Genomic DNA, 135,298 nt, shown 5'->3' on the forward strand with positions numbered 1-135,298 from the left:
CTCCCTGTAGACCAAGGATCAGACCAAGCTAATCTTTTAGACTATAACATTTTTTCTGTATTTCTTTGGCACCTAAGAGCTGCACATAAGTGAAAAAATATTAAGCTAGTAGGTACTGGCAGAACCTCTTCAGGGAATGCACTGGTATTTTTGCTGTTGTTAAGGCATACATACATTTCATCATTTGGGGTTCAGGGAGGCACTCAACTCCCTCCTGTAGATGATGGTGCCAACAAGCCTAGAAGAAGAGGACAAGAGCTTGGGCACTGTGACAGGAGACAGAGGTAGATCTATCCAGTTGTGGAACTAGCATGGTATGGCATGATCATAGTAGCAATGTTCAGTTCAGTAGGCCTTGTTTCCATAAATGCATTCACCCTTTTATAAAGCAATCAGAAATTTCAGTTGCCAATGTTGGAATGCTACAGTCTAAGAAACTTCTAGGTTTCTTCACAGAAATTACCACAGCATATAAAGGAGAAATTACAATTCTGTATAAATTTAGAGGACTTGGAGGAGAAAGATTATTCAGAAAAGTACAAGGTTTAAGACCTTGTTGTAAGTTTTTGTTAGAGGAAAGACATCAAGATACATAGTTAAGGAAAGAAACAGAAGAGTGATATCTGAAGCAGCTACAATCTTACAAAGAAACAAAGGAAACCAAAACGTGAGATGCGGAAAATCAGAATTCGAACTGGACATCATTGAATTATTTGACATTGTTTTAACTGAAAAATATTTATATTAATATTAATCAAATTATATTAGTTTACCATTTATATTGATTGGTTTTTTTTCTTATATACTAGAGGTGAGATTACATTGCTAAGATAGAGGAATCAATCATAGTTGAACATTCTAGAGAAAAGCATTCAAGAAATTCAGTGCCTTAAAAAGAAGTCACCGAAGACTCATGGCATGTTTATGATATGAAGTTAATTATGTACATCAGTGTTTCTCAAACTCAGCAACTTTAAGATATGTTCACTCCACTGGCTGGGGAATTCTGGAGTTGAAGTCCATACATCTTGAAGTTGCCAAGTTTGAAAAGACTGATGTACATGGTTTCCTGTAAGGGAATTCAGACCTTCATAGGATTTCTCACAGTCTCCTTTCCTTCATTCATAGGCCTGTTCTGTGCTTACTGTTTACAGCAGACTAGAATACTATGACTATCCTGACTTCATTACATGACAATGATTTAATCCCATTGCAACCATGGAATAAAGTTATTGTCATGTAATTAAGATGGAGATTGAGATAGTCATGGCATTATTGTGACTATGTGCCAGCAAGTTGGTGTTGACTCAGCAACCACATATATTAGGTAGATTTTCACCATGATGTTCTGTTCCTAAACTGGTCTTTCAGGTTTTCCAACAGTGGTATTGTGGTGCTGCTGTGTATAAAATCTATGTTTTGCTGTTATTTATCTTGGCAAATTCCAGTGACCTGTTATCACTGTGAGTCCCCCTTTTGGGAGAGATGGGTGGTAATAGAAATTTGAAAAATAAATAAATAAATGTAACAAAATTGTGTTTTAGGTGGTGCAGACCCTCTTTTTCTCCTCAGGTCACTAGGCAGCTTCTGCTGCAGCCGTTTCTTTCCTAACATTTGAACCCTCTGAATTAGTGCTACATTTTCTGAGTTCCTTTCATGCTCTCACCTTACCTCCTCCCTGTTTTTGAAATAAATTTCTCCAGGCTTCCAGCCACAAGAAAGGAGAACTGTGTTCCACTATTTAATTCTCTGAATAAGAAAGGGGATATTTATACAATTCCATACCTGTGCAACTCTGAAATAGCATCAGGAAATAAATATGCAGCATCCCTCCTTTTCTTGGCTGCAGTGTCCAAGAATCTATTGTAGATTATTTGCCAGTTTCCCTGCATTTGTCAGTTTCAGTCATCCCCCACCCTCCATAAAAGGAGTGATCTAGTTGCACAGGAAGGACTCCACTTCTTTTATCTAGCACAACAGGATTTAGCATGTTCCACAAGCAGCAGAGAGTCTATCTTTGTTCTCTCTAACTATGAGGCTCTTTCTGCCCTGATGTCTCCTGACTGGTTTAGAATCTCTTTTGCACTGCTGGGTTATTTTAAATATTTTTAAACACAGAGTTATGAGTGGGAATGACCTTCTCACTTATTTCTTCATTTCACATTATTTTAACTTGGACAATGCCCACATGAGTTGTGGAAAGTAAACAAACAAATCGGCCTACAGAAGCCAAAGCAAAGCCCTGCAATTGCAGAACTACACAATATCAGACCCACCCCACTCTCAAGCTATAGTGCCACAATGGATGTTTTCCCACTTGCTGGTAACGTACTGAGTGGGATGACAACAAAGCCAGTGGAAAAAGCTATCAATGGGCATATAACAGCTGGTGTACCTGCAAATCTAGACCATACAGTTCACAGCAAATATAACAGAGGCAGGATTGGCAATGTGGGCAGCTACACCTATGAAAGCATTATTCCACATGAAGAAGACTAATTAGTCCTTTAACTCAATAGTGGGGAAAGGGCTGTAACTGGAAGAAACATTAATAATTTTTCCTGATGTTAAACCAAGTTCTGGACTATGCCATCTTTGGCTTTAAACAAATCAAAAACTGAAATGATCCTTGGGCGATCATTCAGACAAACCTTCAGATTTCAGAAGGAAGGAAGGAAGGAAGGAAGGAAGGAAGGAAGGAAGGAAGGAAGGAAGGAAGGAAGGAAGGAAGGAAGGAAGGAAGGAAGGAAGGAAGGAAGGAAGGAAGGAAGGAAGGAAGGAAGGTCTATAACCTATTTAAGAATCAGAGCTCTTAAATCTGAGTTAAAAGTTAGTTTCAAGGCTGTTGGAGCAATAGGACTTTGCTTAAATCCAAGATCTATTTCACACAAACAATGAGGTAATAAAACTGTTCCTGGACTTTTTGCAGTTCAGCTTGCAACTGAAAGAATAATCTGATTAGTTTTTTTCATTTAAAAAACAAAAATTGTATAAATCTCAGACAAAACAATTCTATCTTCATCCTGACTTTATTAAAATGCAAATTGTAAATCTGCAGGAAAATCTTCTTGAGGGAACATTGAACACATAATTCCAAATGTGGCATATTCCAGAATTATGTCAGCCACCCAGAAAACTCCCTTTCACTTCCACCGTTGTGAGACAAGTAAAAACCAATTATACTACTCCAGATCCAATGTTTTAACTGACTTTTAAAATGATAGATTTTTAACATTTTAAATACATATATAATGAATGCACAGACTTACCTATTGGGTCAGAGGGACCCTATTGCATTAGGAGAAAGCCACATGACCTCCATATATAAATCATATCTCTCTCCCCTTGACTGGGTTGCACCTCCACATTATAAGTAGAAGCAAGCGATGGCCTGATTGGCTGGGTCACTCATCCGGAATTACTGTGGCAATGCAGGTGATATGGATAAGTTGACAGCAAAAGTGACAAGAGCAGCAGAGAAGCTACAGCTGGGTTTCAGGGCTACTTCATGTGAGCCTGCTACCCATATCACAGAAAGTTTCACTGTCATCATGAGATTTGCTTACCTTGTTGGTTTTTCCACTGACACAGTTCCTTAAGGGTTTTACATGGCTTTTGAATTCTGCTGAATTTATTATTCATTTGCTGTACAATCTATCTTGGTTCAGGATTTGTTTTGATTTGTTTTGTTTGTTTTTGACTGACCTGCTTTGCATAAAGTTGGAATTATCTTCATGAATCTTTTAGACTAAAATACTACAGCTATAGTATAGTACGGTATGAGGTAATGCGCCAACATCTAAGTACTAGGCCAGTAGACTTTTTTTAATAACCATGAGAGAATAATAACTGTAATTTGCCCAGCAAGAAGGCTGTAAATACTGTGAAGATGGCAAGGTGGGCTTTGAAAGCTAACCTTTTAAGAAATCTTCATTAAGTACATCTCCCACCAGTTGATAGAAATATCTTCATGGATTGCTTAAGGGAGACATTGACTGAGAAATCAGGAAAGCATCTGCATTTAACTGAAATTCTGAAATATTGAATTTAACTGAAAAATTGCAGGATAATGTCCTCTTCCTTCCTTTAATACAGAGGACAGACAGATCATGAATTTCAAACACAATAAACACTTTATTCTTTTGTTCCAAGTCACCTTAGGACAAATACATACTGCTTTTCCAGGAGACAATATATACTAGATCTAAGGTGATGCCAACAAATGTAAAATCCAAACTACATGTGAATAAAAATCATAATGGATGAGCTTCTCATCTACCTTCTATCTAGATGAGTTACTCATCTACTATGAGCTGTTTTGGGGATTATTGGAGCAGAAATATATATGACATGGACAAACAACGTATTCCCAAGCATCCCAGGCCTTAATGGGTATAAATTGTCGATGTGGTGCTCCCTTCATTTACCCTTGCTCATGTTCTCCCAAGGCACAATGGAAATGCAGTTGTCTCAACTTATCTAGCTTCCCCTTGAGGAAAATATTTGTTGTATCGATTATTTATATTAACACTGTTCCCGCAACAAGTTTAAATAGATAAATGAGGGGGTCAGTATATTGAGGAAAAACAACCAAAAATGGCTCAATTGACCCAGGAAACTAATCCCCAGGGAGTTAAATTTAACCCAGAACAAACCCATGCATAGGGTTGTCTCCGCCAAGTCTGTTGCGGTAACACCTACACTAATTGAACTATCCAGTTTGTATCCTCCAAGCTCTCCAAGAAGAATAGCTGGAGAGAAGGAATGGCTGAAAAAGCAAACTTCTGCATTACAAAAGTCACTTCAAAGTCTGGTAAGAGGAAGCACATTTCATAAACACTGACTGCCTACTGTGGCTGAGACACATCTACTGTTGTCTCCCTGACCAGTTAGAATGGGGGTAGTAATGGAATTAAGCCTTGTTAGTATCTTCCAGGAACAAGACTTCATAGAACACTAGACGCTTACTGACGAAACTCTGTTCCCCAAAGCAGCACACCTTTTTAAACTACCTCCGTTCCCTTGAATAAATATGCCAATAAATGATTTTGCAAAGCTCCCTATTTGAGAGTGTTAGGCCCTTTATAAGCAACTCCATCTCATAACTACCTCGCTAAATGATGTCACCTTGATTAAGATGAAATTCAGAAGCAGAAATCATAACCAGAAACATGCCTTAGCTAATGTTTCTGAACATGAGGATACCTTAGCACTTAGCATTTCTCCTTAGATTTCTCCCTACCCCCTCTCAGGTACTTTGATTCATTCAGGCTCTGTCTTAGACCCTCCTCCCCTTGAAATAGAAATATTTTGAGTAGTAGTGCCTTTGTTGTATTGGGATACTATTGGAAATATGGATTACAGTATTGTGTGGAGAACATTTATTACTCTGAACTGTGACTCAGACATTGTTGCATTTCTAAGGTTATAGATTTTCTTTCAGCTAAACTAAGGCTGTAAGTCACTGTGACAGCTGTAATGTGTGCAGAACCATAGAACCAGATTCTATTACATACATATTTTTCCTAGAGGTTTATGATGTTAAAAATGTTTCTTCTGCCTCTTGTCCTCCTTTCTGTGCCTGCTGTATAAATATATATAGGAGAGTATAACACTGAAGTCAGTTTCCAGATCAAATCTTCCCGGGGATACTAGTTTGTCCTTTTAAAAAAAAGGGGGGGGGAAGGGGGAAAAGAATGGGGGAAAGTGGAACACAGCATACAAACTAATTATATTCAAGCACAATATTGAATTGTAATAAAAGATGAATGACAGAAAGCCTGTGTCATTGTGAGGAATGGGAAAGGTTACAGAAAGCTGAAGCTGGGAAAGGATTTATCATGTGCAGTGGCTTCAGGCATTGTGTTGAAAGATCTGCGAGCTTATTTGCAAGGGTGTTTGACAGGAAAATAGAGCAGACTCCACTGGAAAGAATGGTGATAGATTTTTATCCTTTATACATAGCAAAGATAGAAATATGAATTGGGTTTTTAATTTTCAAAGAAAATCTATGGGAAATTGCAAGGCAGGGGAGACAAAGAGGGGAGGGAATCTTCAAACTCATCTCAAAACCCCAGCAATTCCCAAAATTCAGACGGTAGAGAGTTGCTAAAAAGCAACTAATCCATAATTTCTCCCATTGTCAGCATAATCAGTTCCAGTGGGTTTGGACAGCAAAGAACAAAAATCCTCAACAACTAGAGACTGCCAGAATGCTCTTGAGTGTTGCTTGCAAAACAGCTCTGATGCAATCCTATGCAAACAAACCCTTTTAGCTAGTCCTTAGAATTCGGACCTAGTAGTCAGAATGCTGCAGTGGAAGCAGGAGAAAACAATGGCTTTCAGCAGGTGTTAGAATGCAAAGCAGTACGTCAACAAGCAGGGTCATCCATGGAGGAGGGTCCACAACATCAAAATGGCAGGCACAATCAGGTGATCAAAGCCCTGCCCTTTTAAGGTACATCATGCACATTGCACACAAGTAAAGAGAGCAGGGATTCCATTGCACAGTCAGGTGTGCTATTTTGATGTCATTGATACAGACACCCGTCAATTTATTATTATAGCTAATACCGATAATGGTCAATATGAGAAAACAGTACAATTGGCTTTCCCCAAGATGACCCTCTCAGCTGTGTTTGGCCTTCTCCTCCCAGAATTCCCAGCCATGTGGCTGGAGGGAATTTGTGAATGTGAGTCCAAAACTGAAGGAGGATGATCTGTTGAGCCAAGATACTCCATTACTGTTCTTTAGCATAATGCCAAAGGTTGCTTCTGAATGGCTTTTGTGACTCTTTCCATATAACAAACAGCTCTTCAAGTACGACCATGGCCAGAGGGTTGTAGGGAGGATGAATCAGGACAATTCTTATTTCAGTGAGCTCTGTAACAAAGGGATAAAATAGAATGATGGTCGCTGGATGAACAGATGGATTTTTTACAAATATTATGTCCGTTTTAAAAAATGATGACCTGGTTGTATCATACACAAGGTCAGTTTCCAGTACTTAATAATAAATCATTTGTACTTCTGCTACAATAATATTTCCAGTTAATTCAAATACTGGGGTTTCTCTCTTGCACTACAGAACGTTTACCATGTTCAAATGGGAATTATTATTGATGAATATATCCAGCTTTTTGTTATACCTCCATGCTGCTACATTCCTGCAAGTTTAATACAAATGTGTACAACATTGGAAACTGCTATTATGCTGTCAATATATACTCTATGCCAAAAATACAAAGCAAAGAAGGGTGTACAAATATCAGTGCTAACACACAAAACAACTTCATCTGCTGATATCTGCTATATCACATTTGCTATACTGGAGCGGGATAAGGATGCACCCCAGATACTGTGGAACTCTAACTCCTACCAACCAAAGCAGCTTTTGAACGATGACATATTGTCCTCCTCTGCAGAACATCTGCTTGTATTTTCTTCTTATAAAAATAATTTAATAAATAATATGTTTTATCAGTAATAGGCAATCCCTTCTGTGGCTCATAACATTAATTTTTTAAGAACTGGTCACCCACCCAAATAGTAGTCATGAGAGATAACCCTTTCCCCTGCATTTATTTTTGCAGTGATTTTTTTCTCTTCTCCAAATTGCTCTTTGTACCTAAAGCACTATAGCAGCAACACAGTTCTTGGGGGAAACAGCACTTTTTGAATAGAAGGTATTTTCAATGAATAACCAATGTAGGGGGAAGGGTTTATCCTGCTTCTATGATGGTACCACCACCACCTCAGCTCCAGGTTTATTGGAGAGGAGAGCTCTTTTCCAAATGTCTTTTTCAATCTGTCCCTATCAGCTGATTTGATTACACCAAACCTGTCAATTTCTAACCTGATATTTTTTTTCTGCTTCTCCTCACCCAGGAATATTACCTAAATTAAACAGCAACAAATCCTGTGACCTCTTGTCATGTTAGCTGCTCAAAATGAGAACTATCAAAGTAGTTAATAATCAGGATGTATCAATGCTTTTTTTAAAAATGGCTGTATTATTTCAACAATGATTAAAAAACAAAAGATTCAACTTACAGCTGTGTTGTAATTTCCAGGCACCCTCTTCCTTTTGGCTTTATTTCTACATTGGCATGGAGATAATGTGTTTTCTTATTTAACTTTTTCCCACTCTACTTAATATTGTTGATATGGTACATGGTTAGACTATTAAAACAATTTTTAATAGTTTACTTGTTCAGAGGTAACCAGTACAGTCCTAAACTAACTGGCCATACCTCCACTTAGAACTGGGTAGATATCGTACAATTTTGTGCCCAAAGTTCTACTGAACTAAACAGGTATATATACACATTCAAAATTGGAGGGACAATCATTCATAAACCACAATTATGAATAAAAGTTTCCACTAAAGTTCTATTTAAAAGGAATCAATTAAAATTAAATCTAAATAGCAATTAAATGTTTCATGAGGTACTTAATTTCTGGTATTTTTAATGCAACTGGAACTAAATCAAAAGTTATGCATTTTTTACCCTCTGCCTAGAAATGCCAGCTATCTTTGTCCAAGCAAAACAGGAAGTGAAGTCTGGAGCACCATCTTATCTGGGCTCTGGCTTTCTGCACATGCAAAGCCTGACCCCTGTCAGAACACACTCCATTCTTCCTAACACTGAATTTTACAAATTTTACTAGTGATGACCTTCATTTTGCTTCCATAGACATATAAGGGGAGGGAGCAACTGTATTTAGTGATTTTTATAATGTGCCAACGGAATGATTTATAGAAATAATGAGATTTTGGTTTAATATGGAGTAAGGGATTGATGATGGGAAATTGTTGTATATCCTTGCTGTTAAAAGTTATAAGTCAGAAGCCACCTCTTTTTGTAATTTTGAAAATTTTTCTCTTGTGTTTCTACACTTTTTTTAGTTTTTTTTCTTTGTAATTTTTTTGTTTTTCTATAGCTTTTATCTTTGCTTGAAACATAATAAAATTCTTATTTAAAAAAGAAAGTTATAAATGAATTAAGGGACCAAGCAGATATGGAATATTAAGACTTTTACTTTAAGATTTTGAAAATAATTATGTAAATAAACAGCCTTTCATAGGAACTAAATGGTTTTGTCTATCCTAAGTCATAACAGAGATTTGAGATTTTATGATTTCAGAAATTGGACACTAAAGGGACTAAAGATTCCAGGCATAAAAGGAAAAGGCAAAAAAGTGATAGCTTGCCTTTTGTTTTTGGTTAGTACTGGAATTTACAAAATAACACAAAACATTATGACATTTGAAATACTCCAGGATATTTGAAGAATGGGTTCAGAAATTAGCAGCTATGATGTTGGCAATGATGTCTGTTTCTATGGATAGACTATGTCCAAAGGATGTTAACAAAGGAATGACAGATGTGAAACAAATTTTGCCTGATGTAGAAATATTAGAACCAGAAATCCTGGATGATAATAATAAAAAAAAAAGTGTGGATTATAAGACAGAGAAGACAACTAAAATGGAAATACAAATGACAAGCCAGAAGAATGAAATGTATAAGGACTTTCTACTGGATATACAAAAGAAGTTGGTTAAAGTTTTGAGAATTAAAGCGGAAATGTAAATGATAAACCAAGAGAATGACCTGGATAAGGACTTTTTATTCAATTTACAAAAGAGGTTTGCTAGAGCCTTGAAGAAGCCTTTGGGATGGGAAAAAGAAAAACTGAAAAGAGATCAACATCTGAATGAATTAAAGATCAGGATTCTTAGAACTAAAAGGAAGGAATTTAAAACTGGTTTGTTTGACCAAGGTTAAAGTAAGACATGTTTCTATAAAGCTCTGGAAACCCTTTACAGACTTTTTGCTGACACCAGGACTGAAAAGTTGATGATTTATGGATTTGCCTATAGATAAGGGACAGGTTATGGGAAGAAGATATATTTGTTTATAACCTTATAGGGGGAGAAGAGTTACTAAGTTTGTTTATACTTGTGATAAAGATCAGAAGATATTTATTTAAATATTTATTTTCTTTTTCTTCATCTTACTTTCTTCTTTTTCTTTTTCTTTACTTTTTTATTCTTTCTATCTCTCTTTGAGTTTAGTTTGCATTTGCTTTTACTACTGTAATTTAAAAAGTTAATAAAAATATTTTAAAAAGCATTCTATGCAGTTTGCAATAACAAATATGTAATAACAATACAGTATTAATACATTTCTCAATGCAACATAGAGCCCCTAGAGAAAAAAGAAGATAAACAGGAACTGTTTTAAATCTAGAGTCCATCACACATTTATGCTAAAAGTAAGAGAAAGCCTAAATAAACAATGGTGTCTTGGCTACATAGAATAGGGCAATCAGATCTGTGGTGGATGGCACCAAAAACTTAGAGATGTCTGTATTTCTTTGCTGTTATCTTATGGTCATCTAGATTTTTGCAGCCTAGATCTGGTAGACTAGCATACAGTAGGAATATTAGATAGAAAACTTCAGTTGATTTCCATTGAATATTTGCATTTCCAGAAGATTAACTAATTCATAGCAGCAAAGCTATGGGTTTGTTCATGAACTGTAGTCATACCAGAAGACCAAGATCAGCTTCCTATATTCCAGTGTTAGAACACCCTTATGTTTTGTCAGTTTCTTTGGGGGCATTGTAACCTCAACATTACAGATGAATCCACCGTTCTGTTTGGATATGTAGTCCTATTTCTCAGCCTACTATCTGGAGTACAAAACCTTCAAGTGCCTTTGAAGGCCAAGAAATCTATGGGAATGCTTGAAGAAATTCCACAGCACCAGACAAGAAAGTAATTGTTAAGAAACCATTATCTCACAACGTGTTTGCTATTGCCAAAACTGCTATCATTCAGTTCAAATTCATTCTCCTTGAATAGCAATATTATTTGTTACAATTTTCAGCAGGGAATGATCACTACCAGACACCTTATTACAAATTTCTGCAGTGAATGTTTTGAAAAGATTTTCCATTTCTACAGTTTTCTTACTCCTTTCATTCTTTATGGATTATTTTCCTTTAGCAGGATAGCATGGTGGGACTCAAGTAAAAACAAAACAAAACCTAGAATTTTAAACCATTTCAGTTATGCAGCTAATGCTAAAACAAGGATTGAGTAATAAGCAAGAATGGGGAATAGCTCATTAGAAATATATACACTTTACATTGCTTTAAGAATACAATGATTTCTCTTTGGTAGAACAGGGCAAATGGCCAGGAGTTCAGTGACACCAGCATTTCCCATCATGCATGTGGGTACTTTGACATTGTAACAGCTTCCCAAGGACTGAAACATTAAACTACCTCATTGTGGTCAAAGAAGCCACCTTCATTCAATATAAATCAAGATTTCCCAATGGCTATTTGTGTTTTATAACTCAAATGGTGATTGGGTTTCTAAAGTCTCATTGCATACTCGGTGTTGCTAATAAATAGATGTCTTGTCTACTTCGTTCTGTGCTTCACATCCTGTCCTTGTCAACTTCCAGGCATTCTGCCCACCACAAAAAGCCTTAAATCTTACAAGAAATAACTGGTGGGTACATTTATCCTTCTTAAGGTCATTTCAAAATTTTCAATATGTGTGTGAGCAATGTTTCCAGAAAAAAAGCTCAAGGGAGAGAGTATTTATTTAATAATAGACAAAAAATAGCACTTCCTGTGGACCCCAGATTGGAAATTAAAGTAATTCTTAGAAACTGAAGAATTAATTAAAAGTCACAGGAATTGGAATAGTCTTGATTTGCAAATTTTACCTCAGCCTGTTAATGCACATTAATTGATATTCCACTTAAGAAGTTTTTTTTAAAGTTTGGAAAATAACTCTGGTATTTTATGGAGAAAGGTGGTAACATCTGATGTTAAATGAAATCTGTTTATTTATTTTACTGATGTTAATCATTATTGCTTTATGTATTGCTCCTGCAAAAGATTTTCTACTTCAATTGCTGTGGTATAATAAAAGAGCTAGCTTGTATATATATCAGTTGCCCATTTGGAACTGAATAAGGAGGCCAATGCATGTAAGAACTCCAAACGTACAGCACGGAAAAGAAAGAAAAAAAGAGTGTATGCATTTTTTTACCCAGTTAGGAGTCATGAGATAATAAATTAATAAATGCAAAATGCAAAAATTCAAACAGAATTAAATAGAATACAAAGATTTTTAATGAATATTTATTTGCAAAACCAGTTCAGTCATGTTGATTTCTTCAGTGACCTTTTTTATTAGAGGCATAAATACATTTGGGCCGAAAGAACATAATGTAGAATTTGCTGCATGCTACATAGTATACTTTCTTATAGTATTATTCGCTCTTATTTATATCAGACTCCACCCAGATAAACTCCATGTTCCAAACATACCATATTCTTTCCTGATCTTCTCATTCTACTTACCCCAAAAACCAATTAAATCAAACAGCATATTTTAATTTCTAATTTTGAAACAGCTGGTTAACAATAATAGAGATCCATAACAATGTAACATAGTAACCAACAAATGGCACATTGGTTGGGCATCTGTCCATGCCAGTAGACATATTCTATCATGAATATGGTAGCACTGAAGGAAACATTTTGTAAACCATTCCACAAAAGTTTTATCACTTGCTGTATTAAACTGACCAGCATGTTTCAAAGTGATTACTATTTTTGTAGAGAGGAGGAGGAGGAGGATATGCGATATATTTAAATAACACATTTCAAGCTTTTAAGTGGCTTTACTTAGTATTTCTTCAGGAAACCTTATCATACTTCTGTAAGGTATGCCATTTTTACCAGCCACTATAGCAGTAGTTCTGAAACTGTTTGACCCAATTGCCCCTTTTCCTTGTCTTGAATAATGTAACTACCCCCACAAAACAACTAGACCCTGTTGTTTTACACAAGCCGCTCAGCAGTGGCAGTCCCAGACTCACAAACAAGCAGTGAAGCTGGGGTGCTGGAGAGCTGGGAGCAGGGATCTCAGAGGGCAGGTGGCAAGGGCAACTGCGGCCTGGGTGGGTCTGGGATGGCTGAGGCTTCCAGGGGCAGCTTCACACTGCACTGCAGCTCAGGGGCTTCTTGCAGCTCCAGAGCCGCGTGGTTCTGGGGCTGCTTGCTGCCCCACCAGGCAGGGGGCAAGGCAGCCAAAAGGCCAGAGATGGGAGGGGAGATAGGTGGGTGGGAGGAGTTGAAGCACACCTGCAGTTGTAAGTGTGGGCGGGCTGTCAAGCGCCAAAGTTTGATCACATGACTGCAGGGGTGCTGCAATGGCCATAACTTCAGGGACCAGTTATAAATCCTTTTTTCAGCACTAACGTAACTTCACACAGTTGCTGAACAAATGGTCATATGTCGAGAACTAACTGTAGTTACTTTCAAGACTACATACAGTACTTTGTAGTGAATCTGCCCATCCTGTAAGATTCCATCCCGAAGCTGTTCCATCTATAGTAATATCTTTTCAGTAAGGGTAGCTGTCCTGTGAAACAACTTGGCCTCACATATAAAAACTACCGCCTCCCACATCAAGAAGTGAGAACATTTGGGGGATGTTAAGTTTTGGAATTTACCCCTGTAAGTTGATACCATTACTCTGTATATTGCTTTTTAGTGTTCTGTTGTTCCAATCTTAGTTTTCTTGTTATACATAAAATGATATGGAAGTCATCCACCATTGCCTTATTCTAGTATGTTTTTTCCACTTTCCAGCCTAGCCTTCAGTCCTGGAAATTCCTGAACCAAGTCCAAACCTGCACTGTGTTTTAAGATCAGCCAAGATCAGCTAGGTGCTCCCACCTGTGATAGGTTATGGTGGGGTGGGGTTAATAGGGCTATTTATTTATTTATTTATTTTATATTTCAAATTTCCATCACCACCCATCTCCCCCTTGGGCTATGCCCAAGGCTATCAGGTCAGTTTATGATTTATAAACAAAAATCACTTACAAAAATAACTTTCTGAGAGTGACTTAAGACAATAATAAACCATAGTCTATTGAAAAACCACCAATGCAAATAGTTAAGATTAAGAGTTAATGAGATATTTTTGAAGTTCCATTGCTCCTAAGAAATCAGTATTGATTCAATCAACATGGACACCAATCCCATAACTATGGTTATTGCTCTTCTCATGCACCATTTCTGACATATCCTACTGTATTCTCCTGTCCTCATCTAAAAATTTATGTTTTCATCACCTTTCTGGATGTTTCTAAATCCCAAATATCTATTGGTATGTGGTATATTAGAAAGAAAGTTGGACTTTGTAATGTGGGTTCAATCAGCAATATTCTGTAACTGCAGGAGGATTATAAATCCATGCAGTCAAGAGATAGCCATTTTAAATCAAAGCAGATGGGAGCCAACTTCATATGGCACAACTGGAATTCTAGGACAAATGCAGTAACCTGAAACCTACTTACCTGAGAATAAGTCCTGTTAACGGATGATTAAACTAATGGAATTGGCTCAAATGGTGCAGTTAACAGCATTGATAAGAGAAAATACCATGTCTGGATTTGCCTCTACTTGGCAACCACTTTTGGATTATTTGCTTGTGTCTGAAAAAAATGAAGTTTTGATTTTGGATTTGATGATTCAATGGTTTGATCTGATAGAAATAATGTTACTAAGGTTCAGTTAATGGTAAGAGATTGTATCTGTATAATATGCATTTATATCTGTATTGGAGAAGGTCAGAAGTCACTCTCTTTTTCTGTTTTCTATCTAACTTTGTACCTTTATAATTTTTCTTTTTTCTTTAGTTCTGTATTCTATCTTATCTATACTCTATATTTTGTATTTTGTATTTTAACTATACTTCGGAAATCAGTAAAGTTATTTATTTAAAAAAAGAGAGAATAAGTCCTGTTGAACTGAGTGGGAGGTGCATTATTTGTGAGTTGCAATGGTTATTCAGTGTAATACAAACTAAAAAATTAAACAAAAAATAGAAAAAATAGAAAGTACAGAAAAGAAAAAAAATAGAAAAATAGAAAAGAAAGAAAAAATAAGAATATAGTAGAGAAAAAAGAAGTATATAATGAAATAACTTCCCCCTTCATCACAAGTAGAAACAATTCTAGTAACTTATCTTTTTATTTGTAAAATTAAAATTATTATTTAAAAAACCAAAGGAAACATTACTTTTTATAACTGATGGCTGGACACACTTAGATTCCTTGAGATCAATTTCTTGAAGAGAGCAAGTTTGGAGTAGTGGTTAAGGTATCAGGCTAGAAACTGGGAGACTGTGAGTTCTAGTCCCATCTTAGGCACAAAGCCAGCTGGGTGATCTTGGGCCTGTCACTTTTTCTCAGCCCTAGGAAGAAGGCAATGGCAAACCACTTCTGAAAAACCTGCCAAGAAAACTGCTGGGACTTGTCCAGGCAGTCTCCAAGAACTGGACATGACTGAATGGATTAAAAAAAAAAATCTTGACATTAATTCAGTTAATTTCTTGACCTCCTTGAATTACAGTGTCTCTTGAAATCTTAAATATAGAAATATTATTTTAAAATCTCTGATGCCAAAATAATAATTTATCTCTTTTATTAAAACATAAGTAGATTATAGAATGAAACAAGTCATATCACTATCAGATTAATACATTGATCAATATGACATGGCATAGATTGTTCATCAAATCACAAATAAATAAAATAGGTCTTTAAAGAATAAAATAACAATAAAAAACTTTTATCATTGTGACTGTAATTTTTAATAAAATCACTATTAAAAATAACAATAAGGGGAGAAGAGAGCATGCTAGACACATTGAATTGAGTGATATCACTATGCTGTCACTACCCTTACACCATAGTTATCATATGTGTTGACTGATTATATTTGTGTAGAGATATGAATGATATGTAGCAAAGGCTAAGTACATGAGACTGATTCAAGGAAGAAAAATAGATTTCAGCTTATACACTGTGTGGGAAACTATCAGATAACTCTCAAAACAAAAGACCCCTCTCAAATCAAGAGATGGTTCCCATGTGAACTCATGAGGTGATTGCACTTGAATGAAAACTACCAGGAGATGTGAAAAGGGGATCAAGCTGGAACTGGCCAAGTCTTGTTGGAAGTGATAGAAGTGATAGAAACAGTAGTACTCGCATGGCGAGTATCCCATCTAGATTCTGCTAAAATTCTCTTAGTTTGGCCAACTGGAGTTTGAGTTGGATAGGTATGTATTAGCACAGGCATAGCTTTTAGCTCCAAAAATGAACAATAAAAGTTGTAAACCTAAATTTGTTTTTACATGCCCTGATTCTCTAGATAAAAAAGAGCAAATAGTACTGGAAGTGTTATATAAATAACTTCTTCTATGTGATAGTGGACCATCTTTTCCTGGTAATGTATAGAAAAATGTTTTATAATTATATTACCTACAAAATTAGACATGGAATGTTCTGTATTATTCCAGAATAATGTTCTGTATTATTACCTTCTGGGGCATGCTGAACCTTCTCCATATCATGTTATTTTGGGGATGCCTTGGTAGTTTCCAGAAGCAAATTATCTGAACTATAAGTGGTTCAAGGCATCCTGGATATAGCATTACAGACAAAAAAGGCATGGTCCAGGGTTCTCTGGAATGTTTCATTCCCTAATCACCAAATTTTACACATATCTAATACATTCAAAATCAATTTTCCTCCATGCTTCTTATTCATTAAGCTGTCATTTCCAGGGAATGGGAAAATGAAAAATGCTGCCTTTTTTTTTAATAGAAGCTACAATGTTGACCAATGGCAGTCAGACACCTGTAGGTAGGCCCTCACTCAACACACATTTCACAGCACATGCATAATTTCCAGTGGTTGGATGAACATTTTCAGCACAACAGTTGATCATGAAAGAAAGGCAAATTGCTTCTCATCCTATAGTTTGCCACAGCAATTTCCTTAAGCACTAAGTAGAATTTGGGCCTTTGTTGTGAGACATGGCAGTGGTTAAACTGTACAAAATCAGATTTCATTGTATTGCACTGCCCTCTAGCGTTACAGAATTTTTTTTCACTGCTGCCTTATTGCTTTTTCATGTATAAAAACAGCATACAGAACATTGATCCTACCAAAAGGTGTTATGATAAATGAGTGGTGTTTTTCTGAAAGGGAATAATTAAGGAAAGCCAATGTATTGATTACCAAATCCTATTTTTTATTAAACTGTCAAGCTGAAGAGAAAATTATTGATATTATTAAAATGTATCAGTACAAATATATTTTTGTTAGCATTTGTCAGTTTCCAGACATCTTTCTCCAGAGAGTCTCCCACTCTTCATGAGAAACAAAGGTGAGAAAATAAGCCATGAAATATTGGTTAGGCTACTAGGCAAAGAAAAACAGCATTATGAAGTAGCTGTCAAGAAGTCCTTATTCTCCCCTCTTTTCAGAGATGCTCCTTCTCAGTAAGAGAAGACAAGGGTTAAACAAGAGAGTTGAGAAAAGGGCTGTACAAACACAGTGGCCATTCTGTTAGAAAACAAATAGACTGCTATCACTCCAACATGCATACCACCAAATCAGAGGAGAAAAAATAGGTACAATTTTGTATTGATGTTCTAATGTGGAGACAGAGAAAGAACAAAAGAGAGGTGCACATTAAAAATTTTATCATAATAAGGTAATTGATCACTGTCCTCAAAACCTCAAACTTTTAAACCTTATTGTGGACCTGTTGCCCTTTTGCCTAAGCCTGTACCTGTTTAACCTCTATTTTTTATGTCTTTGCTTTTTCCATCTCTAGATAAACTCAAGAGCAATGTTTTTCAACCTTGGCAACTTTCAGATGTATGGACTTCAACTCCCAGAATTCCCCAGCTGGCATGTACAGACCCCCAGTCTGATTTGGGGCTCATTTCAAGCAGCTGTTTATCCTTAATGGCCTTCATGTATAGACCTAGCGAACCTGAAGGATCATCAGCCTACATTCAAAGCTTCAATGGAGGGTCTCCTACAAATGTTAGCACCTCCTGAGCTAAGGGTGAAGACTATCAGAGAAAGGCTTTCTCATTCATGGTAACCTTATATGGTACCAATCGAAGCAAATATTTGTAGCTCAGGGTTGAACTGTGGAGCCCTTGGTGCTCTCTCAGCCTTGTTGTTTTCTTGCAGACGTTTCATTGCCAGACTAGGCAACATCTTCAGTGCAAAGGGAAAGTGGGCCTTGCTCTCAGTTTATATACCCTGGCTTGCCCTGCTTGTGTTGGTAGGGGTGTTGTTCTCTCCTTGGGAGTTCCTTGATTGAGCTGTTGTTTGCTGCTTGGTTGATTGACTGAGTTAATAGTTCCTTGATTAGGGTGTATTGTGCTGTTTGATGGTTCATCTGGTGTTAATCCTAGTGTTGATTTTTGCATATCTGGGTGTTGATTGCTGGCAAGGGAGTGTCCTGGTCTTTTGGCTTTTCTATTGTCTCTTTTGAATGGTATGTAAATGTTGTTTACCTCTACGTGTCTGTTGATGGCTGCTTTGTCTGAGTGCCAGGCTTCCAGGAATTCTCTGGCGTTTTTGGATTTGGCTTGGTTTAGGATGCTCACAGTTTCCCAGTTGAAACTATGGTTGAGTCTGTCCATGTGTTGTGAGATTAACTTCCATGGTCAATCCACTTTATTAATAATCAATCATTGAAATGCCTGCAGTTAATAAATAATAAAGCAAATTTAGGTGAGGAACATTGCTAGGCACAGAGCTGAATCACCAGGGGGAAAGGTAGCATTTGTTTGAGTCAAGGAAATCACCAGGTGATACAAAATGTACATGCGGTTTCACTTTGCCTGTAGGATAATATAATTAGCACTGTAAGAATTTTGTCACACAAGTGTCATCCACATTGTTTTATGAACATGCTATAAGGATTACTATTCCCATAGTTAATTTGTCACATTCCCCTCCATGATCAGTTAAGAAACACCATGCTATCTCATGCAACAGGAACACTGCCACTGCTTGTACTGTTTGCCTTCAATAAAGGAAATCACAGAAGACTTTAATCATTGTTGTGATTATTGTGAGTGGGGGGGCAAGGTAAAGAAAAACCCCTGTATGTGCCTCAAACTCATGAAAAAGGGAAATATGCCACCGGACCCTGAACTCGTGGGGTGGAGGATATGGGTGTTAGATAAAGTTATTTAGGTTAGAAATTTGTAGTTAATTGTGTATAAACTGCTGGCTGGCGCCAGCAAAGATATGCTTGAGTAGGATGAGACCCTGAAACAAGTAGGTGATAAGAGTTGCAGGAACATCCTGCTGACATGTAAAATCCAGCGACCAAGGATACTTGTGAAGTAGGAAGATTGTGAGCTGAGCCCTCGGAGAGGGGGAGGACAGATAAGGTATAAAAGTTTTGTGTTAACTTCATTCAGGGTTCCTTCTTGCACGGAGGGACTCGCCTTTGCAGACGCGTTACAAATAAACTCTTTTCTCTGCATCATCGAACCTATTGATTGGAATTCTTTTGGGAGGTTTTCCTGCTGACATTATATAAAGATGGACAGATGACTGAAGAAACATGAGTATTGCTGAGAGCTATCATTTTTTCTTGAACATGGAACTGTTATCTATTAGGAGGCTTTGAAGCTTTTTGTTACAGTATTTATTCACTATATATTATTACCTGCAGGCTACATGGTTCAGTCTGCTTACTAACACCCATCTTTCCATTATTTTTATCTTTGCAAAGAAGACTGTACCTTCAGAACTTTAGTAACAATAATTAATAATAACAATGATAATAAACAAAGACAGCTTAGCAGATGCTTTGTTGGTTTTCTTGTCAAGGACATTATCTTCTTCAATGCTTGCAGTTCTGATGAAATTTTTAAAATGTCCATATTGTTCTATTTTCCTTTTATTTATTATTTTATTTATTTATCATATTTTTATCACCGCCCATCTCTCCCACACAGGGGGACCCTGGGAGGTTCACAATAAAAACAATTTAAAATTCAATAAAATCATAAATAATACCAGTGATCAATAAATATATAGGGAGGGCTAATGTTTCTACTCTTTGTTCCTTTTATTATGAGATCTTTACAAATATTTATCTGCAGAAAAAAAGGTGTCCATTGTTAATGGAGTTTCAATCCCCCTAATTAATATACTTTATGGCCAGGAATAAAATAGCATATTCCTCCTTAATTCTTCTTCAGAATTAACTTCTGCTGATTTATGTAGGAGGATCTCACTTTTCAACATTTCAACTCACCTGAACATGCAATGGAGATTATCTTCATCACTACTTATCTTGTGAGTTCCCTAGAAAACTGCTGGAGGAAAAAAAAGATTGGGGGTGTTCCACAGTGGGATACAGGGTAATCTGAAAATCAGGGTGGGTGGGGAAATATTTTCATAAACAATCCTTCTGAAGTAAGCATCACAGCTTTTCACTCACATGTGGGATCTTTTATATTCCAGCAAAAGAATTGTAAATTTACCATCTATTGCCTCACAGTGGTCATTTCGAAAGTAAATTTCACTAAATCCAGACTATCATCTATCATATCAATTTCTCTCTCTCTCTCTCTTAATAAGCATCTGCACCCCAGATAATGTGTGATTTGAATCCTGGCATGAGTATGGGCTGGCTTTCAGATCCTACTGTAATATTTACGAGACAAATAGAATTTCCTATTTCATCTGGTCGTATTGTCTTGCTGAGCACTGAGTAGAGAAGAAGCTAGAAAGACTGAAGTAATGGCACTGAAACAGAATGACCTAGCTATTGTGTGTTGTATTTAGAATCCTAGAACAATATACAATGCCTGTCTTTATATTTTAGACTTTGGACTTACATTTTCCAGAGTTATAGTGATAAAGTTCAATACCGTTGCATGTAAATGAAAAAGACTGGCGTCAGCATTCATTTGAATGTTCCCTTGCTTTCAGGGTGATGGTAATCCCAGGGGATAATGGAGCTGACAATATAGGAAAGTTATTTCTACTTCCAGCGTGAAAACACGCTGTTTTCAATATGACTAATTTACCATTAGTGAAATGAACTCCTTACAATAGTAGCATATTAAGTGATTCTTCTGTGACTCAGTGGCTGTGTTGGTTGGGAGTTATAAAAGCTGTTGTCAAACAGTTCTGTCCTCCACCAGATTGGGAAGGCTACATTAAGGCACATCAAGCAATGAAGTCATGTTTGATCAAATATAATTCTAGAATTGTCAAGATTTTGATGGAAAAGAATATATGGGAATATCCTAATTTTCTCTGGTGATCACCAAACTTTTCCTACAATAACAAAATAAAATATTTTCAACCAACTAGAATCTACTGTTTATAGTAAAAACTCTTCTATCTGAAAAGCTTCAGGCATTCTTAAGAAAAGGAAATAACCAAAGACTTCTGAATATTTAATTATCTATGCTGGAAATGAGAAACAGGTGTAATTAAACTAACACTTTTTAAATTAAGTGACCCCTCTTGACCAGCCATCTGTGAATAATTCAGATCCCCCCCCCCCCCCGTTATTACTGTAAAATTAAAACGAGGGCATATAAATGGCTAGATCCTCTTTAACTATATTTAAGCACCAGCAATATATATTTTCCACCAGTTAAAATTCTTAATGATACAAAAAAAAAAATCTGTCAAGCATAACTCCCCCAATTCATTTGCCTGAAACCATCAATATTTTATCATGCACTTGCAGTTGGCTTTAATTTAACAGTCCAGGTTACTAATCAAACAAAACACCCAAGTCATTAAAAGTTAGCGTGCCATTTAGAAAGTGCATTTCACGTTTATTAAAATATCTTTCATGGAGCCATTAGAAGGCTAAAGTTTTAATTACAATCAGATATTTAGTTCTACTTCAGTTATGCTTTTGGCACTTTCTTGCAACTGCCTTGATTAATCTTCCGGACAGAGATCATCCATTACCTCTTGAAATTATTTTCCTCTTTACTTCTTCATAATTCATCTCTTTCTGCTTCCCAAACCACCACAACCTATCTTTCTTCAAACATGTATATTGCATTAAGGAGGTGTATACCATACTTACCTAGAAAATAAGTCACTAGAAAAGATTCCATTTTAAATGCAATTTTATATCTAGGTAGCTAAATATTATTCAAATAGGACTGAGGAAAGTGGAACATAAATTTAAGTTCCTGTGTTGTCATCTTAATTTTGCAAAGTATTTTTCTAGATATGAAACATTAGTGGAAGTCTCCTTTTATCTCTGGTTATTTTTCATTTCAGGTTTGTCTGACTCATTCAGAATACACCTTGAATTTCAGCATGCCTTTCATCTTCATTTTCATTATTTTCATTTTCTTTCCAAATGTAATCCTAATATATTCCCAGAACTGGGGGAAAAGAATCTGCCAGAATTCGCTGGGTAATGCTGGCCAGGATGATGGAAGCTGGGACAGATCATGTGTGTTTGTTTGTTTTCCTTTCTCTCTCTTTCTGCACAAAAGATCTTTTCTTGATTTATGCCGAAATGAGGGAAATTGCCAACAATTCCTGTGCTCTGTTCTGGTTCTAGAAGGGGAATAAGGAACCACAGTATCTTGCAGATCTGTAGCCTCCTCTAAGATATTCTATATCTACCATCCCCCAGAATACTCCACTCCTTATCTCCGGCCTGATGGAGCAGCCCTTGTGGAAGAGCTCAGTGACATTTTATTTATTTATCATATTTATTTATTTATCATATTTTTATCACCGCCCATCTCCCACATACAGGGGACTCTGGGCAGTTGCTGCCAGACCAGCAACATCTCCTACTGAAGACCTCCTTTTCACTCCAGGCCAATCTAGAGTGCACCACAGTAAGGCTCTTCAGCTGTTCACCCAGAGTATTGCTCCCCTAAAGAGTTTTCAGCATTTACAGATTTTCTTTTCAACAACACAGTGAAATATATACAGTGCAGATTAATTTATTAAGTAGCCTACATGGGCAACATGGACATTTGCTCAGTAGTGTCTGCAGCAAACTGTGATGATCTAAAATGACAACACTTGTGGTGATGCCATCATGCAAATTCTGCCATTAAGTACTTGTGTCCCAAAGTTTGACACAAATAAGGTGCAAGATTCACATGACAACGATGTCACACATTTTGTCATTTGCCCCTCATTACCATACACCCTAATGAGTAAGACCAATACAGTCATATTAATCTTTAAAAGAGGAGATTAATTAAGAAAGTTAAAAGTTAGCTGAGATAACCTCAGGAAGATCAAATAATGTCCTCCAGGAGGCCGTTAAAATTACTGCAGTAAAGGAGGAAACTACTTTGCACAAATTAGAAAGGATGGTAATAAGTCCAAAAAGCTGTTAAGATGACTAAATAGTATCACCAAGGACACTGAAGAAGTTTAAAGTATCTTGCTAGATAAGGAAGAATTTTCAGAGCATAAACTCTTATATGGGAAAAATGCCAAACATTAACCAGGACATACTAGAAACAAAACCTTCTCAGAAATAACATTGGGGTAATGAATGACAGTGTTATAAAGAAAACTACAGAAATAAAAAGGGTAAATGGCAGAGGCTTTTTAGGGAAGCCAGGCCTCCCTGCAGAAGATGTCAGTCAGAGACTAACAACTGAACATTTATTTTAAGCTAAGGTTTTAGAACAAAATGATATAAATGTCTCCAAAAAAGGTATTATTTAACCTAGTATCATTAAGTAGTTCAAATCTGAAATTGCAGCCATCTACCTTTTGCATGGCTATGGTCTTCAGTTCAGAATCAGAGGAGAAGGAATTGACTGAGTCTGGGATACCTGAAGAACTGAAATGGAGTGGTGATATTGAACACAAATCTAATAGTCAGGAGCTCACAGAACCCAAGCTCAGATCTTCCTAGATACCACCCCCTAAGAAAAAGGGTCTCTTGTTATCACTGTTCCTGCCCAGCAGAACAAAAATAGTACAGGTCCTCAGTTAACAACCATTCGTTCAGCAACTGTTCAAAGTTATGACAGCACTGAGTGAGTGGTACTTGTGACTGGTCCTTGAAGTTCCAGCTGTCCCAGCACCCCCACAGTCACATGATCATGATCCAAGCACTTGGCAACTGGCTTGCACTTATGACGGTTGTAACATCCCATGGTCGCATGATTGCCATTTGCGACCTTCCCTCCCAGCTTCCCACAAGCAAAGTCAATGGGGAAGCTGGCAGGGAAAGTTGCAAGTCGTTCCTGTAAGTCACTACTACTCCTGCCACTTTTTCTCCCAAGGAGCCCAGTACAAGATAGCGCCTGCCTGCAGCATCCCCACACCTGCACTCTGCAGCAGCCACCCCCCATCCAGCTGCACTCGCACCATGCCACAGCAGCCATTTATCCACCCACTGGCCTGCTTGCAAGCCACCTGGGACTTGTGACTTCCTGCTGGTTTCCCCATTGACTTTGCTTGTTGGAAGCCAGCAGGAAATCGTGAGGAGGTCCTTGCTTAATGACCCATAATCCTCACTTAACAATGGCAACAGGGACTGCTGAGATTGCCATCGCTAAGCGAAGCCAGCATGTGATATCGCACTTAAGACCACATCGCTTAGTGATGGAAATTCCAGTCCCAGTTACAGTTGTTAAGTGAGGACTACCTGTACACCAAACAGAAGGCCACAGAAAAGAGAAGATCTCACATTCAAGCTATATTGTTTTTTAAGGATTCATGTTCCTTGAGCAGAATGGATGAATCTTAGGTTGGACTGAAAAGAGGATGCCACAAAACTTTAGAACACCTGCAGCTTTTGTTAGGGCGAAAATGTTCTTCAGCTGCTGGCTCATCTTGTAGATAAGCCATTTGACTTTCCTCTTTATATCCTTGTTAGTGGACATACGCCAGTTTTAGAATCCAAAGAAAATAGAGCACAGATAGATAAAATATATGTATTTATTAAGTTTTTGTTTATGTCATATAATGCTGTTATACAAATCAATAGCAGATCCACATCTGGAATACTGTTTATCATTACCTTTGAAAAAATATATAACAGAACTGGAAAAATTGCAAATGAGAGCAATGAAAATGATTCAGCACCTCGGGCCTCTTCCTTACAAGAAAAAACTAGAATGTCTGGGACACTATAGCTTGGAGAGAAAAGCTACTAATAGGCACACATGACCAAGGTATGTAAAATCATGCACAGATGGAGTAAGCAGACATGGAGCTTTTCTCCCTCTCTCAACTCTAGCATCAGGGATCATCCAATGAAGTTGATTATAAGGATTTTGAATAGAGGAAAAAAAACGCTACCTTACATTAGACACAACATATAGAATTCATTATCGCAAGTCACAGTGATTACTACTGAATTTGATGGCTTTAAAGGGTGACTGGATAAATTCATGGAGGGAAAGTCTATCAAAGGCTATTAAGCTTGAGGATTCAGCATTCCCAGTGGGCTGGGCGCAGCATGCCTCCAAACTATCTGTGGCCAGGGGACAATGGCAGCATTTGGTTGGCCACTGCAGGACTAAGATGGACATTGGCCTGATCCAACAGGGCTATTCTTATATTCTTATGTTCTTATCTGACAGATATTTATTTATTTATTTATTTTATAAATTTATTCACCGCCCACCTCTCCCCTACAGGGGGACTCTGAATAATCTTTAATAAGCTGATGAATGTCTCTGATCTCACCAACCTTCCATCCTACCTTCTAATCCATTAACTTGCTCTGTTTCTACTTTCAGTATTCTCACCAACCAGCCACATATATCAGTTTTCTAACTCAGCTAATTATCTGTGATCCTGCTTCTTATCTGACTGTTTCTCAGCAGACATGCTAACTCCACCCATCATTTCATTCTGGCTTTGCTGTCAATCTTTCTTCTACTCATTATTCTTCCTTTCAAGTTTATTGAACCATCACTCCTTAATTTACTGCAGTTCTTATGCATATAGAGAGTTTTAGCCCCAGTAGGCTAGCCTAGTTCTATTCTGGACATTTTCAGGATCCTCCCTACATGCTGACTATTGCATTCAAAGAATCTCTCCACACATACCTTCCTGCCAATCATTTTTTCCACCTGGACTAGAAAGAAAAAAATGAGTACTGTACTGATTCTCTTAACCCACCTCTAGGATACAACAAATTTGCATATATATATATATATATATATATATAGTTTAAATGCCCATATTTAGAAGTGTTAGTGATATGACCTGCATAGCAACTGACTAAGAGATTAAAAAAATAAAGGACATACTATAGACTCTGGTTTGCTGATATATTTGACAATATGGTGTCATCTAGTGTTGGCTGCAAGAATAACATTATATTCATACCCACCAAATATTTTCTATTCATTCCATCAAAAGCCTCCAAAGCTCTACAAAGTTATAATAGGGCAATATGCACTTACAAAGTGAAATATCATTTCTAGATTATCCTTCTGTGTTTTATTAATAAAAATGTCCATGGACTTTGGAAGATGACCCAGGTATATTTCCATTAGTATTCAGTTTTCTCTAGTCCTTATGGAGCAACATAGTTACTACAAAAATTGTACTTTGGTTGGCTGTGACACTTTTTCTGCCTGTAAAATCCTGTTGCTGTGACATCACAAGAGAAAATCTAATGGAACCAAGAAAGAAACAGCTGGCACAGGGATCAAAAGCTGAGGAAGAACAGAGCATAAGGTATCAACAATGCCAACTGTATATATTTCTTCATGTTTGTCCTGCACATATAAAAGTGTGTGTGTGTGTGTGTGTGTGTATGTATATCCAGTAAGACTGCCCAAAATGTATCATGGCTGATTTTAGACATGACTAATTTCAACCTAGCTTTCTCATAAAATTCTTATTAGAATAAATGAGGGAATAGAGAGTTATGTACACCATGTTGGATCTCCTTGAAAGAAAGGTGAGATCATTATTACAAGGACTGAATAAAAAGTAATGCCTCCAGTATTATCAGTTACCAACAGATGGCAATAATGGTGTGCTAGAAGTTTTTGCATGTTCTTTAGTATCTGTTTTTTTGTTTTGTTCTGTTTTTCATTTCAGTTGGTGAAAAGTTGCTATGAGAAAAGGCTGTATTGCTATTGTTCATGAAATGGAAGGCAGCAATGAATACTCATCAGTGGACTTTAAGCAATGTATCATGACTGAATTTTTTACAACTGAAGGAGTCACTCCAATTGAAAATCACTGCCAAATGCAGGTTGTTTATGATGATGACTGTGTTGACATCAGTATTGTGTGTCATTGGGCCAAAACATATAGAAGTGGTAAATCAGGAAGAGCTGATTTCTGTGATCAAGAATGAAGTGGACAACTTGTAACAGCAACCAGTGAGCTTTTCATGAGAAAGGTTGATGAACTGATTAAGGAAAAGTTGATGAACTCATTAAGAAAATGTGCAGATCACTCAAAGAGAAATTGTTATCAAGCTTGGCATTTCATAGGAATGTGTGGTCACACTGATGTTCTTTAATATTAGGAGGTACTGTATGTGCAACAAAGGTTATTTGCATGCTGACGGCAGAAATGAAAGCTTGTCAGGTTGAAATTTGGCAGCAACTGTTATAACACTACAAGAATGAAAGTGAGGAATTTCTTCACAACATTGTGACAGCTGACAAAATATGGGCTCATCATTACCTGAAAGCAAAGCATCAGTCTATAGAATAGCATCATAAAGTTTAACTTGCAGGAAAATAAATCCTCAGCCTTCAACAGGAAAACTCATAGTTACAGTTTTGGGGGATGTAGATGGCTATTCACATGAATTTCCTTTAACCTGGCACCATTATCAGCTCAGAGTGCAACATTCCAACACTCAAAATTTGGGAACAATGATTAAACAGAATTCAGAAGCACAAGAATGAAATTTTGCTACAACATGACAGTGCTAGATCTTACACCTTGCAAGTCACTCAGGAGACAGTTGTGAAGTTGGATCCTATTGTTTTATCCCATACATCATACAGTCCATATTTGGCACCATGTGACTTTACCTTTTCCAAAAATTGGAGGAATATCTTCATGGTCATCTGTTTAACTCAAATAAAGAGGTGGAAAGGACTGTCAGGACCTGGTTGTAGAGAATGGTTGAAGAGAAAAAGTATGCAATTCTTTTGTGATAGCTTTAAGATGCTTGTCCATTGTTGGCAAAATTGTGTAGTAAATGGTAGTGATTACATAGTGAAGTAAATACAGATAACTAAAGAGCTGATTGTAAGGATTATTTTCCTGCTTCGTTTATTAAAATATCCCTATTTATGCTAAAGTTATAGAGGTGGAAGTGGGGCATTACTTTTCACTCAACCCACATACTTGCTTACTTACTTACAGCAAATAGTATGATTTTAGAATAGATTAAATTACTTCTGCTTCTATAACTTTTGGTGATTTCTGAATGAATCTTCAAAGTCCATTGTTGTTACTCATTTTCCTGGTAGATGAAAATGAACATGGTAGATACCTTTGGAACAGAAGGGCAACTATAGCTGTTTCTGTGCTAATGCACATGGACTGAATTAGATCTTGCCACTTGGATTTTACTCTTATTCTTATATCTATTTATTAACGGTATTTATATTTTTATATATTGTATTTGTATTCTATATTTACTGTTTTAATTGTCTACCTTTGTTGTAAACCACCCAGAGTCCCTCTGGTGGGAGAAGGGCGGTGACAGATTTGATAAACAAATAATGCTGCAAGATTCTGATCTTCTAATTATGAGGGAATCAAACACTTACTTATAAAGGAGGTGCTGATATATTGGCCACAAGAGTAACTTGAAGGAATGGAGAGAACCAATAGGATATTGGTATCTCTGGATAACAATTCTAGGAAGTGCAGAAAACAGCATAGCGGGAATAGTTAAATAGCAATTTATCCACCCTATTTTTTAAAAAGTGTTTCTATAAACAGTATTGTATTGGCCTGGAAAAAAGGGGATTGAAAGAAACTATCACTGTAATATACATCAAATTAATTGTTCCATTCTCTGTAAGGAAGAGGTTACAATCTTATGCATGCTTAGCTGGGCATAAATTGCACCGAAATTAGATTGATATCGCTGCTTACATTGGAGTAAACATGCAGAGGAAAGGTATATGCTATGGATGGCCTTTTTTACTTTGAATGTCTCTTGGGAAGGAGGGATTCTATCCAGTCCACTCTATCCATACCCTGCCAAACTTTGAAGGTATCCTTTGAAGCTTCAAGTTGGGCTGAAAAAGATTCTTTATCCTAGTCCAATTACAATAAAGTAACAATATAGAAATAATTACTTGGATGTCTTGTTTGGTAGGACCAAAATGCAGACCATCCTTTTAAGCCTGAGAGACAAATAAGTACTGGGAAGATAAAAGCAAAACCATATGTGGGTTTTGCTTTGTAAGGCACTTTGAAACAACCATATCTCTGTTTCTGAGTCTGAAACGTTAGCAGGCATACAGGCTGCTCCAGAGAACCACTGGCTGGGATCATCAAGCCTTCAAAGTAATTGAACTTTAAAGATATTTCATTCTCCTGACCAAGATGCCCAGTGCAACCCTGAGAAGGAGCAGTCCAAAGGAGAGTCTTATAGGAACACTTGACTTCAGTTTCCTTCATAGAGTCTGAATAAATGCATGTTCATGACATAATCACATAATACGTTGATCATAGAACATGCCAGATGAAAGTAACCCTGAATGTAATCCTAAATGGTGGCAGGAGTGATGTGAGCATCGTGAACTGACTGGAATCAGTGATGGCAAATACACCAGACTTAATTTATTGCCATGGATGTTGAACAGATACATATTTAACTTCAAAGGAGGAAACTTCTAAAAATTGCTGAAATAAGTTGAAAGGAAAGGTGAAGAGGGTCATATCTCTCTCTCTCAAAAAAAAACCCCATCTGATGATTTACTCAAAATCTCAATGATTGAAACTCAACTAAAATGTGCAGCCCTGATCTAATACAGTCTTTAGTAATACTTAAATAGCATCCTCTTCAGTAGCTAGCCTGTCAATTGTATAGCTAGTTGTGCAGCACAGCTCATGCCAGAAGTTGTGGTATAAGATTATCATTATGGCCTATCACATGAACCTTCACTTTATTGATCTGTTTACAGCATACTGAAAAGCATGTTCTTAATTATTTGACCTGAGGCCGGGGGACGTAGGGCTATGATTTGAAGCTGTTCATAATGAATTGGATTCTAGCAAGGAAAGTTTGATAAGAGTTGTCTCTCAGTGAATAATTAGAAGAAATATGGCAATAGTATTTTCCAAATTCAGATCATTTGTGGATAAAAGGTATACTTAACTGAAAGGGACAATGGGCTACCAGCAGGCAGCCTTTCAAATTGGATCATTTAAGTTCAGCAAATACTGTTTATCTGAGAGCACACTTATTTTTAGATTTTTGAGCTGCAGGAGTTGCAGCTAAAGTGTTGGATTAAACTAAAGGGAGCTGAAAATTGTGTGTGAATGTCAAAAATATTATTTTTAAAGGTGAGAAAGGTTTCTTAGAACTTGTGAGGATGACAAAGCAGGATAAGGCAAGAGAAGATCTTTGCAGTCAAGACAAATCTTGCCTATTTTGCTTTATTCACATGAGAGAGCCTAATGTAAGCCATGCATGGACGCATGCAGCCTGCACTGCATGAAATTCAGTAATGCAATATGCTTCCAAAACCCAGGAATATGGTTAAAGTCATGGTAGGCTTCTAACTATCATTTTTTTCAGGATTCCTTTTTTTTCAGATTCTTTAATATAAATATATACTTTATAAATATATACTCCTACTTGTTTCCCTGGTTATACTGTCTTTTCATTCATGGGCAACATTCTTTTGCCTGTGGACCCTGATGTACTGCACGGTGGCAGAGCATCCTGGAAGATGTTGCCCATCTCTGCTTGGTCTCTTTGGACACCAGTAGAGGAGTTACATTCCCTACAATGCAGCATGGGTGTGTAATCTTCTTCAGACTGTAGGTTTTGGCTAAAGGTTACCATATAACATGGTCAGAGCCAGGACAAAACCTAAATGGAATTAGCTTTTAATAGACATTTAAATTAGTCAAATTAATTAAACACAGGTAATATGTTTATTCCTACTTATGATGGTGGTGGTGATGACAATGATTAATTTATTCCCTTTGTTTTCCCTCCATCAATTTTTGGAGGGATTCTGAAGGCTGGAGTCAATGTGCATGTACTTTGGCTTACAGGTTCCATACATATGGATGAAAGGCCACCTTATTTTCATGTTATAGTGCCACCACACCAGAGGCTACAAACTCTGCTTTCACCAAACAGAACAAAAAACGGGTCTAGCAACACATGTCAATAGAAGCAAGTGCTGCTGAAATTAGTTGCAGCATAGGATTGTTTTAAATACCTTGGATCCTAATTATTACCTTGTAGGTGCCACACTTTAGTTCAAATCTGTATTGATGGCGGTTCCATCAATGGTGTATATGGATATTTGTATCCAAATTACTAAGAAATCTGTGTTCTGGAACACAGAGAATGAAATTAAGTTCTAAGTGAAAGTTCTACTATATTTCAACAATGCACAGTGTTGCCAGAAGTTCTGTCTGTATAGAAACAGGAACAAGGAAGCAAGCCAGCCATTTTTTCCCCTTACAAATGCTTGCTAAAGTTCACAATGTGCTATTACAAAAAAATCTTCAGACATAAAGCTCTTCCTCAGTCACTTTCATGAGCTTTCCTTCTGTCCTTCAACTGAGAAGAAAGTTATGCCAACATAAATTGTGCTGGCCTCACCACACAGCCTATCTTTACTCTACCTTAGCAATGAGGCCAGTCAGTGTTGCTCTATCCACACAGTTTCAGGGTACATAGTGAAGTAGGCTGCTTGCCAGCCTTTCTTTTCTCATCCATCATTACCTATCGGCAGTAAAACCAGCCACCACTCTCCTAAACATCTGTCAGGGAAGGGTTGGGGGTTCAAGCCCTAATGTTTATTATTTATTTATTCAGCTTTAATTGTTATAGTTTACTGTGTACTTTTGACAGGACTATCAATCAGAATTTTTTTATTTTAATCTGTGGTAATCCAGCTGACCTCTAGACAGATGTGCCTTTGACATTGTTTCCTAGGACTATCAGTGTCCTGGAAGAGAGACTGAAGATCAATATACTGTACCTGTGTCAAACAACTCCTTCTCCCCCTCACAAAAATTGTCTCCCTGAGTAATCAGGAGAGCTCATCAGAAGCACATAATAGAGAAGGTATCTTTTCTTTCTCTGTCCTGGAGCCCATTTCCCCTATGAATTGGGTTTTGGTCAGGCAAAGAGCCTCTTCTCTTTCCCAGCCCTAATTCCACATATATGTATGTGTATGTCACACACATTCTCTACTTCATACTTTTCCTAGCACATGTGTGTATGTGTACACACACACACATTCACATGTACAATCACACACACACAAGCTGGATCCCTGGCTAAAAGACCTAATTGATCTTCTAGGAGTTTCATAGTTCAGTGTGAAGGGGAAAAACAACAGGTATTCAGTCTCTCTCCCAGCCAAAGCTAATATGGACATAGTGGCACAGTGCCAGTGACTGCAGAAAGGGGGCATTTCCGCAGCAGACCTGTCAGGCTAGTTGCAGCTGGGCAGACCGCCATCCCTGACTCCATCATCCTTAGGCTTGTCCTTAAGGCACTTTAGATTTTCTGCATGAGTAAGTCTGTATTGGGAGAAGAGGAAAACACCAATTCCAAAACGGAACTACTGAACACAGCTTTAGGTTGATTGAGCGGCAGACTGGGGATGAGATGGAGGTTACATTAGGAGGATACATCTCTTGGAAATGGTTAGTAAAGTGTCTTACTAAACAAGAGTAAGCAGAGTAAGCAAGAAGTGAGGATGTGCCCAAAGTCAGCTCTTTTTGAAACAGGAATCATGTTTGTTCATAACATGCACATTACCTTTCATTACACAGTTGTCTCTGGTAGAACCATTATTACAGGTTTGTGATACACTGCAAATATCTGCCAAACTTGTTTATTATGACAGTGGTCAGCATTTCATAAATCATGAGTGGATAAATTAAAAATGTATAAATGTATATTGTCTGGGGAAACCCTTCGAGAAATTTATTTCATTATTTCATAAGCAACTGGATTCTGTTTCTTTTTTGGAATTATATCCCCTTTTCCTTCAGTAATGCAAAGCAATGGCACTCTCCAGCTGTGTGAACTTCAACTCCCAGAATTCCTTTATTGGCAGAACCACTGCTAAGAATTCTGGGAGTTGAAGTCCAAAAATCTGGAGGATGGCTATGATGCTCTAACCAGTATCCCATGAATAAACAATCTATGACACTATAGATTTTTTTGCTGAACTACAGTTTCCTTCCCATATCACTAGCCATTACTCAATTGGGGATGCTGGGAGTATCTGAAGTGCCAAAGGCTGGCTCTCCATCCACACCGATCCTCTTTCTAGATCAGGGCTATCTTTACTGAGTGGCAATAGGACTGCTCCAGGATTTCAAGCAGGAATCTTTCTCAGCATTGCATAGAAATGTTAGCTGCTGAGCCTGGAACTCTTTTCAGGTGAAGTATATGATTTGCCCCTGAGCCAAAACACTTTTAAATCCTTTGGCAGTTTTTCTTTTCAGAGTAAGAAACTGTCTGAAATAACTCTCTTCAGGGGCCTTTAAAGTTTCTCTAGAGAGCTTTCCACTCGTTTCTAGCACAAACTACCCCTGCTGTTTTAAGCAGACCCTGCCAATGTTATACTAAGTCCTCCTGCTGCTGCTATGACCTTTCAAAGATATTACAACTGAAGTGAATTATAGAATAGTGCACTGAGGGTTCAGCACTCAATGGGAGCAAAGCATAGTTAAGCACATGTTTTCAGCTGTAGGAAAATGCTATCCCCTGTCTTCCTTGCTGGATTCCAGTCTTCATTTTCCTTCAGCCCAAGACCCTCATCCCAGATAAAGATACACAACAACATTTGTAATATAATCTTTAGCATGCTTAATTTGTAAAGAAATCCATTGCTTTTAGTAAAATCTATTAAGAATCCAGTTATGGAAAACAAAAAGCACAACTTAAAAATGCTGAGCCAACAGGGCTATGTTTCTATAGATGGTTAATAGTTATTCGTTATTCCTGGACCAGGAGGCCCTGCACACAGTCACAAATGCCTTCTTCACCTCCCGCTTAGATTGCTGCCACACGCTCTACATAGCCTTGCCCTTGAAAAGTATTTGGAAGCTTCAACTGGTGCAAAATGCAGTGGCGCAGGCAGTTAAGTTATTATAGCCAAAAATAGTTTTAGCCTTCCTGTGGAGCTGATTTCCTGGTTTGGTCTACCTAGTGGGGCTGACATCAGTCTTTCAAGTCTGATTGTGCTGTATCTCCTCCCTCTTCTTATATTGCAGTGAATTAGGGAGGCATCTGCCTGAGCTGCTCCCAAATGTTATCTTATGGCTCTGGACTTAAGAAATGTTTCAGCCCCTTTTGCCTAGATAACTGTTGTTGCATATTTACATCAAAGTCATCTTCCTCTTTACAAAAAGAGACTTAATGGAGTGTGCAAACAATCACACAATATAATTAATTAGGGCAGTTTATCTCATAATTCTGAGCAAGAGGTACCAGAACGGGACTGCAAAACTCCAGATTGCCACAAAATGGCAAAGGAGAGTGCTATCTAGTCATCATCCACATTTGCAGTCCAGTTTGTAGCAGTATCGTCAACATGTTGGGTACAGCTGTGGTCTCATATCAGCTGCCAGTTTGGCCTTGTGAAATGTTTGGATGACATTTGAAATTATTCTTCCTGTGGCATTTGATATATTGGGTAGGGAGAGGAACTAGTGAAGCTAGTAAGCAATTTATTTTTTAGCAATCAAAAAACAAAAAGGGTTTGCCCATACTTGTGAAGATGCCTATATTGGCTAGTGAGTAGAGCAGGATGACAACAAAAAAGCCAGATGATTTCATGATAGGTATTGAAAATGGAGCCTTTTAATCTGTCAATATTCAAAGCTTTTAGTTTTAACTCTAAGCATACTGCCCAAAGGTGTCACACACAACATAACCTACTAGGTCAGTTCCTCAGATGCCAAGAGTAAGACACGCCACCACTTTATCACCCATTTTTACCAGTCCCAATTAATCTTCATGGTGTTAAATCTAATAAAGTGCTGTATGATCGCATTCCATTAAAAAGGGATATCCAATTCTTCATTGTTAATGGAAAAAATGTGGCTTTGTCCATGTGGTTCAAATGAACACCCTACACTCTGATTTGTCTTTTCATTGTTAGCAATTTCCAGTTGGTGACAACTACTGAATAATTAACCCATTTGCAAACAAATTGTAGTTTCATCAATATGTAGGTCAGAATGTTATAGACTCATGTACCTAAAGGGTTCAGAAGTCCAGCACAAAGGTTTTAAATATAAGATTTATTTTTCAAACTTCTATTACCACCCATCTCCCTCAAGAAAGGGGGACTCTGGGCGGTTTACAATAAATTAGCTATAATAAGTATTAAAGATTAGCTTTTATACTTGTGAGCTTCATTAAGTTGAATGGGATTTATTCCCACAGTTGTGTGTGCAGTATGTCATTTCCTAAAGAATTCTAGACTTTATATGTACAGCTATTGAAGTGGACAATTATTATTTTTGGATTTTTATATTTCATATAGGTTACCTACTTTTCAATTCTGAGTCTAGGAACAGGATTTGGATGTTTGATGTCTCAACTTAATCAAGATGTTTAAAACATGACTGTACAGCAGGGATAAGTTGGGCTATAAATCCAGTTTTGATTGGAATAGCTAACATTCAGAGGAAACTTTGAAGCTTTTATATCAGAAATTGGAGATGGTGTTGGAAGGCTATAGGAGCTTGTAAGACATAAAATTCTTTGAAGTTATCCCTTCTGTGAAATTGGGTTCTCTGCTCACTGCAGTGAGTTACTCAACAGCATTATGTAGTACAGTATAGACACAAAAGGGTTTTCTAAACTTTTTGGAAGCTTCTATTCTTTATGCTATCAAAAGTTCTTTAGATTTTTCTTGTCATTTGGTTCAGCTATTGGTGATGTTATTTATAAATTGTCTCAGGTCAGATTTCTGATGGACTACACGAGTATGCCTGTGGTGTTATTTTGGTGACAATGTGGAAGTGGTTTATCACAGCTGCTTCTGGATTTCTTCCCAACTTCCCAGGCTAGTTCACACATTTGGGATATGCTGGTCCCTTTTGATGCTCCCCTCTCCAAAGGAGTTCAACATTTTCAATTATGTGGGAATAAAAGTTTAGTATCAGAAAAGAGAAAATCTGTGCCTCTTTTTCAGTCAGTGTCCAGAAAATACAGTACAAATACTATAAATAAGCCCATGTTTATCCTTACCAAATTACTGCTGATAACCTAAATCAATACTTTAAAAAAATAATTTTTATGGTGTTGGATAGTGAATTGAGCTAGAGTTATGGGAATCAATCTTCAGGTGTGACAGTATGTATATAAAGTTGCAGTGTTATATTTTATTTTTAAATAAACACCTAATTTTATTACTCATATTTGCTCACTGTACTAAGGTTATTCTGCCACATCACAATTTTTTAAAAGAATCTCCTGTTGATTCAAAATCTGTTTATCTACTGAGTTCATTTCTAGAACAGTTCATGCTTTTGTGATTTTTTTCCATTTTTCCTTAACTTCCTCTCTCTCCTCTCTCATTTGCACACCTCTACCTTCTTCATCCAACCTTTCCTCAAGTCCTTGCTGTGCCTGCATCTATCATTGCCCCCTTTCAAATAAGCTCTGGGCTCTCTATCATCTTAGATTTTTTTCCAGTACTTCCTTTTTTAGAATACAGTTCTATTTGAATAGGGCCCTTAGGTAATTCCATCTTTCTGTGACTATAATTTTCAAACACATCTCTCTTCCTGTGTCATCTTTCTATACCTTCAAAATTTTCCTCAGATTTGCCATAGTTCTCTCCTCCCCATACCCTAGGTTATCTTATTCCTTAAAATATTCACTTTGTCTTCCCCTCCTCAATTTTCTTCCAGCTGATAAATACAAAAATGATCATACTCATTACTATTATTTTCCACATATATAGACAGGCTCTCACAATTCACTTCCGAACCACGCCAGCTGCATGATGGATGCCGAACATTGTCAGATCCCACTGGCAGAGCAATTTCCTATCTGTGGAGTATTCCAAGCCAGATGCTCCAAACTATTAGTTGCTTTGCTCTTTACAACCTGAACTATGCTATGCATTCTTTATGCTACTTTATGGTTTACAGGATCCATAGGCACAACTAGGTCTTTTTTGGGTAGTAATAAACCCATTGACATGGTTCCCCCCAAAATTTGAACAGCCCCCAGCCTACTAGTATTTCAAAGGGCCCTAAAGACCTGGTTCTTCTCCCAGGCCTTTGGCAAGGATGACTGATGCCCCTTTCCTTTTTTGTTTCCCTCCTGGTTTGTTTTCTTTGCCATCATTCTTTTGTCTTGTGCTGTTTTTGTACTGTTTTGCTTTTAAATGTTTTTAACAATTGTAACCATATTATTATAGTTGATTAACATAACAGACTGCAGGTGTATTTTCAGAGGGAAGCAACTATTTCCTCACTTCCAGAAGAAATGGTGGCCTGAAGACAGCTCCATGAAAAGCAGAGCCAACGACTGTGGCAGAATGAAGAGCCAGTGAGTAGACTGGCTCTTTGATAATTCTTCTCTGGACAAGGAAAGGACTTGGGATCACCCACAAGTGCTCCAGAAAGCTGCTCCTCACGAGGAGACTGCAAGATAGCGGTCTCCAGCAGGTTTGGAGCTCTGGGAGATGAGAGAACAGCCACCTCGCTCAAACCACAGTTGACGCCTCTGAAAGGACACTACATTCTCATACTTCCTTTGGTATCACTTTCAGGAATTGCTTAACTGCTTTTCAGCTATGAGAAACCGTTGGAGCAACAAGCTTGACAGCAGTTGGTGAGTTTCTTTCATTCCTTAGCAAAAGGAAGTTTTAACTAGAAGTTTAAGAAATGTTTTTAATAAACAGCAAAAGGGTGATTAAAACTTTGATTTTAGAAAGTTACAAATGGACTGAGGGTCCAGATAAATTTGACATAAAATTATAAAGAATCCTTCCCATGGGAAAATTTTTTTTAAAAAAAAGATTTTAAAAATTGGACACTAGACAGAATTAAAGAGTACAATTAAAGGAGAACAACACATAAACTCAACTTACAATTACAGAATGAAGCAAAATATTCTAACACTGGACATATTGAATGTATTTTTGAAAAAATTGACTCAAATTTTAATAGTGTAAACAGAGACATCTGCTTCTATGGAGAGAGACTGTCTAAAAGCTGTTATGGAAGAGGAACAAGTTTTACTTAACAAGATCAAGACTGAGTTGAAAGTGGATTTACAGATGAGTCTACAATAACATGGAAAAAGGTGCTACACTGGACATACAAAAAAAAAAAGCCCAGCTGTTTTAATAATTAAAAGGAATATAAAAACAATAAACCAGGAGAGTGGCCTGGATAATTTTCTGATATTGGATTTATAAAAACAGCTTGTTAAAATTTTGAAGAATCTCATGAAAATGGACAAAGAAAAAATGAAATCAAGTTCTAAGACATTATTTGAACAGACTAAAGATTAAGATTGTTAGAAGTAAAAGGAAAGTATATGAAGTTGTTTTATTTGATCAAGGTTGAGATTTATTTCTGGTAACCCTTAATGGACTTTTGCTGACATGAAGACTGAAATGACAATGCTTTATGGATTTTATAGATAAGAGATGGGATATGCGAAGAAGATATTTCTGGTACTTTAAGAAGGTGGCAAGTTACTAAGATTGTTTATACCTGTTGTGAACATGGGAAGTCACTTCATGTTTTTTTCTTTCCATTTTTCTGTACCTACTTTTGTTTGTACATTATATTTTACTGTTGTAATTATCTTTAATAAAATTACTTTTAAAAAGGGAAGCAACTATTTTCTTTAAACCTTAACAGTTATAATCTGGTAGCAATGCCACCTGGCTTGAAATCAGTCTACAACTTCCATCATGGGACTAATCTGAAACTTCTAATCCTAGGACTTTAAAACTGTATTAAATGTACTTCCTTCCCTGTTTTTGTGAGCGAGCCTGATGAGTTCAGGAAGACTCATATTCCCCCACTTCATAGCAATTTTCCTTGTCAAGAAAATACAATTCCACATTTAACATGGCATGGAAGCAAAAGTAGCAGCAGCAGGTCTTTGTCTCCCATTTTTCCTTAAAACTCTTCAAGTATTTGCTAAGAATCACCAGTAAATCCAACTCTAGATTTGCTATCTTCACAGCAGGTTGGGCAAGTCAGGATTATTCAATCAGCAAGCTAGATTATTCAGATTGTGCAAACCAGGATTTTTAAACCATAGTATTAATGGTTAATTGTATAGAGAACACTAGAATGCAAATTGTAAACTACAAGGAACTCGATGACAATTTAGCTGATTATTTTAATTAGATTATATAATCTGCATAGCACTGGGGCTCCCAGTGTGATGCCTAGGGCTGCCAACATGCCCAGGTATTTCCCTTGCTACCTGTCAGGCTCCCTGCTCAGACTTCCAACTTTATTGCAAGAATGTCTTTAGCACTGTTAAGACTTCTTAGGAAATGAAATCGTAGACATCTATAAACTAATGCTATGCTTGGAAATGTGCCCATTTATCCAAAGACAGAACAAAACTAAACAGTTAAAGATGGAGCATCGTATGGGAGGTGGATTTTTGAATTGGTAAATGGGTGATTGGCAACTGATTATGCTTGCCCATGACAATCATTCTGTCAACTGGTAAGACTCCCAGAAGTGATTTTGTGAAAGTACCTTCAATGCACTCTCAAAAACTTGGGGATCCTTGATACAGCATATTATCTTGAATGTTCAATATACTTCAGCATCTCAAATTATTCTAATAATCCTGCCAAGCAAGTCATTCTTATATCAAAATTAGAAACTGGGGAGAGAAGTAAAGAAAGGAGTTTGCCTAGGGTTCAAAATTGAGATTTGAACATCCCAATTCAAAACTGGTTCTTTCAATTGCCAGCTTATGGGCTCTAGCCTACCAATCTTTAACAAGTGTTGGTAATCTTCTATAGCACTGTCTTGTTTAAAATTATGTTCTTCTAAAATTACGGACACACATTAGGTAGCAATGCTGTTTTCAACTTTTTTTTCTCTGAAAAACAGCATAAACCCACCTTAAAAATTTCCACCTTACAGTCCAGAATACAAATCTGAAAAACGCTACAAAAATTAAAATAACCTTAAGCCTAGTAGGCAGCTCCTTATTGCTGCATATTTTAACTCAAGTCCATTCCAAACTTCGTATTTTGGTCATGTGGTTTAAATATTCACAAAAGTTTGAACAACTGTTAACAGGGGGTTCACAATACAGACATGATTACACCATAGACAACACCCATACTTACTGTCTTTTAAATCAAGCCAATATTAAAATCTATTCCTTAGGAAGTAAGCATATATACTTCAGTTAGAAACTATAATAGCAGCATTAAAGTGCTATCACAAAACTCCAAATGGCATGCATGAATTAAACATTTTATATGCAGATAAGGGTTGAATCCAGTACTTTCTTATATCTGATACTGTTCTATACATACGTAGTAAATTTTGATGTTTTTCTCCAAGGTACACAGAAAAAGCTTTCCATTTATTGCTAAAGCAAAACAGATATACCACTCTTTTGAACAATTCAGATAGCAACTGAAGCACCTGAGTAAGTTTTGTAAGAAAGTTTTCATGAATATATCCACATCTATACATGAATCTAAACACTTTTTTCTTACAAAATGTGTTACTAGAAATACACCCAGATGGACATAAGTATACAATAGCAAAAGCTTTAAGCGCCACTTAATAAGACAATTTTTGATTAAAAATAGAAGGCAAAGTGTACCCAAAGTGACATTAAGAAAAGCTTTTACAGTATAATGCTAAGACAGTCACAAAGTTAAGAAAATACTGATATCAGAGGTACAATTACAGTATTAATAGACAAAAATATCATACAAGGGAATCTTGTACAGAAATAAAATACATTTATATCTTCATGTGCCCCCAATGGCAGCCACAATCATCAATTGTTGTCATTTTGCCATCTGTAGGAATCCTTAAGTTGTAAATGATCAGCTTTCTTAGCAGTCTGATCTTCAGCTTCTAACTGGCTTCTGCTTATGAGATTCGTCACTGCATAATTTCAAAATAATGCAAGATGGCCATTATATGCTGAGGCATGAAAACATAGCCAGTGTAAAGTCCCATTCCAATAATAGTCACCAACATGGAATCTGAATGAAAGTGAAGGAAAGTGTAACAGTACAGGCTACAAAAATGCATTGCAAATGTTTGAGCCACATCTCAAGTGAAATGGTAGAAATATTTAACATGCTATCTTATTCATATTTACTGAAATCCTATGAAATTATATGGTTTTTCATGCAGAGACAGTACAACTGAGCATAACTATAAAAATCCTTTGATTGGTCTGAATCAACAAATACCTGTTAAGGTTATCTTAATCTTAAGGTTACCTTAATCAAGGAACTATTAACTCAGTCAATCAACAAACAACAGCCCAATCAAGGAACTCCCAAGGAGAGAACAACACCCCCACCAACACAAGCAGGGCAAACCAGGGTATATAAACTGAGAGCAAAACCCACTCCCTCTTCACACTGAAGATGTTGCCTAGGCTGGCAATGAAACGTGTGCAAGAAAACAACAAGGCTCAGAGAGCACCAAGGACTCCAAGGAAAAGTTACTAACAGATTAAGAACTAGCTCTCAGAATTAGTTAAATTTAGCAGTTATTCTCTCAGCTCATTGCTTAATTCAGGCTTAATATAATGTCTACCTTAATAGCAACCTAACAAATTGATAGGAATATTTGGATACAAAGACTGGTAAGTGGGTGTGGATTATAGAGCATGTTTACAGGACAGTAGCTATTAGGATCAAATTTCAGAAGAGAGGCAAATACACCCATTCCTCCCTTTTTTTCTTTCAGGAAGATTTCTGTAAGAAGGGAAGAACTGACTAAGTAAGGTTCTTTTCTCCTGTAGAATCCTTGAAACATTTTGTAAAGAATAGAAGGAAAGTTGCACTGGATTGAGGGAACGGATACTGCTTCTCAATAGGCCAAATCAGGCTGCACAATTGTCAGTTCTGACCAACAAAAGTAATTTCAAATGGTAAGAGGTGGGATCCAATGCCAATTTTCTATTGACAGGACAGTTTTCGTCAACAGAATTGGAAAGGGTTGATATTCTTCTCCCTCAAAATCTGTTCTGAAAGCTTGGGGAAGAAACAGGGGCTGTAGGAGCACATTTCTCAGTGCTCAGCACATCATGACAAAAGCCACAACGTTAGTCTCATTGTTTATCAGTAAGCAAAAACAAGGTAGGAATATATGCATATATCTCCACAACAACCCTATGGGTAGTATAGACAGAAAGAAAATTACTTTTCATTGTTACCCAGTGAGCTCCACAATCAAGTGGAGATTTGAGTCTGTCTTTGTCTCCCTACCCTAAATATAATCATTATGCTACTCTGGTTTGATTTTCTTTAAAAATGAAATAATTTAAACTGGAACAAAAGAACACATTAGACTACTTAAAAATCAACATTAATATATGTAACTCAGAATATGAGAGCCAGTTTGGTCTAGTGGTTAAGGCAACAGGCTAGAAACCAGGAGAGAGAGTTCTAGTCCCACCTTAGGCATGAAAGCCAGCTGGGTGACCTTGGGCCACTCACTCTCTCACCCCAACTCACCTCACAGGGACTTTGTTGTGGGGGAAAAAGGAGAAGGAAGGAGTACTAGGTATGTTCCCCGCCTTGAGTTATGTTTTGTTCCTGAAGATTTATTTAATTTTTATCCCACTTTTATTGTTTGTATAAATAACTCAAGGCAGTGAACATACCAAATACTCCTTCCTTCTCCTGTTTTCCCCACAACAAAATCCCTATGAGGTGAGTTGGGCTGAGAGAGAGTGACTGGCCCAAGGTCACCCAGCTGGCTTTCATGCCTAAGGTGGGACTAGAACTCTCAGACTCCTGGTTTCTAGCCCAACACCTTAACCATCAACATTTATGGCATTTGCATCTTGTGTTAGTTCTGGAGATCTATACTACCAATCTAGAGAAATCGAGAAATTATCATACACTCATTCTCTACATCAGAATAAAACATACCACAGAAATATAAAATATATTGCTAATGAAAAGAACAGATTTTATTAGGCATCCATAACAAAATGTATAACACAGCCAAAGTTAAAACCAGTAAGAACACAGAAATAAACTACCACAGAGGGCAAAAAACAAAAACTCACGAATATAAGATATAGAAACTTTAAATTGAACAATATTTTTGTATTATTAGCAATATTAAAACTTACTACTTGAAATGGGTTAGCAAGAATGTTAAGCTTGTAGAGGTTGGTTATATATTATAATTCACAAAGAGTAAGAGATAACTTTGTAATCATACTTGTATTTGCTGCAAAGGAAATCGGAAGCTACTTCTATTTCTTTTTATCTTTTCTTTCTGCTTTGTTGTCTTTTTATTCTGTACTAGGTTGTGTTATGTTTAAAACTTTTAATAAAATTTATATTAAAAATGAATATGATACATCCAAACAGAACATGGTGGAGGGGGCAGGCCAGTTGGATATGCCATACGTGAATTCAAGGGCACTAGCAAAGAAGGCACACTGGGAAGACTGGCAAGCAAGCCACTGCACAGGCCACAACGGAAGAGAGGGGTACTGTCCTTCTTGCCTCATAAAATTCCCTCAGAACTGAAACATTCCAGGATTTGGTCTAGCCAAACTACAACCAAAAAACCAACCAAAAGCACTTCAACCAAACTTCCAAGCCACAATGTGGTTGTTGTAGGGATCATGCAAATGATACTATTATACACTTACATCATGTCACCTGACATAAGGGTGTAAGTAGTACCATACACCCTCCTTTTCTCCCCTGCAGATGCATGTGGCTATACCTAGGCACTGCTAAGGAGATACGTAATGTTTCTGAAATAAAAATGAAATTATTTGAACTATTATACATAACACACTATTTCTTGAAGTTGTAAAAAAGCTGTTGTAAAATGTACTTCATACAATCAGTGGCAAACCTGATTTACATCTGAGATACTTGAAATAAATATCAGTAAAAGGCCATCCTAAGCACACAGTTTGATAAACAAGGCTTCTCAGCCCACGAGTTCTGGGCTACTAGGGTCCTTTAGCCAGCCATAGGAGAAGACACAATACAAACAACACTTAGGAAACACGATGTAAATACCTCCCTTCTTAGCAGAAAATCTATCCTAAGTAGTTAAGGAAAGGGGAAAGGAAAACGGCTTCAGTTTCCACCTTTGTGTCTCCCTTTTAACCGCCGGTGGTTTTCTGCCTTCTGCGGAACACTTCCACTCAGCAGCGGGCGAAACCGCTCTGAGCTAGAGACGGGCGTACAACGCCCCAGAGTAGCTTTCTCGCCTCAGCCAAGGCCGCCCATCCCATCCGCCCTCCCGAGGCCAACCCAGCCACGGCGAACAGCATTCGTCTTAACCGGAACGTTCCTGACGAAGCCAGGAATCTTTCGGCCTGGGGCGAAAAAACAGCGAGTAAAGGATACTGAACACCGTCCGCTCCCAGGGCTCCAGCATGTAGAGGGCCGTCACCAGGAGATACTGGTAATAAAGCCACGACATTCGCTTCCAGGCCGAGCCGATAGCCATCTCGCCGGCAATACCTCGATACGTAAGAACGCACCGTCGAGCGGAGGGGCGGGCGCTTTGACGTCTACTTTCGTCGCGGATTGGCTGAGCCGCTTCTCGCCAGCCCGCTCCTGTTCTTTGTCCGGGCGGGCAGTGACTAGAGGCGAGATCCTTGCGCGAAGTTTTGCAACGGGGTGTAATGGTGCGCTTTTTCAGCCGGGCTTGGGAAGCGCGATCGCGCTTGTTGCATCTGAGGCTGCCCACGGGGTTATTTTCCGAAGGGTTAGGGAAGCAGAGGGTCCAGTTCAGAAGGGTGCTGGATGCATTTATCCTCAGCGAAAAGAAAAAGTTTCCCAGGGTTTTCCTACCAACAGATAAAGCACATATTTTTATTTATTTAAGCTACTTTTTAAAATTTGCCCTTCAACATAAATTATTTTTCCCCTTTTCTGCTCACCACAACCCTGTGGGCAGGTGAACCTAAAAACTCCCAAGGCTATCTGTCAGCTTCCTGACTATTTTACTACAATATCGCTTCACGTTATTCTTGAATAGGAGCCATTACCAAACAATATTTAGAGTGAAATTAAATCGACCAAGCGTCGCCTCCCATTTGACGAACAAACATTCTTTCCTCCTGTCATTTGGGGCTAACCTGGGAAGGCCAGGCAACTGATGGCGAGATCAAAGCAGAGCTTTATTAATTATGAGCTTTCCGTTGTGGAACTAACAGTTGTCTGGGCTTCAGCCTTGCCTACATTTTTAAAAACGAGATTATTTAGCTGTTAATATTTTTATTCAAAACATTCAGTACAAATAAGGGGGTGGGGGGAATAATTAACGGTGCCATAAGGAAAAATATGCAATTGAAGAGGATACCCTGTTAGAAAGTAAAAATCTTCCTGTTCAGTTCCCAAGAGGGGAAAAAATTGAAACCTTTAGTTGGCTGAGTCAGAAATAAGTTTATTAGTATACAAAGCAACTCAAAATAACCCTGTATACTGTGGCCACACAATACAAAGAGATCATTTAGTATTTATACATCTAACGATGCATGAATACATTAATTTCATTTGCCAATATGCTTTAATCTAATTATTGCTGGCAGATTGCTGGGAAAGCCTTTGGCCCAGGAGAGATCAGAAAAGTCACACACCAGGCATTTCTATAAAAATATTTTATTTACAGAAAGCAAAACATATTTAAAAGCTTCTGCATTCTTACAGGCTCTCAGTGAGAGCTGCTACATGCCTACACAGAAGGGAAACAGAAACTAAAACAAGTCCAGGCAAGTTCTTTCTCCCAGGTGCAAAAATTAACATTCGAAAAGGGGACAGTTGAATTCAACCTCTTCATCGGGCCAAAATGATTAGTTACCATGGTAACCTTAATCTGTAGTAGAAAACATTAACAATTATCAACCTAATATTTTATGTAGTGACTTCAGGGTGGGTTTTGTTTGAAATAAAATACAGTGACTTATCAATAGAATAGAATGCACTATTCATTAGTTCTAGTCTATTTATCTGAAGCTAACCTTGAATGTATTATTTCAAGGCCAAGGTATTTCTTGGTGAGTGCAGACATCAGCAATGGCAGCAACCACTAGGGGAGGAAGAAAAGTTGTTGGGAAGATCAGGGGCAGTTAAGCTGTTGAGATAATGCTTCATTGGTACATCAGCAGCAACTGATGCTGAGTGACCTTGGGCCAGTCACTCTCTCTCAGCCCAACTCACCACACAGAGTTCCTGTTGTGGGGAAAATAGGAGGAGGAAGGAGTATTAGGTGTTTGCCACCTTGAGTTATTTATAAAAATAATAAAGGCGGAATAAAAATCAAATACATAAATACATAAAATCAATAAATTGCAAATGTGTATGAAGGAATGTGAAAGGGGCTATTTTGATGCCATCCTAAAAGATGTGAGGTAGGCTGTATATTGACAGCTGGGATTAAAGTCCATAAAGAACATTGTCCATACCATGACGGGGGTAAAATTTTATATGCTGTGTTTCCGCACAGCCAAAACCATCCAGATCGTGGGACTGATCTGGACTGTAGTTCCCATGGAATCTGATGACATGTTGCACAATTGGTTAAATTTCCCACAGGAGTTGCATTAGTCAAAGGAGATTCTCTACACACAAAATTGATATTCCCCTGATCAAAAAGTTCATTAAAAGTCTATATGTTAATTAATTTCTTTCCTCCCTAGTCACAAAGTAAGTATTATATAGGCAGAAGAATGTAGTTACATTAAATTTCAAGGGAACAGCACATAAAGGTACACCCTCCATTGTATGTGCTGATGTGATGGTTGCCTTATCCCCAAAGAAACACAGATTCACTTAGTCAGAGCTAAGGATTTCTGGTTTATTAGGAATAGAATGCATACACGGAAAAAGACAGGAATGAGCACATGGCGTGCGAGGTAGCTGGTAAATACCCGTGGTGTGGACCTGGTCCTTCTCCACCCCCCATTGTCCCAAAAGTCCTGATCCGGAGTCTTGATGGGCGATCAGGGTGCGATTCTGGAGTCTCGATGAGCGATCAGGGGGATTAGCGCTGATTACCTCTGTCCTCCTCCTGTGTCTGGTGCAGGTGTGTCCCCCGGGGTAATGCAGAGATGTCAGGGAGATAGGATGATGGCTTCTCGGGTCAGGGCAAAGGTATTGTCATGAGTAAGGATGGCAAGCCGCATTTCTTGGTTTTCTGAAGACATTTCCAAATGTCTCTCCTTAATTTCTTGTTCCTCCCTCTTTTGATGGGAGTAGGAGTTTGTTAGGATTGATGTCCTAACTGCCAGGAAACACGCTGAGACAAGGAACTGGTCTCTAATGTTTTATTGCTTGTACATAACAGGAATCCTAACAAACTGAAGAAGCGTGGGAAAAACCCAGACATATAAACCCCAAAGGTTAAGGCGGTCCCGATCTGTGTCTCTTTGAATGGCTGCCAATTCCTCAGTGCTACGCATGCGCTTAACAGTCTGGATGGGAGCCCCCTGCTCGCCATCCTTACTCATGACAGGCAGTCCCGATCTGTGTCTCTTTGAATGGCTACCTAATTCCTCAGTGCTACGCATGCGCTTAACAGTCTGGATGGGAGCCCCCTGCTCGCCATCCTTACTCATGACAGGTATGGCTCCTTTGTCCTTTATTGGTATTTGCCTTTTAGTGCTTAAAGGATTATCACTGATTCCTTCCTCTTTCCTTCCCTTCTCCGGAAAGGCATGTTCCCCGTTGTGATGCATATATGCATTGCAACGGGGGACATGACAGCTGATAACCGAGTATATAACCAACAGTGCTTTAATTGTAAATGAGTGGCTATATGAGAGGACATATTCATAACTAAATTATTCTTCCAACTGATTTGGTGGTCATGTTGAAGGAACTCCCATTCTTCTTTCTCCTCAGAGGGTGAATGAGGTGAGAGTAACTTAATATCCAATGGAGCATAGGGATTTAAAGGAAATTGGGTGTCATTAAGTTTGTTAATATATGCCAATATACATTGTCCCAATGTAGTAGAAAGTGAAATGCAATAAAGTTTCTCATCCTTTCCATGAGCTATCAGCTCCTGATGGGAACATCCTGCACTTCGTCTATAGTATGAAGTAGGTTTTTTTCTTTTGATAAATACATGTAGCCCCCTCTTCCTGACAATTTGGAGAACAAAAACAAATGTGATGTTGTAAAGCATAAGGTTTACAAACACAAGGTATAAAAGACACAATGGAAAAATTAAAAAAAACATACATATAAAAGGATACTGATTAACCATGATGGGATAATGATACTAGAATTAAACGATTTAGTCTCTTGTGGATTAGTAAATTCTCCAGGTATCACTCAAATAAACAGGCAGTGCTCCACTGATTCTGATCAGGATCACGTCTAAGCCAGATGGGTGAAACCTGATCCTTGTTACTTTCAGTTGGACTGAAATCAATCACTGCAGGTTTAACATGCATCCAGTGAATCCATACAGTCTTTTCAGCAATTTTGACAGCTGTATGAGTGGTCAACAATACTTGGCAAGGCCCCTTCCACCTTGGTTCCAGTGGATCAGTCCTTGTAAAGGATTTTATCCAAACCCAATCCCCAGGCTCAAAGGGGTGCAAGGCTTCTTCCAAAGGCAAGGTTTGTGTTAAAGCGCTCTGGATCCACAGCTTTCTGAGATATCTGCAGAGCAAAAAGAGATAAGAGAACAACAGATTCCCCCTTTCCTGTCCTAACTTAGAGCAGAGTACCACACTGAGACAGTGAGTTGGTCTCTAGTGTTTATTGAATGCTCTAGTAGATAGAAAATCCTGCCAAACTGAAAGAGTGTGAGAAACCCACACAGATAAACCCAAAACTCAAGGTGGGTCTGCTCTGAGTTTCTTTGAAGGAAAGTTCAAAGCCTCTAAACTACGCTTGCATTTTTCCCCCTGGATAGGGCCCCCCTCATGCTCACCATCAGTACTCATGACATTTCCAAACTCAAAAGAATATGGATCGAAGCCTTTCATGACATCAGGGGGTCTCCCAAATAACAATTCAAAAGGAGACAGCCTTATATCTTTGCAAGGTCTTGTGTGCAAATGAAACAAAACTATTGGTAAAACTCGAGGCCACGACATGTCTCTGGCATAACTTTCCCAGAAGGGTTTTAAATTCCCTGTTAGCCCTCTCTACTGAGGAGTGCAGAATTAGAGACAATGGAAAAGCACTGGAGGCTGAATCCACAGACTCAGGATGTCTGTGCTACCACTGTACGTGCCAGGAATGCCTGTGTTATCAGTGTCTAAGTCAAGGGTAGGGTGGAGTACGTGACAACCCGGACATCCCAAACCATAGGGCAATGACTGTCATGAGTAAGGATGGTGAGCAAGGGACTCCCATCCAGGCTGTAAAGCGCATGCATAGTACTGAGGAATTAGGTAGCCATTCAAAGAGACACAGATCGGGCCCGCCTTAGCCTTTGGGGTTTATATGTCTGGGTTTTTCCCACGCTTCTTCAGTTTGTTAGGATTTTCTGTTACGTAGCAGTAATAAAACACTAGAGACCTATTCCTTGTCTCAGCATGGTTCCTGGCTGTTAGGACAATGACCCCTAGCTAATTAGCATCCCAAAAAAACCACACCCCTAAGGCAGAAATTTTGGAGAACATAGAACATGCTAAGGACTATTATGGGGTGGTATATAGCATGTAAAGGTACTGCGCAGGTGCTGCAAGAATTAACCAAGAAGAAGCTTTTGTTTATTGATAAACCGCTGTGACAACTGCTGTAGAACTGGATAGAACTACCTCGCACTGTGTGTTTGGGGCACCCTCCCTTTGCACAAGGAGTACCCTCTTTCTTCTAGACGTCTGGAATAAATGAGTGTGATTCTCCTGCTCTGTTTGGCCATTGGCTTATTGTACCAGGTGAATGAACAGACTACAATTTGCAGCCAACACTACACCCCCAGACAATCTGGGATGGAATGGAATGTGTAGGTTTTGTGTAATGCCTAGAGCCTGCAAAACATGTGTAATAACTTGTGAGGCAAAATTTTGGGCTTGATCCATGTCTAATACACTAGGTATCCCAAATCTGGGTATCGCATCTCTCAAAAAAATGTTGGGCAGTTTCTATAGCTGTAACATGTCGGCAGGGGAAAGCTTCAATCCAGTGTATTAATTGGTATCTACAAACAAGAACATATTGAAAATGATCTCGTTTTGGAAGGTAATATGGTCAATTTGCAGTCTTTCAAAAGGTCTCTGCCCATGGGCAACCTCCTTCATGCAAGTGTTTCTTGGAGGAAGCATTATTGCTTAGCAAGTAAGACATTTTGGGGCAATCTTTGTTGCTTCCCTATATACACCAGGGGCATATCACTCCTGCCACATGGCATCTACCTGTCCTGTTCAGACTATGCAACCAGGCAGAGCAATATCAAAAATATTCTTTATTAAATAACTATTTACAATAATTAAGTCCTTGAAGCAAGAAGAACTGGATTCAATCAAGCCCAACTGGGCAATGGCAAGACAACCAGCAGGAATGCCTGAGGAGCTGGTGACAAGTCAGTGGAACAGGACTCTCCAATGGGAACTGGAAATCTGGAAGACTCTGGAACGCTAGGTACTGCTAAAGCTGAAGGCAACAGGTCTTGAACTGGAACAGTACTTGAGTTAAACTGGTGCTGGAACACTGGGTGGGGCTGATCAGAGCCCCCTGGACTCTACTGAGGACTAAGGAATGAACTGGACCTGACAGTCCGTGCTGGACTGGAAGCTGGTAACTGGAGTCTTGAAGCAAGACTGAGAACTGGAACCAAGGCTGGACTCAACTAGAAGCTCTGGACTAGGGTGGATTCTCAGGACTAGGAACTCAGAGCAAGGCTAGACTGGGATACAGTTTCACTACAAGATAGGCGTGAAACTCCTGAACAAGGTTGAGCACTCGAAGCATGGTTAGACTGGACCAAAGATACACTGCGAGACTGGGAGTTAAAGGCTGCCCAGAAGAACAGGAGCTAAACAGCGATCTAGAAGCATTGCAAGGTTACACCAAAGACTTGGGTGAAACTGTGGAACAGAGGCCCGGCAAGGCTGGACTAAGGTCGCTGAACTTGGCTGGAATCTTGAAACAGGACAAGAAGCGCGTTTGGAACGCACACAGTATGACCACAGTGATCCAAGGCTGGATTGCAAGGCTGAGATTGCTGGGCTTGGCAAATAGAGAATCCTCGGTGGCAGCAGAAGCAGGATTCAAGTCCTCTTCAGTGGAGAGCAAAGGTGCTGATTCCTTTTCGGCAACAGACACTGTCTCCGATGCTGGTAGGGACTCTTCTGCTGATGCTGCAGACTTGTAGGATTGGTTGTCTCTGGCAGCTTGCTCTTCACGCATCTGCCTTTTATGCCTATCCTTCACACGCCTGGACCCTTCTGCAGCCAATCAGGCTGCATTCTCTTTCACATGCTTTTCAGCCCATCGTTGGCGCATGCTGATTGAAGGATTCGAATCCTCCCCCGAATCCTGGCCAATCAGCACCTTAGGCTCTTCACGTGCTGCTGACTTATCCACCAGTTTCACTTTCCTGGTTTCAGCCCAGTAAGTTTCTATTTCCTCCTCTGACTCAGAAGGAGTTTCGCTTTCTGAGTCAGAGGTAGATTGATTCTGACACCACCATAGCCTGGGTGGGTGAATATAGTGTGCAGAGAATTGTCTGGAAGTGCCAGCCACCCATAATGAAAGGGTGGAATATAGCGTGCAGAGAATTGTCTGGAAGATATTATGTTAATAATTGTGTATGTGTAATTTAGGATTAGATGGATTGTGTGGTGGAGAAAATAAACCTAGTAAACAAAATGGAGATGGTACCCTTTTCCTCCCTATTTTTTTAGATATGACCAGGGTCAAAACCCAGTTCATCTCTTTGCCTAATCCCATCAGACCCAAATTGACTCTCCCTGTCCCCAAAGTCCCCCTGTAATCCCACCTAAACCAAAGAATAGAAACCTCCTTGCCAGCTCACGGTACAGCCCAAGGGCATCCCCAACAAGGGAATTGCAACGTAGAGAAGCCCCAACCTTCCATCCGCAATCAGCTGATGACCTCAACGTTCCATCTCCTTTAATAATGGACTTCTTCAGCTCTGCTGCCCTCCTGAAAGACCCGTTTTGCCTAACAATAGAACTAACCCCAGGTACACTGAAAAGGACCTACCTAGCTTCATCAAATAAGCCAGCAAATCAGATCTCTAGGATTTCCTGCCTTGTAGCCCTCAACTTCTATAAAAATCTTTGTTTTTCCATTGTTCAGGGTCCCTCTTCTTGTAAAGCAGGGACCCAAGGATTGATCACAGATGCACCTTGGTTTTGAAGCAGCTTCCATTGCAAGATAATATGTCTGGTTCCAACTTGTGTTGATAAGATTGATTATTTATTTATTAATTATCCCTCCTTTATTATTTTTATAAATAACTCAAGGTGGACTTGAGTTATTTATAAAATTATCAGACTTCCTTTTCTCCTTGGATTGGTGTGACTGTAGTCTCAGAATCTTATGAACAAGTTGAGGGAATCTTGGGCAGCCCAGATCATTTTTATCTCTTTTTTCTCTGCCAGTTTGAAGCAAGAGAACCATTTAGGGCTCATTTTATACAACTTACCCTTTTGCCCATTGAATGCATCTGAAAGGTTTCATTTCCCTACTGCAGGCTTTCTGAACTTTTTGACCCTGGAGGAACCCTTGAAATACTTTTCAGGCCTCAGGAAACTCCTGCACATTCAGGCTCAAATATAGACCAGAAGTTACAAAATTATTATATTCATTTCATGTGTAAGCCTGTATGCATTAACAGCGTTCTTAAATTAAAGAATGAAGCTTACCTCTTTAATGTGAAGTTGCCTGAATTTGAAATAATTTTTTAAATAAATCATGATCTCATGAGAAATCATGAGACTCATGAGAAAATGGTGGCACTGCAACTCCAGAGGATTCTGGATGAAACGGATTATCTCAACCCCTTCCAGTCAGGTTTCAGGCCAGGATATGGGACAGACTGCATTGGTCACATTATGGATGATCTCTGGCAGGAGCAGGATGGAGGGAGTGCATCCATCCTGGTTCTTCTTGACCTCTCAGCGGCTTTTGATACCATCGACCATGTTTTGGGGCAGCTCAGGGAGTTGGGGGTGGGTGGTGCAGTTTTGCTCTGGTTCACCTCCTTCCTCCAGGGCCGGTCCCAATCAGTGGTGATAGGAGATGAGAGATCCAACCCTCGACCCCTCCTGTGTGGGGTGCTGCAGGGTTCGGTTCTCCCCCCTCTCCTATTAAAATCTACATGAAACCACTGGATGGGATCATCCGTCATCACGGGATGAGGTATCATCAATATGCTGATGATACTCAATTGTATATCTCTATCCTGGGTGAGGTAAGCGATGCGATGGCTGCCCTTTCTCAGTGCCTGGGGGCCATGGGGATCTGGATGGGGAACAACATGCTTCAGCTGAACCCTGGTAAGACGAGTGGCTGTGGGTTGATGATTCCTCTGTATCCGGGAAGTTATCATCTTTAGTTCTGGATGGGATTGCACTGCCCCATTCAGACCCAGTGTGTAATCTGTGGGTCCTTCTGGATTTACAACTCCTGATCAAAGAGCAGGTGGCAGTCATGGCCAGAAGGGCCTTTGCACAACTTCATGTTGTGCGCCAGTTACGCCCTTTCCTGGATCGAGATGCCCTCCAAACAGTCACTTATGCCCTGGTCATCTCCCATATAGACTACTGCAATGCGCTGTACATGGGGCTACCCTTGATGAGTATCTGGAAGCTTCAGCTGGTCCAGAATGTGGCCGCGCAGGCAGTTATTGGTGCCCCAAGATATGCACATGAGACACCACTGCTGCACGAGCTGCACTGGGTGCCAGTTTGCTTCCGGGTCCAATTCAAGGTGTTGGTTATTACCTTTAAAGCCCTACATGGCATGGGGCCAGGTTACCTGAGGGACCATCTCATCCCCATAACATTGACCTGTCCCACCCGGTCATGCAGAGAGGGCATGCTACAGACCCCGCCAGTAAGGGAATTCCATTTGGCAGGGTCCATGAGGCAAGCCTTCTCTGCAGTGGCACCCGCCCTCTGAAACATTCTGCCCCTGGAGGTGAGGCAGGCCCCTTCACTCCCGGCCTTCCAAAAGAATTTGAAGACCTGGTTCTGCCACCTCACCTGGGGTGGGAGGGGCAATAGTTCTTCCTGGGGGTGGCTGGCACTGTAGATTCCTCCCCAATGAATGAGATCTTCACTTCTTGGATTTTTTATCTATTTTATTCTTATCAGTTGTTTATATTGTAATTTATATTTTTTATGGTTTTAATTGCTGTTTTTATTGTAAACCGCCCAGAGTCCCCCTTTTTGGGGGAGATGGGCGGTGATAGAAATTTGATAAATAAATAAATCTCCCAGGGAACCCCTAGTGACCTCTCACAGAACCCTAGGGTTCCACAGAACCCTGGTTGAGAAACCCTTCCCTACTGTAATCTAAGAGGTTGATCATTTATTAAAGCAATTAGTGTGTTTTATATGTTTACTCTTATGTTAGAAGTACCTCAGATCAAGAAATTTAATTATAATTTAATAATTAAAACTGAAATGTTTTTTACATAAGCATAATCTGTCTGTAATAATGTAGTGTTCTTATACAGCTGTTTGAAGAAATCCTATCTTTGGAGTTTGATTAAAATCTAATAGGTGCCACTCCCTTCGGTTTTAATTTAAAACGTAATGCCACAGTTAGAAAGGCATTCTTACAAACCAACTTTAATAAAGACAGTGTTTGGTATATTGTTTTCTGCTACAGATTAAGGTTACTATGGTAACTAATCATTTTGATGAAGAGGTTGAATTTAATTGTCCTCTTTTCAGGTGTTAATAGTTGTATAGCCTGAAGCGAGGGCAGTTTGATTGTTACTCATTTCCTTCTCTTTAGGCATGTGGAGAGTAAGCAGCTCTCAGAGAGCCTGTGAGAATGCAGAAGCCTGTAAATATGTTTTTGTGCTTTCTGTAAATAAATTTATTTTTATAGAAATGCCTGGTGTGTGACTTTTCTGATCTCTCCTGGGCCAAACGCTTTCTAGCACTCTGCCAACAGACAGCACATATCTCGGGAAGTATTTGAAATAATAGGCAAGAAAAACTACGCTGGATTATTCATAATTAAAAGCAAAATTCAATCAAAACAAATATTGGACTATTAAATGTTGACAGTATCAGATTTTTATCAGTCAGCCATTATATAACTTATGAACATGGACTGATGTCTCTTTAACTCAGAACTTTTTGATTCTATTTAACAGGATAAAATTGTTCAACTTATGTACATAAATTAAAAAGTTCCCTTATTTTATCTATATGGAAAAGAACACAGATACAATAATCTCCATTTCAGATTAGTCAAGTAGACTTTTTAACAAATACAAAAGTGGTCTTAGAAGAAATCATCTTTTACCTGGAAAGTTTAATATAATCTTGAAGTATCTAAAATGGTGCATCTTAGCAATGGCTTGCCAGTACATTGAAAAAATGAAAGACTTCATCCTTATCTAATGCAGCCACTTCTGTTGAACATTCAGTACATTTCACTGGATGATATACCTCCTCTTCCTGTCTTTCTGAGCCAATAATTGATTCATTACTCTGTTTAGTTTTCTTGTGCCCTCTCTTTGTCTTCTTGTTCAGTGGGTCTCTGTATTTCAAAATTTCTTCTTTGACGACAGTACAGTTCATCACAAACATTGCTCTGTACTGAGTTTTGTATAATTCATGCCTAAAAAGAATAGTCGAAGAGGAAGAAAAACATAGTGATCTTGACTGATTAAATATTTCGAAATTGATAACCCTTTAAATATTGAATGCAAGAGATTTGTAATCAAAGATAAAGGATGAGTTTGGCCTCAAATAAAAAAAAAGTACTGCACAGAATGTGCAAAATGTTCCATACATGACCTAGTGTGTGTACAGAACAACTGATTCTGGGTGATTCATGACTCAACTGTTACGGTTGTTTCATGTGCTTTAGTCCATATACAGAAAGAAACAGGGTGATTTTGTTCTTCAATTCCAGAAGCAGTTTGAGAAGGCAGGGTAGAGGAGAGCAGGAAAAAAAACAAGGCCAAGGTACAGTCACTCATGTCCTTGTTATCTCCCATATAGACTACTGCAATGCGCTCTACATGGGGCTACCCTTGAAGAGTATCCGGAAGCTTCAGCTGGTCCAGAATGCGGCCACGCAGGCAGTTATTGGTGCCCCAAGATTGGCACATATGACACCACTGCTGCACGAGCTGCACTGGGTGCCAGTTTGCTTCCGGGTCCAATTCAAGATGTTGGTTATCACCTTTAAAGCCCTACATGGCATGGGGCCAGGTTACCCGAGGGACTGCCTCTTCCCCGTATCATCAGCCCATCCCACCCACTCATGCATAGAGGGCATGCTGCGGACCCCATCAATAAGATAATTCCATCTGGCGGGGTCCAGGAGGCGGGCCTTCTTGGCAGTAGCACCCGCCCTTTGGAACATCCTGCCCCTGGAGGTGAGATTAGCCCCATCGCTCCTAGCCTTCCGGAGAAAGTTGAAGACCTGGCTCTACCACCGGGCTTGGGGGAGGGAGGAGGATCGACATACTTGGGGTTGGCTAGTGCTTTAAAGTGCCCTTCCTACATAATGATTGAAGAGATCATAGCCATCTGGATTTTATGAGCTGGGGTAGTTAAGAAATTGTTTCAGTTTTAGTTTTAATGGGATTTTATTAGAATTTTATTGTATATTTATTCGAATTGTATTGCATATTTATTCTGTATTGTAAACCGCCCAGAGTCCCTCCGGTCGGAGGAGATGGGCGGTGACAAATTTGATAAATAAATAAATAAATTTCTTTGGTGAGGGGGTGTGCTGACATCAGCAGTGGCAGCAACCACTAGGGGAGGAAGAAAAGATGTTGGGAAGATCAGGGGCAGTTAAGCTGGTAAGATAATGCTTCACTGGTACATCAGCAGCAACTGGAAGGAAGGAAGAGGGAAGGAGAGAGGGAAGGTGCTAGGGACATCAGAGGTTGGATGGACCCATGGGATATGCTACATTGGGACATCTGAAGTGGTTGAGGGCTGGAAGGGAACAGAAAACATTTGGAAAATTAGGCAGGCAGGCTAGTGTACAGGCCATGCAGAAGAGATGGGGAGAGAGGGTAATGTGCACCAGCTTTCCCTACTCGCTCCATAAAATCACTGATTCCTCCTGATTTTGTTTTGTATGAAGCATGGAACAACCAAAATATTATGGATTTTATTTCTGTCAAAACATGGTCAATCCAAAATGGTACAGCAGAAGTTTTTTTGAATGTGATAGTTTGATTCAAGCTGAAACTAAAATATATTTTCCATTTTATGCACATACACACAGTACTACAACACGTTAGACTACATGCCTTATTTGACATAGCCTTTTCTAGTTAATAAATACCATATCAATGACATAGAGTAAATATGTCATTCTGCTGATGAAAAATCTCTTTCACCAAGAAGGGGCAAGGAGACCATTTTCAGCACTTCTTCCCTTAGAGGGAGTCAGAGGATAAAGATAATGGAGCAGAAGTCCTTAGCGCAAACTTTTGAATATCTCTCAGCCAAGCTACTGGATAGAATGGATCAATTGCTTATGGACAGAGCAGGCTCTAATAAGTTGTAAAACATGAACAAATTGCAATGGATGTCAATGAAATTAACTTGAAGGGGGATTTCAGTGTAGTACAAATGGATGATGGATGACTTATTCACTAAAGGAGATGAACAGATGTCAAACCAGGAAGCTAATTTGGATAATTTTTTTCTTCTGGATATACTAAAGAGGTCTGCTAAGGTTTGGAAAGACTTTTTTTAGAAGTGACAAATGATAAACTTTACCTGATGGATATACAAAAAAAATCTGTTAAAGTTTTAAAGGATTTTTGCCCTAATACACAGATGACAAGCAAACTACCTCTGGGACTTTTTTGGAAGGGATTCAAGAATAATTTTAAAAACTCAGGGAAGGTTTGTAAGGTTGGCTTGTTTGACCAGGGCTAAAAGAGGAAAATAATTAAATACGGTCGCCCTTTTTGGACTTTTGCTGACAAGGAATGATTGACAAAGCGTTTGGATCTTGTTTTTTCAGCTAAGAGATGAGTTACGGAAAGAAGAGCTATTGTGTTTTATTTAGAGACGGTGATAAGTTACTAAAATTGTTTCTACCTGCTGGGATGAAGGGGAAAGTTCTTTTTTCTTTTCTACACATCCCATCCCATCCCATCCCATCCCTTTTTCCTTTTTTTTGTATTTTTCTGTTTGTATTTTTTATAGTTTGTATCAACTTTTATTCTTTTCATTTATAATTCTTAATAAAATTATTTTTAAAAAATCAATTGCCTCCTATTGCCTTATATCAGGAGGTAACCAGCATTGGAAAAAGCCTATTTACTTCATGACATGAGTAAATCAGACAGTCTCGAGTATTTATAGCTCATATTACCATTTTGTTCTGAACTTCAGAAATAATGAATCTCCCTTCTCTACCCTTATATGCCTTATTTGTTTTTAGTTTGTAACTTCAAGGCAGGGGAGGGCTCTGATTCTATTGATGTGACTCACCTTAGATAATAATTGTCTGTTGCTACTTGTGCTACTATATTGTTATGTCAAAGTCAACTGAATCAGTGAGCTGGCAGAAGTATATTCACCAGTGAAACTGATTCCTCCTCCTCCTAGTCTGCTGCATAAGATTGGGGAATCTACCACAGCATATTAGGGGCAGACTGCGCATGAAGAATGGAAAGTTTCATTGCATGAACAGATGTCTGCCTGAATCGGTTTATGCACCCAAATATACTGCTAAAGAGATTATTCCTCCCCATCCTTCATATTTTCACTATTGACAAGCTAATGATGAAAACTATGTGGTAAGTCCTCATTTTTTTGAGTGCATGCAAGGTAAATGTCTCTGGAAACTGAACTGAAAACTAAAGTATAATATAACCACATAAATAAATAGTAGCTTATATTGTGCAGAGGGCATAAAGTTCAAATAATTACCTTTGACAATCAAGGCACAATGTTGTCATACACGCAGGACAGTTCAAAATAGCATCACTGTTGGGAATGGCAGGAAGTTTTTCTATTTGTTGTTGTGATCGAACACTTCTTATACTAAGATACCTACAGCAAGAGAGCACAAAAGTCAAGGAGCATCACTATTAGTGTAGCAATCTTTACTGAAACTCTGGTGCATGCCAAAAGCCTAGAATATGTGGATGTCGATAGCAATATTTCAACGTTCTCAGTCCTAGCTTTAGAAAACTACATAAACACCACGCCAAAATGAAATGGCTTCATTGCATCCCCCGCTCCACACTTTTGACACACATTTCACACAAATTCTTATTTCTCTCCTGGTTACCCATATTACTCATATTCAATGCAAATAGGATCAAATTGACAAGAGGGCAATCCCACATCACTCCAGGAACACAAACAGCGATCACCTGAAGAAGATGCTAATGTCATCAGGCCCACACTGGCAGGACCAGAGACCTCTCATACTAATATTGGATGGGCAAGGGGAAAGCTGGTGTTTACACAACAACCCAAAGGAAACCATACTTACTCAACTGCGGTTATGGGAGTCATATCTAAGTTGAAGACTCTATCTGATTCTTTATAATCTCTCTACTGTATGGATTTCAATGCAATTTTATCATACGTACGCTTGTAAAATTACTAGAAAATCCAGAAATACAAATGAAATGTCTTCCTGCCTTATACTAGCTAAAAGTATGATTCCAACTGGCACAGCTTTCCCCAACTGTACGCATCAAGAAATGAACGTGCAGAAAGGAGTTACCAGACACTAAGACCCATTTGATGTACCAATAATTAAATATAAAATTATAACTATGGCAGATATCAGGAAGTTATAAAACTCTTATCATAATTTTTTTCCAAAATAAACAAATGGAACTAAATCTACCAGCAGCAAGGTGGGTGGATTCAGTTACAGTGATGATGAGTACACAGTATGGAGATTTGAAAAAACAGGCGAGAGATACATTGTCGTGGAGAAAATCTATCTATGCAGTCACTAGGAGTTGAAAATGACTTAATGGCACATAATCAAATCTAAACATTATCCTTAAGTAAAGTTAAGACTTCACCTTAAGAAAAAAACAGTAAGAAATACAAATTTGCAGTGACATAAAATACTGAAAAGAATAAAAGATTCTAAGATATAGTCCTAGAAGCCTCAATAATTAAATCTCCATCTTGGGGATTCAGAAAGGAAGGAGGTTTTTAGGCAATAAGCATGATCTTGAACTGTGGTGGGGATAGAAAATGATTTTTTTTGTTCATCTATTTACTGTATCAATTTATATCCCCCCATATTCAGAAGACTTCAGGTGGTGTCTAAATTTAAAAGTATGATCTAGCTGAGTTCAGAACTATAATATAAACTAGTATTAGTCACAGAGTAACATTTCATTCAAAATGAGCATTCTTCTTACCTCCTTCTCATCGTATCTACCCATGCCTGATCTCTATTGTCTTCTTCTGGATCATAAAATAACTCATCATTAGTTGGAATCCGCCGTTCTTGATGTTTCCTTTTTTTCTTGGTTTCTGCAGGACCTGCCATGTTTGTAGACACAGCCAGATTATGGAACACAAAAACTATAATTCAAAGAACTACAAACCCTTGTTGAACTAGCATTCCCTAGGTATCTATGAAAAATATTCCAAACAGGCATCTCCTAAAAGTGGTATTTTAAAGTTGGTCTTACCCAGTCTGATGATCTCCAAATGTGCTAGTCACACACATATAGAGAGCTCTAGAATGGGAAGCCTTTTTAAAAAATTAGCATAGCCTAAACTACAAGAATGTTAGATCACCATTGTTTTGACAAAGCCCAACGCATACTGTAATTTAGAACAATGAGTATATTTACGTATTTCAATAAACTATACTGTAACTGTATGGGAAATAACCATAGTTTCAGGAAAAAAACAAGAGTCTGAAACTGTGGTACCCTACCCTGTTGGCACCCTAACTATAATTGTGGCTTAGCATGTTGAACAAAGAGGGTTACATGATTTGAAGTTTCCTGATATTCTTCATTTGAAAGAAAACAATCCAAGAATTAACCAAACATGCCATGATAACATTGCCTATCTTTAATACTAACTCAGGCTATTTCAACATGTTCATCTCAGTTAAAACAAATCATGGCTTAGCATAACTAAGCCCCAGTCAGTATGGTAGGGGGGAGAGGTCTAGCCCTAGGCCTTTGTGAGTGCCGCAGGGCTCTACTCTCTCCCCATTTTTCTTTAGCATCTACATGAAGCCACTGGGAGACGTCATGCATTGGCACAGGATTAAGATCGCCAGTATGCTGATAATACTCAGTTATATATCTCTGCCCCAGGCCATTCAAGTGATGCCTTTGAAGTTCCTTCCCAATGCCTAGTGGCTGCACAGGTGGCTTCAACTCAATGCAAACAAAGCTGATTGTGTGTTGATGTGGTGGATTTCGGCAGTGCTACTGGTTCTCAGGAAGGAGGGAGCACATTCCAAGAAGGTGGAAGAGATAAGAGGAGACATAGTCCAGAAGGCAGTTGTGGGAAAACCAAGAGATTCAGATTAGCCCCACCCTAGAGCTTTCCCAGATTATTTCCCCTTAGGTTAGGTAGAGTTGCTTTAGTCTGGCAAGATTCTGTCTATATGGTGGTATCAAATAAAGAACTGAAGTTTGGCTGGACTGATTCTTGGTCATTCTTGGGCCTGACAGTTAGGGTCTTGTGCATCTAGAGACCTTCCAGCATCAATTCTGGATGAGATAACATTCTCCCAGACCAAATTGGTGTGAAACATAGGAGTCCTTGAGGAGCTGGTGGCAGCCACAGCAAGGAGGGCCTTTGTACATATCCATGTTGTGAGTCAGCTGAGCCTGCTCCTAGATAGTGGCACTGCTCACAGTCATTTATGCCTCAGTAACTTCCTGGTTGGCCTATTGCAATGTGCTCTACATGAGGATGCCCTTGACAAGCATTTTGAGGCGAAGTTCTGAATGCAGTGACATGTGTGGTAACAACACTGCTCCATGAGCTGCATTAGCTCCCAGTAGGCTTCCAAGTACAAGTCAAGGGGCTGGTTGTCATCTTTGAAGACCTACTTGGCATGGTGCCAGGTTACTTGCAGGACTGCCTATCTGCAGTGATTTTTGCCTATCTTACCAGATCCAACAAGGTGGATATCCTCAACATCCTTTCTCTGGAGCAATTTCGCCTGGGACCCAGGAGGCATGCCCTCTGTTTCATGGCACTTGCCTTATGGAACAACCTCCTCCCTGAGATTCAGACCTGACCTTCCTGGCCTTTCAGAAGGCCTTGAACACCTAGCTTTTCCCCCAGGCACTGGAGCTGGATATTAGCAGAGCTTGGTATGCGTATGCTTTGTTTTATGCTGTTACAGAGATGTTTAAGGGTGACTTCAATTAGATTTTTAATTGGGTTGTGGCTATTCATTGTGTTTTTATGTTCCTCTTCATCATCCAGGGTATATTGGTTAAGATGGGCAGCCATATAAATGTGTTTAATAAATGAAATAATATACATTAAAAATACTAATTTATTGTATTATTGTTGCTGTTGTTGTTGTTGTCAAAAACAGACAAAACTAGAATCAACTTTCATAGGCTAAAAATCAATACCATTTTCAAATGGTTTGTGAGTGTGTATTGGAGGAAGAAGAGGAAATAACACATTCAACTACTGTGCAAACTAAATTTATAGACTAAAGGTAATAATCTTCAAGGAAAAATGAAGACATTAGTAATCCTACTCACAAAAAACCACCTGAATTCGTCAGAAATAGCATCTATGATGCCATCCATAGAATCATTTACTGTATTTGCATGGAGATATATACATGTTCATTTCATTTCTATGTTTTTTTAATTGCCAAACAAACTAAAACTCGCACTTCAGATGTTTGAGAGCTTGTTCAATATTTAGTAGACAAAGGAATTCAACTATTTATGTTTGTATACAGGCTACAAAATTATTGGTTATTTACCTATGTCTTCGTCATCTGAATCGGAATCAAAATAAATGTCATCATAATACTTAGAAGTTGAGACAGTTCCAGACTGCCCAGCAACAGAAGCATCACCTAAGTCAAAAACATACAATTATGAGATTACTATAGAGAAGCAAATATGTACATATCCTCCTAGTTATACAGTTTGAAATTCCTTGCAATTGTCTGTAATTGCTTTTATGTTTATATTCTTTACATGGAAGATCAACTATACTCAGACCAATTATAATTCTGCTCTCACAGTGACCAACCAAATACGTACTGAAGCCCACAAGCAGAACATGGGTCCGAACACCTTGTCTTTCCCAGAAACTGGTACTGAGATCTACCCCTGGAGGTAATGTATGGCCAGCATAATGCTAACAAATATTGATGGACTTATTCCTTTAAACCCATGCAATCAGACAGCCTTTCCCAGGTGTGGTGTAAATTATTTTCATTGGTTAGGTGTTCATTAATAATAGTTCCTTTTTAAGCAATAGCTTAGCAAACAGTGTATAATAATCTTTATTCCAACATCTCTCAACAGAAACTCAGAGATGTTCTGCCTGCCAAGAATGCTGTGAGTTGGATGTTGGAAGAATATGCTTGTTCAAACTACCTACAGAATGCAATCCTATACAAAATGCATTTAGAAGTAAATCCTAACATAGGATTGCATTGTCAGTTAATTGCACAGAAAAGCAGCTGTTTGATTCAGTGTCAATATCCTGGCCTCTCATTACAATGATTCTCTGACTGCACAAGTTAAACTGATTCCTCAGTCAATATGAAGAACCCTGTATCTTCTAGACTTAAAATCTTAAGCAGGCACAGATCTGCCTCAAATGCTTGGAGTGCCTTGACACAAAAACTTCACACTCTTCACAGCAAACTGCCTTCCAATCTTCAAAGCGCAGCTGCTTGAATGGGATTTTTGTTTTTTAAAGTTTCAAATTTAGCAGTATTATTAACAAAATATTTTGTACAATAGAAGTGGATACTAGCAATTTTATTAACAAGGCATTCTCTACACTTATTGATGGAAAATGTACTACAGAAATAACAACCAAAATAAATCAAAGTGCTCGCTTTTTAATTCCATGCAGTTACAACAATGTGGACAAAAGACCTATTGAACCAATGCAGCACCTTAAGGCTGTGGCTGGTACCTGTTTTGTTATAGCACTGCTGAGTGAAGGCAGGGCAACATGACTCAGCCTCCATTTCCAATATCCAGTCTCTTCACATTCCTCAATACTTACAATTGAGTATCCCCTCATGGCTGCAGCAAATAGCAGAAATTAATTGACTTTGGCTGATTATCAAAAACTAATCAGGGTCAAAAAGGCCTGAAAACCAATTCGTATTTTTAAATTTTGGAAAGATATTTACCTGGAAGTTGTGACTTCCACTGGCCTTCCATATTTTTCATGGTGCAGCTAAGTTCAGCTTCCATTTCCTTTTGGAATTCATCATCACTAGAAGACTCACTTTCTCCTGTTAGACACTCCCGTATCAGTTTACGCTTCTGATCTGGGGTGCCATATAAGAGCACATCCACTTCATCTTCAGAGCTACATGGTGGTGTAGATGATATTAGAGTTCATTATTTCAGGATGAATGCAATAAGGTAGTCCTTGTTTAACATCAACTCGTTCAGTAACCATTCAGTTATGACAGTGCTGAACAAGGAGCACTTACGATGGGTTCTCATAGTTGTGGCTGTTGCAGCATCCCCCCAGTCACATGAGCGCAATTCAGGGGCTTGGCAACTGGCTCACAGTTATGATATTGCAGCATCCCATGGTCATGTGATTGCCATTTGCCACCTTCACTGCCACTTCCAACAAGCAAAGTCAACAGGGAAGCCGGCAGGAGGTCACAAATGGTGATCATGTAACCTGCAACACTGCAGCTGTGCGGGATTTGCCTAATGACAGCAACTGGGACTGCCAGAACTGCTGTTGTAAGTTGGCGTGGTCACATAATGTTGTGTCTTACAACCATGACCCTTAGCTATGGAGTTCCCAGACCCAATTACTGCCAGTGAGGACTACCTGTAATCCTGTTGCTGGCATAACATTTCAAAACATTAAATTTTGAGCAAACTTTGAAAAATGAAAACTGCAGATCTAGAGTTATAAAGCTAACCCCAAACCCTGCTGTTCTTTATTTATTGATCGACAAACTGCAAAATTTCATGGAAGCTGACTGAAAAGAGAAAATCCACCTATAGAAAATATGAAGAGCTAACAGAGAAAGCTATAGTGTGGTTGTTGAGAGAAGAAAGAGAAACAGAATTAGTTGTGATTTAGAGGAAACTTTTTTAAACCATCTTTTTTAAACCATCTAGACAAGATAGTAGAAGTAACGAGGGGGCCATATTAAAGCCAATATGGTAGGAATTTTTATTTCACTAAATGTATTTGGTTATTCTCTAGCTTTATATTTATCTGTACAATCATTTCTCCAAAAGTTATTTGCAGGTCAAAGTCTTTATTCTATTCAAAGAAAGTAATATTATTGAACTGATCACTGAAGGCCAGTACCTTGAATACGTTTTATCATCTCAAAACTTAAGAGAAAAGGGAAGGAGATTTTTTTGTTCTGTCCAAGGAAGGAAGGGACCTTCTAAATCAGGGTTCTCCAAAGTGGTCAGTATCAACCCCCAAGGGTCAATGGAATTGTCCAAGGGGTTGATAAATGTCTGGGGGTCAAGAGGTGGTTGATAAATGATGGAAGGTTAATTGGGGGTTAATTAATCTTTTGACGTCTCAGTAGAGCTTCACACCAGTCTGTAATCCTGGAGGTGAGGTGGCTACTGGTGAGACAGTATTACCCAGGGTTGGATGGTCAGCTGCAAGCGAGAGTGGCCTTGAGTCATCATTATTGTCATTGTTATTCCTAGTACTATTAGCTAAAGTAGTATTAATTAAATTACTTTCATATAATAAACATTTGGGGGTTGATGAACAATCTGAAACTTCATGAAGGGGTCCATGAGCTGAAGAGTTTGGGGACCCCTGTTTTATATAGACTGGTGGTGGCAGCCTGCCATGTATGAAATTGCCCCACAAAGAAGGTATCTCTAAGCAGTCTTTTAATTAGCAGCTAGCCTGAAAGGGGCTAGAACAGTAAATTACTCAAAATTGGGTAAAGTAGTTTTTATTCATTCAATTTCTATAGCTGCCCATCTCAACAAGTGACTCTGGGCGGCTATAGCCTTTGGGTAATGACACACAAACCCATTAAATTAACTTAAAGTGTTTTACCTACACTGGGTGAAAAGGACTTTCTGATAAGCTGTTTTGGATAATGAAGGAAAAAGTTTGGGAAGCCCTGGGCCAGAAGCACCAGCTAGCAAGAGAAGAGGTGGAAATGAGCTTAAGGGTTCACCGCACCAGGCCTGCAACTAGGGTCTGTGTCATCCAGGGCAAACATGGATTCCGCACGCACACACACACACACAGACCAGTGGGTTGGTGAAGAGCAAAAATACACTATTTTATTATTTTGGTGCCCCCCCCCCCATGCGGTGCCCAGGGCACATGCCCTGCTTGCCCCACCCCCCCCAGTTGCAGCCCTACACCTCACTACAGACAGTTACTTGAAAAACATTGATGAAAAGCAACTCTCTGATTGAGTTAATTTGTATCTGCCCTTTCACAACATCGTAATATTCCAATATGGTATAATACTCAAATACATTACAAAATAGTACACTACTGTGCAAAACAGGATAGGAGCAGCTTGTTGATCTCTTAGTTAAAAACAAGCAAGAGCGATTTTTGAAATCTAAACTTAGAAAGCCGTTTAAGATATAACACCGGAAAGACAGACTTGGGGATTCCAAGCAGATCTTTCGCAAAAAGCAGAAAGCGACAAAAAGGTGTCAACATACAGCTGTTTCACGTGACCTCAGAAAAATTCTCAATAGTATCTAATTAAACGGAGAAGAGAGGCCTCTCCTCGTTTCGACTTCGACTGACGATCGCGAAACATTCCAAACCCACAAAGACGTAAGAAAGCGAAAATGGATTGTCGGCTGCCTTCCCACAACCCAAAAGACCTGCTTTGCGCTGGGTCCTCGTCGCTGGGCTCCTCGACCACATAAGGATCATCCTCTTCCCGCAGGGAGCTCATGCCGGCCTCTTCGTGGTAAACAATCCTAGCCTGTTCGCTCTTCCATCTAGCAGAAAACGCCTTTCCTGTCACTTCCTGTTCCGCTAAGACTTGGGTTGGTCCCACCAATTTCTGAGTCCGCTTAGAAATCCGGAGAAACAAATCTGAAGGACCATTAGTTCTGGTTTCAAACTTCCTGCGCTCAGATCTGCCTCTCTGTGCCGACATCTAGTGCTCATCCGGGTTTTGCAACCCGGAACTAGAAGCCCTTGAGTTTGGAAAAAGGCAAGGGAAAAAGCAGCCAAATAAAGCGACGTGAATGTTCCAAAAAGCACACTCTCCCTTCGCTCTCAAGGAAAGAGCTCCCCACGCTTGCAGGGGGGAAAGGCCTTCCGCTGCTGAAAGACGGCTGGGGATAGGGAGAGACCCCCTGCTTTAAAAACAAACACAACCCTCTGGAATGGGATCAGACTTTCTGTGACTGAATGGGGCAAACCTCTCCATTTATAAAATAAAAAAAAATTGGGATCGTGATAGGAACCCAGTGAGTTCGTTTTTCCTGCATCGTCTGATAAGCGTTTGCCTGTAAGTCTTAGGAGTTTGAATATCGATGAACCTAGGATTTCTTTAACTCTTTAAATACGGAGTAGTCTCTCATATTTTAAACTTATATTGTATTCATTTTTTCTTAATATCACTGTTTCAGAATATTCTAGCTCCTTTATTCTAGCAGTATGATGCTGTAACACACAGTGACTGGTTCACACATTACACTATACCAGTGTTTCTCAAGCTCAGCAATTTTAAGATGGGTGGATTTCAACTCCCAGAATTCCATGCTGGCTGGGGGAATTCTGGGAGTTGAAATCCACCCATCTTAAAATTGCTGAGCTTGGGAAACATTGCACTAAATCATGTTCTGTATAACCACCTTTAATAAATTAAAACTCACCAAGTGGTTGAGTTCATATAATATATCACAGTAAGGCAAAACCAAAGAAACCATATTATGGTTTGGTGTGATGGGTGAGAGTTAAAAGATCCCACATGTAGGTTCAGATGAAATGTATCAAATGCATGTAAATGAAGCAGCACAAAACACAAGTTAGAAGAGTTAGAATTTGTAGTGTGTATAAAAGGGCTTAAACCTGAAGAGAAATCTCAGAGAAAAACGTATACATTATCATCACAATGTTTGCCTGAATTTTGTGACATTGCAAAAAAAACAAAACAAAAATTTCTACATAACCAACACTGAAAAAAAATGCCTCAAAACAAGGAGTATCAAAGCTAGCATAAATGCAACTACAGAAACAGTCTGTAAATCATGATATAAATATGTGTTGTTCACATCTGGTCAAGGTCATTTTAAATTTAATAGTACTTTTCTAAACCTAGAAAAAAATAACTTGCTCCAAGGCAGGCCATTGTTTTGTGAGGTTTTCCACCACTTTTTGATTATTTAGCAGGGCATAAGAGTAGCATTAGAGTCTGTGTTGTCATCACAGGACTGATTACACAGGTGTAAGGAGCCAAGGTGTAAGCTCCTGTTCTCAAGGCAGGCCTGCTGCTTGCAGCCATGCTTCTGATAACCTCTGGTGCACAATGGGAAACTAGCAATACTTCTTGGTTTTATTAGGTCACAGTACCTTTAAAGATCACACAACATGGGGAATTTTGCCTGATCAAGTTTTTTCCCATCACAGCTACAAGTTCAGCAGCACATAGTAAATGTTTCCTTCCTCTTTAATTCTGAAAGATATACAGTAGGCTTGGAAATACCTGTTGAAATTTAATCTTATTCACATATCCCCGCTTCTATTTGATTCAAGTCTTATTTCTATAAATAGTACTTCTGAAGTCTGATGAATTTCCCTTTTCTCCTTTTTGAAGACTGAGACAGGATCAGCAATTTTTCAGTCACCTGGCTAGTTCTGGATTTCTCAAAGATACATGAAAGATTTGGCCAGACCATCAGTTCCTTCAGTATTCCATGAAAAAATGTATCTATTGATAGCATTTTAAACTCTTTCAAAGAGCTTTTTATTTGACGTTTCTATTAATATCGAACACATTCATCATTATTGCTCCTCAAATTGAATTACTGAATGGCGTACCGCAGAATCAATCCCTAGTTTTCTACTTTTTGTTAGTTTCATTCATGAGTTGGATGAAGAGGAAGACAGAATGCTTACCAAACTTGTATGATACAAAATTGGTGAGAAAGAAATACTATTAGATCTTGTTGTTCTTTATTCGTTTAGTCGCTTCTGACTCTTCGTGACTTCATGGACCAGCCCACGCCAGAGCTTCCTGTCGGTCGTCAACACCCCCAGCTCCCCCAGGGACGAGTCCGTCACCTCTAGAATAGCATCCATCCACCTTGCCCTTGGTCGGCCCCTCTTCCTTTTGCCTTCCACTCTCCCTAGCATCAGCATCTTCTCCAGGGTGTCCTGTCTTCTCATTATGTGGCCAAAGTATTTCAGTTTTGCCTTTAATACCATTCCCTCAAGTGAGCAGTCTGGCTTGATTTCCTGGAGGATGGACTGGTTTGATCTTCTTGCAGTCCAAGGCACTCTCAGAATTTTCCTCCAACACCACAGTTCAAAAGCATCAATCTTCCTTCTCTCAGCCTTCCTTATGGTCCAGCTCTCGCAGCCATATATTACTACGGGGAACACCATTGCTTTAACAATGCGGACCTTTGTTGTCAGTGTGATGTCTCTGCTCTTAACGATTTTATCGAGATTTGTCATTGCTCTTCTCCCAAGGATTAAGCGTCTTCTGATTGCCTGACTGCAGTCAGCATCTGCAGTAATCTTTGCACCTAGGAATACAAAGTCTTTCACTGCTTCTACATTTTCTCCTTCTATTTGCCAGTTATCAATCAAGCTGGTTGCCATAATCTTGGTTTTTTTGAGGTTTAGCTGCAAACCAGCTTTTGCACTTTCTTCTTTCACCTTCATCATAAGGCTCCTCAGCTCCTCTTCGCTTTCAGCCATCAAAGTGGTATCATCTGCATATCTGAGATTGTTAATGTTTCTTCCAGCAATTTTAACTCCAGCCTTGGATTCCTCAAGGCCAGCTTGTCGCATGATGTGTTCTGCATACAAGTTGAATAGGTAGGGTGAGAGTATACAGCCCTGCCGTACTCCTTTCCCAATCTTAAACCAGTCTGTTGTTCCGTGGTCTGTTCTTACTGTTGCTACTTGGTTGTTATACAGATTCTTCAGGAGGCATACAAGATGACTTGGTATCCCCATACCACTAAGAACTTGCCACAATTTGTTATGGTCCACACAGTCAAAGGCTTTAGAATAGTCAATAAAACAGAAATAGATGTTTTTCTGAAACTCCCTGGCTTTTTCCATTATCCAGCGGATATTGGCAATTTGGTCCCTAGTTCCTCTGCCTTTTCTAAACCCAGCTTGTACATCCGGCAATTCTCGCTCCATGAACTGCTGAAGTCTACCTTGCAGGATCTTGAGCATTACCTTACTGGCATGTGAAATGAGTGCCACTGTTCGATAGTTTGAACAGTCTTTAGTGTTTCCCTTTTTTGGTATGGGGATATAAGTTGATTTTTTCCAATCTGATGGCCATTTTTGTGTTTTCCAAATTTGCTGGCATATAGCATGCATCACCTTGACAGCATCATCTTGTAAGATTTTGAACAGTTCAGCTGGGATGCCGTCGTCTCCTGCTGCCTTGTTATTAGCAATGCTTCTTAAGGCCCATTCAACCTCACTCTTCAGGATGTCTGGCTCTAGCTCACTGACCACACCGTCAAAGCTATCCCCGATATTGTTATCCTTCCTATACAGGTTTTCTGTATATTCTTGCCACCTTTTCTTGATCTCTTCTTCTTCTGTTAGGTCCTTGCCATCTTTGTTTTTGATCATACCCATTTTTGCCTGGAATTTACCTCCAATGTTTCTAATTTTCTGGAAGAGGTCTCTTGTCCTTCCTATTCTATTGTCTTCTTCCACTTCTGCGCATTGCTTGTTTAAAAATAATTCCTTATCTCTTCTGGCTAACCTCTGGAATTTTGCATTTAATTGGGCATATCTCCCCCTATCACTGTTGCCTTTTGCTTTCCTTCTTTCTTGGGCTACTTCTAGTGTCTCAGCAGACAGCCATTTTGCCTTCTTGGTTTTCTCTTTCTTTGGGATGTATTTTGTTGCCGCCTCCTGAACAATGCTGCAAACTTCTGTCCAGAGTTCTTCCGGGACCCTATCTACTAAGTCCAGTCCCTTAAATCTATTCTTCACCTCCACTGCATATTCCTTAGGAATATTAGTGAGCTCATATCTAGCTGATCTGTGGGTCTTCCCTAATCTCTTTAGTCTGATCCTAAATTGTGCAAGAAGTAGTTCGTGATCTGAACTACAGTCAGCTCCAGGCCTTGTTTTTACCGACTGTACAGATGTCCGCCACCTTTGGCTGCAAAGGATGTAGTCAATCCTATTAGATCTTAGAAGACAATATTCAAAACTGTCATGATAGTGTAGGGAACTGGGCTGAAATTTAACAGAAGTACAATGTTCATTTTTGAGGAAACCAAAATCAAAATGCATAGGTACAGGAATGGGAAATATTTGGCTTGATAATAGTACTTGCGCAAAATATCTTGAATCGGTTGTTGACTGTAAACTACATGAGTCAGCAGTGTGGTGAAGCCCCAACGAAGGCAAATGCTACTTTAGATGCATCAACAGAAATTTCCAAATCATGGGAAATAATGATTTAAAGTAGTGGTTCATTACAGTAGTTATGAACTACTCTACCCTGCTTTGATCAGACCTTACCTTAAATACTGTGTCCAGTTCTGGGCACTACACTTAAAAAAAACCCAGAAAAACTGGAACAGGCTTAGAGGAGGAGAACTAACATGTTCAACAGACCAGAAATTACACCATATGAAGAGAGTGAAGGAACTGGGAAATGTTTAACCTTGAAAAACAACTGAGGGGAGAAATGAAGGATATCAAGATCTGTGCTCTCTCATTCCAAGGTATAAAATACGGAATAAGCCATTTAAATTTTAGAAAGGCAAATTCTAGTTGAATGTTAGAAAAAACTTCCTAACAAAGCAGGCTGACAGAGAAATCTATTACCCAGAGAGATGGCGGACTCCCTTTCATTGAATATATTCAAGTGGAGACTAAAAGCTATCGTGTGGGACACTTTAATTTGGATTCTTGCTCTGAGCAGAAGACTGGACTTGAGGCCCTGAATTACTCTTTCCAACCCTGTAATTCTATATAATGCACTACATATGTGCCTCAATGTATATACAGTATTGGGGGATCAAGTATTTATTTAAAAACAGACATAATTAACTACTGAGTATAAAGTGAAGATAATTATCAGTTCACCAGGCTTAAAAATTACAATGATACAATGACTGTAGGATTTTAGAAAAATTCACTGATTGCACTGTTTATTTTACAGTAATTGGGATTAGTCTACAAGTTAAGGCAAATATACTAATGCATTTGCTTTTCTTTTGAGGTCCTATTATAAAGATTACATAAAGTTCGCTCCAAAATTTCTAGGAAATGTTACTTGAAAAAAGTTAAGATGCTTGGTAACAATATGTGAAATAACCAGTACAATGCTTTACAGTAACATTTTTCAAACATCTAGTGGCGATACTTAATCATTTTGAAACCATTTGTTTCAAATCAGCTTCAGACATTAGAAAGGTAGTAAAATAAGAATGGCAGCAATATTTAACACTAGCTTTAAACGCAAACATTCTATTGGCTATTTTCACAAAAGAAAGACTCAGAACATTTGGTTTCTTGGACAGTAAGAGTGTGCAGTGATCAAATTAACATGTGAATATTTGTATGTAGCAAATATACTGTTGCTTCATATAATCTGGAATTATTCTGATGCGCTTATGTTTTTAATTTTTTTGAAAAAAAGGAACGCATTTGTATATCCTTTGTCAACAAATTTATCCACCAAGTTGTAAATATTAATTCAAAGTCGTAAACTCCAGTGGAAGGCAGCCCTTATTAACAGGATGACAGATTCTGGTTTATGTATCACCATTTAACACTGCCAGACAGCTCTGCAACAGTTGTAAATTGCCCTGTAGTAATGAAAGAACAAAGAGGTTACTGTTAATTTGTGATTTCCTCCTGTCTCAAACTAGTAATATTATTAAAGATGCAAATCATTACAGGTGAACTGGCAAGACAGTATTTTATATAATCCAGTCTCCATACAAGTCGCACTGGGATTTAGTAGCTTCTGGATTTTCATAAAATGCTGTTACAGTTACCCATTACTAACACTGGCAGGTTCAGTTGAAGTGCAGGTAGAAGCAATTTGGCATTCATTTAATAAATTGCAAATATTATGTCAATGCCTCAGATTGGCATTGAAAGCAATTAAAAAATATAATAAAATAAAACAAACTCAACACTTAAAACTCAATGCATCAATTAAAATGTAAATATTAAAATGTAGAAAATTAAAAACAAATTTATTGGAGTCATTCTCTGAGCAACCCCAATCATTTCAGCACATTCTTTCATTAATGTCTGCCAGAATCCCAGAATTCTCAGTAATTGTCATATTGTTTCAGGAATTCTGAAAATTAATATCTGGAGAGTACCCAGGCTGGGGAAATCTGAATGTAGTTATATTTATTTTCTTATTAGACTTATATGCTAATTCAGTAAAAGTTGACTAAGTTTTTTTTTCAGTTTTTTTTTCTAAAAATAAAGGAGGTTGAAATTTAGAAGCTTAAAGAATTTAAAGAATATTAAACAAATGGCAAAAAGCTGAATAAGAATTTAAGAAAGTTTTAAATGGTTTAATTGGAATTTGGAATATTAGGACTTTTGCTAAGATTTTTGAAAAACTGAGTAAACAAAACAATGTTTCTGTAGGAATACAAATTGTTTAGTCTACCAGGAAAGAGATCACTGGTTGAAAGTTGAAAACAAAACAGTAATGAATTTGTTGTAATGCCACCCAGAGTCACCTTGTGTGAGATGGGCAGGTATATAAATGTGAGCAATAAATAAATGAAATGAAATGAAACCTAAGACTTCATGAATACAGAAATGGGCCACTAGAGGGAACTAAAGCTCCAGGCAGGAAAAAGAAAAGTGAAATTGGCAAAATGACAAATAAAGGTATGACACTTGAGACATTTCAAAGGATTTTTTAAGAACTGGGAGAGAAACTTATAACCAATCTGACAGCAATTATCTTTGTACCTTATAAACTACAAGTGAAAGATGTAAGAAAAATACGGAAGAATTTACAGACAGGATGAAGAAGGGATACAAATCCTAGATCATGAGAAATATTAGAAAATAAAGAAATTGAGGATTATAAAAAAGAGATGAGAGTGAAAACAAAATGACAAATCAAGAGATGAAAAAGAAACTGGGCAAGGACTTATTTTTAGATTTACAAAAGAGAGTTTCTAGCATCTTTTGGAACACTTCCCCCAGAGGTGAGGCAAGTCCCCTCTCTCCTGACTTTCCAGAAAAAGGTTAAGACCTGGCTCTGCCATCTTGCTTGGGGCAGGAAGAGGGTAGTCATCTTGGGGGTGGCTAGTGCCTAAGTGGTCCCCATGTATTTATGAATTTGAATCTGCCATCTTGAATGCTATTTTATATTTTATATTTATATTTATGTACATATCTTGTTTTTTATTGTATTTTAACCTTTTAACTTTATTGTAAACCACCCAGAGTCCCTCTTTTGGGGGAGATGGGTGGTGGCGAAATCAGATAGATGGATGGATGGATGGATGGATGGATAGAAGATAGATAGATAGATAGATAGATAGATAGATAGATAGATAGATAGATAGATAGATAGATCTTTAAAAAATCTGAGATGGGAGAAAGGAAGTCTACATGGAGATTCAATCCTACAACAGCAACTTGATGAACTAAAGATTAAGATTGTTAGAAGCAAAAGAAAGGAATATAAAGTTGGGTTGTTTGATCAGGGCTAAAATATGGATTATTTTTATAACGCTCTGGAAATGCTTTATGGACTTTTTGCCATTTGGACAGAAATGACAATTTTTGGATTTGTGAATGGATAAGGGGGGGCTATGGGAAGAAGTGAAGCATGTAGGGAGTGGGGAACTATAAATTTGCCTGTACTTGTTGCAAGGAAGATCAGGAGTCACTTCTTTAAAAAAAAAAAATTTCCTATCTCCCTTCTTTTCTGTTTTTTTTTCTTTTTTGCACTTTATGGGTTTTTTCTGATTTCAGTTTGTATTATCTTTTAGCATCATAAAACTCTTCAATAAAAAGTATTTTAAAAAGAAGCAGCTTGAAATGAATTATTGTAAAAAGAGACATAAAAAACTATTGCATGAGGAAGGCTGATGACAATAAGGACTGTTGAACTGTGGCCTAACCTGAAATACGTGTCTGAGCCAAATCACAGTAGCGAACATTAATAACCCACTCTAAACAAAATAGTTTATCTAAGAGAAGTAACTGTATCTCTCTTTGCTTTTTACTAAAACACCTATCTAAAGTACCTCACGGCTGCTATAAAAGCAACATCCCATCTTCCTTTTTTGAAAAAGGAAAAAGGCACTTCTAAGTAAAGGGGGAAAAAATGGAAAAAACACACAAATTTGCCCATATAGAAGCAACCTATTACTGATGCAAATATAAGTGATGCGAGTGCTTCCATTAATTTCAATAGCACTTGCTGCTTCTAATATCTTAAAATTGATTCAGAAATAAATATGCTATATTAGAAATAACCCTGAAATATTTCAAATTGAGATTGTTCATCCTTTGTCTTTAAAAAAAAGGATATAGACAATCTATGTATCACTCATTATATTTAATTTCCATTTCAGGTTTTTGGGTAGAGCATCTATTACATTAAGACATATTTGTATTTTCTGGCTTCTAAAGTGCACAGAATTTAAATTACAAGAAACAATATTATAACCTTAGCATGTTTCAGTTCCAACTCAGCCAGTTCTACCAGATTTTTCCTGAATGCAGCAACTCTTCTGGTTTTAAAATCTATAAGTTCTGTAGGAAATGAAAAGGTTTGGCATTTCAATTATAAAATGTAACATTTAAGAGAATTCTGCCTAGATCCAAACACAAACTTCAGTTCAGAAGCTCTTTTGTAAGCCTGATACATCAAGTCCAACAATATTAGATCCAACAGCATTAAATCTAGTCAAATGATTTTATGTAATTAATTCATACAGTCATCACAATTTTTTGAAACAGGGAAATATTTTTTCTAACCATGTTGGAATCCACAACCTTCATCATGTTCAGATACTCTAGGATAAAGAACAAACTTACCTTTTAATTTAACTGGCTTGGCTGTTCTAGCTACAATTGCCTACCAGTCTTCCATCCTATTGATAAGGATCTCAGATATTAACTGGGTGAGTTTCTGGCAGGTAATGCGGTCAACCATCCAGTGAAGCCAAACTGGTATCAGTTAACATTTTAAGAGCTTTGATTCTGCTAACCTTATCAACCAGCATTACAACTTCCAAGTTACAAGAACAGTTTAACAAATGTATTCTATATAAAAGCATTTTCCTATAGGAATAAGTAGGAACTAACGAACAACTACTTATTTTTTCAGGTGTTACGTGCATAATTTTTTAAAAATCAAAGCAACCTCTAGATCTTGCAGCACCTTAAAGGCTAAGAAAGTATAAGCTTTTGTGGATTTCAGTCCATTTCATGACATGCTGCTACTAGTACATATAGAAGTACTGGATGGCAGTGGGGCTGGGAGTAAGGGGGAAATGAAAGCAATATTAGAAGTAAATCAAATGCCAGAAAATAGCAGTATTTCATTATTATTGTTCATTAGCACCGTCCATATAGTCTGCATTTCATTTCCCCCCGAGTCTTTAGCAACTCACCCCTCAAGATGGACATACACGTATATTCTTGTATTTCAGAAGACATCCAACATCCAATGAACTGCACTGTAGTCCACAACAGATTACACCATAATCAAGTTGTTAGCCTTTAAGATGTCATTTTCTCTGAAAATTAATACATTGTAAAATTTAACAACTTCCAAGACTACTCCAGTACCTTGTTTTGCTGATTCAGATATTTTTTCAAATTTTTGACAGCAAAGTTGTTGAGTATTTTCAGCTTGCAGTACATCTTTGTTCTTTGCTCTTGCTTTGTCCAGTGCCTTGTTAGCATTTTCATAATCCACTAATGACCTTGATCTCCTATATAGAAGGTCCTGCAATAAATAAGAGAATAAAATCCAGATGCACATATTAACTTTAGAAATACTTTTTTAAAAAGATGATCTATTGTTATTCAAAATAGTATTATCTTTTATTCTTCTGTTATTAAGATAGCTATTTTGCAAAGCCAAATACCTTTCCTGTCGTGAAACTGAAAGCTCATTTAAGAGGAACTCTAACAGAAAACAGGCAACAGCTGAAGTAACCCACTGAAAGAACCAATCATCCAGTCCTTCTTTAAAAACAAGTAACCATAGCACAAGAATGCTTCTGCTACCACTACGCTTGCTTCACTTCCCGATCCCCACACCCCTCCAAAGTGAAGGGACTGTCTCATGTCAGTTTTTAACAAATATGGCTTAGCTGAAACCAGAGAATGGGAGCATCTAAACACTATCCTAGCAATAGGTTTTGATTTCAGCAGAGACAGTGCTATATCAAATATATGATATAGAAAGGAATGATTAGAAAGAAAAGTTGAATGGAGTGTGCATATTCATTTTAGATCATTGGCTAATCCATATAAAGTACTAGTTCCACTGAATATTACTTTCTGAAACATTTTCAAGCCATTCTTCTATTATTAGGCATGACAGCCGGGTGACCTTGGGCCAGGTACTCTCTCTCAGCCCAACTCACCTCACAGGGTTGTTGTGGTGGGGAAAATAGGAGGAGGAAGGAGTATTTGGTATGTTCGCCACCTTGAGTTATTTATAAAAAATAATTAAGGCGGGATAGAAAATAAATAAATAAAAATAAAATAAAAATAAATAACATCAAGTTCACAAGATACTTTTCTAACCAGAAATTCAGTTCACCTTTGCAGCTTGTGATTCTCTTAGGTAGTATTTTAGAAGATCTGAGAGTTTAAGGTCCTCATCAGCAGATACACGGGCCTCTATTTTCTAAACATGAAAAGCAAATCAGAAGTAATATTTTAGGTAATACAAACCATCTCCATTTATAGTGTCTCAATTACGTGCTCCTACTTTAAGTAAATTAATTACAAGCAGACTTTTACAGAAGGCTATTGTCTACATCTTAACTGTCTGGTCACTGCAACTCAAAAAGTATATAGTAGCGCTAGAGAAGGTTCAGAGGAGGCAACTAAGATGAGCAAGGAGATAGAATAGTTTCCCTATGAGGAAGGTTGTGACATTTGGGGCTTTTTAGTCTAGAAAAGAGGCGAATAAGAGGGGACATGATTCAGGTGTATAAAATTATGCACGGTGAGGATAAAGTGGATAAGCCATTTTTCCCTTCCCAAAATACTAGAACCAGAGATCACCCAATGAAATTGAATCCTGGAAGAATTAGGACAGGCAGAAGGGGATAAAAATTACATAACATGTAACTCTACTTTGGAATTCACTACTACGAGATGTGCTAGCTACCAGCTTGGCTGGCTTCAAAAAGAGTTGGAACAATTCATGGAAGTCATAAGGATCAATGACTACGAGCCTTGATGGCAGTGTGAATGCCTCTGAAGGCCATCTACTGGGAGACTAGTAGGCTTCTTTGTGCAGCTGGTTGGCCGCTCTGAGAACAGAATGTTAGACTAGATGGGCCAGGGATCCGATCCAGTAGGGAACTACTTATGTTCTTATGAACAGGGACTGATTTCCACAACAAGGACACTTGTATCCTTTCATACTGAAGGACGGCTATGTAGATATCACTAAAGACAGACAGACCTTATTTTTCTAATCCATCGTTTTTAGAATATGACTTCTTAAGAATCCCAGCAAGTATAACTGGAAAAGGGTTATCCCAAATCAAATAGTAATTGTTGTCACTAAATTTGATATTTCAGAACAGCTTTAGATTTTAATGTAGCTGCTACAAAATATATTAAGCCACTTCTGCTGCACTGGAGGGTACTTCTGCTTCTTCTGAGAAGAATCCTGGACTTCTGTCCTATATTCAGCTCTGATTATGCCACCTGGGCAGTCAATTTACTGACTTTTATTCAGCAACAATACATCTGTACATTTGATAAGCTTCCAAACTGATAGCCAGGAAAACTTTGGATGGGGAAAGGTAAGAGCCAAGGCTATATAGATGGTTTGTTTCATATCCTTTTACCTTCTCAGCCTGTACTTTTCCCATAGTAATGCATACCGTTAACCACCATTAGTTATTTTATTTATTTATTTATTAAATTTATACATTGCCCATCTCACTATAAAAGCGACCCTGGGCAGCTTACAAATAAAAAAATTATAAAAACCATTATAAAAATACAAAAGATACAAAAAATAAAAGAAGGTGAAAGAGGAAAACTAAAAGGCAGAGAGAATGTCTTCAAATCACCAACCATCCCCAGGACTGCCTAAGTTATGTTTCCAAAATGCCTCTAGTCCAAATCCCTGAAAACATTACTTAACCAACAAACACAGGCTGTAACAACAGAAATATAAATAAAACAAGGACCTCAAGCCAGACAAAAATACCAAAATCTGAAGTTAACCAAACTGAAATCTTGCAATCTTTCATAATACATACCCTTGTTTTATCAAACAATTCAGATACTTTCAAGAAAAATCTGTAAATGAAGAGTAAATATAGTAAATGGTTTTCTGTGTCCTAGAAAAAAATAGTTTCTATTATAGTGGATTCAGTTCCATGCCAATAATTTTCGGGTGATATTTGTTTAGTCAGGATTACAGGCAGTTCTAAAAATTTCATAACTGTAATTTTAGATTGGATAAGTACTCAATAAATTGGATGAATAGATTTTAAAAAAGAGAAAGCTTGGAATCTTTATATTGTTTTATAGCCCTCTAGAATGAGGTTCCCCCTGAGAACTGAACAGCCAAGTGCAAAGTTGAGAGAAAAATAGCTGGAACTACCACATGATATGCACATTAATTTAAAAATATTCTAAATAATGTCAGGTACCACTTATATTACATAAGCAAGACATTCAAAATTCTGTGCTATAATTTCTTCACGTTATGTAACTTTTAAAAGACTTACTTGCATATATCTGTGGAGTCCTGTGTTCCCAATGTATATAATGAAGAACCAATTCTATTGTAGTCATCTGCAACATCTGAAAAAGAAAAAGAAGTTGTAGCGTTAAACTCATTTTATATTGTTAGGTTTTCTATATTAATTAATTATATTTATATATGAAGTACATCCACAATTTTGAGGGCTGGCATATGATTCATATCCTCAGGAATTCCATCTTCTTTAAAGTCACACATTTCTTAAATCTCGAACTTATTGATAACATCTAAACAAAAGTGCAGGCAGTATCTGTTTACCATCAGAAAATTCTACAAACCCAGATAAAAAGGAACAAAACACAGTTTGTCTCCTTCCATATGTGATCTTAGTCCTAACCAATCAAATATTTACTGTTTGTACTTTTTCAAAATACAACTTATCCTTGTCATATATTTCAGATTTATCAAATAAGATGTAATCTGCAATTAATAACATTTTTGCAACTTAATGTTACTTATGCTAATGCACCAAAAATACTTCCTATGCATCAGCCAGCAACTTACTTTTGTGGGATCTTGTCATTTTATCAGACTTGAGAGAGGAATCCTTGACACGGTTGTGGTATTCTACAAGGAATGTTCTTTCATGTTCAAAAAAATCATCCACATCCTGAATGCCAAGACAAATTGGAAGTAAGCAGAATAATTTTTAAGAGATGTAATTTACTTCTATTTTTATTGAACAAGTTAAAATGTAACTGCCTTAAGATAAACAAAAAAGATCCATTGTAGAAACAGTAGTTACATATCTGTAGTTACAGTGATGCTTAGTAAATTCCCAGGTTGAACACTCAAGAGAAGCAGTAATTCAGTTATGGTAGCATTTCAACAGGCTGATATTTAAAACACTTCTATGTCCCTTCTTTTTCTAAAGCTCAGATAAATAAAAATTGCACCAGATGAGGCAATCCTGGTGAAATGGGATTAGGTAAAGGTAAAGGTTTCCCTTGACGTAAAGTCCAGTCGAATCTGACTCTAGGGGGCGGTGCTCATCTCCGTTTCTAAGCCTTGGAGCCGGCGTTGTCATAGACACTTCCGGGTCATGTGGCCAGCATGACGACTCGGAACGCCGTTACCTTCCCGCCAAAGCGGTACCTATTGATCTACTCACATTTGCATGTTTTCGAACTGCTAGGTGAGCAGGAGCTGGGACGAGCAACGGGAGCTCACCCCGCCGCGCGGTTTCGAACCGCCGACCTTCCGATCGACAGCTCAGCGGTTTAACCCGCAGCGCCACCGCGTCCCTTGAAATGGGATTACATCGTTCAAAATTGCTCTCCAGTATAACAATTGAAGCTGGAAATTTTCAGCACATCTGGAGGACACCAAGTTGGGAAAAGCAGCAACAAACATATTAATCCACCAAGCTGTGTGATGTATAAGTACAGAAAGGAAGATTAATTATATTTATATAAATATGCAAATATTTAATCTCCTTTCCTATGTTTCACTTCTAAAGAATTAGGGGGGGAATCTATTTTGCCTTACAGGAGACATACACCGACATTACATGGTATAAATACAACAATACTTTTGAGTCACAATGTTTGGAAGTATAGCCATTTGTACAGAAGCCTAAAGAAAATGGTGGAGAACAACTTTTAATGAATTAGTTCTTTGTGACTAAACATACCACTCAGTGAGAGTGCCCATAATTTACCTTCGAAATTCTAAATGTTTCCATTGGCCTGTCAAAGTTGGGGATCCTTAGAGTGAGATATGCCATTTAGCCCATATAATTTAAGCTGCAGGTATAAATGAGGAAATTCTGAGATTATGATTACTTTGGCAAGCATTTCAAGATTAGATGGATAGATCTGATATGGAAAAATGCTACACATTTAAGCCTCACCTCTGCAGCAATCTAAGGGACTAAACAGGCCACAAGAATCATCCTGTAATTTCTATATCCAGAAGGGCAGAAAGCAAGTTTCAATTTCTTCAGGAAAGCTGCCAGAGGGTTCCTCACTTTAGCAAAGTCCCTCACAAACTCTCAACACTAGATATACTGCATGACTCATATGGCGTGTTGGAAAGAGCTACTCTTTGTGTACAACAGTTGTCTGTAAATTACTTGGGGTATATGCCTCTTGCAAATTATTTAAATTCGTATCTTTGAACAACACTCAGAAATGAGATACAAGGCTTTAAAATTGCTTAAAGATCACCTTCACTCCTGAAACAATGACACCATCTGCAGACTTAACCATGTTTTTAAAAAAGTCTTCAAGTTTCTCTTTCTTATTTTTCCCCCGTACACTCAACTGAAATAGAGAAATGCATAATGTAAGTTTCCTTTTTTCAATTCATATATATATATTTTTATATTATTACCTCAAAGCAGTCCTCACAAAAGCCAGAATGTCATCAATGTCATTTTCACGTCACCTTTTTACTGTAACATTTCATTCATTACCCATTTACAGTGGATTTTGATGTGCTTCCCTTCTTATTTATTAGATGTATTTCTAATATATCAAGGTAGCTTAATTGGCTAACTCCCTTCATTTTACCCCACCACAACTTGTGAGTAGGCTCATCTGGAAAAAAGAGTGCCTGGCTCAAAGTCAGTCAGTGAGTTTCCATGATTGGGGGTGGACTTGGTGTCCCCAGTCCATCACATTAACCACAACAAAGCACTGATTTTCTTTTTTAAATATTTGTACATCTATTCTAATTTTGGGAATTGTATCTTTTTCAGGTTTTTGGGTGCCGAGAGTTTTCTTCATTCTAATACTTGTAATTTGCTATAAGTAAAAACTGGGTATTTAAAAAATATTAACAATGTTACATCCAAGTAAATAGAACAATGCTTATTTCAACAGATGGCTAGACCAGAAAACTAACGTGGTTTTTTAGTTCATGTTTAAAATTTTAGAGGCACTTGTATATTTGAATTGCATGTTGACCACTTTTCACAAAGCATGTTCATGATGGTGGAAATATTTCAATGAAAAATTGTATGTATTATGTAAAACAAAATCGTAGTTTTTAAAATGCATGACCACTTTTTAAAAAGACATCATCAGTGCTGATGGACCAAGGTCTATCAATTCTCCAAAATGAGCATCCAACTACGTATCTGTGGATTCCTAGGATTCTGCAGCCATCATGGAAGGTTGATCAAACATTTTCCTTCTCCATGGCTAAAGAGATGTTTCTGGAAAACCCAGTACCAGAGTACAAAGGCAACTGCCTTCTCCTGTGGCTGCTTAACAGCAACTGATTAATAGAAACAGCTTATCTCCAACTATATTATATAATTATATTGACTAACAATCATTAATCTATGTAATCCTACTTTCAGAAGCAGTAAACTAGTAGCCATCACCATATTCAATAATAGCAAGTCTCAAATTTTAAGTATACATTGGTGAAGCGGCACTTTATCCTGAATTTACTGCTAATCAATCTTATCAGATGATCCCAAGTTCTAGAATTTGAAAAAAAAAGATTTTATTAATTTTCTCTTGATGGTGCATATATTAAACCTCTGGCAAGTCCTGCTGTAAAATAAATGTTCCAAATGCATATAAAAATGCTTCAATCCTATCATTTGGCTGTTCCTTTCTATACATTTTTACTAAAGCAATATCCTTTGAAATGAGTTCAACAGAAATGTTCATCTCAAATGTGATTTCTCATTAGACATCAGAGGGAAGTATAGTACTAGCCATTTATAGTCGATTCTCGTTATTCATGGTAGTTACATACTATAAAGTTGTCACAAACACTAAATTAGTGATCCTCAGCTGGGAACATGCAAGTTAGACAACTCAATTTTTTCCTCACTCTGTACATGTCCACGAATGAATGCAAAAACATCGCAAGTATTGATTTTGGGGTTCGAAATAAAATTTACCAAGTAGGCAAATTCGCAAATATGGAATCTGTGAATAATGAGGATCAACTGTATTTCAATTTCTTCCTAATAATGCCTGGGGATCAATGAAGCATTTTCTCTTTTTGTCATTTCCACACAACCATCTATCATGACTCAACCCCCCTTTTTTTTTAACCTGGAAAATCACAAAGTTAGAAATCCCCAGTGACATCCCTTGTTTATGCTGACTTTCAGTTGTTTTATTACCAGTGCTCCCAATCTGAGAAATCATTCTGGAGCTCTCACATTAACCTTGTATTAATGTGAAAAACAAAAAAAGAAAACGAATACATGTTTCCAATTCTAGTGCTAGCAATTCCTGTACTTCCTCAGGGAACTGTGCTCCTCACTTTCCTTTACTGTCCATGTTTTCCTTCTCTTCATCTCTTGCATTTTAACCTCTTTAATTCCTAAGAGGATGGTTCCTGTTATTCCTTATCAAAGTTCGATCTCTGTAAGGAACATGTCCAAATACTTTTTAGAACTGCCATATCCTCTAGATCAGTGTTTCTCAACCTTAGTAACTTTAAGGTGTTTGAACTTCAACTCCTAGAATTCCCCAGCCAGCATGGGAGTTGAAGTCCAGACACTTTAAAGTTGCTAAGGTTGAGAAATACTGCTCTAGATCATGGCTGGTTCAAAAGATCTATTTAACGAGGCAAGAGGTCTCACTGTAGAAATCATGCTGTTCTTCCTTCATGAAGATTTGTTTTTAGATGCTAATTTTATCCATCATATTCACATAATATATATTTTTTCAGGGATAATTTATTTCTACATCTTATATTGAATTCTTAAATGAATACAACGCTTTGCAATTTTTCAATATTAAGAACATATCCTGCTTTCCGGGTAAGTGCAGACTGCTTTTGTTATGAATCAGTACTCACATCCTGATTATATTCCAAGAAGACATGGAAATTTAAATCCTTTCTCAAAATGGGATGAGCAGCTACACGACACAAGAAGACTTCATGCATGGCTACTGTCTTCTTGAAGATTGCCAAGTATTCCCTATATATGAAAAAAGTGGTATTATTTTGTAAATAGCATTTCTACATGAAAAGCAATAGATTATTTGCTGTAATGAGCCAGAATCTAGACAAGTCATATATTTTGCATATCTTTCTTATATACCACATTCAAAATTATTTGTTTATAGAAAAGGGAACTGAAGGAAAGTTTTCATTCTGTTAAGTTCTCACCTTCCCTAATAGCTGGGAGGATAAAGTGAGAATGATATCCAACTAGTGTCCCTTTGCTGGCAGAAGGCATTGCTCAGCAGAATGAGAAAGGAAGTCATTTCTGTTAATTTTTCCACTTTTCAGGACCCTCGCAACCCTCTCCTATAAGGGGTACAGGTTCAGATTAATGACCAAATATCACTTCCCTATTCTGACAATGATGGAAGCTGGTTGGATATCCTCTAAATTACCTTCATAAATGAAATAATTAAAAATGAAAGAAGTGACAAGCAGAATCAATGAAAGAAATAGTACGATGCAACTGGCATAAATCTAGTTCAACCTTCTATAATATGGTTTCCTATCAAATAGCAGGACTTCTAGAATTCTCAGGAAAGATTATGCTGGTGGGGACATTTTGTAAGTGGATGTCCACACAACTGGAGAGCAACCAAACTGGGAAAGGCAGAGTTAGATTAAACTAAACTACAAAGATGCCTTTAAAAGATGCATCAAGCAAGCAAAACACATGCTAATAATTAGCTTAACTACTTTAAAATGATTGTCATAATCATAAATTTCCAGGTATACAGAAATTTAAAATGAATATATATTTGGTTATTCTTGTTATATACAAAACACAGGACACTGATCTCTTATAAGGAAGCAATTTGCATTCCCAGCCCATTATGTAACTAAGGAAGGAAAACAAGCCATCTCCTTTTAAAATGGAACAATTTAATCTTCCTCCTCATTCCACAAATGATGAATTCTCTAGGTATCCATCAACCTCTGCCTTCTCTGGCATATATATATGGGCTTAAAACTTTTGCGCACTATAGTATGAGGGGAAAAAAATGCAAGATCCTCTCTGTTTAGAAGCTACCTGTTTTTTACATTTTCCAAACACACATGTAAAAGTTCTGAGGAGAGGATGTCAGTATTCCCTAGCATTGTGCACTTGGATCCAAAGTACTTGCACAAGTATTTCATTGTTAACGCAGTATGTTATACAACGAGAGCACAACAAACGGCAAGAAAAGACTAAGGCAGCCTTCACAGTAAAAGTATTTGACATCATGCCTTTACAGTTCATTTTGGACAAACTATAGATTGGTACAGAGGCTACACTATTAAAAAGCAACCACATAAGAAATCATTATTTCATATTATCTCAAAAAGAAAACCCAGTGGATTGCAACCCTAATCTACCATTTGATTGGACAGTTGAAAGGCTAAGCATAGTGCACAAAATTCCCAGAGAAAATTGTTATTCAGAACTATTTATCACATAAAATAATTTTTTGGTCCTAATGCTCTGTTCCACTTCCCCCCACCACCACTTTTCCATTATTTTAATATAGGTAAGGTATTATTTCAGCAGTCATAGGCAAATATGCCAATCTGCCTGAAACTTCTAGAAAGATTTGGAGCTGGAAGTATAAAAACTGTGCACATACGCTTCTAATTCTTGCTTCATCTTGGTAAATTCTTCCTTAGTCATCGATCCTTCTCCTTCACCAAGCTTCTGCAATTTTTCTCTTGAAGCATCAAAGTCAGGCCTCGGTGGCGCTGGTGGTATCTGTCAAATGAGTTGATCAGGTTTATTTTAAAATCTTTTCCACAGTAAAAACCCTTTGGATAAGCATACAATAAGCCGTTTAAGAACATCAACACAGCCTCTTGCCTTATTCTGTCCAATGCATTAAGACTAAAGTTAATGTTACCTCATGAACAATTTATCTAGGCATACCACTTCACCACTGTTTTAAAATATTATTTAAGATACCATGTCTCCCCTATTCCAATTATAATGCTTAAGGAAGTTCATAATACTATGAAAAAGGCATATTTTAAAATGTATGCTGCATCTGTCATAAATCAGTATGGGGATTTTTAAATTAGAAATTATTTCAGGAAGTTCTGAATAAAAGCATCCAGAATCAAGTATGATTACTGGAAAGTTTAAATTAGATTCAAGTATCTTTAAAATAAAAGTCACTCAAGTTTAAATCCCACCTATTCAAGGGTTTATTTGCAATATATAAAACAACAAATCTAGCTAATAATTTGTAATCAACAATACTTTTTTCTTCATAATGACCTGAGAAAGTACTATGAAATGTGTAATATCATCCTCCCATAAAATTAGCTTAGTACTATACTGTGCAGTAGAATAAGACTGGTCAAGCACTAGACCCAGGAATATGTGTCCTCTTCATCTAGTTTTGAGAGTTATCAGGCCTTCCTCACTGCAATACCAAATACTGTACTTTTATTCCAGAAAATAATTTTTGAGAAGCCTCTAGTATCTCTTAGTGCAAACTTTCTTAACAACATATCCCCAGATAGTGATGGACTACAACACTAATCACCCTTATTTGCTTTATTGACTAGGAATTATGGAGGTATAATCTATTCTTTGGGGACAAAAGAGAAAGACCATTGAAGTAACCCTATCTACTAGAACTAAATCAATATTTTGCTTGCCAATTACTGTTAAAAGGAAATATTTAGCTGCAGAAATAAAAACAAATGGGTACAATTGAATCTGATATTCCAATTGAAGAATATACAAATGTGCTGCTAAAAGTTAAAATATTGTTAATTAACAATTTATTTTGTTTCTAACTTACATCAAACAATCCTTTAATTACTTAAGAAAGACAATTTCCTCAAGACTAGAAATCACTTCTATTTGTGGTGCATCCAAAAGCATGCTGCTTTTCTTTCATATTAAATCAAGTGCCATTTTGTTACAGTGAATACATTTTATATTCCTAGGTAAAGGTAGGTAAAGGTTTCCCTTGACATTAAGTCCAGTCGTGTCCAACTCTAGGGGGCGGTGCTCATCTCCATTTCAAAGCCGAAGAGCCGGAGTTTGTCCGTAGACACTTCCATGGTCATGTGGCCGGCATGACTAAATGGAACGCCGTTACCTGCCCGCTGAAGCGGTACCTATTAATCTACTCACATTGGCATGTTTTCAAACTGCTAGGTTGGCAAGAGCTGGGACTAGCAACGGGAGCTCACCCCATCACACGGATTCGAACCACCAACCTTCCGATCGGCAAGCTCAGCAGCTCAGTGGTTTAACCTGCTGCGCCACCGCGTCCCACTTTATATTCCTACTTTTACAATAATTTTATTATGTTGATATCCTGCACACCTTCACTTCAAAAAAGTCCACAGCCTAATAATCGGCTATGCCTTTTTTGAAGAGCAATATTTTAGCACCTCTAAATATCACAGCTCCTCCCTTAATTGCAGCAACCAAAGTAATCAACTAGATGCTTCAGCTTATAGTTTGTTGTACTTATCGCTTGTAAATCAGAAGTGAAATATTAAGACATGGAAAGGTCCTGAATTAAGCAACAGAAAGGATGATGTAATAAGTGGGAAATTAAAGAAAGAATTGGAATTCTTTCAAACATCTGGTTTCATTAAGTTCAGAAGAATAAAATTTTATGCAACACTCTGTGGTGCAAGCCTGCAACAGGAAGTATGAGAGCAACATCTGCTACTGTCAGATCTTCTTCTTAAAGTTCTTTGGAAAATAATCACTTACAATGTAGCCCGCATAATCTTCATTCTCAACAAAGGAATCATGAAGCCAGATAAACTCTTCATGTTGTCTGACAACTGAAAATTCATTTTGTTTAAAATTTGGTAAAGAACTCTGCAGAACAAAATGGAAGGAATGAAACAATAAATGTACTGCCTCATGTTAGTACAAAAACAACAGAAATATCTCTTCAGTTATAAGGGATTATGCCTCAGACACAACATATTCAGAACAGGCCATTCAAAGAAGAAAGTAATTTAAAAGATATGGGGGGAAAAAGAACATGGAAATCTAGGAGCAAGTTTGATATCCACTCCCTTGCCCATAGCAATATATAATCCTTTCCTCATGTATACTAAATATTTTCACAGAGAAAAAGTGTATTATCACCCTATTCTTGCATTAAGACATTTTATGTTTAGTTAAATCCTACTGAAAGCAACAAGATTGTCATCAAACTATACTACCGTGAAACTCCATTTTTGGGATCTCAACCCAACAGACTCCACAAGAATTAATCACATTACATTGCAGTTTGCATTACATCATGCCAATGAAAAAATTTACATAATGTTATTAAACAAATTATATGCATGATACAAATAAGCAATCATCTGAAATATCATAATTTCTCAATTTACTGGACTTTTGGTTATGCTGGACAGGGAAACCACCTCCTACAACTGCTTCATTAAAATGAGATCTCATCGTATTTAATCCTTACATAGTAAGCTTTACTTACCCCTTTTTAAATCAATTATGGTATAAATAAAAAGCAATGTGAAGGATTACCTTTGTATGAACAGTGAATTTGACTTTGTCCCTTTCACTAAGAGCATCTGAAATGTCCACTTGCAAAGCAGCATCAGTTTGCAGATCTACAGTAACTGCTCTAAGCTGAAAAGGGAAAATTAATTAGTAAGAGACTTAAAAGATTATTAGAACCTTATTGGATTTTGATTGCACTTTAGTTTAGAAATAACCACACTATACACTATAGAACACTATAGACCAGAGGGAATGACAGTGATAACAAAATCAGCATATATTTTACAAGTTTTAGCTGATACTAGACAATCCTGTAACCTGTTGGGTCATCCTTTGAGAGGAAGGTAGTGCAGTCTGATGTGACCAGAATGAACACTAAATTTTAGGCTGACCATATCTTTTTTACCCCAATGCTGGACAGTCCTGCGATCATTTAAGAAGAGTATATATCACAAACATAAAAATAATTATAGTAGCAAATGAACTTCAATAATAAGTCAATATTTACTTACCTAAACTGATAAACAGAATGACCACAGACAGGCAAAAAAGCAGTGGGAGTGGGTGTGACTTCCTGCAGGCTTCCCCATTGACTTTGCTCTGTGGGAAGCTGGCAGGGAGTGTCTGGGATGCTACAATAGCCACAACTTTGCGAATAAAGCTGGTCTGAACACCGTGGAAATTTAAATTCCACAGGAGTAATGGGTCTTGAATTTTTTATGTATCCTTTAAGTTAGCATATTTTAGGCACCTTGACTCAAAAATTGTTGCAGTATAATGCACCGCTTGACCTAACTTGAGGGCATAAACAGACAAACAGATAAACACTATGAGAGTTTTAGTAGTATACAGATAAAATGGAATCCTATTAAGAATGCTTTCTAAACCGTTTTTTTAACTCAGAAATCATTTGATTTGGAAATGACTCAGTGTTTCCTTGATACTGACTATAGCAGAAATTAAGAACCTTTTTCAGCTTAATGGCTAAATTAGCATCAGGCAAGCATGCTGGTTGCTACATGATGGCAGTAGACGATTTCTCTCATTATGAGCAACTAAATGTTGAACATTGAAATGTTCTAACACATACCAGAGTCCAAGTAACAAGCAATTCAAATGTTAATTATGCTAAAATTACAAATGTTTACATGAATACAAATATTTTTGCTTGACATCTAAAGAATAATTGCATATGTAGCAGGCAGAAATCCTTTTAAAGGGCAGGATTCATAGCTAAAATAGTAATGTTTGTAAGCTAAGTTAAATATTGCATGTTTGTTATTATTCTCAAAGGTTTGCAGCATATTAGCTGCCATGAGATTTTAAGTTTTAGAATATTAAACGCAAAATAGATACAAACTGGGACAGATCTCTAAACTCAAATTTAATTTTTAAATTTGTTTGGAACCACCATTCCTACCTTGGAATAAAATAATTCACTACTAATGCATAAACTCCCAACATATATTTTAAACATGGAAACGTATTTAGCTGCCTTACAAAAGGAAGATGTGTCCTCTTTTTCTAAAACAACAAAATGCAAGCAATGTTTCATGAGCGACATGTAGCCTTTGTGGATGTCCACAAACACTTTTCTCTCCCAATTAACTTCTGTTACAGATTCTGACACTAATTTTCAGAAAGATTGTGTGGCCTCCAAGGCCATAAGGGATCAACTGCTCTTGCTTCGGCGCTGTATGACCCATGATGTTTGAAACAGTCTTAGATCACATGTGGGAAATCCACAGACAACCTGCAATGGCTCAGCTTACTGCAGGCAGCCGTATCCCCTCCTAATTGCCACCAGTTTTCAACAGCTCCTGCTCTTACTACTGCCACTCTTGCTGTCCCTTCCCCTCAAGAAGACGCACAGATTCAGTTTAGGGATTCACTGTTCAGCAAAGTGTATGGCTACAATATTAAGACAAATGTAATACTTACATTTTAAAAGAACTTAAACTGCAATTAAAAAAAAACTGATTTGATTATGAATTATCAGACATATTGTTCAAGGGAAAGATTTTTTTTTAAATAAAATTGACCTGCTGGCAGCAACATAAATTTCCTATATTTCCAATCTCCAGAATTTTACTTCCATTTGACACAAAATTAGAGTGTAACTTAACCTTCAATCAACGATCTCCAGAATTAGGGCCTCAGCTTCCTTTTCCTTTTGAATGAAATGTACATTCAAATTTACAGTACAAGTGAGGGCAAAACTCCTGCAACTTTTAAATAACAGGTAAAGCTTTCCACTGCTTATGTATGTAAGTATCTCTATTATCGTGTCCATGCCTTTCAGTAAGCACTAAGAATTTTTTCCTTACAAAATAATGTCACTGCATTAATCAGGCTTGATGTTTTACACTATGTGAGCTTTTTTCTGATCAAGCAGCCAAGCTTTATCATTCTCATCATGTATCAGATGATGCAACAAAATTGTTATAAAGTAATTGTTGTAAGGTAAATAACATACCAATAAAGCATTTCACAAGGGCATATTTTTTGTCACCTGGAATGATAGTAACCTAATGTTCACCTGGTACTACCCATTCTTAAAAAGATACTTATTGCTTAGAGTCAGTTGGCAAGCATCGGAAAGCACCATTCTAAATAGTAGCATTCTGTCTTCAAGAGCATCTAAGTACTTTATCAATTGTTCAGATATTGAATATTTTATAGCAATAACACTAGAATAGCAACATGAAAGCCATGCACTGATTTTGAAAAAAATTCAATGCACATCAAGGAAAAAAGATTACAGTACTAAATTCTTGAACTTATTTTCTACTGACAATAGCAAAAAAAAAAAGGAAGTTAGATAGGGAAACAAAAATGACTTCTCTCTAAACTGCCAAGAGTTGGGATCAGGTTCTCAAAATGATACCAAATATAATAGTACTTCTGTATTGTAAATCAGCCAAGTAAAAAAGCCAAGCCAAGCACTTCTATCATTATCTGTAAATGCTAACAATACTTTAATTCATAGAGCTCTAGTTACATGCTTCTAGCAACAAGATCAGAGACAGCTAAATAGTCCATGCCAGCCTTCCTCAACATGGTGCTCTTCATATATGATAGACTTCGGTTTCCAGAATTTCCAGCCAGTGATTGCTGACTAGGAATTTTACTTAACAGTTCTGAAGGGCATGGGAGTTGGGGTTGGTTGGCTCCAACCTTCCAAACAACCTTATTCATCTCATGATTTCACTATGAAATGCCTTCTGATATATTCAGAATTTTCCACCAAATTGCTGAGTTGCTCAGGATAAACCGATAGAGCATTTCTGCCATGGTGCCACTGCCCTTTTTCAAGACGGCAATTAACTGTACTTGTGTTCCTCATTATCTTGAACAAAAAGCTATTTTAAAAAGAACAGCTCTACTGGATTAGTCCAAAGGTCTAGTTAATTCAGCTTTTATTCCAACCAGATAAATGCACTAGTGCAACAGCATCCTCTTGCTTACATTACCCAGCAACTAGTATTGAGGAAAAATGTACAGCCAATATGACTTATGGTGTTAAAGTACAACCCTATGCACAATTACATAGATATTTTACTGAATTCAAATTCTTACCAGCAGATACATATGCATGAGATTGCAGCCTAGTCCTCTTATCAATTTGTTCAAGCCACTTTAAAATAGTCCAACCTTATCCAAGCATATAGAGAATGGATTACCCATCTATATTATAACTATACCTAGTTGGAAAAACTTTTGTACTTCAGGGCCAACTACTACTCAATTTTTGGTAGAACATATATTCTAAATCACATATTAAATTCTACAAATATTTACATCTCTATGTAGAAAATCACATTCACTGTAGTTAAACATCAGTGTTATGCCTCTGCAAACCAAAATTCTAAATTATTTATCAGCAGTGTGTATCTCTGTTGTAGAGAACTTGAGATCAAATGACAATCTTCGTCAAAGCATAATATTACCTTAATTACTCCACACTTAAGAGAAAACAGAACTGGAGAAAACAACCAACTAGACAATGCAGTGTCTCTATTCCAGGGATGGGTTCACTTTTGAACTTATAGGATTTTTTTTAAACCAGAATTCTTAAATCCATTATCTGGAGCCTAAATAAAAGGTATGTCCTAAATCACTTTGAATTAATTTTTTAAAATAACAGTTAACTGGAGTTTACTTTCTCTTTCAAAAAAAGCTGTCTTCATTTCAGAATTATAATTTAGGACAGGCTACCAATTTCATGTAGTGCTTGCAAAATAATTGGGAACTGCATTTCTGATAAACAGAATTTTATAGCAAACAGGGAGAGAATCAAGAAATATTGCTATAACATTACAATGTTGTCTAGCTGGTTATATTAAAGCAAAAATTCATCTTAACCAGTTGATAGTCTAGTTGTACAACTTGATATTTCTTTCTATAATTCTCTTAATAGTAATATAAAGTCTCTAAAATGTTTGACTTGTTGTTTATTCATTTAGTCACTTCCGACTCTTCGTGACTTCATGGACCAGCCCACGCCAGAGCTTCCTGTCGGTCGTCAACACCCCTAGCTCCCCCAGGGATGAGTCCATCACCTCTAGAATATCATCCATCCATCTTGCCCTTGGTCGGCCCCTCTTCCTTCCTTTTGCCTTCCACTTTCCCTAGCATCAGCATCTTCTCCAGGGTGTCCTGTCTTCTCATTATGTGGCCAAAAATATTTGACTACCTATCATTGATTCTATAGGTCTTGCAATGAAAACCACACAATTTCCTTACTACAGTCAAAGAAATAATACTTAGAATGCTAGCTACAGAACAGGAGCCCAACCAAGGTATAGGTCCTAAATCATCATTAAATAGAGTGGCCTGGGGAAGCAACAGCTCTCACCTAACTAGCAGGATTACTGCAAGGATAAAATGGGAAAGAAGAGAATTCACTATGAATTATTTTATTACTTTGAGGTGCTCATTGGGAAATTAAGAAGCCATGCAAGGGCTATGTCCATGTAATTGATTAAACCAAAAGCCATGGCATACAAATGGCTACCCCAAAAATTTTTTAAAAATCACATTATGCTTTAGTCTAAGGTATGAAATAAGCCATCAGGTTAAACATCTTTTCATTCAACATGTTATTGGAAGACATTCACTCTAGTCTCTTAACCGTGGTCTGTGATGTAGAGTAATTACATGAGCTTATTTCACAAAACTGACCAAAGACAAAGGAAATCACTATTACTCTTGGAACTACCGAAACAATTACACCCTCACAGCAAAGAGGAGGAAACGAGTATTCTGGATGCCTTGAGGTAATTACAGCCATTCGCGATGCAGCCGTTATTAATTTTTAGTTTGACTTTACAAATGTTACAGAAAAAAATCTCGAAGAACTGGCACCCAGCAGCAAGGCCTTATCCACAAGTCAAAGCGGAGCCCAGAGCAAGGACATTCCTGGTTCCGCGAGACGAGGCTGCCCAGGAAAAGGACCCCGCCCCCCTCGGCAGCCCAGCTCCTCCGCCCAGCAGCTCCGAGGGGGGTCAATCGCGAGCGAGCCCCACACCCGCACCCGTCCGCCCATCCACCCAGCGGCTAAATGAAACTGCCCCATACCGGGTGGGACAACCCGCCCCCCCATCTGCAAAGGCAGCACTTACGCCTCGGTCCTCCTCGGACAGGAAATCTGGGCCGTCGTCTGAGCCTTCCTGTCCCGAGCAAGGGCGGTGGCGGGACACGAGGTTGTCGGAGGCATCCCCGAGAGGAGAGGAAGAGAGAACAAAGCGACATAGCGGTTAGTGGCGAGACGGCCTCCAGCGCAGCCTCGTCGGCCACCCCTTGCCCTCAGCTCCCCAGGCACCTACCATCATGGCTGCTCGCAGCCCTTCCTCCGGCCTCGCGAGCGCCGGCCTAGCCCGCCCGTGCACCCGCCCAGACCGAAGGGGCGGGATTAAGGCGGGGACAGGGGCGGTGGCTGCGGCGCCCAAAAATGCGGGGAGGCGTTCTTACGAGCGTTACGGCCGCAGCGTCGTACCTGGGAGGGGAGTTGGGTTCATTCATGCGTCGTGTGGGAAAGCCTGGTTTGTTACTTGAAGGAGTGCCGCGTTTGATAAAGCAATTTGAAGCAGTGGTATTGCGGCTTGTGCTCCGTAGGTGTTTCCTGGAGTTGAACTACAAACCTCTGGGAGATCCAGAAGGGATTGCAGCAGACAAGACCCCGGGGAGGCCCCCGAGGGTAAACGACCACTTCCCGACTTCAGCTGGGTGCATTTGGGACGATGCACAAATTGTCTGTGGTCTGTCAATAAGCTCGTGTCTGAATGCACATGGGGTTTACCTCGCGTACTGGATGTGCTGAGAAGGCCAGAGGAGGCGACGAGGGAGAGGAGGAAAACAGCCGCCACAGCTAGTTCGTTCTGCCGCCGCTGCTGCATCCCCTTATGGTTACTTCAAGGAAATGCACTTTTCAGAGACAAATTACAACTCAACCCTAAATTGTGTTTAAATCAAAAACGAATCCTTGAAAATTGCCCTGATCAAATTAGTGGGCTTGCTTCAGAGAAAATGGCTTGTAACCCAAAATGCCTTGTGGAAGAGGCCAGGTACTTCTTCAGGAAGATGGAAGTCAAGTGGATCTCAGCTCCTGTTTTCTCGGTTAATACAGCAGTGATTTGTCCCCTTGTTCTAAGATGTCCTTTATCAGCCTAGCCTACAACCTTGGGATTTCCCAGTGCCCCAAGTATTCACCAGGCTCCAACCCTTCCCCCCCCCCTTTTTTTTTAGACTGGCCAGGGTTGGCTGGGTGGTGCATCTGAATTATGTCAATTTCACATCATTTTTGTGGCATTGCGAAGAGCTTCTGGCCCTCAAGAATAGCCTGTGGTAGGAGGACAGGGGCATCTGGTGAAGAGGAAGGGACAACTTGATTGCAGGAGTGTAGTTTTACTCTGTTTCTCAATCTAAACCACTATGTTTAGGATAGGGTATAATAATGAAACGTACCATTTCTCTTTCAGACAAGTGTTCCCCGAGCACACTTATTTGTACAACCCCACTCCCAGTGTTTTGCCTAGGTTCAAACCAGGTTTGGCATCAGTAAGCAGTGTCCTTGGACAGATAACAGGATCCTTGCATATCCTTGTATCCTGTGCTAGCTCTGATTCCTGCCTGCCTTTAGACAGAGGGTAAGTTATTTTTCCTATACTATACAATGAATGACCAACCAGGTCTGGTTTGCCACAATATAAATCCCTGCAATGTCCCAGATTGGCATCATATCAGGAGTGTAGGGGGAACTATGTTTCAGCTTTCCCAGATACCATCAGCTCCTCCCTGGATCAATTTTGCTGTTGCTGACTCTGATCCATTTTTGCCTCTTGCGTTAGCCTCCTCAGGAACTCCAACCTATATTGGAAGAGGCCCTTCAAATTTAGAACCTGTTACTATAATTGCAGTACTATTCAGGATTATTTTATTGCTGTATTAAGTTCTATAATTTATTCATTCTTTTAGACCACAACTCGCCAGAAAGCTCCCAGTGCATTAAAACAATAAAACAATACATAAAGCAACAATAAGTAAAAGCACACACATACTAGCATCCGTTAAAGGTAACAGTGTAAGAATTAAAAGCTCTAAGAGACAGTTCAGCCTTCACTGTCTTCTTAAATGGCAGAACTGTGGGCACCATATGGATTTCTAAGTGTAAGGAAATTCCAAAGAGATGGTGATGCCATTCTTTAAAATGGCATACTATAGAGATCTTTTATTTATATATACTATGTCAACCCTTCCATTCTACTTCTTTTATAGCTAATTTAAAACCAAAATGAAAGGCTTAACGTGTGTGTGTGTGTATGTGTAAAATCAATGGATAATTCAAAAAAGAATTATCATTCCTTTAGCTAATGTCTGTATCTTATGCAAAGGGCACCAGCTTCAAGTCATGTGCAGATATTGCCTAATTAGGGCACCTGCTTCCTCCTTAATAGAAAGGAACATAGGATAGATAAATGTTCTCTTTCTGAGTGAGATGGGTGGGGAATAAATTTGATGTATAAATAAATAAAGAGTCTGCAGAAGAACAGTTGAGCATCTTCATCTTGGGAATATGTAGTCTCCTACAGATAAAAAACCAGCAACAATCTCTAGAACCTTGCAGAAAACACCCCAATCCATAATAAAACTATTTGTATTACTTTTGTTTTACTTTATTGTCAACAGCTAGTAGCCAAGCAAATGGTGCACTCTCTAGGAAACAGTTCAAAAGAATGAAGCTTGAATAGTTGATCTCAGGTAGTTAGCAAAATAACATTGAAGTTTGTTGGAAAACAGTAAACGTAGCATTACTTTTTTCATCTTCTAGAAGCAGCAAAGTTTTAAGGAAAGTCAGATTGTGGCTTGATCATTAGGCCTACTCTACAAGAAAACAAACATGAGTGATACCTTTTATGATGCAAGTAGGAGATATCATTTGAATTTCCTGTGTTTTTTTTTTAAATAAGGTGGCTTACAATGATTATTTCAAAAAATACATTATGCAACAATATTTTATTAGCGTATGCATGGTATAACTAAGAAAGAGCTAAAAGAACAGGAGCAGCAATAAAGCAAACTACATAGCAGAAGAATAATTTTAAAAATCCAAATTGTACCCCAGTATTTTGATGGCTATGTTCATATGAGGTTCTTACCCATATTACTTAATAATCCAGTGTTATAGGATTGTATAACACATTGACTCAAGCTAACTACAGAGTTTTTGTTTGCCTAACATAGTCAAAATGTGGTTGACTAGTTTGTGACAAAAGGGACAGAAGTAAACCCATGTCCTCAAAACTTCAAGGACATACAACTTTCATTACTTTTCCTGAATTTGATAGCCACTGTGACTGCAAAATGTACCCAATTCTGTCCAGAATTAGAAAGAATTGAAACAATTTCCTTTAAAAAGAAGCCTATTCATATTTATTTAACTGAAATTAGGTAAATTTAATCCTTTTACAGGGGTTGGCATCTGAAAATATAATCTGATTCTTCCACAAAGCAAAAAAAAAAAAAAAAAAGCTAAAGCCTTTGTTGATTTCTTTCTCCCATTATTATTAAGAGGAAAACATGTAAAGATTCACATTTTCTAAGCAAGGTTCTGATTACAATCCAGGTTAAAGCAGACAGTCTGGGGAAAATTAGGGCCTTTCCTGGATAATTCTAGAATGAATTTTGTTTTTGATGCATATACCAGTTAATTAGACTGTAAAGAGTCTCAGCATTTTGGCCCGTGGTGGTTTGATTCTCTACATGGTTAATGGGTAGATCAGAATATAAGCAAAAATGTGTGTCAGACTGCAGAGCAAAAGAATTTGTGCAGTTGTTTGGGATGGAATTAGTTATTTGCCCTATAGGCTTGCTTCCTCCAAACGTGTTGTTATAACATCCTTGGAATAATGTTTTTAAACCACATTCCTGACAGTAAAACACAAATCTTCTTAGCAAAATCCAGGTGTTCAAAGTTCATGAGTTAGCGAGCAAGATTATGAAGTTTGCTCATTAAACAAACCTTTAATAATTTCTGGCCTTTGTTGTGAGGAAAACTAGTGAAATAACATTTGAGAACATGGCTATAAAATCTCTTTTTAAATCTACCCATGGTTTAGTTTTATCTCATTCTTCTCAACTTTATGTTCCAGATGATTGCAAAAAAAGTAGTGTTATTGTGCAGGGCAGCCCTAAAGTTCAGCTGATGCAGACTGAAAAGAAAGAGAATGCCTGGCATGCATGAAACAAAAGTATAACATTAGCCTTTCCCCTCTATTGAGTTAAAGTGCTAGCCACCCACCTTTGGTTTGGCACAAAAGAATGCCAGTGTTAACATTTATTATATCAACTGTCAGTCCCCATAGGACATCTGTTTTGACCACTGCCAATCCTAATTTGTGAGTTTCATTAAAGGCAAGATTAGTTTTACAGCTTTCTAATATGATCGCTGTCTTTGTATCCTGTAGAAGCAAATTGCATAATTTAACTACACACTAAGTCAAAAGTATTTCTGTTCCGTTCTGAATCTGCCACCAGTCAGCTCTCCTGGATGACCTTGATTCTGTTAATGAAGAGAGGAAGAAAATGCTTTCTATCTGCCTTCCTTCATGTTGTATATTTTATTTATTAAATTTGTGAGTTGCCTTCTAAAAATAGCCTAGTGCAGTATTAAAATGGTACTGCATCTATGAAATGCTAAAGTAAGAGGGTTTTTAAAAAATTATTCTCATATACATAAAACTATTCATGATGCTCCTATAATAAATGTGAACAGTGTAGGTTTATACCAAGTTGCTATTTTTGTTTTTAATCAGCAATAATGAACACTGAGGATCTTGTTCTCATGCCATGAATTGTCACTGTATGTTTGCCTAGTGATATATGTATTAGGACAGGGGTTCTCCAAGTTCATGATACCAACACCCTCTTAAGTGATAAAATATTTATGCAAAATAGATTAACAGAATATTCTGGCGTCATATAGGACTCTGGAACAATCATGTTGTTGGTATTCAACATACTTTTGCATCAAACCGGTAACATTGTTCAGAAAGGAGCATGAGGAAGGCACTCTGGCATGCTTTGAGAAGTGCTATATTAGGATACATTCAGAGCTGTAGAGTTGCAGCAATTGTAGGAATACAGATTATGTTTCCTAGTATGGTCCTGGCCAACACACCTACCCATGGTTAACTACAGTTTATTCAATTAATTTAATTTTCTGGGATTAGACAATATGCTATACCATAAACTGACACACAGGCATTATAATCTGTTTCTGCTGGATTGCGGATGTTGCCAAATCTCTAGCTAATTATTTGAACTGCAGTAATGCCTTGTGTTGTTTCTAAGCCAGCTACAAGCTAGGCCCTGAAATGCTCATTCAAAACTCCATTGTCTTAAGAACTTTATTATACTGTTACTAGTATGCACAGATGATTTCAATGAAGTTTAATCAGAGGATACATGACAGCTAACAATAAAAACATAAATTCCCAGGGCATATGTATGTTCATGTAGTTCTGAAGTAGATTGTTGCTACCTTTTTCCATGGTGTTTTTGTCAACTTTTCTGTCTAGCCTACTGCCCTGGGAGTTTCTGGTGGTCTTCTGCTTTACTTTTATGAGATCAACCAAAGTCAGGTAGGTATTGCCACATGCTGTTGGCACAGTTAACTGTAACTTGCATATTTATATTTTATTCAGAAAATAAAATTCTTTGGCTTCATTTTACCTTGTGAACATTTTAAAAAATGAAATCCAAGTTTGCCCCACCCAAGTGAATGAGCTAATAATTCTAGAAATCATGAACTAAAATTTGAAATAAATGATTTGTTATTTACCTAGTTTCTGTAAGTGCTATGCAAAAAGCTTTCTTACACATACTAAGTTGCAAGTTATTTTGTTGTCAATAGATGGTGCTATGGTTATAATTTTAATGCTGGTACCAGTTCAGGCAACATTTATCAATACTGTAGTCTCCCATTACTAAATTCATTTTGTTTTGCATGTTTGACATTATAAACCATGAAATTTTTCCACAGCCCAACTGTGAAGAAGACCATAACCCTAACATGCTTTTTTGGCAAGTTTGCCTTTTAGGAGTGGAACAGCTGATATAGATGGGATGACTACGAAATGTTGAAATGACCTTTTGTTAAATTTATGTTGCATAGCTTAGCTCAAGTCATAATGCATATATGTAGAAATACTTTAACTACTGCAGAGAATAGCTTTATAAACAGCTGTGATGCACAAGATACCACAGGTACAAAAACTATGAAAATTAACATGTATGCTGAAGGCCAGCTGCCCTTACATTTTTATGAACACTTCAAATAGTAGCAAGAAATAACTAAAACATGGACAGAGAGGTGTAATTTGTTGGGCCATCAAAGACACCTTTTTGTGCTAACGTGTATAACAAGTAACACATTCACACACATCTAAATCTAATGTATGATTGGAATTTTTAAAAAAGATTGTCCTTTTAAATCTATAGGAGAAACATTTTTTGGAGAAAGAGCCTATGAACTGGTATTAACAATGGGCAGAAAGTATGTCTGTTGATATATCTCTGGGTGATTTGCAATTGATCAGCCATAACTTTTCTCCTATTTAACAACAGACCATTTCTCTTACTGCTGCAATAAAGAAAGCTTGAGGTAAGCAGGCAAGTTCTCCGTAGATAACTCTTCAAACTACACATTGGAAGACGTGCACTTACTCCATCCTTCCTTCTTGAATCATTTTTGTGAAAGAAAAAAAATGAAGCAGCAGTAGGAAAACACAGGACAGATATACAGTAAATGGAAGACAACATCTGGATCCATGCAGACCTCTGTGAGGAGGCAGAACAGCACAAGGCAATTCTCACACAGGAAGTGTCATAGGATTGGCTATATGCATACAAGAACTGCCAACTTACAAGTTCTTATACTCAAATCTGTTCTCAAATACTAAATATATAGCTTGTAGACCAGGTTTTGTAATTCTACTAAAATGAAATAGTTTCTGTGAACTGGAAGTCTGTCCAGTGTCCACTCATAATTAAATTGGGTGGCAGTGAAGTAGCCATATTAGACAGAAGCATTTATCAGAGAAATTCTAAATAAACTCCACCTGAAAACATGACACGTAACAAAGTAATATATACTAGGGCAGAAGAGCATTATTTTTCAACCGTTGACAGCGTTTGAACAGGCTACTAAGAAAAGTAATTATGTAGATATAATGGAAAGCAGTGAAGATGAACTCAGTGTGGCACAGGGTTATTGCAAAATGCATGATTGCGTTCAATGTTGTCTGACAGAGTTTACAGACAGTGACTTCACCATCCCCCCTTTCCCCAGCAGTCCCCAAATCCTCCCCTTCTAAGTCTCTTCTGATAGTTGGAAGAGACCCTGGAATCCATAGGGCTGCATCACAAAGTCTGGAGGGGAAAGGACAAAATCCCTTCTGCCAACATGTTTGATACTGAAGCCAATTTAGTGGCCTGCTAGAACCACTGAAATGGAGCAGAGCTTATAACGCAGCTGAGAAGCCGGCACAGAAAAAGAAAATTATCTTAGATAGTTCCAATGAGCATGTCAGGGAAACACAGGTTATTAATCTTACACGCTCAGCCCTCCCAAGCATAAAGAATCACACACTTAGGCAGATTAAGATAAGTAAAAGAATTTCTTACTGAGTTTATCGTTGCTTCTGTTACATCCATCTTAGTGAAAAGATGAAGTTCCTTTATTCTTCTTTTCTTTCTAAATACTTAGTTTTGCCCTAAACTCTCAGCCCTACAGCTGCCAAGAGCTGCATGGAAAAAAGGGGAATTCCAGGCCCACCAATGGTGCCCAGAATGGAGGACAGCAGCACACATCCATGTGCTTGCTTCTGGTGGAGAAGAAGGAAGAGAGAAAGAAGAAGGAGTGGCAACAAACGGCTTCCTCAGTTGCATTGTGGGACAACTCAATTTGCATGCTAATTCACATGCAAATGAGGCATGCTGGATCTGCCAGGACTTCCAACAGATACAACCCTAAAACTGTAATTACCAATATCATTTGATCTGTGGCACAACCACATTTAGAATATTGTACTAGGTTCCAATTTCAGCTATTGGAGGATCTTCATACCATAAACGGCTTTAAATGATCAAGGTGGTAGTTATGGCTTTGGTGTGAACAAGGGACTTAACTAGAACAGGCATGGAGGTAAGCTGATTGGCAGGTTCAACACACACACACACACACCTATCCATAAAAACTAGATTATTTCATGTCAAGATAATACTGTATTGCACCATAGGAAGCTTTTCACTAATTCTAGTTTCATGGTTTAATGAAAGCACTAATTAAAAACATTTTTTCTACCCGTGATTCTTAGGATCTAAACCACTTCATTCAAACTAAGATAGCCAGGCTGTTTACCATGTTACATTTCTTCAGTGGTCAACACAATTTAAAGTACTAGTTTTTACTTAAAAAAAAACTAGGGTCAGAATAACTCAAGATTTGTCTCCTACAGATGAATTTGGCAAAACATTAAAATAATTATATAATACCTTGCAACAACCATCCCTCCCTTACATCACCACTTGAAATGGTGCTGCTAAGGGGGTGAAATGAGCCAGTTTGGTGTAGTGGACTAGAACCAGGAGACCAGGAGTTCTAGCCCTGCCTTAGGCACAAAGCCAACTGGGCAACTTTGGGCCAGTTACACACTCTCAGCCCTAGGAAGCAGGCAATGGCAAACCACTTCTGAAACCTTGCCAAGAAAACTGCAGGGACTTATCCAGGCAGTTGCCAGGAGTCAACATTGACTTGAAAGCAACAACAACAAAAAGGTGGTGAAACATGCTTCAGCATTTGCAAAAATCAACACTCATCTGTTCAACAAGCTTGTAGGGAAATGTTTAAGCTGCTTTGAGATAGTAAATTTTTAAAATGTCATAATTTACAGAGATTTGTGTTCATTTTTTTAACATTTACTTTATTATTATTATTATTACTATTATTTCATTTCTTTTTTTCTGGAAACAAAGTTATGAGGAAATAAACCGAACGTAGCTTGGTGACACCTGTTATCTGAGTGAAACCTAAACGAACCCTAATAGTGGAGTGATTAAACTCAATTGGAGGATTTGATATTAATTACATAATTAGACTTAATGTATAGCAGTTTTTCAGAATGAAAAAGTAATGCCATCTTCAGCCATTCTGAGACAATAAAGAGATTTTGTATTACTGGAGGTATAGGTAGATACACATATACTTCAAGGCAAAACCAGAGACTCATCATATTAATACTAGCTTATTTTAATAGTGGAAGGTTGCATCTTTTACTTTTGCAAATGTGTAGTTTCTACTTAGCCTGCTTTCATTCCTGCACACGGTGACTGATAAATCCAATAGTTCAATATTTGCATTAAAAATTGTGTACCCTCGTTGCACCAACACTTTTGCTTCTTTATCCATTCTTCAAATATTCTCTAAATCATGTTGGTGTTTACGGAATTCCTTAAGAAACTGGATACTTGTCCAAATAATAATGTAATATTATATGGGAAACATTTTCACTGGCAATAATTAGATTATCACTTGCTGTGTAGATTACTTCTGCTTTTATGATTTCTCATAAAATTGTGAAGTTATTAAAAAGCAAAATAAATGCACTTTTTGTTATAATTGGCTAAACATGCAATGAGTTCATACCCATCATCCCAATCATATGCACTTTTTCTGCTTCTTTTAAGCTGGGGTGGGGCAACTATACACTACTGTTGCCTCAAACCAAACCACTTTTTACCTCTGTAAATTTTCATCATTTAAAGAACCATTGCATATACTGCATATATGTATTTTTGTGGCACAATTACTTTGTATTCAGGCCATCCATCAGGAAAACAATGGAGCTAATATAGATTACTCCAGAAAACTATAAATAGAAGAAAAATAGTTTACTGCCTATTGCACCTGCCTTAATAGAAAACCACTGTATGTAAAAACTAAGCAGGGCTACCCATTCACAGAATGATGGAGATCAAGATTATTTGAGTGTATAATACAGGGAAAAGCATTTACTCTACGCCCCTTTCTCAAGCATATCAACAAAGCAGATCCACCATTTGCCTTCTTCATTTTAATGAGAAAGTTGAATACATGATTGAAACAGTTTTGGAGTTAGGGTGGAATTAATAGAAGTATTACTACTAGTAGTCATAGGAGAGTTTACTATGTAAATATTAGTGATTATTCAATCAGTAAATGAAACAAAAACACTTATTTTAGCATATCAGTGCTCTCTACATCCCTCCTTCCTGATATTTATTGATAACATTAAGAAGTTGTCATCTTTTATTCTAAGATCAATAATTGGAGAGAAGCCATCCGTGCAGAGAGAGAAAAAAATATCAGAACAATCCTACAAGGGGGAAAAAAACCCTTAAATTTCATATTTGATTCGTTATGTTTTCAGATCTCTTCTCTATCCAGCACTCTTGCTTTCCCAGCATGTTGTATGCAGATACCTGGTCTTAGCAATTTTAATTGGATTGAAGCTGGAATCAAGCCACTAATTACTTTGATAGGATTACCACATTACTAAAAACTGGATTGTTTTGATGTATATCTAATAACACAGTGCTACCCCAAAACCAGTCTGTTTATTTCAGTGAGATATACCCCCACATTAATGTGCTTAGAACTGCATCCTAAAATGGGAAAAACCTTCAGCTAAGGAAAACTGGCAGTTTAAATTAAGATCCATTATGTCAGAAGAACAAACAGCATCTGACATCAACTTAGAGGCATTATTCAAGGTTATTACCAAAGTCATTCTTACTTTTCACCTTTTGTAGTTTTATATTTCATTTTAGATCAGTCCATAAGTTGTATTGTTATGTATTCAATATTTAAGCCAAACCTGCTCCTTTTTAATTTTTTTAAAATAAAAATGCAGTATCTGCAGAGGCTTTCAGTACAGTCATGAAAACTTTTATTTAACATTTCTTTATCCATAAAATAACTGAAGCAAATTCCCAATGCCCATCAGTGATGGGAAGCATGCAAGATGCTCAGATTGTGAAGTTTTCTTCAACCTTTAAGTCACAATGAAGCCTTCATCTTTTTGCATGACAGAAAACAACAGCTGATGAACCATGTGGAACACATGCCAGCTGTCTTTCATTTGTATTATTGTCCAAGCAACAGATTTGTAGCAGCATTTCAAAAAGCTAGTTATAGCACTGAAATCAATCTCAGTACTGTTTTTCAGTTGTAAACAAAATTTGAACTAAACATATTATGGAGGGTTTCATACTTGATGAACATAAATCAGTTATGATTTTACATAAATTTGTGTGAACGTTTAACTGAATACATAATTTGAGTCAAATGTTTATGTTCTCTTCAGTATTCAGTTCTGAAGTCTCAGAGATCTGCTCAACATAATATGCAAACAGCAGTATATTATTTGTAGAGGATTTCATGAACTAAAAACCGTGTTTTATGCTGGAGATGGGATAAACGTTGCAATCTAGATAGATTTTAAAAATTTTAACACTCATTTTAAAGCATTTGAAATTTCTCTAGTAAAACACTATCAGCACATTATAATTTCAGAAGAGAAGTGATGCAGACCTAGGTAAGAACTGAACAAAAGTAGGTTTTTATACCAGTCAGACCTTTTTAAGTGCACATTGTAATATATCCAAGAAACATGGCATAAACTTAATTATTTTAAAATCTCCTATAAATAATTTAAAGATTTTTTTTGCTGCAAAACCGTTACCATCTAGCAATACTGTGCATAGCTTAAATGCTACCATGAAGTTCAGCCAGTACTCTAAAAGATATACATTTCACTTGCAATAAACCGGAGACAGCTGAAAGCTTGAAATAGTCGGGAGTTCCACAGTAACAACCTGTAGAACTGAGTAATATTTGTCATCAACTTATTTTATTTCTTCCCTCAAAATGAGTTAAAGCAATTTTAAATCTGATTAAAATTTATTTGTATTCTCTGCCATCTTCTGTTAAGAAACTGCAACCGTTTTAAATTTCTGTCCTTTGATGAATACATTCCTTCTAGTGGTATGCACACTTCAACAGCGACTGGCTGCCTAACAAAGTTCCTTCATGCATACCAGTAGAATCATGTCCAGTTTTGCCATTTGTGGAGAACCGATGACAAGATACAAAAGCATGTGTTTGCCATAAATAGCTTTGGCTAACGGAGGACTGCTCATACAGAGCAGATCAAATTCTCTATATGGAGTGTAGTGTCTGGCTTTTAGCCAAATTATGTTCCTGATGCAAGACTCAGTAGCAGCAAAAGCTTTCCAGTCCTATTCGTACAAAAGTTAACTGGAAAACAGCTGCCCCATGACTAGACAAAAAGTAGAACATGAAATACTAAACCAACATAGAACTGGGAAAAGTATTCTGAAGTAATGCTCTATGTTAGTTAATAATTTTTGTTATAAGTTTCTGAAACAGGGTAAGTTGCTGGCCTAATTGTTCCCTAATAATGAAAATATATTAAGGTAACCCGAAGTTTGGGGAGGAAGATTGCTTATTCAAATCATTGTAAGAGCAAAATCATAACATAATAGACTAATAATTGGAAGTTGAATATATACCGAAGGGATGGGAAGTGGTACAAAATGGTTAAACATATTTGTCTATTTTCCCATAAAAACAAGGGGGCATTCTGTAATAAGCCACAGTTTTATTGCAGTGTGGCCTATATATTTGATTTCAAAATCAGAGTTTCATTTACAGTTCCTTTATACAGAAATTGCCATTATGAATGATGCTTTACAAAATATATTTAGGTTGCAAGACCTGCATGGTAAACAATTCCTACTCCTGTTCAGTAGCATACATTTCATGGAAAAACAAAAAGGCATAATTACAGTTACTTAATTTAACAGAAATGAAGACCAAAGTACAACAGACTGATGACACAATTCCATAACTTAATTGGCATTCCAGGGGGATGGAAGAAGAAATCAAACATATTACAAAAAAGTGCTTAAAATGCATACTGTTATGTGCTGCCATGTCACAAAAAATAGGCTTATAAAGGCATGTGAGGTGTATGAATGCACAAGAGCCTCATGAAATTGCAATCAAGTGCAACTGTAAAGTAAAACTGAATAGAGTCTCATTTGATCATTGGACAATAGTTTAAAGGCAATGAATTAACTTAAACCTTTTTTCTTTGCTTGGCTAGACTATCCACATCAACTATCACATTCATTGTACACATTTGCAAGGAATGCCTACAGTTTGGGCTAAGAATATATGGAAGGCATTCCATGGATTCTACATAAAACTACCAGGTTTAAAAACAGTCCAGTGATGGTCATTTGTAGACTGTTAATGATATCCCCTTTGGGTATTTGAGATCTGGGAAGATGGGGCAAAAAAAGGAATTAGTATTATTCCAACTGAATGAGCTGCAGAAATGGAAGCTCCAGATGGCACATGCCTGTCCTTTTATAAGGGTTTTCCTTCAAGTGAAACTACCACATTGCCTCCTAGTTTCTCTCCCAGTGTTGAACGATCTTTAATATCTTCATAACCATTTACCTGCCACTCGTGTTTAATACCTGGAAAAGACAAATGAACATACATATATGCTTGTTCAGTATTTTAGTGGCAAGGAAAAAAAAATTTATAAAGTCACTGAGAAATAATGGATATGTAGAAATCCACCTGCTTCCTTGAGTAGAAACTTAGATATTAGTCTGAATGCAATTGTTACTAAGCTCAAAGTTGTCTTATGAAATGTTTTCTACTCATACCTGTAAATTTCTTTTTAATGGCATCTTTAGAGCTTGCGTAGATCATCTTGCTTTTTAAAGGGGCACATTCTGGGGCCCTACAGAGAGGAGGGGAAATTGGTTAATTCAGCTCTGAATCTTGGAAAGCCAACTGTGTTTTAACAATAATCCTTTGCTTTACACACCAGAATATAAATACCAGATCTTCCTTTTTAGATTCCTTTGTTTCATATGTTGCATCATACAAAGCATATCTGCAATCATTCAGTGGTAACAGCTTCACAAAGGCTATATAAGGGTCCTCGACTGTGACACCAATGTCACCAACTAATATCTGCTTTGCTTCTTCTACAATTATTTGCCTTTTGTCAGCGCTTAAACAGAAAAGAACTGCTTTCTTTCTTTTCTTAATCTCTTCTGCTGTTGAAGATTTCCGTACTTTCATGTCATTGAAAACCTTGATAACTTCATCATTCACTGTTACTCCAGAAGCCTATAAAACAAATTGAAATAACATTTACTAAAATAAACTGAATTTGAAGGCATAGCAAGAACAGTCCTATTGAATTCAGTAATATTCGTATCTAGGGAGATATGTATAGAATCACACTGTGAGAATCTTGTAACTTGGTCCCCAGCCAACCCCCACAACTTTGGAAAGTTTTGAATACTCTTTGAGGCTAAGTATTTGCTGACTTTTCGGGAGACATGGGCGGTGAGTCCCCTTTTCGGGAGAGATGGGTGGTGATAGAAGTTCGAAAAACAAATTAAATAAATAAATAAATAAATAACTTTATCTGCAGTTATCTAAGAATAATTCCTATCGAGTTCAAGAAAATGTTAACATCTAAGGAAATGTGCTTAGTGTTATACAGGGTTTGCCCCCAATAATAAAATACCCAAATATTCTAGTTTTGTTCAGTGATGCAAGCCTCTGGAGTCAGAATAAATGTATTTTGTATTGTGTCAGGCTTAATATTATGTACTTAAATCTCTTCGATTTTACTATATATACAGAGTAGTATTATTTCAGTGAAACTACTATGGGATGAAAGAATCAAGGACAGAAGGTACAATTACACTGAAGCTCATAAAACCTTGCAGGAGCTATGCCTAAAAGAATGTAACTCTCACCATCTGACTAAGAGGAGGTGTTCCTTAAAGTCATAGTTGTTTAAAGCCATAGATACTGTTTTTTTCTAGTTTTCATTCAATTGTAGTGTTATGTTTTTAGCCTGGAAATGAGGATGCAAAATTTTTGAGAAAGATCTACGTAATTGTCTCATTATATTTACCATTAAATATTATGCTGGAATGAGCCCAGTGGATAGCAACCCACATAGCACAATGTTAATAGATAAAGAACACCCTCAAAATGTGATAAATAACTCAAACCATACTTGCAGAAACCTTGTTTTCATGTAAGCAAGTCCCTGCACAGAGAATTAGACTTTAGATTTATATACTACCTTTTCTGGAGTACAGTGAGGAATACATAGCACTTTCCCTCTCCAGTTTTTCCTAGAGCTTTATCTCTCTGTAGAAGATTTGGGTGAAAAATAGAGTCTGCTTCAAAGTAACCTAGGGAGCTTCTGTGACTGAAGGTAGTTTTGAAGTTGGGTCTCCCGGATCTTATTTCATCACTTTAACCCCTACATCACACTACGAGGCATTTATGTGTGCATGTAGTAGAACAACAGCATAAGCTGAAGCTGGCATTTACTCATTTTTTTTTGTCTTTCACACATACAGAAAGATATGGTTGTATGTTTTTAGTTGATGTTCTAACACATTTTCACACAAAAACAGATTTAGTTATTTACTTATATAGCCAAAGTCCAAACATTGTTCTGTAAACAAAATATAATAGTTATTATTTCAGTGTTCTCTCCTACAGAATGACAATCTTCTCCATTTTCCTTCTCTACTGTTAGAATTGAGCCTTTTGTGTGCACATATTATCTAGCACCAACAGGAACAGCTGTATAATAATGTCATCCAAATACAATCAGGACATTCCTGCCCCTCTGTTGGATTTTCAGCAACATACTGGCAGTGGGGGCAGGATCTAATGGGCGGTGTTTTCTGGAGTGGATTCAAGGAGAGTAAAGGTGTCCCCTCCCATGTTTGAATAACTCCTTAAGTTTCAGCTATAAGCAATCCATACATAGTGAATGGTTACTCTACTCAGTTTTCCCAATGAAGGGAGTGCTTCTGCCCACAAATTCTGATTAACTAAAGCCATCTAGCAAAGGAAAGCAATGGTTTTTTCCATGTTCTTATCCCAGAAGCAATAAGCTACTGGCACAATGGAGAGAGGCAAACCCAGCTATGCGTCATTCCAACACCACCTGCCTTTCAGTCAAGAAACAGCTTTTTTCAGTTAAAAGAAGCAAAAGAAAGCTGCATCCTATAAAACACACTGTACCGGTAGACATGCCATTATAAAATGGAAGTCATACAAAGGACCGTATAGAGATATTTTTTCCTACCAAAAAGAGGAGACAAAAGCACAGATTTTTGCCTCCCTTTTTTTTGCAGGGCGGGGGGAGAGGTCCAAGTCATTTTGTATGGTCTGAACTCCCTTATATATCATGGAAGGATATATTAATTTCTCCTCCCAATTTTTTTTTAAAGGGGGGGATGAAGTCAATCGCCCCTTTTTATTTCCCGCATACACGCCAATAAAAAGGGAAAGCGAATGAAGCAAATCCTTTCCAGGCACAGGGGGCTCGGTCTCATCATATCCGCCCCACTGCGTTTCGTCTGCTCCATTCCTCCCTAGAAGGCCAGGGAAGCCGGCGAGGGAACAAGCAGCCCCGTTACTTGGTCCCCACTCCGTGACTCCAGAGGACCAGATGCTGCAATTTTAGAAAACGTTCCCCGCTACACCTACAGGGGAAGGAAACCGGCATGAATCCTGTCCCTCCCCGGTTTTTTTCCGCTTCTATCCGCGAAAGCGTTCTGATCGGGGGAGAGCGTTTCTTCAAGACCACCACAGCAGCCGCCGAGGGGAGAAGCCGCCTCCATCAGCGATCTCTTCCCCCTTCCCTCGAGGATCACCGAGAGACCCGCCCGCCCGCCTCCCACGCCCCCCAGTCCTCCCCCGCGGCCCGAGCTGGGGGGTCGCCCGCCGCCACCCCCAGCCCAGGCTAAAATTAGACTAAAATGGCTGCCAGGCGCCGCCACGGGGTTCGCTTCGCCCCTCTCGCCCTCGCGAGCCTGGTCCGGCCACTCCGGCCGAGTCCAAGCGGCGAACACCAAGTCGCGGCAGGTTGCTCCGCACTCTTACCATGATGCTCAGGCTGGGTAGCGGCGCGGGGGTGGTGGCGGCGGCCGCTTCTGCCGAGGGAGCGGAGTCGGACTGACGCTACGAGCCCACCGCGGAGAAGGCAGGCGGGCAGAAGAGAGGCGATCGGCTGGGGGCTCGGGGGGAGAGGGAGGCCGGTCACATGGGCTTCGCCTTCCCTCACCACGTGCTCCAGGCCCTGCCCAGCCCTGCGGAGAAGCCAAAGTGGGGAGGGGGAGTACGAAGTCTCCCCTCCTTTTTCGACGCGAAAACTTTGCAGAAAGGGCGCTACGCGGAGAGGGAGGGAGAGCAAAGGCCTCCTCCGCCTTCCCCCCATTTCCTGAAAACGGGCAGGAAATGCTGCCCTACATTATATGCCCGGAGGGCACCCTCTTCTTCTCCCTCCCTTTGCGGTCCCCATCCCTCCGCCGTCCAGCGGGCGAGCACTGGAGGGCAGATGCAGCGGCGGCTTTGCCTTGCAGCCTCCTCTGCGGCTTGCTCACCCGCCCTTGAGCTTTTAGGTTAGGTGGGGTGCGGCAGGTGAGACGGGTCCTTGCGGGCCGCAGCTGCCGCACTTTCGGCCCGCGCCGCTGGTAGCGGCCACCGCTACTCTTGTTGTTGTTTATTCGTTTAGTCGCTTCCGACTCTTCGTGACTTCATGGACCAGCCCACGCCAGAGCTTCCTGTCGGTCGTCAACACCCCCAGCTCCCCCAGGGATGAGTCCATCACCTCTAGAATATCATCCATCCACCTTGCCCTTGGTCGGCCCCTCTTCCTTTTGCCTTCCACTCTCCCCAGCATCAGCATCTTCTCCAGGGTGTCCTGTCTTCTCATTATGTGGCCAAAGTATTTCAGTTTTGCCTTTAATATTGTTCCCTCAAGTGAGCAGTCTGGCTTTATTTCCTGGAGGATGGACTGGTTGGATCTTCTTGCAGTCCAAGGCACTCTCAGAATTTTCCTCCAACACCACAGTTCAAAAGCATCGATCTTCCTTCTCTCAGCCTTCCTTATGGTCCAGCTCTCGCAGCCATATGTTACTACGGGGAACACCATTGCTTTAACTATGCAGACCTTTGTTGTCAGTGTGATGTCTCTGCTCTTAACGATTTTATCGAGATTTGTCATTGCTCTTCTCCCAAGGATTAAGCGTCTTCTGATTTCCTGACTGCAGTCAGCATCTGCAGTAATCTTTGCACGTAGGAATACAAAGTCTTTCACTGCTTCTACATTTTCTCCCTCTATTTGCCAGTTATCAATCAAGCTGGTTGCCATAATCTTGGTTTTTTTGAGGTTTAGCTGCAAGCCAGCTTTTGCACTTTCTTCTTTCACCATCATAAGGCTCCTCAGTTCCTCTTCGCTTTCAGCCATCAAAGTGGTATCATCTGCATATCTGAGATTGTTAATGTTTCTTCCAGCGATTTTAACTCCAGCCTTGGATTCCTCAAGGCCAGCTTGTCGCATGATGTGTTCTGCATACAAGTTGAATAGGTAGGGTGAGAGTATACAGCCCTGCCGTACTCCTTTCCCAATCTTAAACCAGTCCGTTGTTCCGTGGTCTGTTCTTACTGTTGCTACTTGGTCATTATACAGATTCTTCAGGAGGCATACAAGATGACTTGGTATCCCCATACCACTAAGAACTTGCCACAATTTGTTATGGTCCACACAGTCAAAGGCTTTAGAATAGTCAATAAAACAGAAATAGATGTTTTTCTGAAACTCTCTGGCTTTTTCCATTATCCAGCGGATATTGGCAATTTGGTCTCTAGTTCCTCTGCCTTTTCTAAACCCAGCTTGTACATCTGGCAATTCTCGCTCCATGAACTGCTGAAGTCTACCTTGCAGGATCTTGAGCATTACCTTACTGGCATGTGAAATGAGTGCCACTGTTCGATAGTTTGAACATTCTTTAGCGTTCCCCTTTTTTGGTATGGGGATATAAGTTGATTTTTTCCAATCTGATGGCCATTCTTGTGTTTTCCAAATTTGCTGGCATATATCATGCATTACCTTGACAGCATCATCTTGCAAGATTTTGAACAGTTCAGCTGGGATGCCGTTGTCTCCTGCTGCCTTGTTATTAGCAATGCTTCTTAAGGCCCACTCAACCTCACTCTTCAGGATGTCTGGCTCTAGCTCACTGACCACACCGTCAAAGCTATCCCTGATATTGTTATCCTTCCTATACAGGTCTTCTGTATATTCTTGCCACCTTTTCTTGATCTCTTCTTCTTCTGTTAGGTCCTTGCCATCTTTGTTTTTGATCATACCCATTTTTGCCTGGAATTTACCTCCCATGTTTGTAATTTTCTGGAAGAGGTCTCTTGTCCTTCCTATTCTATTGTCTTCTTCCACTTCCGCGCATTGCTTGTTTAAAAATAATTCCTTATCTCTTCTGGCTAACCTCTGGAATTTTGCATTTAATTGGGCATATCTCCCCCTATCACTGTTGCCTTTTGCTTTCCTTCTTTCTTGGGCTACTTCTAGTGTCTCGGCAGACAGCCATTTTGCCTTCTTGGTTTTCTCTTTCTTTGGGATATATTTTGTTGCCGCCTCCTGAGCAATGTGGCGAACTTCTGTCCATAGTTCTTCCGGGACCCTATCTACTAAGTCCAGTCCCTTAAATCTGTTCTTCACCTCCACTGCATATTCCTTAGGAATATTAGTGAGCTCATATCTAGCTGATCTGTGGGTCTTCCCTAATCTCTTTAGTCTGATCCTAAATTGTGCAAGAAGAAGTTCGTGATCTGAACTACAGTCAGCTCCAGGTCTTGTTTTTACCGACTGTACAGATGTCCGCCACCTTTGGCTGCAAAGGATGTAGTCAATCTGATTTCGGTGTTGTCCATCTGGTGAAGTCCATGTATAAAGCCGTCTCTTAGGTTGTTGGAAGAGAGTGTTTGTTATGCACATTGAGTTGTCTTGGCAAAATTCTATCAGCCTATGTCCTGCTTCGTTTTGTTCTCCCAGGCCATGCTTACCTGTAATTCCAGGTGTCATTTGAGTGCCCACCTTAGCATTCCAGTCTCCTGTGATGAAAATAACATCTCTTTTAGGCGTGTTTTCCAGTAGGTGTTGCAGATCCTCATAGAACTGCTCTACTTCAGCTTCTTCAGCATTTGTGGTTGGGGCGTATATTTGGATCACTGTGATGTTAGATGGCTTGCCCTAAATTCAAATTGAGATCATTCTATCATTTTTTGGATTGTATCCAAGCACTGCTTTAGCCACTTTACTATTAATTATGAAGGCTACTCCATTTCTTCTGTGGTCCTCTTGTCCACAGTAGTAGATCTGGTGGTCATTTGATGTGAAGTGGCCCATTCCAGTCCATTTCAGTTCACTGACGCCCAAAATGTCTATCTTTAATCTTGACATCTCACCAATAACCACATCCAATTTGCCCTGGCTCATAGATCTTACATTCCAGGTTCCAATGGTGTGTTGATCCTTAGAACATCGGATTCGCCGTTCACCACCAGCACCGTCGGCCGCTAGCCGTCCTTTCGGCTTTGAGCTAGCTGCGTCATCACGTCTGGGGCTAGTTGAGCTCATCCTCTGTTCCTCCCCAGTAGCATTTTGACCATCTTCCGACCTGGGGGTCTCATCTTCCGATGGTATACTGACATATCTCTGGTTGTACTGATCCATTTAGTTTTCACGGCAAGAATACTGGGGTGGGTTGCCATTACCTTCCCCAGGGATCGCATTTAGTCTGACCTCTCTGTCATGACCTTTCCGTCTTGGGTGGCCCTTCACGGTTTAGCTCATGGCATCATTGAGGTGCTCAAGCTCCAGCACCACGACAAGGTAACGATCCTTTGCTGAAGAGATATAATTATAAGAGATTTAATTATAAGCTTAACAACTGAATTAACTTTAGTGTATAGATCTTTTTTCTGTTAAGATTTTTTCCTTTTGTCATAGTTTATCTTAAATCACTGTACCTAGGGTTTTTTTCTTTTACCCCACTGTATAATCACGATCTTCTTTCTTGTGGTATAGAATTTTTTGTTTCATTATTTTAAGAAATTGAAAAAATGAAAAAATATCTGGACATTTAAGCTGTTTCATTTTAAAAGGCAATATGTTCCTCATATGCATGTTTGCACAGATACTTATCATGTTCTTAGAAGTTTCACATTTGTATTAAGCTCCATTTTTCTCACTATTGGCAAAGAAAATCCAACATACCATTTTCTTCCCCTTGGGTTGAATATAAAAAATGATCCCTGTCTTATAATTTGGCTAGGAGTTTTAAAAAGAATTATGCATAAGGGCAAGTTATTAAACATACACAGAATTTCTTTTTCATATTCTAAGCACAGCAATTGTTAACTTTTTAAACATAAATTTTTATGTGTGTGAAAAACTGTGCATAAAATCTATGAGTCTTCTATTATTGACTTACCAGCAACTGTACATAGGACAAATGACTTTAGTGTTATCTACAGAAGTAAACAATTATGTATGGGAATTTAAAGAAATGTAACCTGAAAACCCTTTAATCAGTTTCTGTTTAATTTTACATATTTCATCCATTCTAATTTGCCTCAAATGTCAGCCCATTTTATGGGAAAACAACAAAAAAGGTATAAATGTTTGTGTTCACCTAATTAAACACATTTTTAATTGCTGAAAATTGCTTTGAGTCTTGGCATTGACCAACCAGCTATGGATATTGGGTTCCCTCCAGACTGGAGGAACCTGGATTGGTCTGTTTTCAGAGCTCTGCATTAGAATTCCCAACATTCATTCATTTTTCAAATTTCTATCACTGCCCATCTCCCCACAAAAAGGGGGAGGTTGTTATTATTAGGTTTCTACGTAAGTTTACATATCATTCTTTGTGAATAAAACTAACCTGCTGTGAGGAAAATAACAGATTATATATTTTATTAAAAGGCAATCACCTGCTTCATGGCATTCAATATATAACTTCAATATGCAACTTCAATAACTCCTACTTTTCCCATAAATCTCAATGCCATCTACTTTTTCCTCATATATAAACTTTTCCTTTATTTATCCAAGGTCCTTCTAATCCCAGGACTAAGTTCCACCCTACAGTGATATTTCATTTCAGTTAATGATGAATATCAATATAACATTATTATTATTATTATTATTGTTGTTGTTGTTGTTGTTGTTGTTGTCATTGTATTTGTTTCCTGCCTTTTTAAATATCTATTTGATCAATCTTGAGCTACTTAAAGCTCTTGACCTGACTTCAGCATTAAATATATTAGGAGCTGTTCATGAAAATAATGTAAATCTGCCTGTAACCAATGTCAAACTGTAAAACTAGCTTTCTCAAGTTACTTCTGCTGAAATAGTATTCTGACACCTCTCTTGATAACTCTCTTCATTTATCTATAATTTACAATAAATTAGTTGTTCAATTTCCATATAAAAATGTTGAAATTATTTTTAGGTATGGGATGCCCCAAAACAACAGTACTGAAAATAACATTCACACTCTTGGCAGCCAAGCACATGATGTGACATTTCTCAAAATATGAAAGAAGATGCTTTATTGTCTTCTCACACAGACACAGAGGAAGTTTTGATTGCCTTTTTCATTAAAAAATGCATTTGATTATTACCAAATTGTCCGTGTTTGTGGGAAAGTAGACTTTCTCACTCACATTCGATTCCATCTAACCTTGCTGTGAAAGTTACTCCTCTCACAGCCTTGAATGCCTTCCCCTTTCATCAGCTTTGTTATCCAACTGCTTCTACCTTATAGTTCTCAAGACCCCTGTAAGCTTTGGATAGGGGTTGCATGATAGTGAACCACAAATTGGCCAAGCCTATTTTAATATGGTGCGTGAACTCAGCAGCGTGATTAGCGTATTAGTCAGTGTGTTGCGTGAATCCAGGAAATTTAATTAATTAAGCAAACTATGGTAAAATTAACCATGGGTAAGCATGTCCAGGAGTGTTGCTAAGCAAATGAGTCTCTCTCACACAACTATATGATTTAGGACAGCTTGCAGTCTTCTTCCATTTTCTCTCTGGGTTTCAGTACCCATTCTTCTTTAGCTAGGCCAGGCACCCCACTCCTGATCAAGGTGCTGCCGTTGTAGAAGCCTTTAAATTGGTCCTCTAATCGTGTCTTTCCCCGTGAAAAAGCAGCTGAGTTACAGTAAAACACAAACACTACACTGCTGCCTGTGAAACGTGAACAACTCGCCTCCATTCGGCTCTTTTTCCAGTTCCCACGCTTCACGCTTTTTACTTTAGGCGGCCGCCCCTTGGCAGCGGTGGATTCGTCCTGTCATCATCCTTGCCCATTTCCTTGCCATGACGAGGCGGTCCAACCTCAGCAGGTGCGCTCGCAGAAGCTCGGCCAGAAAGCGGCGGCGGCATAGGCTCTGCAGCCCCCTCCGCTTCTCAGTCATCTTTTCCAGGATCTAGCAGGGAGACTCCAAGAGCAGTGGCCTCGTCGGCACCCATGGCAGAAATGGGGCGGCTAAGAGTAGCGGTCTTCAGCAAAGGATCGTTACCTTGTGGTGCTGGAGCTTGAGCACCTCAATGATGCCATGAGCTAAACCGTGAAGGGCCACCCAAGACGGGAGGGTCATGACAGAGAGGTCAGACTAAATGCGATCCCTGGGGAAGGTAATGGCAATCCACCCCAGTATTCTTGCCATGAAAACTAAATGGATCAGTACAACCAGAGATATGTCAGTATACCATCGGAAGATGAGACCCCCAGGTCGGAAGATGGTCAAAATGCTACTGGGGAGGAACAGAGGATGAGCTCAACTAGCCCCAGACGTGATGACGCAGCTAGCTCAAAGCCGAAAGGACGGCTAGCAGCCGACGGTGCTGGTGGTGAACGGCGAATCCGATGTTCTAAGGATCAACACACCATTGGAACCTGGAATGTAAGATCTATGAGCCAGGGCAAATTGGATGTGGTTATTGGTGAGATGTCAAGATTAAAGATAGACATTTTGGGCATCAGTGAACTGAAATGGACTGGAATGGGCCACTTCACATCAAATGACCACCAGATCTACTACTGTGGACAAGAGGACCACAGAAGAAATGGAGTAGCCTTCATAATTAATAGTAAAGTGGCTAAAGCAGTGCTTGGATACAATCCAAAAAATGATAGAATGATCTCAATTTGAATTCAGGGCAAGCCATCTAACATCACAGTGATCCAAATATACGCCCCAACCACAAATGCTGAAGAAGCTGAAGTAGAGCAGTTCTATGAGGATCTGCAACACCTACTGGAAAACACGCCTAAAAGAGATGTTATTTTCATCACAGGAGACTGGAATGCTAAGGTGGGCACTCAAATGACACCTGGAATTACAGGTAAGCATGGCCTGGGAGAACAAAACGAAGCAGGACATAGGCTGATAGAATTTTGCCAAGACAACTCAATGTGCATAACAAACACTCTCTTCCAACAACCTAAGAGACGGCTTTATACATGGACTTCACCAGATGGACAACACCGAAATCAGATTGACTACATCCTTTGCAGCCAAAGGTGGCGGACATCTGTACAGTCAGTAAAAACAAGACCTGGAGCTGACTGTAGTTCAGATCACGAACTTCTTCTTGCACAATTTAGAATCAGACTAAAGAGATTAGGGAAGACCCACAGATCAGCTAGATATGAGCTCACTAATATTCCTAAGGAATATGCAGTGGAGGTGAAGAATAGATTTAAGGGACTGGACTTAGTAGATAGGGTCCCGGAAGAACTATGGACAGAAGTTCGCCACATTGTTCAGGAGGCGGCAACAAAATATATCCCAAAGAAAGAGAAAACCAAGAAGGCAAAATGGCTGTCTGCCGAGACACTAGAAGTAGCCCAAGAAAGAAGGAAAGCAAAAGGCAACAGTGATAGGGGGAGATATGCCCAATTAAATGCAAAATTCCAGAGGTTAGCCAGAAGAGATAAGGAATTATTTTTAAACAAGCAATGCGCGGAAGTGGAAGAAGACAATAGAATAGGAAGGACAAGAGACCTCTTCCAGAAAATTACAAACATGGGAGGTAAATTCCAGGCAAAAATGGGTATGATCAAAAACAAAGATGGCAAGGACCTAACAGAAGAAGAAGAGATCAAGAAAAGGTGGCAAGAATATACAGAAGACCTGTATAGGAAGGATAACAATATCAGGGATAGCTTTGACGGTGTGGTCAGTGAGCTAGAGCCAGACATCCTGAAGAGTGAGGTTGAGTGGGCCTTAAGAAGCATTGCTAATAACAAGGCAACAGGAGATGACGGCATCCCAGCTGAACTGTTCAAAATCTTGCAAGATGATGCTGTCAAGGTAATGCATGCTATATGCCAGCAAATTTGGAAAACACAAGAATGGCCATCAGATTGGAAAAAATCAACTTATATCCCCAGACCAAAAAAGGGGAACACTAAAGAATGTTCAAACTATCGAACAGTGGCACTCATTTCACATGCCAGTAAGGTAATGCTCAAGATCCTGCAAGGTAGACTTCAGCAGTTCATGGAGCGAGAATTGCCAGATGTACAAGCTGGGTTTAGAAAAGGCAGAGGAACTAGAGACCAAATTGCCAATATCCGCTGGATAATGGAAAAAGCCAGGGAGTTTCAGAAAAACATCTATTTCTGTTTTATTGACTATTCTAAAGCCTTTGACTGTGTGGACCATAACAAATTGTGGCAAGTTCTTAGTGGTATGGGGATACCAAGTCATCTTGTATGCCTCCTGAAGAATCTGTATAATGACCAAGTAGTAACAGTAAGAACAGACCATGGAACAACGGACTGGTTTAAGATTGGGAAAGGAGTACGGCAGGGCTGTATACTCTCACCCTACTGTGAGTGGAAAAGAACCCAAGAGGAAATTAGAAAGTTTCAGAAGGGTGATGGTGTCTCAAACTCATAGGAACAAGGATGTGGAAACTGCTGTAACTGATTTTGAAACTGCTGAAGGCTTACGTGCAGGGATGGTGTCTCAAACTCATGAAAACAGGGAAGCTAAAACCGCTGTAGCTGAATTTGAAAATGCCGAATGCTCAGGTGTCAAGAAGTCAGAGAAAGATTGTGAGCCAAGCCCTCATGGGAGGGGGAGGACAGTTAGGGTATAAAAGCTTGCTGCATCAATATTCGGGGTTCCTTCTTGCACGGAGGGACCCGCCTTTGCAAACGCGTTACCAATAAAGCCTTTTCTCTGAATCATCGAACCTGGTTGATTGAAGTTCTTTTAGGAGGTTTTCCCGCTGACAATTTTGGCGAGCCAGCCAGGAGCCCTCGGTGAGACGTCGGTCTGGTAGGACCAGAGTGGGGTAAGTGGCCACCGCTTCCCGTTGATGAAGTGACTTCGCCCGGTCCTCCTGGATCGACTCCCAGGGCTCCGATCGAACGAGACGGTTCAGAGAAAAGTGGTACACCCGGCTGCTGTGTGATCAGTCGGAGTGGGTGAGGTCCAGTTGAAGGTCCTGATGAGGATCAGCCTAGAGGTAAGTGACTGTTCCCGGTCGAGTGGAGGGATTCAGAGTGTATCGCGAGTAGATACGCCGGGGTAGCTAGAGGCTAAACGGCGGGAAGTGTAGATCGAAGGACGACTGACTATGGGAAAGGGACAGAGTAAACTGCCTAGCAAACTGGAGGGTGCCGGTGTGAGGGCACCAGGAGAGGGGCCAGATCCGGATGTGCCCCTGGGACAGGTAATTAGTCAGTGGAGCATGCCATGGCTGAAGAAGTATACTAGAGAAGGTGAGAATGATAAGGTTATGTACAAAACGGCCAAAATATCCTTTGGTGGATCCCGAGTATCCGTATTTCTGGAATCCAGAGGGGATGACCGATGGATATTGGATCACTCAGTTAAAAAAAAATTGTGATGGGGCATGGTCTCACGGACCAGGTTCCCTATGTGGAAGTATGCTACCATGTGTCCTGGGAAGGGCCAGAACCTCCCGAGGGCATTTTTGTAAGTAAGGGAGATAGTAGTGAGGACGAATGGGTCTCGAGGCCACTGGCCTCGGCACCGGTTCCTCCTCCTCTGCCTCCTCAAGCAGCACCACCGGCTCCTGCTGCTCCCCCGGCTTATCCGGGTTTACAAAGGGAACTGGCCCAACAAAATAAAGACCTGGAGAACTTGCCTCTAGGAGGAAGACCGGGTAAACCCGTCCCGGCCTTCCCAGTCAGAGAAGTCCCGAATGGGCTAGATGCCCAAGGAGCCCCGATCACCATGTTTGTGGCTGTGCCTATAAAGCCTACAGAATTACGGGAATTAAAAAGGACTCTCCCGAAACTTCATGAGGATGCTCATGGGGTAGCGGAACAGTTGGAACTATTTTTGGAACCCTCTAATTATACTTATGGGGAACTAATGTTCGTTTTGGCTCATCTATTGACACCAGGAAGAGGGAAGACGGTAACCAATATAGCAACGCGATTCCCTTCAGGATACACCCGACGTTGCGCCCCCCCCCGGTAAAAGGAGGGTGGCTATTGGGGGTCTCTCAAGGCTCTGAGGTCTAGTGGTCAGGTAACACCTGCCAACGCGGGCGATATTGAGAACAAGTTAAGTCCGGACTTTAAAACTAGCCAGCGCTTGCTGGGAGACCGGGCAGAGTTTTGCTCCCGACAGTCAGAGACTTAAAATTGCCAAAGGCAAATCCAGCGCAGGCTGGAGGACTCTACCTCGGGTATAAAATGACTAGGAGTGGCTAACAAAAGACAGGACCAGTAAGGAGCGGGGGAAAGAGAGGCAGCACAAACCAATATGAGCAACGATAAAAGTTCCAAGGAAAAGGAACAATCCCTTCTGGACTTACCTAGAAACATACCTAGAGAGAGTCCGCTCGGACTCTTGTTGAGGAATTGGGAAAAGAAACCTTATAAGAACAAAAGAAAGGAAAAAAAAAAAGAAAGAAAGATGAAATGCCTTGTTTTTAGCTCAAGGTTTGCGGCCCCAAAGAGGGGGAGGCAGGGGGAGTTCAGAAGATTGGGTCGAGGAGGTATTCCATAGAATGGAGGGCTAGGGAAACAACGGTGACAGGCAGGGTGCCGGCTGGACCCTGATCAAAGAAGAGACATTAGAGAAGAGAACCCACCGCGGAAAGGACCTGGAGAGGCACAGGCTCTCTGGGGAGGGGAGTTGAGTTAAAGCATAATAGGGCAGTTGAGTGTGGATTGTCTCCAATAGGCATGAGAAAGGCTAGATTCATCTTGATGGGAGCTATCGCCCTTTTAATAAAGCATTCCTTTCTCCTGGCTGAGAGGTAGGGAGGAAGAGCTTCTGTGTTCCTGCAGTGCTGTGATGGATTGCATGTGGCAACAGCCTGTTGAGGCATTGGTGTGCGGTTTTCTTTTTAAGAGCATTTGTTTGTCTGAATGTGCGCGTACATGTAAGGTTGAGAAACTGTTTTGAGTTATAAAAAGAGAGTTGAGAGATTGTGTGAGTCTATCCCTTAGGAGGCTGCAGGTTCTGGCCATGCCTGCATCTACCATTTATTCTGGTTTTGTGTGTATGTATTGTGATTAGTATAATTTAAATATGATGGAAAAGTTGAAAGGTTTTTGTCAATCCTTTCCCATTTGTTTTTTTTTTTTTGTTCTTTAATTGTTTGAGGAGTATGTGTGTTTCATTATTTGCCCAGTCTCACCCAGACTCCCCCCCTTCCGTCTGCCTCTTGCTTGCTTGTTACAGGCTTGAGGATCCAGATGAGGGGACAGAAGGGTGACAGAGGGGAGGGGCAATGCTTTTACAGAAGATCCTTTACTCCCCCACCTTTACACACATCAGAGACAATCCTTTAAGTTTTTCTTTCTGCAGCTGCTGCTGAAGAGGGAAATGATTACTCCTCTTGTAGAAAGAGGGGGGAATGTGGGCAGTTTCAGAAAAGCAATGACTCAAAATATGCCTGGGGAGTGGTCCATACCTTTGGTAAAATATGGCAAGAAAGAGGATTCATAAAGGCCGACGGGAAGCAGGTGGAGCAGGTTCAGCAGGTGGAACAGACTTTGGAGGCGTTTACCTGGCCCAAAAGAGTGGCAGTGGTGTATGTTCCTGCCCATCAGAGAGGCCAGAGTCCGGAGGTGGTAGGAAATAGGTGGGCAGACAAGTGGGCAAAGGAGGCGGATGGACAGGCGGAGCTTCAAATGGCTCTAATACCAGTACTTGAGAAGCCTGAGGGGCCTGCCTGGGAGCCCAGTGAGAAGGAAAGAGAGAAATTAGAAGCCGAAGGTTGTGAAAAGAAAGGAAAGGGTTGGAGAACAGCGGATGGAGTGGAAGTGATATCCCCAGCAATGATGAGGGGCATTTTTGAAAAGGTTCATGAAGGAGGACATTGGGGAACTGATGCTCTGGTTGAGGCTGTAAAAAGAAACTTGTGGAGTTTAAACATGTGGCCTATAGCTCATAGTGTGTGTTGGAAATGTTTGATATGTCTAAAAATAAATAAAAAGGCAGCAAGAAAGAAAGAGGCAGGAGGCAGACCACTGGCCTCCTGGCCGTTTCAGAGAGCACAGATAGAGTACACCAAGCTGCCAGAAAAAGGGGGGTGGAAATATTTGCTGGTTATAAAAGATCAATTAACAGGATGGCCTTCCCAACCAGAAAAGCCACTGCAGCCATGGTGGTTAAAATCTTGCTGGAACATCTCATACCAAGATACGGTATGATAGAATGTTTAGACTCAGACGGAGGAACACATTTTACACAGAAAGTGTTACAAGGAGTGATGAAGGCACTGGGAATAAGGTGGGATTTGCATACTCCTTGGCATCCAGAGTCTAGTGGAAAAGTGGAAAGGGCGAATGGGGAACTAAAAAAGCACCTTACAAAGCTACAGCTGGAAAATGGGTTGCCATGGACTAAGAATCTCCCAATAGCCCTCTTACGGATGAGAACTTGTCCCAGGAAGGATGTGGGGGTCTCCCCTTTTGAGATGCTCATGGGTTGTCCCTATTTGGCAGAAATGGGGAACCCTATTCCTGAGTTCCGGGATATGTTCCTTCGGAAATATTTACAGGCACTGTCGTGTTCTTTGTCTTCTCTTCATAAACAGGGCCTGTTGGCACAGAGACCCCCATTGAGTGGCAGCCAGCATTCACATGAAGCTGGTACTTGGGTCCTGATTAAAACTTGGAAGAATGAGAAGTTGCAACCTAGCTGGGAGGGGCCATTCCAGGTGTTACTGACCACTGAAACTGCCGTCCAGACGAGGGAAGGAGGCTGGACACATTATAGTCGGGTGAAACCTGCTCCAACCCCTGAGCCATCTCGGTAGAAGGCTATCCCAGTGGAAGGGTAGCCGCTAAAGTGACTTTTATGTTAGCTGCTACTGGAGGAGTGTGTGCACTCTTACATGAATATTGTTGTACATATATATCTGACAACCAGGTAAATATAACACACACGATCTTAGACATGGAGGCCTCAATTAAGCAACATCATCAAGAATGGGGAAATATAGATTTAGAAAAAGAAGATTGGAGTTGGCTATGGAATTGGCTGCCTGGGTTTGGATGGGTAAAACAGTTTTTGTTGATTATCATTATTGGGATTTGTATCTTTATATGCATGTGCTGCTGTATTCAATGTGCACCACTATGTATTCAAAGCTTAAAGGAATGTTGGAAAAATTGTTGTAGATCGGATAAAGAAGCCAAAATGATGTTACTTGAGTTTGAGACAATGAGAAAGAGAAAAAGGGGGGATTGTGAGTGGAAAAGAACCCAAGAGGAAATTAGAAAGTTTCAGAAGGGTGATGGTGTCTCAAACTCATAGGAACAAGGATGTGGAAACTGCTGTAACTGATTTTGAAACTGCTGAAGGCTTACGTGCAGGGATGGTGTCTCAAACTCATGAAAACAGGGAAGTGGTTAAGGCTTGCTAAAACCGCTGTAGCTAAATTTGAAAATGCCGAATGCTCAGGTGTCAAGAAGTCAGAGAAAGATTGTGAGCTAAGCCCTCATGGGAGGGGGAGGACAGTTAGGGTATAAAAGCTTGCTGCATCAATATTCAGGGTTCCTTCTTGCACGGAGGGACCTGCCTTTGCAAACGCGTTACCAATAAAGCCTTTTCTCTGAATCATCGAACCTGGTTGATTGAAGTTCTTTTAGGAGGTTTTCCCGCTGACACTACCTATTCAACTTGTATGCAGAACACATCATGCGACATGCTGGGCTTGAGGAATCCAAGGCTGGAGTTAAAATCGCTGGAAGAAACATTAACAATCTCAGATATGCAGATGATACCACTTTGATGGCTGAAAGTGAAGAGGAACTGAGGAGCCTTATGATGAAGGTGAAAGAAGGAAGTGCAAAAGCTGGCAGCTAAACCTCAAAAAAACCAAGATTATGACAACCAGCTTGCTTGATAACTGGCAAATAGAGGGAGAAAATGTAGAAGCAGTGAAAGACTTTGTATTTCTAGGTGCGAAGATGACTGCAGATGCTGACTGCAGTCAGCAAATCAGAAGATGCTTAATCCTTGGGAGAAGAGCAATGACAAATCTCGATAAAATCGTTAAGACCAGAGACATCACACTGACAACAAAGGTCCACATAGTTAAAGCAATGGTATTTCCAGTAGTAACATAATGGCTGTGAGAGCTGCACCATAAGGAAGGCTGAGAGAAGGAAGATTGATGCTTTGGAACTGTGGTGTTGGAGGAAAATTCTGAGAGTGCCTTGGACTGCAAGAAGATCAAACCAGTCCATCCTCCAGGAAATAAAGCCAGACTGCTCACTTGAGGGAATGATATTAAAGGCAAAACTGAAATACTTTGGCCACACAATGAGAAGACAGGACACCCTGGAGAAGATGCTGATGCTAGGGAGAGCAGAGGGCAAAAGGAAGAGGGGCCGACCAAGGGCAAGATGGATAGATGATATTCTAGAGGTGACGGACTCGTCCCTGGGGGAGCTGGGGGTGTTGACGACTGACAGGAAGCTCTGGCATGGGCTGGTCCATGAAGTCACGAAGAGTCAGAAGCGACTGAATGAATAAACACACACATAATTATATCTAGACCATATAGAAACATATTGTATCGTCTTATTTTTAGAACATAGACTTTTCAAAAGTAGATATTAAGTTTAAATGTCCAGATAGGAAAAAATAATGTATTTCAGAAAGAAGGAAGGGAAAGATAACAATTACACAGAAAATCAATAGTTATTCTAATTTAATTACATGGTTCCTTATTGAGTTTGATATTAGCTCTTAGAACAGAGTAGGCAACTTTTGGGCTGCATATAACCCACAATTACCCTTTTCATGACCCTGAAAATTTGGGGGACTTAGGAGCCAATTTCCCTTATTTTGAAATAGGCTTATGAGTTGACAATAGGGGTCTGCCATCCTAAATGAGCCAAAATGAGCCAAACATTTTGGCCATATTTATTTCTGTGACTTCAGAGCTGATTTAGGCATCTCTTCTGTAACTTTGAGAGGCCCAACTTTTTTTCAAGTATGATTCCCCACCTGAAAAAAAAATATTAAAATTTAAAAAATGTCTTAGATAATATGTAGAGTTAATTACAAAGAGAATGGTCTAAAAGCAAGTGTCTTGGCCTCCTGATTAGCTAGTAAGAGTTTCATTGACTGCTGTTTTATCAAATAGCATTATACAGCATACTATTTATGATACCAGGTATTTAGCCAACAAATTATAAAATCAGTTAGCTGTGAACTCATCAGTTTAATGATCCTATGTTTGAGTGATATAGGAGCAGTCTAGCTCTTACTGGACAATCCATTACGCAGGAACATTTTAGTTTAAATGCTGTTGAGAATGAAGAGATAAGGTCTGCCCTTCAGGCTACCTTGCATGGTATCACTGCCAATTTATCAGATGCTATTGGAAGCATTATTGAGGTATGTCAGAATGGATGGATGCATTCAGTGCATGCAACAGAATTGAAGGTGCTTCTATAGAATAACAGGATAATTTGTTATTATTATTATTATTTAATAGCAAGTGATCTTCAGCAAAGGATCGTTACCTTGTCGTGGTGCTGGAGCTTGAGCACCTCAATGATGCCATGAGCTAAACCGTGAAGGGCCACCCAAGACGGAAAGGTCATGACAGAGAGGTCAGACTAAATGCGATCCCTGGGGAAGGTAATGGCAACCCACCTCAGTATTCTTGCCGTGAAAACTAAATGGATCAGTACAACCAGAGATATGTCGGTATACCATCGGAAGATGAGACCCCCAGGTCGGAAGATGGTCAAAATGCTACTGGGGAGGAACAGAGGATGAGCTCAACTAGCCCCAGACGTGATGACGCAGCTAGCTCAAAGCCGAAAGGACGGCTAGCGGCCGACGGTGCTGGTGGTGAACGGCGAATCCGATGTTCTAAGGATCAACACACCATTGGAACCTGGAATGTAAGATCTATGAGCCAGGGCAAATTGGATGTGGTTATTGGTGAGATGTCAAGATTAAAGATAGACATTCTGGGCGTCAGTGAACTGAAATGGACTGGAATGGGCCACTTCACATCAAATGACCACCAGATCTACTACTGCGGACAAGAGGACCACAGAAGAAATGGAGCAGCCTTCATAATTAATAGTAAAGTGGCTAAAGCAGTGCTTGGATACAACCCAAAAAACGACAGAATGATCTCAATTCGAATTCAGGGCAAGCCATCTAACATCACAGTGATCCAAATATACGCCCCAACCACAAATGCTGAAGAAGCTGAAGTAGAGCAGTTCTATGAGGATCTGCAGCACCTACTGGACAACACGCCTAAAAGAGATGTTATTTTCATCACAGGAGACTGGAATGCTAAGGTGGGCAGTCAAATGACACCTCGAATTACAAGTAAGTATGGCCTGGGAGAACAAAATGAAGCAGGACACAGGCTGATAGAATTTTGCCAAGACAATTCACTCTGCATAACAAACACTCTCTTCCAACAACCTAAGAGACGGCTTTATACATGGACTTCACCAGATGGACAACACCGAAATCAGATTGATTACATCCTTTGCAGCCAAAGGTGGCGGACATCTGTACAGTCGGTAAAAACAAGGCCTGGAGCTGACTGTAGTTCAGATCATGAACTTCTTCTTGCACAATTTAGAATCAGACTAAAGAGATTAGGGAAGACCCACAGATCAGCTAGATATGAGCTCACTAATATTCCTAAGGAATATGCAGTGGAGGTGAAGAATCGATTTAAGGGACTGGACTTAGTAGATAGGGTCCCGGAAGAACTCTGGACAGAAGTTGGCAGCATTGTTCAGGAGGCGGCAACAAAATACATCCCAAAGAAAGAGAAAACCAAGAAGGCAAAATGGCTGTCTGCTGAGACACTAGAAGTAGCCCAAGAAAGAAGGAAAGCAAAAGGCAACAGTGATAGGGGGAGATATGCCCAATTAAATGCAAAATTCCAGAGGTTAGCCAGAAGAGATAAGGAATTATTTTTAAACAAGCAATGCGCGGAAGTGGAAGAAGACAATAGAATAGGAAGGACAAGAGACCTCTTCCAGAAAATTAGAAACATTGGAGGTAAATTCCAGGCAAAAATGGGTATGATCAAAAACAAAGATGGCAAGGACCTAACAGAAGAAGAAGAGATCAAGAAAAGGTGGCAAGAATATACAGAAAACCTGTATAGGAAGGATAACAATATCGGGGATAGCTTTGACGGTGTGGTCGGTGAGCTAGAGCCAGACATCCTGAAGAGTGAGGTTGAGTGGGCCTTAAGAAGCATTGCTAATAACAAGGCAACAGGAGACGACGGCATCCCAGCTGAACTGTTCAAAATCTTGCAAGATGATGCTGTCAAGGTAATGCATGCTATATGCCAGCAAATTTGGAAAACACAAGAATGGCCATCAGACTGGAAAAAATCAACTTATATCCCCATACCAAAAAAGGGGAACACTAAAGAATGTTCAAACTATCGAACAGTGGCACTCATTTCACATGCCAGTAAGGTAATGCTCAAGATCCTGCAAGGTAGACTTCAGCAGTTCATGGAGCGAGAATTGCCAGATGTACAAGCTGGGTTTAGAAAAGGCAGAGGAACTAGAGACCAAATTGCCAATATCCGCTGGATAATGGAAAAAGCCAGGGAGTTTCAGAAAAACATCTATTTCTGTTTTATTGACTATTCTAAAGCCTTTGACTGTGTGGACCATAACAAATTGTGGAAAGTTCTTAGTGTTATGGGGATACCAAGTCATCTTGTATGCCTCCTGAAGAATCTGTATAACGACCAAGTAGCAACAGTAAGAACAGACCACGGAACAACAGACTGGTTTAAGATTGGGAAAGGAGTACGGCAGGGCTGTATACTCTCACCCTACCTATTCAACTTGTATGCAGAACACATCATGCGACAAGCTGGCCTTGAGAAATCCAAGGCTGGAGTTAAAATCGCTGGAAGAAACATTAACAATCTCAGATATGCAGATGATACCACTTTGATGGCTGAAAGCGAAGAGGAACTGAGGAGCCTTATGATGAAGGTGAAAGAAGAAAGTGCAAAAGCTGGTTTGCAGCTAAACCTCAAAAAAACCAAGATTATGGCAACCAGCTTGATTGATAACTGGCAAATAGAGGGAGAAAATGTAGAAGCAGTGAAAGACTTTGTATTGCTAGGTGCAAAGATTACTGCAGATGCTGACTGCAGTCAGGAAATCAGAAGACGCTTAATCCTTGGGAGAAGAGCAATGACAAATCTCGATAAAATAGTTAAGAGCAGAGACATCACATTGACAACAAAGGCCCGCATAGTTAAAGCAATGGTGTTCCCTGTAGTAACATATGGCTGCGAGAGCTGGACCATAAGGAAGGCTGAGCGAAGGAAGATCGATGCTTTTGAACTGTGGTGTTGGAGGAAAATTCTGAGAGTACCTTGGTGTCATGCGCTGCCTACCTCTGAATAACACTCAGACACTGGTTTGCGGATCAGGCTCTGGTTTATTTGCAGGGCAGGTACAGCGTTGGTAGAAAAAAGCTGAGAGTGACAGGAGCGCGCCGGTGCGGGGTTTAAATACCCCGCACCGGTCAGCGCCCCCTCGCTCACGGTCACGTCACTCCCCTTTGTCCAATACGTTGCCCTGCCGGTGGGTGAGGGTTTCCGGGATCGCCCATCATCAGGTTTCCCATTCCTCTGCTGATTGCTTTCAGCTGGGCGATCTCCGTTGTATTGCCGCTGATGGCTTGGGTGGCTCCGTGATCCGTTTAGCTATTGTTTGTTAGCCGTTAGTCGTTGTGGGTTGATGGCTACTTATCTTGTACCCCTTCACCTATTTCCTTGTCATTGTCATGTGTGCCATTGCGCTGATGACTTTAGCTCAACGGCACTCATGACATACTGCCCCCTTTTCGAATAGTGTTCTCCCCCGGTTTTCTGGGTTTTCCCCGTGGAGCTGTCAAAACGCCACATTTTTTTTTTTTTTTCAAAGTTCCCGCCGGAGTAGTTGTCGCCCCTCCCTTTGCTCCTCCCTCTACCACGTGCCTTCCCAGGGTGTGTCCATGGTGCGCATGCTCGGGTCCTGACCTGGCGTGCGCATGCTCCAGCCACACCCTGGTTGTTTGGCTCAGTTCGGTGAGGCGAGAGGCGTGGCTGGTCGGGTGCTTCTCAGCTCCAGGTAGGGCCCTTCTTTTTCTTATTTAAAGTGCGTCGCCTTTGTTGTGTCTCCTGGGCGTTGCCCCCAGGTTGCCCTGTTGACTTGCTTGCCACTCCCCCGCGGCCGGGGGGCGGGGGGAGGGTGCTGGCGAACGTTTGTCACCACCCCGTGCGCCCGGGGCGGGGGGAGTGAGTCCCGGGGGGGGGAAGGTCCACCCAAGTCGCGGGCTTGGGGGGGGCCCTTTCCCTTGGGGCACAGGAGGCGGGGGGGGCCTGCGGGGGGGGGGTTTGGTTTTGCTGACCTTGGTTGCGGTTTGTCGGGGTATGCCCGGTGAAATGCTCTGGTCAGGTCAGGCGCGTTAACGTTGTGCGCCGCCACCCATTCCGGGTGGGGGAAGTGTTTCCACCTGACCAGGTAGTGTAGAGTTCCTCGTTGCTTGCGGGAGTCGAGAATGTCCCTTATCTCGAAGTGGTGTTGCCCGTCGATCATTACCGGTGCGGGCTGTGGCGTGCTTGGGTGCCATCGGGAGGTGGTTGCCGGTTTCAGGAGGCTGGTGTGGAACACCGGGTGGAGTCTCCGGAGGTTGTGTGGCAGGTCCAAGCGTATTGCTACCGGGTTCACTATTTGCGTGACTCGGAACGGCCCGATGTACTTAGGCCCCAGTTTTTTCGAGGGTTGGGTTGACTGTAGGAACTTGGTGGATAGATAGGCCATATCCCCCGCCTGGAACGTCGGTTGTTGGCGCCGGTGCTTGTCGGCCTGCTCTTTGTAGGCTGCCTGTGCATCCTTCAGCGCCGCCGTGATTACTGGCCATGCTTCCGCGATCTTCCGTCCCCAGTCGCTAGCGTCCACCTGGGGTTCCGGGGGTTGAGGTAGCTCCGGTATGGGGATGAAGTCGCGCCCCGAGACTACTTCGAACGGAGTTTTCCCCGTGCTCGTGTGGACGGCGTTGTTGTATGCGACTTCGGCGAACGGGAGCAGTTCAGCCCAGTCGTCTTGGTGGTAGTTAGTATAGGATCGTATAAATTGCTCTAAGGTGGCATTAAGAACCTCAGTGGCTCCGTCCGTCTGAGGGTGCCAAGCCGTAGATAGGGCCTGTTGGGTCCCCGTCAGCTTCAGGAAGGCCCGCCAGAATTTGGAGGTGAACTGTGTGCCCCTGTCGGTCACTACACGTGCGGGACATCCGTGTAGCCTGTACACGTGGATGAGGAAGAGTTTGGCTAGCTGTTGTGAGGATGGGACCGACGTGCAGGGGATGAAGTGGGCCTGCTTTGAGAAGTAGTCCTTCACCACCCAAATGGCCGTTTTCTTCTGGCTGGGTGGGAGGTCCACTATAAAATCCATAGAGATTTCCTCCCATGGGCGGGAGGGTTCTGCCACCCGTTGCAATAGCCCCGCGGGTTTGCCTGGTGCCCGTTTGGCCCTAGCGCACGTTGGGCAGGACGCCACGTAGGTTTTTACGTCTCACCTGAGCGCGGGCCACCAGAATTGACGCCGTGTTAGGTGTAGGGTCTTGAGGAACCCAAAGTGTCCCGCTTGCTTGGCGTCGTGTGACCTATGCAAGATCGCCTGGCGTTGCGAGTCCGGGACGTAGATTCTGCCTTCCCCCCATGCCAGGTCTTGCGCCATCGTTACCTTGTCGGGGTTTGCCAGGAACCAGGGGTCGGTTTTGAGGGCGGCGGCGAGGTCCGTGCGCATTCCCCCTGGTAGTTGCGGTTGGCTTCTTTCCGTCGCCGGTTGTCCCACCGTCGGCTGCGCCGTAGAGTCGAGCTGCCTCCGTGCGCCGCTTCGGGTGGTCACGGCCATCCCCAGTTGCGAGGCGGATAGGACCATCCCAATGGTGTCTGGGGCGGGCTCTTCGTCTTGGGGCAGTCGGGAGAGGGCGTCGGCCAGGAAGTTCTTCTTGCCCGGCATGAACTTCAGCTGGAATTCAAAGCGGCTGAAGAATTGGGCCCATCGGACCTGTTTTGGGCTAAGGCGTCTAGGCGTTCGTAGGGCCTCGAGGTTCCGGTGGTCCGTCCAGACCTCGAATGGTTGGGTGGCTCCCTCGAGTAGGTGTCGCCATGTCTCTAGTGCCGATTTCACCGCGAAGGCTTCTTTCTCCCAGACGTGCCATCGCCTCTCTGTCTCGGAGAACTTCCTTGACAGGTAGGCGCATGGTTTCAGGAGTCCCGTGGGGTCTTTCTGTAGCAGGATGGCTCCCAGGGAGAAGTCTGAGGCGTCGGCTTGGACCACGAACGGCCGTTCTGGGTCCGGGTGCGCGAGGATTGGCTCCGTAGTGAACAGCGCTTTCAGCTTGTCGAATGCGGTCTGGCACGCGGGAGTCCAATTCAGCACTGTGCCTGGGTTCTTGGCGCGTCGGGTGTCCCCCACCCCTTTGGTTTTGAGGAGGTCCGTTAAGGGGAGGGCTATCTCAGCGAACCCCCGGGCGAATGACCTGTAGAAATTCGCGAATCCGAGGAAGCTCTGTAGTTGCCGTCTGTTGCGGGGCCGCTCCCAGTTTAGCACCGCTTCGACTTTTGCGGGGTCCATTTCGATGCCGTCCCCGGAGATTCGATACCCCAGATAGTCTAGGCGCTCTTTGTGAAACTCGCACTTTGTAGGCTTTGCATAGAGCTGCGCCCTTCTGAGCTTGTCGAGGACTTGCCTGACTAGGGTTACATGTTCCTCGTGCGTTTTTGTGTAAATAAGGACGTCGTCGATGTAGACCAGGACCCCTTTAAACAGATGTTCATGCAGTACCTCATTGATGAGCTGCATGAACACCCCAGGGGCCCCCGCGAGTCCGAAGGGCAGTACCTTGTACTGGAAAGCGCCTAGGGGGCAGTTAAACGCCGTCTTCCATTCGTCCCCCTCCCTGATTCGGATGCGATAGTACGCCTCGCGAAGGTCCAATTTTGAAAAGACCTTGCCCGTGGACAGGTGGGCGAGCATGTCCTTCACCAGGGGTAAGGGGTATTTGTTGGACAGGGAAGCCGCGTT

At 39.4% G+C, this 135,298-nt stretch overlaps 4 protein-coding genes across 4 annotated transcripts; all 4 read right to left on the minus strand.

Annotated features, from left to right (window-relative positions):
• Nucleotides 1-39,092: 39,092 nt before the first annotated feature.
• SPTSSA (serine palmitoyltransferase small subunit A) lies at nucleotides 39,093-44,799 on the minus strand. Its single transcript, XM_063290032.1, has 2 exons — nucleotides 44,668-44,799; nucleotides 39,093-41,307 (listed from the first exon to the last, which is right to left on the minus strand). Exons 1-2 carry the CDS (start codon nucleotides 44,768-44,770, stop codon nucleotides 41,204-41,206), a joined length of 207 nt encoding a protein of 68 aa, XP_063146102.1. The 5' UTR covers nucleotides 44,771-44,799; the 3' UTR covers nucleotides 39,093-41,203.
• A 10,686-nt stretch (nucleotides 44,800-55,485) lies between these two features.
• EAPP (E2F associated phosphoprotein) lies at nucleotides 55,486-67,620 on the minus strand. The gene is made up of 6 exons (XM_063290033.1): nucleotides 67,463-67,620; nucleotides 64,786-64,967; nucleotides 63,388-63,483; nucleotides 60,821-60,944; nucleotides 59,355-59,477; nucleotides 55,486-56,058 (listed from the first exon to the last, which is right to left on the minus strand). The coding sequence occupies exons 1-6, from the start codon at nucleotides 67,534-67,536 to the stop codon at nucleotides 55,785-55,787; spliced, it is 873 nt and encodes a 290-aa protein (XP_063146103.1). The 5' UTR covers nucleotides 67,537-67,620; the 3' UTR covers nucleotides 55,486-55,784.
• Nucleotides 67,621-72,817: 5,197 nt separating this feature from the next.
• On the minus strand, nucleotides 72,818-96,086 carry SNX6 (sorting nexin 6). The gene is made up of 14 exons (XM_063290034.1): nucleotides 96,010-96,086; nucleotides 95,806-95,853; nucleotides 90,206-90,310; nucleotides 89,417-89,527; nucleotides 87,309-87,430; nucleotides 85,555-85,678; nucleotides 82,950-83,045; nucleotides 81,286-81,391; nucleotides 80,747-80,822; nucleotides 80,273-80,312; nucleotides 78,586-78,672; nucleotides 77,601-77,760; nucleotides 76,474-76,559; nucleotides 72,818-73,618 (listed from the first exon to the last, which is right to left on the minus strand). The coding sequence occupies exons 1-14, from the start codon at nucleotides 96,013-96,015 to the stop codon at nucleotides 73,565-73,567; spliced, it is 1,221 nt and encodes a 406-aa protein (XP_063146104.1). The 5' UTR covers nucleotides 96,016-96,086; the 3' UTR covers nucleotides 72,818-73,564.
• Nucleotides 96,087-106,651: 10,565 nt separating this feature from the next.
• On the minus strand, nucleotides 106,652-113,015 carry CFL2 (cofilin 2). The gene is made up of 4 exons (XM_063290035.1): nucleotides 112,755-113,015; nucleotides 109,648-109,955; nucleotides 109,484-109,560; nucleotides 106,652-109,288 (listed from the first exon to the last, which is right to left on the minus strand). The coding sequence occupies exons 1-4, from the start codon at nucleotides 112,755-112,757 to the stop codon at nucleotides 109,176-109,178; spliced, it is 501 nt and encodes a 166-aa protein (XP_063146105.1). The 5' UTR covers nucleotides 112,758-113,015; the 3' UTR covers nucleotides 106,652-109,175.
• Nucleotides 113,016-135,298: the final 22,283 nt, after the last annotated feature.

This window comes from Candoia aspera, chromosome 1 (assembly GCF_035149785.1).
Source record: "Candoia aspera isolate rCanAsp1 chromosome 1, rCanAsp1.hap2, whole genome shotgun sequence".
Lineage (NCBI taxonomy): Eukaryota > Metazoa > Chordata > Lepidosauria > Squamata > Boidae > Candoia > Candoia aspera.

Excerpts from the sequence above, each read along its gene's own strand:
- SPTSSA (XM_063290032.1), bottom strand. The coding sequence starts at position 44,770 with ATGGCTATCGGCTCGGCCTGGAAGCGAATGTCGTGGCTTTATTACCAG. Across the intron at positions 41,308-44,667 it reads CTGGGAGCGGACGGTGTTCA|ATTCCATGTTGGTGACTATT; the intron begins GTATCCTTTACT and ends ACTTTCATTCAG.
- EAPP (XM_063290033.1), bottom strand. The coding sequence starts at position 67,536 with ATGAGCTCCCTGCGGGAAGAGGATGATCCTTATGTGGTCGAGGAGCCC. Across the intron at positions 64,968-67,462 it reads GAGGACCCAGCGCAAAGCAG|CTCTGAAGATGAAGTGGATG; the intron begins GTCTTTTGGGTT and ends ACCACCATGTAG. Across the intron at positions 59,478-60,820 it reads GTAGATACGATGAGAAGGAG|GTATCTTAGTATAAGAAGTG; the intron begins GTAAGAAGAATG and ends CTCTTGCTGTAG.
- SNX6 (XM_063290034.1), bottom strand. Across the intron at positions 89,528-90,205 it reads AATTCACTGTTCATACAAAG|AGTTCTTTACCAAATTTTAA; the intron begins GTAATCCTTCAC and ends TTTGTTCTGCAG. Across the intron at positions 76,560-77,600 it reads ATCTGAATCAGCAAAACAAG|AACTTATAGATTTTAAAACC; the intron begins GTACTGGAGTAG and ends CATTTCCTACAG.
- CFL2 (XM_063290035.1), bottom strand. Across the intron at positions 109,561-109,647 it reads GATCTGGTATTTATATTCTG|GGCCCCAGAATGTGCCCCTT; the intron begins GTGTGTAAAGCA and ends TCCTCTCTGTAG. Across the intron at positions 109,289-109,483 it reads CATTAAAAAGAAATTTACAG|GTATTAAACACGAGTGGCAG; the intron begins GTATGAGTAGAA and ends TGTCTTTTCCAG.